The following is a 143,231-nucleotide window of genomic DNA, read 5'->3' on the forward strand; positions in this document are numbered from 1 at the left end:
GGAAAATTTAACAAAAGATGGAAGGTTTCTTCCTTCTAAACTATAAAACATTGCTGAGAGAAATTTTAAAAGACTTAAATAGGGGCACCCGGGTAGCTCAGTTAAGCTTCCGACTCTTGAACTCAGCTCAGGTCTCAGTCTCACAGTTGTGAGTTCAAGATGCTCACTGGGTTCTGCACTGGGTGTGGAGAAAGAAAAAAAGAAAGAAAGGAAAAGAAAAGAAGAAAAAATAAAAGAAAAGAGGCTGCCTGGGTGGCCCAGTTGTTAAGTGACTGCCTTCGGCTCAGGTCATGATTCCGGGGTCCAGGGATCGAGCCCCACTTCAAGCCTCACATCAGGCTCCCTGCTTGGCAGGAAGTTTGCTTCTCCCTCTCCCACTCCCCCTGCTTGTGGTCCCTTTCTTGCTGTATCACTCTGCGTGTCTCTGTCAAATAAATAAATAAAATCTTAAAAAAGAAGGAAAGAAAGAGAAAGAAAGAAATGGAGAGCTATACTGTATTCTTGGAATGGTGCTCAATATTAAGATGTCAAGTTTACCCAATTTAATCTATAGAGTCATTAAAATCCCAATTACAATTCGAGCAGGTTTTATTTATGGTAGAAGCTAAGTTGATTTTTAAAATGTACACAGAAAGGGAAAAGATCTAGAAGAGTCTAAACAAACTTGAAAAAGAACAGAGTTGGGGGGTGCCTGGGTGGCTCAGTGGGTTAAAGCCTCTGCCTTCGGCTCAGGTCATGATCCCAGTGTCCTGGGATCGAGGCCTGCATTGGGCTCTCTGCTCAGCTGGGAGCCTGCTTCCTCCTCTCTCTCTGCCTGCTTCTCTACCTACTTGTGATCTCCATCTATCAAATAAATAAATAAAATCTTTAAAAAAAGAAAAAAGAACAGAGTTGGGGGAGTCATAACCTGATTTTAAGACTAACTATAAAGCTATAGTAATCAAACTTACCCCAAGACAAACTTAATAAAATCTAACTGTTCCAGTTATCTATTGCTGTGTAACCACTCACCCTGAAACTGTGGCTTGATAATGACACTCATTTACTTTGGTCATCGCCCCGGGGACGGATGGACTGGACCCAGCTGACTGATTCTCACCAAGTCTCTCTGAATGAAGATACAGTCCGTTGAGGGCTGGGACTAGATCACCTTCAACCTTTGTCACTCCCATGTTCGGGGCACAGACTAGGAACGCACAACAGCTAGGGCTCCTCTTTCTATGTGGCATTTCCACTTATGGGCCTCATAGGGGCAGGGTAGCCAAAGATGCCTATAGTGAATGTCCAGAGAATCAGGTGAAAGCAGCATGGAGGGGCGCCTGAATGACTCAGTGGGTTAAACCTCTGCCTTTGGCTCAGGTCATGATCTCAGGGTCCTAGGATAGAGCCCCGCATCAGGCTCTCTGCTCAGCAGAGACCCTGCTTCCCTCTCTCTCTCTCTGCCTGCCTCTCTGCCTGCTTGTAATCTCTCTCTGTCAAATAAATAAATAAAATCTTAAAAAAAAAAAAAAAAAGAAAGAAAGCAGCATGGATTTAACAATCCAGACTTGGAGATTACCCAGAGGTGCCTTCCCTTCATTCTATCTTTCGGAAGTCAATCAAAGCCAGCCCATACTCAAGGGAAGAGGAATTAGACGCCCTACCCTCATGCTAGGAATGCCCCCCAAAAATTGCAGACATGTTTTGAAACCACCATACAAACCAGACAAGTGAAGAACCTGAAATAAGACTCACTTTGGGCCTAAAGAAAAGTATGGTAGAAACAAGATAGCCTCTGATAAAATGATGGGAAATGCCACTTGGGACTGCTGAGTTTTCCTTAGGCTCCTGATAAGATTAATCAGCAATGGCAGGTTGGTAAAGACAAGAAGCCAAAATTTCCTGTGCCTTCTCTCTTCCACTTCAGGCCTGTTTTTCTTTTCTTTTTTTTAAAAATAGTTTATTTATTTATTTGACAGACAGAGATCACAAGCAGGCAGAGAGGCAGGGAGAGAGAGAGGAGGAAGCAGGCTCCCTGCTGAGCAGAGAGTCCCATGCAGGGCTCGATCCCAGGACGCTGGGATCATGATCCTGGGATCATGACCTGAGCCGAAGGCAGAGGCTTTAACCCACTGACCCACCCAGGCACCCCCACTTCAGGCCTCTTAAACATGCTGTTCCCACTGATTGGTATGACCTTCCTCCTTCCTAGGACTATCCTATTCATTCTTCAGGTTCAGTGTACCATCTGCTCCTCCAGGAAGCCCTCCTTGACCCCCAAGCCAGGGTCAAGGCCTCTTCACTGGGGTGCCATAACTCCCTATACTCTGCCCTTTCTCAACACTCATTAGCGCCTTGCTGTCTGTTTGCTTTTTGATCCCTCTGCTAGATCCTTTACTGGAGTTGAAGCTCCAGGAGGGCCCAAGGCAGGATTTTGTCCACCTTTGTATCCACTGCACCCTAGTAAGGCTGATGACGGACTTTAAGTGAGGGTGTGTTATATTCCTGAGCTACGATAGGACTCAAAGCCACACAGAAAGCAGCTGCAAGATCTCTTACTTTGTCCCGGGGTATATTGTTCATTGCCTTCCTGTGCCTGCAAACTAAAAGTGGGCAGCGCAGATCTGACAGCATGAGTAGCTAGTCCTTCCGTGTGAATAGCCAACACGGCCATGTCCTCCACCGTGGCCTCCCCTCCGGCCTTCCCAAATCAGCCAACTCTCCTTCCCAGCTCCTCTCTGAGAGTAGATCGACCTGCTTCCCACTAAAACCATAGACGCAATAATAGGAGGGGAAAAAAAGGGTGGAGGGGACGACAATTGGTGGCAACGAGATGAACACAGATTAATGATGTGGACCTCGCCCTGGCCACCCCAGCCTGGGCTGGGGAAGGTTCATAGTTGATACCCATTAAAGGGCTTAATGAAATAATTATAATTCTCACCCCAGAGCATCAGAGAATCAATACTGGGGAACTTTGGACCACTCTGGGGGTGGTGTCCCACCGGCTTCACAGTTCAGCCCAGCAGGCAGAGCTGGAGGAAATAAATACAGCTGACACAGAAGTTGCATTAAAAGAGGGCAGTCATAGATTAAAAGCTGCCCGGATCCTGGCGGCTGACCGTCGATATCCTTTATTCCCTACTTCGCCCCAATTCTGCCCCCTCCAGGCACTATTAGCCCAAATCAATGGGCTGTCAATTGACATCACCAGCTCCAGCATTAATGCGAGCTCACAAAAGAAGCCCGGCCCTATATTATCACTTCTCTCGCTTCCAAATTACCACGTAATGCAGGCCACCGGCTGCCTGTGCTGTTAACACTACACACGATTTGTTGGGATTGGACTAAACATTTCATGGCTAAAGATTTCATCAGAGACTTGATGACAGAAATAAACTGCTGCCCACGGGGAAATCACCGGCGATAACAGAATTAGGCATTGTTTGGGAATCTGGAGGGATGATGGGCCGGTAAAGGGAATTCTGCCCACAGCTGGTGACCTACGGTGGGACCTGGTTCAGAGAAGGAGACTCATGAAAATGCCTTTTTGTTGGTCCCATGAAAGAACAGGTATTTGGATTTTTGTGGAGCGTTTGCTCTTTTTAGGCAAAAGCAGGAAAGAAGTTTCCTCCTCTGTGGTAACAGGGAATGTGACTGTTACGGGTTGAATTGTGTTCCCTGGCCCCCCCACACACACACACAACCTAGAGAAGTCTATGGAAAGTAATAAAGGGAAATCTCAATGAAGTGGACTTGATGCCAGAAAGGGAGGCTGGAAGGGGGAGCCTGGACCATTCACTGTCAATTGCAAGAAGAATGATCAGTTCCAGACCCCACCAGAGGAAAAGTCCACAGGAAAAAAGGATCAATTACAGGCCCCAGCAGGGAAGGAGGTATACTGTTTCTCCTAGGAGAGATGGTGGGTCCATGCAGCTCAGCCAAGGAGAACTCCTCCCCCACCCGCACCCCTTTCCTGCTTTTCTCCAGTGGACTTTTATTCAAAACAACTCCCCCCAACTTCCTCCTCCTTCCCCGTAAAATAAAGTTCCTGCCCTTTGTTTGTGGAACTTGCCTATGGTTTTGCCTGAGCTTGCTTGTCCTACATTGCCATTCTGTTATTCCCAAATAAACCCGTTTTGCTGGTAAAATCAGCAACAGCTTTATTTTTAAGGGTAGCGGATCCTAATGCCCTCAGAACGTGACCTTATTTGGAAATAAGGTCTTTACAGAGGTGACTGAGTTAAAATGAGGTCATTAGGGAGGGTCCTACTCCAGTATGACTGGCGTCCTAGTGGAAAGCAGAAATTTGGACATAAACAGATGTGCACAGAGGGAGGTCGAAGTGGACATAGGCAGGGAGAAGACAGTCACGTGACTGCAATGGTGCTCTACAAGCCCAGGAACATGTGAGGCCCCTGGAAGCTAAGAGAGTGGCCCAGAACAGTTCCTTCCCTGGTGCATTCAGAGAACACGGCCTGCCAACACCTTGACTTCAGACCACTGGCCTCCAGAACTGTGAAACTACGCATTTCTGGCTTAAGCCATACAGGTTTTGGTCCCTTTTTATGGCAGCCTTAGGAAATGTTAGTAATTATGGCTGCTGTTTAACCAGCGGTCAGTAATAATAGCTCTTACTGAGCACTTATTCTAGGAGCCAGGCAGAGAGCTCCATATTTACTGGCTCATTGAATCTGCATAACGAACCTAATAGCTGACTGCTACAACCCCTGTTTCATGAGAGACTCAGTTTTAAGAGATAAGAGTTTGCTTAAGCTCACACACCTAGTCAACGGCAGAGCAAGTCTCAGACAGAAACATGACAAACAATCAACAAGCAAATAAAAAGGTTCCTGGTCACTATTTCCAGTTTTCAGATGATTACTTGCCGCCTGCTTTCTTTCCAGACCAATCTAATTTTCTCAACCCCTGGTGTGGAACCTGTATCTACTTGGATTAAGAGTCTACTGTGTCTCCAGCAGAAGTGCAGACGTTTGAAAACAACAGCACGGAGGGAGACAGGTTTGTCCAAGGGTACAAACTTCCAGCTCACAGGATAAAGAAGTCCTGGGTGTCTCATGGAGAGCATGGTGAGTACATAGATTCTGGAAAGTTGCTAAGAGAGCAAATCTCAAGTATCCTCACCAGGAAAAGGAAGTGGTGATTAATGTCAGGGGACGGGGCGTTCCTAAGTGTATCAAACCAACATGTTACACACCCTAATGTTGCACCAGAGTGTACATCAAGTATGGCAATAAAGCTGGGGTGAGGAATGAAAGGAAAATTGCTGAATAGCCATGATTGCTTGCTTCCTTGAAAGTAAGAATGTTACCTATTATTTCTCCTCATCCATCTTCCCATTTGGCACGGCAGGGGACACACACTCTCTCTCCCCTCCTTCCCATTCACTGGAGAAGCCAGCTTTGTAGCCTCTTTCCCTCCCCTTTTCTGAATTAAAAAAAAAAAAAAATCATAAAACTGCTTTATGGGGACTTACCACACAATTCATCCCTTAAAGTATACAATTCAGTATTTTTCATATATTTGCAAAATTGCGTTTAACCATTATAATTCATTATGATTTCATCATCCTCAGACAAAGCCCTATTACCTATTTAGAGTAACTGCATTTCTTCCAGACCCTCCTTTCCCTCCGCTTCAGGGAACCAATCTACTTTCTGTCCCAAAAGATTGGTCTATCCCGAACATTTCACATAATTGTATAATATGTGGTCTTTTGTGGCTGCCTCCCTTTTCAGGGATACATTAACATGTATTAGGACCTCATTCCTTTTTATATTTGAATAATATCCCACTGCAACTGTGTACCATTTACCCATTCATCAGGTAATGGTATTGGGGTGATTGACACATCTTGGCTCTTATGATTGATACTGCTGTGAACACCTGTGTACAAGTTTTATGTGTATGTATACTGTAATCACTCTTGGACACATAGCTAGGAGTAGAATGCCTAGGTTGTAATGGCAATTCTGCTTAGCTCTTTGAGAACTGCTGACTGTTTTCCACAGTGGCTGTACTGTTTTATCATCACACCAGGATTGTAGGAGGGTTCCAGTTCCTCCACATCCTTGCCAAGTTTTTTTTTTTTAATGGCCAACATCCTTGCGGGGAATAAAGTTCTGTCTCATTGTGGTTTTGAGCTGAATTTCATTGATGGCTAAGGATCTTTCCATGTGCTTATTGGCTATTTGTACATCTTCTTTGGAGAAATGGCTTTTCAGATATTTTGTCCACTGTAGAAATATTTTTAAAATGTATTTTTAGGAGGCGCACCTGGGTGGCTCAGTGGGTTAAAGCCTCTGCCTTCTGCTCAGGTCATGATCCCGGGGTCCTGGGATCGAGCCCCGAATTGGGCTCTCTGGGAAGCAGGGAGCCTGCTTCCCTCCCTCTTTCTCCGCCTGCCCTTCTGCCTACTTGTGATCTCTGTCAAATAAATAAATAAAATCTTTTAAAAATGTATTTTTAAGATATTTAAGATATTTTATTAATATTATTAAATATTAAGATATTTAAGATATTTTAAATTAAGATAATTTAAGATATTTTTAAGATATTCTGGATACCAGTCCTTTATTAGATACATGGTTTGCAATGGTTTCTCCAATTCTGTGTGTTGTCTTTCTTCACTTCCTTGATGGCATCCTTTACCTAAGTTCTTAATTTTCAGGAAACCCAATATGTCTTTTTCTTTTGTTGCTTATGCTTTTGGCATCATATCTAAGAAACCCTTGCCTAATCCAAGTCAAGAAGATTTGCAGCCTTTTTTCTTATTGTTCTGGGCCTGACTGCATCTTCTGAACACCCTGAACTGAGGTGCAGCTTCTTAGGACAGGCCCCATTCTCACCAAGCCAGGCTGTCTGGCTGTCCTCTCCAACTGCAAAGACTAGCTGCACTGCCTTTGCTCACCCCATTCATTCCACATACTGCCCAGATTTTGGAGGCAGTCTAAAGACATCGAAGTCCATTAGGCAAAAGGTTTTGACAGTGCCACTGTCAACTTTATTTGGCTAGAGTTATTCCGGGTTTGATCATTTCCTCCTCTCATGCAACTTTAATCTTGGCTCCCCAATTCTGCAAGGAGCAACTATAGCAAAGGCCTGTGGAGGATCCTGAGCTCGGCCAGCCAACCTCTCACCACTCCATAACCGTGACCATAACCAGACCCTTACAAAGAGAGTACATTCTACTACTAATCTCTTGGGTGCCTGCTTCACTCCTTTTTATTCTTACACTTGATAAATTATATACTTATCATGTGCCAGATACTGGAAATACAGAAATGTGTGAATCCTCTTGCATTCTTGGGTTTGAATTTGAGGGGGGAGAAATTCCAGCATTTCATATAAATATGGTTGAATCTCCGAAGTTCAAAGGTGATGAGCGAAATAACATAGGGGCTCAAATTAGACTGTATTAGGAAATTGAGATTTACCTTCTTTCCCCCTCCATGTTTCAAGGCTCTGTATCTCCCCACCACCCCCATGCCCCACATACCCTGAGATCCCTACTCAAAGCCATAACCCCAACCAGAGCACTTGCTCTACTGCCTACTGGGAATGCTTTACCTGGAACATGAATGTGAGTCTTCAGCGTGGACTTCCTTCCTCCGCACTTGCTTCCAGGTTAGGCAATTTGTGAAACTAACCAAAGCACAGACTTTAGGGATCAAGTTTCAGGAGCTTTTCTCAGCTGCGTCTGGAGTTGTTTTCTAAATAGCTACTGCCATCTAGTGGAAAAAGAGGTCCTTACATCCAAACGCAGACCCCGAAAATGAAAATTCTCAACTTTTCCCTATTTATGTTCCACCAATCACTCTCTTCTACCTTACCAGAATTCAAAAGGCTGTTTTTCCTATGAAAGTATAGGATACCTGGAAAACTACAGGTACTCCATAAATACTGTTTGAGCAAAGGATTGTTTGCAGGTACTATCATTCCATTTCTTTGTATTACAATTTAAGTACATATATAGTAATATTGTTGGGAGTAAAGTATTGCTGTGGCTTTGCAGATAAAAACTACTCCCTTACTAGTTTAACAAGTGCAACAATTACTGTGGATTAAACTCAAGGTATTGCTAAATACAGTACCTGAAACTCTTAAAAAGCTGCACACGGAGGTACTTCGCTTTTTTTGCTCCCTCTGCCCAATCCAGTGGAGCCCTGTGCAAAATTATGAGCCAGCAATCAAGCACCACATTTCTACTTATAACCACAACCTCCTTAAAAATTCGCCAGAATTAAAAACTGCCTTTGCCACCCCACATATATTTACACGTGCATAGCTGGGACCATTTGACCATCCAACCTTCCTTCCTGAGGAAGGTCGTTAAAAGAATCAAGAGGGGCGCCTGGGTGGCTCAGTGGGTTAAGCCTCTGCCTTTGGCTCAGGTCATGATCTCAGGGTCCTGGGATCAAGCATTGGGGGGGGGTGTCTCTGCTCAGCAGGGGGGCCTTCTTCCTCACTCTCTCCCCGCTTCCCTCTGCCTACTTAGGATCTGTCAAATAAACAAAATCTTTTAAAAAATAAAAGAATCAAGAGAAGTGGAAGCCATCTATTAACTCTAAACAACTGTAAGTGTTAAATACTGCCATCCTCTAGGACCACTTCTCTGCATCTTCTTCTAAGGGTGCTCTAACAACTTCTGGTACTTCTAGCTAGGGTCTTTGCACCAAGCATGCCATTTTATACTTTGTAAAAGCATTTCATGGTTACCAGTTGGTCTTGTGTGGGTCAGCCTCCCCTGTTACTCTACATATATAGGCCAGAACACATTTTTACCAGCTTCTTAATCTACCCCCATAAACCAGGTTTATCTCACAGCAGGAACCTCATTAAACACAAAATTAAGTTGGCTTGAGTCACTGAGCTCCTTCAATGCCCATGGTTGCATAGACTGCTACTTGCAAAAGGCAAAAATAAATCACTGACCATGAACACAAACAAAGAACTACCAGATGAGTACAGAGATGAAGTTTACTAAGTACATGATTGCGTGTGTTGAGGAGCAAGATACAAAACTCCCTTTAAGAAAATATTCCTTCCAAGGACACCAGGGTCACTTAGTTAAGTATCTGCCTTTGGCTCAGGTCATGAGACCAGGGTCCTGGGATTGAGCCCCTCCTCAGCAGGGAGCCTGCTCCTCCCTCCTCCTCTGCTGCTCCCCATGCTTGTGCTCTCAAAATCTTTAATTTTTTTTTTAATTTGACAGAAAGAGATCACAAGTAGGCAGAGAGGCAGGCAGAGAGAGAGAAAGGAGGAAGCAGACTCCCTGCTGATCAGAGAGCCCGATGTGGGCCTCAATCCCAGGACCCTGGGACCATGACCTGAGCCGAAGGCAGGTGCTTTAACCCACTGAGCCACTCAGGCGCCCCTCTCAAAACCTTTTTTAAAAAGATATTCCAGTATGTGTGAATCCCAGATTCTGTGCTGAGCTAGTGTTTAATTCACGATATAATGGAGCAAAAATACAAGTTCTGGAGTAAAGCCTGCTAGAATTTGAATCTGGATCCCTCCCCTGCGGCATCTGAGATCAACTCAACTCTGAACCTGTGTCAACTGTAAACATAACCTTGTTCAGATTAGTTATTTAAGGAATCTAGCAAATAGCTAATTTCCACCTTCTTCCCAAAGCCTCAGTATTTCCTAGTATACATGCCAAAATTCTTCCATTTGTATACAGGAAACCACCATTTTTCAAAACCCAATTTGTTTCACTAATGGAACTCATAGACAGAACTTTAACTGAAGTTCTTTTTTAACAGTAACAAGAACTTAACAACTTTGGTTGGGCTTTGTCTTGTGTGTTTTTCACTAATCACATTTGACCCCCACAATTTTACCAAGACCCCATGATTTCAAAGGAACAACAAAAAAAATTACATTTCTTTTGAGCAGAGTACTCTCAAATTGTTTGCTTCAGTTCATAAAGGACATATTAACAAAAATAACTAAAACCCAGGGCAGATAAACTAAAAAGGTGGGGGAAAAAACATGCAAGTTATATACAAGAGGCCTGGGCTTTTCCCAAGAATCATGTGTTGCTTTTTTAAAAAACTTGTGACCCTTGAAAAGATAAAGGAAAGCAAACATAAATCATGTATGGTACCATAAATTTCTGGAGACTCTTAAGCCATTACATGGATACACTCCTAAATCACAGGAGTGTATTATCAACCATTATGTTATTACCAACCACTTAGATAATGACCTCTGTATGAAGGAGGTTTTAGCTATTCTTACAGACCTTGCATAATGCTCTTCAATGTTGCAGTTACTGCAAAATCATCATACAAAATCCAAACACGTGTAATACCAGGTCACCCAGGAACCAACAGTTCCTAAGACAGGAAAGTTGAGTAGGGATCAAGGTTTGGGGTTTTTTGCAGTTAAAAAAAATCTTAGCACAGGATAGGATTCATTTCTGCCACCAGATGGCAAACGTGGCACAACCAACCCTTGTCAACCTTGTCCATGTATTTATCACCTCTCCCTGGTTTCCTTGCTCTAGGCTTGAGGACTGAGGCCCATCAGCCACCAAATGACACACGACTTTTATGGGAGTCAAACTCCAAGGCCAAGTACTTTTGGTACATAGCACACCAAACATTTACTGTCAAAGCCAAATTCAACCTGTTTAACTAATACACCCACCATAACAAAAGACAAGCATGTAGAGATTTGCTCTGAAACCACTTACCTAAAGGCAACCCAGTATTTATCAAACAGAACTGTACTCAAATCAGCTTAGCTTTCAAGTCTTTGAGATTTAGCTTCGTCATCGGAGATCAGAATTAGCCATTTCAGGCCTTTCCTTCTCCGTTGATTCTATGGTAAACAAACCCCAACCCACAACTTCGCAGCCAGTTCTCTACCAACCAGCCCTTAAGTTGAGAAAAAAACAGAATGCACCCCTACCCCCCGCTGAGAACATGGATGCTTTAGAATATGCTGCCCTGTACTTGGGTCAGTTCCACATGCTCAATAAACTGCTTCCATGCTTCCACTGTCTGGTTTTTCCAGTATTCAGTTGCCTACCCTTGAACTTCAGTCACAAACGGATAGTCTGTTCAGCAAGGCATTAACACTTGGGATTCCTTTTTCCAGTTGGTTTCTCCTCCACCCCAACAGCCCCCCAAGCACTGGAAAGCCTCTATGCAGTTCAATCCTATTTTACTGCTTAGTTAGTATCTAGTGATCATGAAATCTGGCTTATCATGAACCCAACCCACTTTTTATACTGACTCGAGTTACTTGTCTGAACTGTTCTATGTAACAATCCAAATACTGTTTTTGGGTGATTCATCACTAGGCCTAAAGAGTATCCAGCCCCCCAAATCTAATGCTGCCTGCTGCCCCTGTATAAACACGGAGTCAGACAATTGTATGGTGCCAATTTTAAATACAGTTTTATTTAAGACATTGCATTTTCCACTTAACAATACAGTGCTTATAAAGTGCAATGTTTATTTCCTTTCCCTGTGCACATATTCCATATTCAAGTATCAAGAATGCCCGGTTTTTTTTGCTATAGCAGCTCAACATTACAACTGCCATGGAATTTGCTACAAATTTGGGTCCTTTGAATATTGTATGTGGAACAATGCTCAACCTATTTATTCTCAGATTGGTTTAGTCAACCTCTTCAATGGTGGGCCCAGAGGAGGCACCACCAGAGGGAGGAGCTCCACCACCAGGGAAGCCTCCAGGCATTCCTCCTGGCATGCCCCCTGCACTCTGGTACAGCTTGGTGATGATGGGGTTGCAGACTTTCTCCAACTCTTTCTGCTGGTGTTCAAATTCTTCCTTCTCTGCAGTCTGAAAAAGAAAATGAACTTTTTACTGCAGGTTCCTCAAATAAAAGAAACTTCACAATATGTCTAGTGTAATCAGTTGTGAAGACTAGACAAAAGCTTATCATTCACAATTCTTCCTCCACCCACGAAATCCTGGGTCACTCAGACATCCAAGGAAGGAAGCTAGTTGCCAACATCTGGAATTCTGGTGGAAACCGCGAATGTTTGGACCATTCATCATTGTGACCTGTGTATAAAACCCAGCTCATCTTTTGCTGAAACCCTATAACCACCCCCATCCACTCTCAATTTAGTTTAAATTACAAACCTGGTTCTTATCAAGCCAGTTGATGATTTCATTGCACTTGTCAAGAATCTTCTGTTTGTCTTCATCATTTATCTTGCCCTGAAGTTTTTCATCTTCAACAGTTGCTTTCATGTTGAATGCATAAGACTCCAGTGAATTCTTGGAAGACACCTTGTCCCGCTGTTTCTCATCTTCAGCTTTGTACTTCTCAGCTTCCTGGACCATGCGCTCAATATCTTCCTTGCTCAAGCGGCCTGTGAAAATTAACAGGTCTTTTGTTGAACTGAACTCTGAGTTACCCTGCAATGACTGTAACCCACTGAAGCAGCCAATTCCAGAAAGTGATTCCTTGGCCCAAGTATCCTTGGGCAGTTTAAGTATTTGAAAAATGATCCTTATGACCCAAACCATCTTAACTCTAACTCTAAAGTTGTGCTCTTAACTTACCCTTATCATTAGTGATGGTAATCTTGTTCTCTTTTCCTGTGCTCTTATCCACGGCAGACACATTGAGGATACCATTAGCATCAATATCGAAAGTGACCTCAATCTGAGGGACACCACGAGGAGCAGGAGGTATGCCTGTGAGTTCAAACTTTCCAAGTAGATTGTTGTCCTTGGTCATGGCACGCTCACCTTCATACACCTTGGTAGCAAATAAAAATTACTAAGAAGCTGCAAAGATTACTGCCCCAAGCTCCTAACTTGGTGTAAGGTCAAATAGGAAAGGCTGCGCTCAGACATCCAAGGAAGGAATTGGCCAACACAAGACTTCTGGTGGAAACTACGAATGGTTTAAGTCAAATCATCATAGCGGGCCGTCTTCCCTAAGTTTCACAGGACAATGTACCAATACAATACAGAACATACCTGAATAAGCACACCAGGCTGGTTGTCGGAGTAGGTAGTGAAGGTCTGTGTCTGTTTGGTAGGAATGGTAGTATTACGCTTGATAAGAACAGTCATGACTCCTCCAGCAGTTTCAATGCCAAGAGAAAGTGGAGTGACATCCAACAGCAGCAAATCTTGAACATTTTCAGATTTGTCTCCAGAAAGGATGGCTGCCTGGACAGCTAAAATAAAAAATATTAGTTAAGAAAAGAAATCCCAACCACCTCATTATCGAACAAATTTCAGTCGCTCAGACATCCAAGGAAGTTGTGCCATCATCAGCTAAGCTTTTGGTGGAAACTACGAATGTTTAAAAAAATCAATCATCACAGCGAGTTAGCTAGCATGGGGCCTGACAGGCCATATGTTACAACTGTTTACGGTAAAGAATTATTACCTGCACCATAAGCAACAGCTTCATCAGGGTTGATGCTCTTATTCAGTTCTTTTCCATTGAAGAAATCTTGGAGAAGTTTCTGAATCTTGGGGATACGGGTAGAACCACCCACCAGAACAATATCATGGATCTGAGACTTGTCTAACTTGGCATCCCGAAGAGCTTTCTCTACAGGGTCCAGGGTGCCCCGGAACAGGTCAGCATTTAATTCTTCAAACCGGGCACGAGTGATAGAGGTATAGAAGTCGATTCCTTCATACAGAGAATCAATCTCAATACTGGCCTGGGTGCTGGAAGAAAGTGTACGCTTAGCACGTTCACAAGCAGTACGGAGACGACGAACTGCCCTCTTGTTTTCACTGATATCTTTCTTATGTTTGCGCTTGAACTCTGCAATAAAATGGTTGACCATTCGGTTGTCAAAGTCTTCTCCACCTAAGTGGGTGTCTCCAGCTGTGGACTTAACCTCAAAGATCCCATCTTCAATAGTAAGGATTGACACATCAAAAGTGCCACCTCCTAAGTCAAAGATCAGCACATTCCTTTCAGCTCCAACCTGCAATTAAAATACAAAGTAAGTACTCCTCGTCCAACATTTCCAATGGCTCCAACATACGGTAAAATGAATCCTACGCTTTACAACTGGTACATACTTTTTTGTCTAAGCCATAAGCAATAGCAGCAGCAGTTGGCTCATTGATGATTCTAAGTACATTGAGACCAGCAATAGTTCCAGCATCTTTGGTAGCCTGACGCTGAGAATCATTGAAGTATGCAGGTACTGTGACAACTGCATTGGTAACGGTCTAGAAAAAAAAAATTGTCGCCATGTCAGTCCCGTAATTACACTGTCTGCCTCTGCATGCACTTGACATTGACCATTTAAAAAAAAAAAAAAAAAAGACAAAACACCTCAGTCAAACCCCCAGGAATTCCATTTATAGGAAATCTGGTGCATAATGTTCCAACCTCCAGCTACCTCCATTTAGGGTTGCACACTACTCACCTTCCCAAGATAAGCCTCTGCGATTTCCTTCATTTTTGTCAAAACCATAGAAGACACCTCCTCTGGATAAAAGCTTTTTGTCTCTCCCTTGTATTCTACTTGGACCTTGGGCCTGCCAGCATCATTCACCACCATGAAAGGCCAATGCTTCATATCAGACTGAACAACAGCATCATCAAATCTCCGTCCAATCAAGCGTTTGGCATCTGTTAAAGGTCATCAAATGCAAATGTTTTAACACCGCCATCTATCCAGTAAGAATCGTAATCTACCACTACTCAAACACCAAGAGACCTAGCAACCAAACTCCAAAATAATAAATGGATTTATGTTCTGAGTTATTCAGACTTCCCACTTTAGAATTACCTGTATTTTTTTCAACATGTTATAAAAACTTCCCTGGCTGCCTTATGTTCCAGAAACTTTGGACTTAAATTACACGCAGTCTAAACCACTTGAACTCACGCCCTAGTGCCTTAATTAACGACTTACCAAAAACTGTGTTGGTGGGGTTCATTGCAACTTGGTTCTTGGCAGCATCACCGATCAATCGTTCGGTGTCCGTGAAGGCGACATAACTTGGGGTGGTCCGGTTTCCCTGATCATTGGCAATTATTTCCACTTTCCCGTGCTGGAAGACACCCACGCAGGAGTAGGTGGTGCCAAGATCAATGCCAACTGCAGGTCCCTTAGACATGGTTGCTGAGGAAGGTTAGGGGGAAAAAAAAAAAAGCCCGGTTTGATAAAGCGATCAGAGGCTTAGAACGTTTATCGTGGAACGCAGGCCATCAGATACGAGATACTTCGGCCTCCGTCTTACTCAGCACCTCCCCCAGAAACACTGCCCTTGTGTGAAAACCACGCGGTAACGGCCAGACCAAGAAATACTGCAGTCGTGGTTGCCGTGCCAACCGCAGCTGGGCTCAGCCCAGACTGAAGAAAGCACCTGCCCCGAGGGTCTGCGACAGTACCGAGCACGTGGTCTAGAGCCCAGAGCTCGACCTTTTCCCCCACCCCCACCCGCGGCGCTCCAAGAAACAACACAATACGATTCCGTGCTCTAGTGCCCCCCCTCCCCGCTCCGCGTTGGGTGCGCGCCAGCGGCCGCTTCCTGCTCTGAGAATCTAGGGAAGGCCCGCTCCAGGGCGCCAGACTTCCGACCCCCCCCCCCCCCGCCCCGAGCGCGGATGCGGCCCTTGCCCAGCCCTCCTTGCGGGTGCCGCCCTGACCCCGCGGCGGCCCTCACGGCCTGTAGCCCCCACCCCGGGTTTCCCGATCGGCCGCAAACCAGGGTCCACCGCCTCTCGGGGAGAACAGAGCCGCATCTGGGCAGGGGACTCAGGGCCCCCGGCCAACGTGAACGCCCGGAAACCGCCAAAGCGCCGCAAACTCTTAATACGGGCACGGGGCGCCCATTTCTGGGGAATCACCACGAGGTCACACAACAGGGTCCTTACCTTACGTGTAGGCCTGGCTCGGGTTGAGAAGACAGCAATCCAAAGATCTGACCCCGCGTTCAATGAGAACGGTTTCCGCCCGCCACCCTGTCTCTTATACCCTGCCTCAGAACCTTCCAGAAGGGGTCCACCCCTATCACCTGCCCATCATGACTTCTTCAGCCAATGGGCGCGCCGCCACCTCTACGAGGCCCAATGACTAAGCCGGCTCTACTCCTCGGGCCTCGCCCACTCCCGCCCCCATCCCTCCCCACCTCCCGATGACGCACTCACCGCAGCGTTCTGGAACTTTCATTCTCGCCCCCGCTCTCCGAACGGCCCCGGGGAAAGGGAGGGTGGAGCCGAGAGAGCCCGCGCGCGGGAGTCCTCAGTCACCCCTGGCGGGGAGTGGCGGGGGGGCCGAGGAGCGTCCGCTTCTGCGCAAGCGCTCTCAGTCAGCGCGGGTAGGAGGGGACGGAAGGAGGAGGAGGAAGAGGGGTGGGCAAATTTGGAACCAGCCAATGACAGCAGCATTGGCCGAGATCTGGATCGACGCGGAACCGGGAGAGGACGAGCGCGGGGCCTGAAGGGGGGGGTCCGGAGCCGGCAGCCCGGGAGGGAAGACGGAAGTAGAGCGAGGACAAAATGGCCGCGAAGGTTGTTTTGCCCATCCCCCCCAAGTCCTCATTCTGTTTCCCCCAACCCCCACTTCAGCGTTGTACGGGGTCCTCTAGGCCCTCCCGGATTCCTTGTTCCGACGCTTCTGTCCAGTGTGGCTTTGGGCTAGGTCAGAGCCCAAGGTACCGACCCCTGGGCGCTGCCAGGGTGACTTGTTGGCGGGGGGGTGGGGGGGGTACGCAGATGTGGGGCTGGAGGGAGCCGCGCCCAAGCGGGGTAGGAAATGTTAGCCGGGCCGAACCCCAGAATTCTCAGTCACTATGTTGCTGAAGAGGCCGGCAGCCCTCAAGGCAGAAGTTGGAGGGGGTCCGGCCTCTCAGAACCGCCTGGACCGGATCCTGTGCCGGAACCCCCAGCGAAATAAAGGGCCAAACCTGCTTCCCCGAGTCCAAACAAGTCCGCCACTCCCCACCTCCCGCCAAAAACAGGTTCGGCTTCTCGACTGTCTCTCTCCCCTCACTCAAATCCCGTGCTTCTCAGTTGTTTGTTAAAGAAAAGAAAACCCGAGTTTTCCCCGTGTAGGAGAATCGGGAAACTGGGTTCCGGTAACCGTGTCCTTGATTTAGACCTTCTAGAACCTCTCTTATTTTTAGAAACATGATGTATTTTTCCTTCCTTGACTTACAAAAAAACCTAAACGACAGATCGTTCAGGGGCATCTTGAGAACATTAGTAATCGAGTCCGCAAGCAAAACAATAGTACTTTTAAATTGTGGTGCGTGGTGGCAGGTGTATGGGCCTTGTCATTCAAACAGCCTTTTACAGTTCCTTGAAATGTTTCCCGGGGTGTTCTTGGAAACAGGCAGGGCTGCTGCTGACTTGTTTAATAAATAAATGGGCAGATAAATGAAAAAGATTATTTTGAAACTATCTAACAGTCGTGTGGCTGGAATAAGAAAGGCCTTCCAGACTGTGCCTCCAAAATTTGTCAGGACACCTTGTCCTTGTCAAAGCCAGTGAGGCCTAGAGACAGATTAAACCTAAGAAAGAAGAATTTTCTTTTCACATTTGCCTTTTCAGGGGCGGGGGGGTGGGAGCGGTAGCAATGTTGGCTTGAACACGTGGAGATATAAATTTAAAATTTCTACTCATGTCCCAAGAAATTAATTTTATATGATGCTTTTACAACGTACAGAGTGCTTTCATTTGTTGTATCATGCAATCATCAAAATATTTTTCTGAGATCTGTATTATATGTCCCGGTATTAAGAGAAAAATGAAGTTCAGAGATGTTATTTGTAGAATTTACAGCTGGCTGAGCTAGAACGGAAGCTAGTGCTTTTGATTCAGAATCCTTGGTCAGTTTTTTGTTACATTATAGTATAATTTCCTTTCTCGAAACACATGTAACTACACAACTCAAGAAGTAAGATGTGTGCTGTGGGAGGCTCCTTTCAATTTTCTTTGATATCTACAATCTTCCTTTTCGTACTCAGCCTACCAAGTACAGTCTCTAAACTGTACCCTGCATTTTGCCCCTTTTAACGTCGGGACTACCTACAACATTTTAATTATTGAACCACTGGAAAGTAAAACAAGGGCCCAAATTCAGTGGCTGGGAGTGAATAAAGAAAGGAGAGTAGGTAACCTGTGTCCATTCACTCAACATACATTGCAGAACATGGACTATGCTCTTATTAAATAGAATGATTCAGACTTTATGTATTTAAAGCTCAATAAGATAAGTGTCCTGTCTCCACCTCTTCAAATACACAAGGTTTCAGACACATTCAGGATGGAAAATTAAAGTTTGGGGGTGCATAGGGACTGCAGTAAAGAAGTCCGAAGCAAAAAAAAAAAGTCCGAAGCCTAGGGTTTCTGACTGAGGGACAGGGTCAGGATGAACATATCTGAGTCCCTGTCACATACCAAGCACTGTTGTAAGTGCTTTACATGTATTACCTCATTTAATCTTGTGAAGTTTTTTTCCCCCCAGATTTATTTGAATCTCTCAGTGTTTACTTTTGAGATTGTTTGAACCCCTTAATGTGTACTTCTGTTAGCACTTCACCTTGGTGTAAAATATTTGCTTCGTAAATATTTTGATAAAGTCCTTAAGAGCAGGATCTCTGTCATAAGATCCTGCTGAGCACCTTGCTTTGTGAGAAATCGTACTTGGTATATTTGTCACCAAAATAAATAAGTAGTAGATCATATTCAGACTGAGTTCTGTTGTTCTTTTGGCAGCAAGCTAATGAACAAATTTTCAGTGCACGTTATATGACCTTGAGCTTCCCCTACGGTATCACCTTATTTATTTTTTAATTGCTGATACAGATACATCTGTAATAAATATTTGGTTTTTGTGATCAAATACAGTTTCAATTACAAGGCAACTTAGAAGATAAAATATAAACAGCTTAACACCAGAAATGAATCAAAATTCTATGTCTTTTTGCAACAGCAACTCTGAAGCTCTTTTTATACAGTGTTAACAACAAGGGCATCGACTTCATTATTTTCCAAATTTAAGTTTGGTTTATATATTTTATTGAAACAGTTATTCTCCAGATATTCACATCATTCCATCAGTATCTTCTTCCCACAAACATTTCTTCCTTCTACTTTTTAGCTAACTTACCTTTTTTTGTTTGTTTCATATTAAAGGATCAAATTTATTTGACTTAAAGTTAATAGAATATGGTTTGAAGCCAGTAGTGTCTCAAAACTTTATCTTAAGCCCAGAGCTTGCCGTATCTGAACCCCAAAACCTGACTCTAAGAGAAGTGCACTGTCATTGCTAAAACTTCAGCACCTTATCAGTCAGAATTTTCAATTCCTTAGAATTTCTCAGATTTTAGGTAGTTACCTGCTTTGTGAATTTTTCTGTAGATTTCCAGTGTGAATAGATGTCCAAAATCTGGATATTCAACTGGTATTCTAGCCTTTTAATAACTAACATGTTTAAATAACCTAAATCTCCATATCATGCAAAGGGGACTGATTCCTGCTTTCAAAGGCATATACAGGAAACCTTGGGTTCAAAGGTAGTAAATAACGATAAGAGCAAATTGCTTGTGATGGTACAGCCCCAGCCTCCATAGTGTACTTGTTTGGCTCAGGTACTCTAGAAATGAGAATTCTCAGAGTTACATAGCAGAGGTGATAGGTTACCACACTACTAGAAAAATAAAAAAGAGTATGGAAGGGGTTTCTATCTTACAATGAGGCAGTGTTAGTATAAGAAGCATTCCAAATACGCCAGCCTTCTTAAATTAATAGCAGACATTCCTTACATCATTTCCTCAATGTCTCTTATTTCCCAGCTTTTTTTTTTAAGAGGAAGACAAACCTCAGTTTACAATTTTCACCCAAGCATAAACCCCCATTTCTTAAAGAACCTTAGAGGGAAATACATTTGCACTATATGAGGACTGTTTAGTGAGAATTAAATGGAGAAATGAAAAACCAGAGAAGTGGGGCCAAATCCCAGATCTCCCTTTTCCGTTCAAGCATCTGATTCCACTTTTTAAAAAAAAGGTTTCGTCTCCAGATTCAGCATGGCTTTCTCTTTTCTGTAACTTGCTGCCCTTTTAATCATTAATACTTGCACTACCAATGGTGATCTGTTGACATTTGCCCTAAGGCCCTTGCAGGGCTATTTCAGATCTACCGTTCTTGCCATAGGATGAATTTGACTCACAGAATAGTCACCACTATTAAAAAGGCAAGTTCTTGTTGGAAGCTGCTGCTTTTCTGTTTTATTTCTCACACACCTTTCTTCCATGAATCAACTCTTTGATGGTAATCCTGGTGAATCACTTTTGTTCATTGTTTCCAAGTTGGTGACAATTTGAATGTTAGCAGTCACTAATCCAGCCCTGTCCTGCCACCCAGGAGTTATCCTCACCATCCCTGCCCTAAATACAATTTCCTTTCCTTCCAGACCCGGACTTCCTCAGATGCTGGGAAATTACTGAATTTCTCTGTCTCTCAGGAGGGAATGACTATGACATACTTATAATGCCATTAGGAAACGTTGACGATCCCTCATCTTTTTGATAATTTAAGGCCTAGAATTATCAAAAGTCCCAGGTTCGCATCCTTCTCCTAAAATGAAAGAAATGGAGGAAGCTCCAAGTTTGGTGTAATAGTAAACTGCCTTATGCCATTCCTCAACATATTAAGAGAAAACTGATCTAAGCTCCCTTTCTAGTTTAATCAGTCTTAAAATGCTGATTTCGTAAGTTCTCAGAAAAGAATGTAATGATATGTCAGATGACCTTTTAGCAACTCTGAAACATCTTTTTCTAAAAGACTTCTAAGAACATCATCAAATGACACACAGTGAATGTTTTTTTTGCTCCAGAGATCCAGCAGGAAGGTCCTCAGAGACGTCTGATTTGAGGGACAGTCCACAATTGTTCCAGCATGTATATTTCTGATATCTGTCAGTAACCCTCTGAACTTCATTAAGACAGAAAGTTTTTCACAGTCCCCTATCACACGTTTTGAATTCCTTCTCAGTTCCTTTATAGTTCAATAGAAGTGGGAGGTTAGTAGTGGATAGAGGGGGAGAAACTCAAATCATTCTTTACCTCCCACTAGTTCAACTCCTTGTGAAATTAATATCCAAGCCTTATGGTAAATGAAGTCAGGTCAGAAGAAATGTATTTCCTTTTTGAAATTTCTCAGAAGCAATGTGCCCCGTACATGGTGCAGCTAGGTGAAATATAAGGCTGTGGGTTCCACTTGACTCTGAATAATCACAATAATCCAGTAGGTTTGCAGAAATGCATAGAAAATTTATGAACAACATCTCATTTCTTCTTGACAATGGTGAGCCGAAGTATTGATACAAAACATCTCAGGGGAGAAGTTTTAAGTGTGTTCAGTTCCCCTTTCCCCAACCTTTTCCACCCCAGGTCCTGGTCAACAGATAACACAAATTTGGACCCCCGCTCTTCCCCACTCTGGTCTCCAGGCACCACGAGATGCCTTTTTGGAGAGGATCAGTTTACATCCTTTTTCCTGTCCGGTGTCCTATAAAGAAAGTGCTCATTTGAGTGGGTTTCATGCAATGCTCACTGCTACTGAAATGGCCTTTCATCTGGTTGGAGGGGGTTGTGTGGCTGGTGACTGAGCTTCAACGACTAGAAGCATCCTAAGATCCTGACTCCGAGGAAAGCGTGGGAGTCAAGTCCACTCTTAACTCAGACGGTTCAGAAGGCTCTGCTCTGGCTGGGGATCATGCTGGGTGTGGTTCTGCTTTGGTCAGGGTAGCATGGTGGACTTTCTTTGGTTCAGAACCCCTCCCCTCTGGCCCCACTAGGCTGTATGTGTGGGTGGCCAGCCCCGGCTGGGGCGCTGCTTCGGTGGACAGTGTCCTCTGGCTGCGTGAGGCACTATTTGCTGTGGAGCGCGTGGAGGAGGAACCCGAGCGCGAGCTCTGAGAGCCTGAGGAAGAGGAACTAGGTTTCACGAGGCGGGCTTTGGGGGCTTCCGCATCTTCCCTGAAGAGAAGAAAACAGCAGAGGTCAACTTTAATCCTGACAAGACCGCGATAGCTTCCACTATGGTTGCTTCCTTCTGAGGTTTCCCAATAAATTCCTCAAGCTGTAAACTTCACATGATGCCACTGGAAGGCAGCCATTTAGGGGAATGGGGACTTCCCCTATCCCCGAGACTTCATGGCTGACTTACACAAATGGATGTTTTCTTAGCCCTGAAGTCAACTCTGTTACTCTGGGAGAGTAGGCCCTTACCGCTGAGACTGAGTTGGGGTTTGTCTACAAAACCCCTTATTTATTTATTTGTTTGTTTATTTTTTGGTGGGCAGCAAAGCAAGGTTTACTGAGGACTGCAAAGTGATAGTAGGAAGCTCCCAAGGAGGGAGAGGACCCCAGGGAGTTGCCCAACCCTTTTATTCTTTTATTTTTTATTTTTTTAAGTCCGCTTCAGACCCTGTGTGGAGCCCGACGCGGGACTTGAACTCACAACCCTGAGATCAAGAGTAACTGACTGTGCCCACCCAGGCATCCCTACATAAACCCTTTCAGTGGCCCAGAGATTATGCACATTCTTTATCATAAGCAATGTATAAATGGAAGTGAATCAGAAGTAACATAAAGTTGATCTTTTAATTCTCAGCTGAGAATAGAGAGTTTCACAGTAAAGGCAAGACAAACCAGACCTTCTGTCCTTAGGCTGGAACTCCTTACCTAATCAGAATAATCATTTTAACAGATTCATAGTTAAGAGGAAATGGGAGGGGCGCCTGGCTGGCTCAGTTGGTTAAGGTTAAGGGTCTGCTTCAGCTCAGGTCATGATATCAGGGGCCTGGGATTAAGCCCCAAATTGGGCGCCCGGCTGAGCAGGGCGTCTGCCTATACCTCTGCCTCTACCCTGTCACTCCCACCCCCACTGCTGCGTCCCTCTCAAATAAATAAAAAAGCTTTAAAAAATATGAGGAAATGGGACACTTATGTTGGCTGGTCACTATAGAGCTAGCTCTGGAAAGGAAGTCTAGTAGAAGGGATGTTGAAGGGAGGTTTACCGAATTTCATTAGGTCTCTCTTCTTCCTCGTATCTCTCTTTGTCTTTCCTTCGGATCAGCAGCCACACCAAGAGGAAAATCAGCAGAGCTCCAGCCACCATGCCCGTCACTGCTCCTGCTATCATGCCGATGCTCTGTACATCTGTTTTCTCAGAAACAAAAGCAGAGGTAAAACGAAACATAAGCCAAGAAATACACGCACTCGGGGACCTGGGTGTCTCAGTCTTTAAGTATCTGCCTTCAGCTCAGGTCATGATCCCAGAATCCTGGGATCGTGTCCCGCATTAGGCTCCCTGCTCAGTAGGAAGCCTGCTTTTCCCTCTCCCACTGTTTGTGTTCCCTCTCTCCCTGTGTCTCTCTCTGTCAAGTAAATAAATAAAATCTTAAAAAAAAAAAAAGATATGAATTTAAAAAGCATAAGGCCTGGGACGCCTGTCTGGTTTAGTGGGTGAAGCATGCGACTCTTAATCTCAAGGACTCTTGATTTTGAGGTTATGAGTTTGAGCCCCACATTGGGAATAGCATTTACTTAAACAGAAACATAAGCCCCAGACAGGGTGAGTATTTCCAGATCTTTCTATCTTCTTACCCTTGCTGTATGACCAACTCCCTCGATATCAAAAGGTAGCAGATCACGCCACCCCAGAATAGGCCTCTTTGACATTAGGACTATTTTAAGCTGGGTTTTTGGTTTTTTTTTTTTTTGAGGTAGGCTCCATACCCAAACTGGGGCTTGAACTCACGACTCTGAGATCAAGAGTCGTGATCAAGAGTCTGTCCACTACGGGCTAAGCCAGCCAGGTGCCCCGCTTAAGCTGATTATCTCTAAGAAACAGCAGACACAGAGGAGAAGTTCTGGAAACAGAGTACAAGTTACCCTTTTATAAGGGAAATTTACATTTATAAAGAAAATCTCCACTTAGTCCCCTCCTGGACATAATGAATTTCTTCAGGGAGCTGACAAATTTGCCCATGTTCCTAAACAGAGAATTAGATACCTCAGTGCAACTACTAGATTTATTTTAGCGCTAGCCATGTCCTTCTGGAAATAAAGGTCTTGACCTTGACTTTCCTCTTCCTTGTGATTAAGTGTTTTACACGGAACCAATGGGAAAGCAGGAGCGAGCCCGTTGGATACTTACACCGTACAGTGACTCGCACCACACAGCTTTCCTTCCCAGCCTCGTTGCCCGCCGTGCACTGGTAGAGCCCAGAGGACGACATGGTGAGATTGTGCAGCAGAACTCGTCCAGGGTTACTGTAGTCTACACACAAGCAGAAGGATGACTGTAATCCTCTTAGTCACAGGGTCTCTGTCTACTGCTCACCTTACTGCGTCATTGACCTAAGATTCTCTAATACAGTGTGGAAGGATGAGATGATGGATTTTTTTGGAATGTGGAAAGGAAGGTGAACATTCTTTGAAACTGCACATCCTCCAGACTTAACAAAAGACTGGGAATGTGGGAGGGACAGTAAGCATCGCAATTAGCTATCATGGATACCCGATACATCTCTCCCTCGCTTCTTCTGCCACTTTTACGTGCCATTTGAGGAAAGAAAAGATGGGTGGGTTTTTTTGTTTGTTTTTGTTTGTTTGTTTGTTTTCTGTCCAGGTTGACGGATGCAACATAGAAGCTCAAAGAGGTTCAGCAGAGCGTTCAAGGTCACATGGTGAGTTGCTGACCAAACAGGACTCCGAGTTCACGGCTAGAGTATACCATTCTGTTGTCTCAGCAGACTGGTGGAGAGATGACTTACCAATCCTGGACTTGGGGGGGAGACGCTCATCCTCTCCCTCCTTCTCCCGGAGTCGCTGCCAGTAATACACGATGGGCTTTGTGCCAGAGGCTGACTCACACTGCAGAGTCACGTCACTTCCTTCTGTCAGCTCTCCTTCCAACTCGCATTTGGGCTTTGATGGTCTCACTGGAAAAAGAAAAAAGCTTCAAAGATCGCCAAACACCCGATTCAGTGGAAGAACCGTGTCCCGTTGAGCTGTTTCTCTAGCCGTCTCTTAAGGTCCACTGCGGAGTGGGTCTTTTGGTACGTAACCATGCTTTACAGCACCCCCAAAATGCACCCTCCTCTACCCCCTACACACATACACCCAATCCCACCGTAATTTTCAGAGGCTGGTGCCACCGTAATTTTCAGAGGCTGCCCCAGAAACTCCCTCATCCCCTCTCAAGACACTTTTCAAAGTTGAGTGTGATTTTATTAATACTGAAACAGGGACAGAAACCCATTCACTTGGATGCAATTAAATAGAGCTTAGTAGCTTCTGCTGCCAGAAACCAGAAATGGAGTTGATTCGGATCTGGGAGATGTAAGGTAAATATAAGAATGCCATTTAAACACGAGAGGATATTTAAACTTTGTAAGTGGGCTCCCATGGAAAATTGTGATTATTCTTTCTTCTTTTATTATGTCTAAAATATAGAACGTACTTCTTCCCAGGAAACTGGACTCTGGGGCATTTGGCTGTTCCTCACAGAGACCGCATTATTGAGATGGAGGGGTTTACCTTGGCACTCTAGCTTACCTAAGACTTTCAAGACAACATGACTCCACACGTAGCGCCCTGAATTCTTCACCTTGCAGCTGTACCGGCCCTCGTCGCTGGGCTTCAGAGGCTCAATCTGCAGGGAGGCGTCTCCTGCCAGGAAATTGGAAGCAAAGGCCACTCGGCCCTTCTGCTCCTCTGTCAGGTTACTGTAGACATGACGGCTGGAGTAGGTGATCACCTGGGGGACAGACCAAGGCCGGGCGTCAAGCAGTGTGGATCTCGGCCTTCATCTTTTGCTGATGCCAAGATGAGGAAAGGGAACACTCCTAATGGAAGAAAGCAGTCACGCCCAAAGCTGATTTCTAAGGGTCAAGAGACCCTTTGTTCTCAATGAAGTTAGAAGTACCACATGTTGGGGTGCCTGGGTGGCTCAGTGGGTTAAAGCCTCTGCTTTCGGCTCAGGTCATGATCCCAGGGTCCTGGGATCGAGCCCCGAGTTGGGATCTCTGCTTAGCAAGGAGCCTTCTTCCTCCTCTCTCTCTTTGCCTGCCTCTCTGCCTATTTGTGATCTCTGTCTGTCAAATAAATAAATAAAATCTTAAAAAAAAAAAAAAGATTTTAAAAGTACGACCTGTTTGTCTAGGCCTCTTTCTCCTTCCCAAGATAATACCTCTTTTTGTGTGTGTAGCATTTTAATTACAAAGTAGTAATTGTTTCATTAAATGCTCAGAGCCATTTCATTTAATAGGTAAGGGATTTTTGCATTTGAATTACATGTTCAGTGAAGTTCACACAGCTAAGTCAAGGGAGGAAGGGAATGCATCATAAATGCATATAAGAGTATCAAGACTTGGGGGTGCTTCGGTGGCTCAGCGGGTTAAGCCTCTGCCTTTGGCTCAGGTCATGATATCGGGGTCCTGGGATCAAGCCCCATCGGGCTCCCTGCTCGGCGGGAAGCCAGGTCCCCACCCCCCACCCCGCCTACTTGTAATCTCTCTCTGTGTGTGAAATAAATACATAAATCTTTAAAAAATAAAAGTATCAAGAGTTGACTGTGAGGAGATTTGGCAGAAAAGGAGGGAGAGGAGGTCTACCTTCCCCCTGCAAAACCCCCCTTTTTTTCTTTTTGAGCATGCAGGCTCTACACCCAGCCCAGTGCAGAGCCCAACACAGAGCTTGATCCCACCACCTTGAGATCATGACCTCAGCCGGAATCAAGAGTCAGACGCTCAACAGACGAGCCACCCAGGTGTCCCTCCCCTGCATACCCTTTCTGACTTTTTAATTCCCCACCACCTGCATGTGAGCTATTCAAAATACGCTACACTCCTTTTGCTCAGCAATTTTACACCTGGTTTATTTCTCACATAGTGTTTTTGCAAGTTAAGTAGTTTCTCCCCTTCTCTGTGGTTTCACTTCCCGTGGTTTCAGTACCCAAGGTCCAGAAGCAGATGATCCTCCTTCTGTCATATTGTCAGAAGGCAGCTGTGTGATAACACCCTGCACAATGCCTGTGTCGTCTCCCCACGCTCTGTCTCATCACAGAGCCACTGTATCATCTCACGTCACAAGGCAAAGGGTGGGTATAGTACGATAAGATTTTGAAGGAGGGAGAGAAAAACCACATGCTCATAATTTTAAAATTATTTTATTAATTATTCTTAATTTCTTACTGTGCTTAATTAATTTATTTATTTTTTAAAAGATTTTATTTACTTGACAGACAGAGATCATAAGTAGGCAGAGAGGCAGGCAGAGAGAAAGGGGAAGCAGGCTCCCCACCAACCAGAAAACCTGATGCGGGGCTCCATCCCAGGACCCTGGGACCATGATCTGAGCTGAAGGCAGAGGCTTTAACCCACTGAGCCACTCAGGCGCCCCTGTGCCTAATTTATAAATTAAACAGTACCATAGGTATATACGTATAAAAGAAACATAGTATATATAGGATTTGGTACTATTCATGGTTTCAGGCATCCAGGGGGGATTTTGGAACATATCCCGCACAGATAAGAGGGTAATACTGTCGGCATTATCCCCATTTCACAGACAAGTAGCAGAACCGGGATTTGAAAATAACCATCTAAGGCCATTTAGTTCATGGTCTTGGTATACCAGTTAACTCCCACTTCCTGTGGCCATCTGCATTCATTATACGGCTCATTAAGTCCTCTTCCAGAAAGTTTAGAAATGAAGGCAGAAAAGTGACACTATAAAATCAATCTATTTTGGGGGCACCTGGGTGGTTCAGTGGGTTAAGGCCTCTGCCTTCGGCTCGGGTCGTGATACCAGGGTCCTGGGATCGAGCCCTGCATCGGGTTGTCTGCTCCGCAGAGAGCCTGCTTCCTCCTCTCTCTCTCTCTGCCTGCCTCTCTGCCTACTTGTGATCTCTGTCTGTCAAATAAATAAATAAAATCTTAAAAAAAAAAAAATCAATCTATTTTGTTCTTGTTGGGCTGGCAGAAAGAAAGGGCTACTTAAGATGGCGAAAGTCCCTGCCACAAAACCTGAGCACAGACAGGAGAACAAAGACCCAAGCAGGAATCTGAAAACCCTCCCGCCCCGAGCTCCAGTGGACCAATGGGACCCGGACAAGCCTGCGAAATACCCAAATAAGGGAAACTTGCCAAAAGACCTCTGAACTCCCCTCGAGGTCCCTTAAAAGCCCCTTTCTCCCTGCCTTGGGCACCATTTCCGCCACTCTGCTTTCCAGAGTCGGAGAACCTCACCCGAGGGTGCCCAACTCCTCCCGGTGCAACTTTCCTGGCTCGCCTTCTCCTGAGCCCAGAAACCTCCCCGGAGAGTGTTTTCAATAAATCTTGGCTTGCACCCACTTTGCCTGGTGTTGTGTTTATCTCGCCGGAAAAACTTTACAGTTCTCTTATTTTTTTTTTTAAAGATTCTATTTATTTATTGACAGAGAGAGAGAGATCACAAGTAGGCAGAGAGGTGGGCAGAGAGAGAGGAGGAAGCAGGCTCCCTGCTGACCAGAGAGCCCGATGTGGGCCTCCATCCCAGGACCCTGTGATCATGACCTGAGCCGAAGGCAGGGGCTTAACCCATTAAGCTACCCAGGCACCCCAATCTGTTCTGTTCTTACAAAAGCGTGAAGTCCAGTCAAATGGACTGGAAGAGTTAAAGAGTAGAAGTCAATGCTTAAAATTCAGGTCTGATACCGAGGACTTCATTGTTTGGCTTTCCTTTTGGGGGGCTGCACCGCTGATTAGACAAGATCGGGCGCGTTCAGGGTGGTATGGCCGTAGACTTCACCGCTGATTAGAAAGAGGAGGTCAAGGACGCCTGGGTGGCTCAGTTGGTTAAGCAGCTGCCTTCGGCTCAGGTCATGATCCCAGGGTCCTGGGATCGAGTCCCACATCGGGCTCCTTGCTTGGCAGGGAGCCTGCTTCTCCCTCTGCCTCTGCCTGCCTCTCTGCCTGCCTGTGCTCGCTCACTCTCTCTCCCTCTGTCTCTGACAAATAAATAAAAATCTTTAAAAAAAAAAAAAAAAAAGAAAGAGGAAGTCAGTTGGGAAAAAATTATATCCCTTCCTACCATAAAATACGTATGAGATCATGTCTTTGTTGTTTTCCCAGGCAGGGACACCAAAGTTTAGATTACTCTAACAACAACAACAACAACGAAATCCTGGAGCGCTTGGCTGGCTCAAAGGGTACAGCACGCCAGTCTTGATCTTGGGATTGTGTGTTCAAGACCCACATTGGGAATGGAGCCTACTTAAAAAGTAATAATAATAATCTTGAATATTAGTGAAATTTCATCTGCCTGCATCATAACCTATAGGCTTGGAGATTTTTTTTAGATTTTTAAATTAATTTTTTCAGAGTGACAGATTGAGCAAGTGTGAGTAGGGTGAGGGGCAGAGGGAGAAGGAGACTCCCCACTGACGAGGACCCTGGGATCATGACCTGCGCTGAAGGCAGATGCTTAGCCAACTGAGTCACTCAGGCGCTCTAGACTACATAGTTCTGGAATCTTCCCTGGTTCTGTGTGTCCATCACCTCACTCCTATTAGTCACAAAAACTGTGCTGTTCTGGTCCACCAAGACTTCAAGCTATATGACTTCAGCTTTGGCCTTTCTGCCACTCAGCATATTCTTAAACTCATTTGATTTCAAATGTCAGCAAACATTTATGGGACGACTGCTTCCCATCAAGTCACAGGGAAGCTATTCAGAGGAGTAAAACCCTCTTCCTGTCTTCAAGTAATTTATAATCTCATGGGATTAGCAAGGAGAGAAGTATAAACACAGAAAAAGGATTAATTAATTTGAAATAGTATCGGAGAGAATGTCCCAGAAAAGTTGGAGGCATTTGAGTTAGGCTTTGCAAGACAAGCAGACTAAACGAGAGATGATAAAGTCAGGGAGAAGGCTGCGGGGAGCATTCCAGATACACAGAAGGACACTAAAAACAGGCACACAAGCATTCGGGAATCTCCCAAGCACATTTCTGGCTGCAGCTGTTCAAATTGTTTCCCTCTGCTCAAGTCCTTAACCCCATCCTCAATCACGTGGCGCCCTGCAACACATCAGATGCTTTCCTGAAAAGATTTGAACCCAGCCAATATAATGTCCATCAGATCTCTCTCAATTATATCAAAATTCTTCTGTATCATCCATTTTGCCTTCACTATCTTTCTTTTTTTCTTTCTTTTTAAAGATTTTATTTATTTATTTGACCAAGGGAGATCACAAGTAGGCATAGAGGCAGGCAGAGAGAGAGGAGGAATTAGGCTCCCTAATTGAGCCTAATTGAGTAGAGAACCCGATGTGGGGTCGATCCCAGGACCCTGAGATCATGACCTGAGCTGAAGGCAGAGGTGTAACCCACTGAGCCACCCAGGCGCCCCACCCTCACCATCTTTCTGACAAATGTGTTTTTTCCTTTCTCTCCATACTCTTTTTCATTGGCAAATGATTTATCTATTTATTTATTTATTTAAGATTTTATTTATTTATTTGACAGAGAGAGATCACAAGTAGAGAGAGAGGCAGGCAGAGAGAGAGAGGGAAGCAGGCTCCCTGCTGAGCAGAGAGCCCGATGCGGGCCTCGATCCCAGGACCCTGAGATCATGACCTGAGCCGAAGGCAGCAGCTTAACCCACTGAGCCACCCAGGCGCCCGGCAAATTATTTATTGAGCTCACAGGCCAGAGTACTGTGCCAGGTGCTAGAAAACAAGCAGGGATAAGACCCAGCTCTTACCCTGTGGACCTCACAGTCTTCAGAGGGGAGAGGGAAGGTGAGGTGGGGGAGAAGAAAGTAGGAGAAAAGTAAAGGTAGACACTGTAGCTGAAAATCAACTTAAGACATTTTCCGTATCCAGCTTGGCCCACTCCCTTCAACCAGCACTGCTGCTGTGATAATTCTCACATCCTTATCGCTAACCTGACTCCGTTTTGAACTTGGTTTACCACTTCCAGCTGTCTGGCAGTTGTGTATTTCTGCCCACTCCGATCTACCTTACATCACAATGTAAGTGGATGCCAAGTTAACAGTAACCTAAAATTCACATCAGCTCTTTTCCAGCTCAGAACTCTTCAGTGGTTCCCTGCTATCTCTGAATAAGGACAGGATTCAGTTTATGGTTCTCGGCATTGACTTCTGTGTTATCTTCCCAGTCCCATTTCCTCTTTTGTCCACCTCCCTGGGCACCGTCAGATAACACTGCCTCCCTTTCTTTAATATGATTCATTCCCTCTTGTACTCAATGCCTTTGCCCACTGCATTTTTCCATAGAGAAACTCCTTTTTCTCCATCTCTTGACATGAAGAACTATTCATTCTTTCTGGGTGCCTGGGTGGCTCAGTCAGTTAAGTGTCCAATTCTTGATTTCAGCTCAGGTCATGATCTCGGGGTCATGTGATCGAGCCCCATGTTGGGTTCCATGCTCAGCAGGGAGTTTGCTTAGGATTCTCTCCCTCTGCCCCTCTCCCCACTCCTTCTCTCTCTCTCTCTCTACATCTCCCTCTCAAATAAATAAATAAATCTTCAAAAAAAAAATTTTCCTTTCATTCTTCTAAGTCCCAAATCAATGTTAACCTCTTACGACACCTTCCGGGTTATGACACTCAGACTAATGGCCTCTTCCCTCTCCCGTCCCAACTCTTTGCATCTTTGCAGCATTTTCATGAGAGGAGAAATGGTGAAAGACTTGGGCACATAGATTGTTAGATTCCCTTCCTATCATGCTGGGTGTGGACCAGAAGACCCTTGGGACATTCTGGTTATATATATGTCTGTTGCCATTAATCGTCTTTGGAGAGGCTAGAATGCAATTCTGCAAGCCTTTATTGAATACACATTTACTAAAAACATACTCCGTGCTTAGCACTGTGCTAGAGATGATATCAATACAAAGAAAATTGTTTTGGGGCGCCGGGGTGGCTCAGTGGGTTAAAGCCTCTGCCTTTGGCTCAGGTCATGGTCCCAGGGTCCTGGGATGGAACCCCACATCGGGCTCCCCGCTGGGGGAGCCCCCTTCCTCCTTTCTCTGCCTGCCTTTTCCGCCTACTTGTGATCTCTGTCTGTCAGATAAATAAATAAAATTAAAAAAAGAAAATTGTTTTATGAAAGTGTTGAGGGCCAGGATGTGCCACCCAGAATAAGCCACTTTGCATGTGCGTAAGAATTTCAAATGCTAAAGGCATTTGAGTTCTTGAAGTTGCTTGACTTCAAAGCAGAGCCTCCTCTAAGAATTTAAGTGTAATAAATCCCCTCCTGAGAACAACTCTAATCTTCTCTTCTAGGAGACCAGAAATCAGCACCACACCCAGACAGACAAGATCACCAGCGAGCATATCTCTAGCATTCTAGCATCTCTAGCATATCTCGTGTTCGTTCTTCTAAGGGCCCGTTTATCTTCCTCAAAAGTCGTTTGTTTTTCCCAAAGTGTCCTTTCTCCTCTTCCCTTTCCCCCGACTAAGTTAGGTATGTAGTCCAAATTCTAGCCACCCCTTGGAGTTACTCATCTGTGGGTACTTATTCTCACACGTTACCTACATGGTACACAGAAGTTAATAGACTTCTGTTTGTTTTTCTCCTATTAACCTTCCCTTGGTTATATACCTGAAACTAATATAATTGTTCTATGTCAAATATATCTCCGTAAAAAATTTTTATAAAATTTTTAAAGAGAGAAAACAAACCAACTAACAAAAATCTGTCTTTTTTTCGTCTAATTTACAGTGCCCCAGCTAGAAAACCTAGGAGGGGAAAGGGGAAAAGATATTGCCCCCCCACCTACAGTTTTAAAGGAAAACTTAAAAAAAAAAAAGGGTAAAATTATGATTCTCATATACAAAGAAAATAAGCATGTGTCAAAGATTTTATTTAACTCATTAATAAATGATGGAACCAGAAAGATTTTTACAACAGGTTCAAATAAGAATCAGACAAAGACTTGTAGTCTCCGTTGGACAAAATTCCTTTGCATCTCTATACACAGGACCCACTGCCATGCTGTAGATACGGAAACAGGGCCATCGCTATGGGCATTCCACAAGTTAATTTCTATTTCTGTGGAGATTAACATGTGAGGAAAGTTAGATCGTAATTTATCTGGAAATTTGGAGTCTGAGCATGAAGACGATGTTTGGGAGGGACCTCCCTATGGTATACTGTATGGGGGGGGGTGGAGGCAAGTGTTCAGCCTTTGGTAGAAGAGATCCTCTACTGGTATGACAGTAAGGGGAACTAGATTCCTTGAAGGCTGCTCCCCTCTGCCCCCCACTCCCCTACTGCCCTCCCCCTCGGCAGGTGGTTTCACAGTTCAGCTCTCTGGGTCTGTAAATGAGAATTCCTGCTGGAGTACCAAGAAGAGCATTCGTTTCCTTCCTTCGGACTGGAATGAGGGCTGCCAGGGAAACGGGAGCTAGCTTCACTGGGGCGGCACCATCGGCTGCTCTTGAAGGCTCAGAGAATTCTTCAAAGACATTTCGCAGCAAATTGGCAAGCCTGACCAGTTAGAGAATGTTCAGAACGAGAAGAGACGGTCCGAAGAAGAGGAGTGATCCATCCACCTCCACCCGGAAGTAGAAATGCGGACAAAGGCTGGATTTGAATGGTAAGCTAAAAAGACCCAAGAGCGCAGTCATTTATTCAACAAATTTTGAGCCTCCACAATTTGCCAGCCCCTGTTACAGGTGCCGAGGAAGATCCGTGAACACAGCAGGTGAAAATCCCAGTCCCTGGGGAGGATGCATTCTGGTGGCAGGAAACAGACATGGAAGACCACTGTATGGTACATTTGACAATACTACGAAAATAACAGAGCAGGGAAGGGGGTGGTAGTCACCAGTGGGACAGACTGCAGTTTCAATAAGGTGGTCAAAGTAGACTTGGCTGGAAGGAGACAGGAGGGCGTGTCTTAAAGACGCCAAACTAGCCTTGGGGAAAGAGAGTTCTTTTTTTTAGATTTTATTTATTTATTTGACAGACAGAGATCACAAGCAGGCAAAGAGCCAGGCAGAGGGGCAGGGGAAGCAGGCTCCCTGACAAGCAGAGAGCCCGATGCAGGGCTTGATCCTAGAACCCGGAGATCATGACCCTAACTGAAGGCAGAGACTTTAACCCACTGAGCCACCCAGGCACCCGGGGAAAGAGAGTTCTAAGCAAAGAAAAGAGGCAAAGCAGAAGCCCTTAAGGTAGAAGCATGCCTTAGCGTGTTTGAGGAACGTCAGAGAGGCCTGGGTGCTGGAGTAAGCCAGGCGGATAGCAAATGAGGTCAGGCAGTGGGGCCAGATCCTGCTGGGCCTCCGGGCCATTGTGAAGATGATGGTTTTCACTCTGCCGGAAGTGGGGGCTATTTTAGAGGATTTTGAGCAGAAGAGTGTCATGATATGATTTGTTCTGGGAATAGGCTGTAGGAGACCAAAAATGGAAACAGGAAAACCAGTCAAGAGGCTGTTGGAGTCGGGGCCCCTGGGTGGCTCAGTTGTTAGGCGTCTGCCTTCGACCCAGGTTATGATCCCCACGTCCTGGAAGTGAGCTCTGAGCTGGGCTCCCTGCTCAGCTCAGAGCTCAGAAAGAGAGGAGTCCAGGGCCACTCTCATGTTGAGGTGGGAGCCTATGAGAAGAGAAAGGAGCTACCAACCCGGAGAGAAGACAGAGCCGAGGAGGCCTGAAGTCGGAGGAAGTGTGCAGGGTGAGGCTGGTTAGGAGCTTAGTTCTGGGCTTCTTACCTGTGAGACTACCTGTCCAACAGCCAGAGGCATGGGGTAAAGCACGTGCATATACATGTGTTGGATATTCAAGAGGGAGGCCTGGAAATACGGGTTTGAGAATTCTAAGCTTGTGGATGGTATTTAAAGGCATGAGACTAGATAAGATTCCCCGATGGCACGAATATAGAGATTAAGAAAAGGAGGATTAAATGAGACTCTCCAGAGAGTGGCTGTCTAAACAAAGATAGAGCTCATCAAAATACCACCGACAGGGGCGCCTGGGTGGCTCAGTGTGTTCAGCCTCTGCCTTGGGCTCAGGTCATGATCTCAGCGTCCTGGGATCAAGCCCTGCATGAGGCCTGCTTCCCCCTCCCCCTCTGCCTGCTTGTGATCTTTCTCTGTCAAATAAATAAATAAAATCTTAAAAAAAAAATACCACCAACCTCAGAGTAAAACTGTTGACTGTCGTCTCCTTAGCGGACTCTTCAAGTCCAGCCTTTGCTCACGTTTCCTGCTTTACTCCTGGATGACAACTCCTCTTCCTCCTACCCTCTCTTTCATAAAGACTCTGAAGTGCACCTTGAAACCACCCGCTGAGGGAGGAGACAGTAGGGGGATGGGGGGTCAGGGGAGCAACCTTGAAGAGGTCTGATTACTCATTATCCTACAGTGGAGGATCTCTCCCTACCCCAACCTGAACATTTGCACCCCCAACACATACACAATAGGGAGGTCCCTCCCAAGCTTCATCTTTATGCAGAGGAATATTCTGGAAAGTACAGGAAATGCACGATTTCAGTCAAAGGTCCAGTGCTTAATCCTAGACAAAAGTTCTGTCTTGAATTTCTGCATTCTTTTCGAGAGAAGCTGTAAATTCTGCGGGAGGGGGCAGAGGGAAAGAAAGGGATTTAGCTTTAGGAATTTGGAGCTGAGATGCTAGCTCTGAAATCTGTCTTGGGCAACGGACTTCAGAATCTCAAAGGCATAGAGCTCAGGTTTTCTGCAGCCAAGTTTAAGGTCTCATTTATCCTCATATATTAAAAGAAAATGAGGACAACAATTCTTAGCTACCGACCTCACAGGCTCCTAGTAAGAACTGTAAGAGCGGAAATCTGTGAAAGGACGTCATTCCTTTGCTCGCTGACCATCTCGTGACTATTCTGGGCCAAGCACAGCCCTTGGCCCTGGACATAGGAAAATATGCATTAGGCCCAGAAATGAAAATCCACCAACACAATGCAATACTTCCAGTTGGAGAGTTCTGTTTTTATTTAACAAACACATATGTGTTATTTATTTTATGTGAGGCTCTGTTCTAAATGCTTTATAAGTATTAACCCCTTGCATTAAAGAGAAAAAAAAAAACCCACGTCAGTGAAAAGCTCATAGCAAGATCAAGGAGATTAAGGAAGTGAGTGTCCCCAGCTTAGACTTGAGGGCATTCTTTTGTTTGATATTCTTTTTTTAAAATTAATTAATTAGGGGCACCTGGGTGGCTCAGTGGGTTAAGCCTCTGCCATTGGCTCAGGTCATGATCCCAGGGGCCTGGGATCGAGTCCCGCATTGGGCTCTCTGCTCAGCAGGGAGCCTGCTTCTCCTCATCTCTCTCTCTCTGTCTGTCTCTCTGCCTATTTGTGATCTCTCTCTCTGTCAAATAAATAAATAAAATCTTAAAAATAAATAAATAAAATAAAATTAATTAATTAATTAATTTGGCAGAGAGACACACACACACACACACACACACACACACACACACACACAGAAAGAGAGAGAGAGAACACAAGCAGGGGGAGCGGGAAAGGGAGAAGCAGGCTTCCTGCTGAGCACAGAGCCCGATCAGATCATGACCTGAGCCAAAGGCAGCCACATAACGGCTGAGCCACCCAGGTGGCGGTTTGGTTTGATACATTCTTTAGAGAGGGCCTTGTGTGAGGTGGGAACATATATCCTAATCTGAAACTGGATCGGCAACAGTTTATACTGCTTGACTGGGGGCGTTCTTTTCCAACCTCCGGGGTTCACAGACTCAACGGCATTTCCCATGGAGACTGGACATCCCAGAAAGGAGTCTTGGGGCCTGGGAAAGGTTTCTCTCCTATTCTTATCCCTCAAAGTGCAACCAGCCTCCTGTTCCCCGGTGTGGTCAGGGATCGGGAGCACAAAGGCAAAAGAAACGTAGATAAAATTAAACCTTCTTAACAACTTGCACGGCGTTGACAAATATTTAAGGAATGCAGAGTACAACCTTCCTCCTGGAACTCCCAGCCATCTTAAGGGTAATAAGGCCTTGCTAGAGGCAAAAGGCAGCCCTAGCTCCACCACAGCCAGACCTCCAGGATCCTGGTTCTGTTCGTTAACGTATGAAAATTCCTTTTGGAAACTCGCTTTCCCTCTGCCCTCCCAATGTAAAAGTATACAGGCAATCGCTCCTTACAATCCCGAGGCAGCTCGTTCTTTCTTTTTCAGAATGTTTTGTAAAAGATTTTATTTATTTATTTGAGACAGGGAGAGAGAGCACAACAGGGCAAGCAGTAGGCACAGGGAGAGGGAGAAGCAGGCTCTCTGCTGCTGAGCAGGGAGCAGGGTACAGGGCTCGATCCCCTGACCATGGGGTCATGATCCTCGCTGAAGCCGACTGAGCCAGGCAGGTGTTCCAAGTTAGCTCTTTCTGCCCCTGGGTCCAATCCCTGTGCCCCTCCCCCCCCCCTTTTAAAAAGATTTTATTTATTTATTTATTTATTTGACAGAGAAACACAGGGAGAGAGAAGGAACACAAGCCCGGGGAGTGGGAGAGGCAGAAGGAGAAGCTGGCCTCCTGCTGAGCAGAGAGCCCCATTAGGGGCTGGATCCCATCCTGGAACCTGAGCTGAAGGCAGACACCCAACAACTGAGCCACACAGGTGCCCCCAGTCCCTGTGTTTTGATAAAAACCACCTTTTGGCACCAAAAACATCCTAAGAATTTTCTCTCTTTTTTTTAAAGTAGGCTCCCAGCATAACACGGAGCCCCAAGAATTCTTTCTTTCTTTCTTTTTTTTTTTTTTTTTTTCCCAAGAATTCTTTCTTAACCACTTGCTGCAGACATCAGCCCGGCACCATGTCTGAGGAATTTCCTTGTCCTACCTCACTGCTTTCTGTTTTTCTCCAATAAAACCTATGAACTCTGACCCAGGGGAAAAAAAAGTACATTATTATTTTGCAAATAATTTGATAGGGTTCCCAGCATCCGTGAAAGCTCCCCGCTCGAGGTGTCTCAGACCAGGAAAAGCCAGGTCGCAGCCCTTCTGATACCGTATTTGTTTGTTTTACATGTTTGCAGGGTGTTCTCGGCCCCACATCCTGTTGTACTGGGTAAAAGGATCGGTTTCTTGGGGCGGTGGAAGCAGCTGCCGTAGAAATGCCAACTCACTGGGACAATAGGGAGAGGAGGAAATATATTAGCAACAGGAAGCAAACTGGAAGCTTTAGAGTTTACCTCCTCTTAAGACTGAAAGGGGTGGGGCTGATATTTGGAGGTAGGACAAGTGAGGTGGGAATGCCTTGCAGGTACTCATTGAATATTACTTTCTGACTTTTTCATGTTACCTCATAGCTGCATAATCATTATGAGGAAGTGAGTCTGTGCTTCCTAGAAGAATGAAGAGATTCTAAACCAAAAATAAGTAAAGAGTTGGGAACTGGTTTTTTAATTTGATTAATTTTTATCTTAAGTAAACTCTGTGCCACATACGGGGCTTGAACTCACGACCCCAGAGATCAAGAGTTTCACGTTCTGGGGCACCTGGGTGGCTCAGTGGGTTAAGCCCCTGCCTTCAGCTCAGGTCTTGATCTCAGGGTCCTGGGATCGAGATCTGCATAGGGCTCTCTGCTCAGCGGGGAGCCTGCTTCCCACTTCTCTCTCTGCCTGCCTCTCTGCCTGCTTGTGATCTCTGTCTATTAAATAAATAAAATCTTTGAAAAAGAGTCTCACATTCTACCAACTGAACCAACCGGGTACCCCAAGAGCTGGGTAATTTTTAGGAATTTGGGGGGGGTTGTGGGATTTGGGAAGTTGGTGAACCTTTTTGCTCTAGAGGATTTCTTTCTTATTCATGTTACTATTTGGATGAATATTTCCTATTTTTGAAAGTCACATTTGACTTCGGAGAGACTGAGTAAGGTGCGGTCCACAGGAGACTCTGGCTGCTTTAAGTCTCCTATAGAATAGGAGCTTTCCAGCTTTGAACAGACTTACACCAAGAAACTTACATCCGTGACCCAGCATGCACATGGAGCGCACTAGACAACTGAAGTGTAAGTTTCAGGAAGTAGTGTATGTGCAATACACTGATATTTTCCAGTCTGTGTTAAACAAACAAACAAACAAACAAACAACCCAGTCTGCTCGCTTAGAATCCACTACTGAGTCCCGACTGGAAAAAACACTGCACCAGGGCACAGTGACGAAGAGTGAGCAAGCAGGGAAGTCACTGGGTTGACATTCAAGCAGGAGCCCCTCCACTTACAGCTCTGCACTTTGGTCGGTTAATTTACCTTCCTGAACCTTAAGTTCCTCAGTTGTAAAACGGGGGTAAGCGGGGCGCCTGGGTGGCTCAGTGGGTTGGGCCGCTGCCTTCGGCTCGGGTCGTGATCTCAGGGTCCTGGGATCGAGTCCCGCATCGGGCTCTCTGCTCAGCAGGGAGCCCGCTTCCCTCTCTCTCTCTCTGCCTGCCTCTCCATCTACTTGTGATTTCTCTCTGTCAAATAAATAAATAAAATCTTTTAAAAAAATAAAAAAATAAAAAAAAAATAAAACAGGGGTAAGCGACATCATTGGGTTTTTGCTAGTAAGCCCTCACAATCGCTTTTATTAGGCTGGTTCAGGGAAGTCGCTGAGGTTTCCAAAATTGTCCCACCCAGTACCCAGAGAACATAAGTCATCCATGCATTTGTAGAGCAAAGCCCCGTAGCTGAAAGCCTCCGTTTCCCACACTTGTGCACACACTGGACTAAAGCTCAGCCCTCTGAAGTTGGCACCTAAGGCCAGGGCAGCCTGGGTTGCCCCTCGTCTTTGGTCCCTGTCCTCGCATCTCTGAATAGCCTTGTCCCCAAGCTTGAGGTCCCTTGATTCTGAACAACACCCTCTGATATGTCTTTGTCTTGGATCATGCAGTCTTCTCTCCTTTTGAAATGCCTCTCTTATTTTTGCTTCAACAACACCTACACAGGCCTCAAGATCAAGCTCAAAGGCCACCGTCTGTGTATTAGCCTGTGTATTAGATCCCTGTGTAGAATCACTGACTTCCTCCTGTGAGCCTCAGCCCTTTGGACTTGGCCCCACCACAGCACCTGGTATATACAAGTAGGGCTGACTCCCGGGTGCTTTTCTCCCCTTCCCCCCAAATCTTGTCCCATTATTTAATGGGGGAAAAAGGGGCTGGGGGAGACACCTAAGGTAAGTATGTAACATCTTTGGAAAGCAGACCTTGTACAACTCCAAAATAATCTTACTATAATTAAATAACCATTGCCCAATGTGAGCATTTCACACGCATTTAGGACACAGGTTGGGGCTCAGTTCCAGCCTTCCAATTTGGCTCAGTTTTTTTCAGACGCATATTGAATATCAGGTACAAGTGTGTCCCTTTGTCCTAGCTGTGGTTTTAATTCTAGGAAATGCAGAGCTTAGACTAAGCCCTTGCCCTGGGGTGCGATGGGGGTGGGGGGTCATGGGAGAACAGTGAATATAAATTTAATCCTTTTGCAAACAAACAAAAAATGAAGTCCATGAAACACAGCTGTTGTGGGGTTGGGTGTCTTGTGACACGCCTGGTGGACCTGTTACAGATGCATTTTTTTTTTGTTTGTTTTTTGTTTTTGTTTTGTTTTGTTTTTAAAATATTTTATTTATTTATTTGACAGAGAGGCATTGAGGGAGGGAACAGGGGTAATGTGAGAGGGAGAAGGACATAGAGGCTCTCCAGCAGACTCTCAGCATGGAGCATGGTGGTGGGGGGGGTGGTCCTGGGGGTGGGCTCCAACCCAGAAATCCTGAGATCATGACCTGAGCCAAAATCGAGAGCCAGAAGCTCAAGCCCTTGATCAGGAGTTTTCTTGCTGAAGATCAAGGTCTAGGGGGAAAGGAGAAAAGGAGGTGGCCAGAGGGATTTGGCACATAAATGAGAACATCTCTGCCCTAATTTCTCCACCCGAAAAATAGAGGGGAAAGGTCTCTGCTGTGTGTTCATGACTGACCCTGGGGGAGATGGTCGCTCTGACTTTGGAAAGTAACTGTGTTTCCATCCCTAGAACCAGGAGGAGAGCTCCAGAGTTCTAGAGGCCACGCTATCTACCTAGGCTGAAATTCAAATATTCGCCAAACTGCCTACCCGCTCCCAAATGGTCTTTGCATTTCTCAGCCTCCTAGACAAAAAGGAGGGAGCCAATTCTGCTCAGATTGAAATGCAAGGTTAACCTTGGGGTCTAGGTTATTGGCTAGCCTACCTTAGGCACCACATCTGGTCCAGCCCCTCCTGTATTTTCTCTCTCACCCTCACTCATTCCAAAAATGGTGGCAAATTTACCCACTACATTGGTATATTACACCTTGATATCCCAGCTACCCATGACTATAGTGGAAGCCTCTACTGTATAGTCTGAAATTGTTCAACTGATTTTGCTTCTACTCAAGTCTCTTTAAATAAAAATCAGTGTGCTTCCACACAGGGCCAGGTTGATCGCTTTAGGCACATCTATGTCTCTGTGGCTCCTAAATTCCTTCAAGAACTCCCCGACAACGTAAGAAAGTATCGGAGCTTCCTAACCTGTTCCACAAGACCTTTCGTGTTCTGGTCCTGCAGCCTCTGTGAGCTCACATTTTGTACTCCACGTATGCTAGCTGCTCATGATTTCCCAGAACTTTCCAGCCTTTGTGTCTACACTCTTGTGATTTCCTCAGTGCAATCAGGAAATTCTATCAGTGCTCAGATCAGCTGCAACTTCTTTACAGGAGCTGCCCTTGACTCCCCCCACCAACTACTTTTGGCTCCTTCATATTCAGCTAGAGCACTCTGCCTATTTCTATCATTATCTCTGTCACTTAGTTCTCAGGTTATGCCTTCACACAACTACCTCCTTCATGTGGATAGTGGGAATCCAGTATTTACTCAGTTTAACCTAAATTTATTTTGAGGGGAACGTGGGTGGCTCAGTCGGTCAAGCATCTGCCTTCGGCTCAGGTCGTGATCCCAAGGTCCTAGGATCCAGCCTCACTTCGGGCTCCCTGCTCAGCGGGGAGCCTGCTTCTCCTGCTGCCTGCCCCTCCCCCTGCTTGTGCTTTCTCACTCTCTCTGACAAATTAATAAATAAATAAAATCCTTACAAAAAAAATAAAAACAAATTAAAAAAAATTGATTTTCACTCTTTTAGAACTTGCAAGAGTACCAAGCTTCTTCCAGCAATGGGGCCTTGGCACAACTGATTCTGTCTGGAATAGTTTTCTTCCCACATTCTCCTTATCTCCTACATAACACAGACTCTAATTTCAAATTATTTATGAAGGTAGCACAGCTGGCAGTTAACAGCCCAGGTGCTGATAACCACAGTGCCTCATTTCTAATGGCACAATGAGTGACCTTAATCCCTTTTCTCACTTTGTATGTTGTGTCTGGGCACACGCTGTATGGGGTTCCTTATTTATAAAATGAGACCACTAATCCTAGTTATTCATCCTCCTGGGTTAAGTTAAATGAGATACTACTATGTGCTAGACTGCAACCCAGAACATAGCTTAATGTTTAAGGGCTCTGTACTTAAGAAAATTTTTTTGGTGTTTTTTCTTTTTCTTTCTTTCTTTCTTTTTTTAAAATTACTGAATGGCTTGGCACTGTAAGCTCCAGGGAGAGGGGGACTTTGCCATCTTTTTCACTATTGTGTCCCAGTGCCTAGCTCGGTGTATAGTATTTGCTAAATAAATCCACGTGCTCTGAATGACCAAATAAATCCCGATCCTTACTTTGGAGCATTAATTGGAGACAAGTAGGGAACTGTGGCTGCTTAAAGCCATATCAGTGGCCTGCTTTAATCAGCAATGAACTTCTAAGCCTTATATTCACTTGGCCACGTAAAACAGCAACTCTCTTTTTCCTTTAGTTTAAATGAAAGCACTTGGGTCAAAGTTAGATGAGTGGAGGCATTCTTCTTAAATTTCTGTAAGAGGAACATGGCTCTTATTTACTTGATTCAGAACAGAGAGTATCATATCTACAATTGACTGAGAATCTGCTGGAATAAAAATGCTCAGTTTAAGGTGACCTTGCCCTACGGAGAACAGAGTCTTAGGATGATGTACTGAGAACTAGATGACACCAGTATCAAAATGACAAAGTGATGTAGGAGCTGAAATCCAACAATGATCCTGGATTTTATTTTAGTGAAAACTTTAAACTTCTTCCAGCACAAGCCATCATTAGAAATCAGAGGTATAGACAGAGAAGAAAGGACAATCTTTCACTTTTTAGTAGGGTGAGAGGTAAAGTTCTGAAAAGGAAGGAAAGTCTAAAGTCAGTTTCCCTGGCTTATTTTATGTGATTTTTAAAAAAAATTGCAAAACTTTCCACCTAATGTTGTTTTGTTTTTCTTCTTTTTTTTTTTTTAAAGATTTTATTTATTTATTTGGCAAACAGAGATCACAAGTAGGCAGAGAGGCAGGCAGAGAGAGAGGAGGAAGCAGGCTCCCTGCTGAGCAGAGAGCCTGATACAGGGCCTGATCCCAGGATCCTGAGATCATGACCTGAGCCGAAGGCAGAGGCTTAACCCACTGAGCCACCCAGGCGCCCCCCTAAAGTTGTTTTCTTTTTAGATTTTTTTTTTTTTTTTAAGCAATCTCTACACCCAACATGGGGCTTGAACTCATAACCCTCTGAGGTCAAGAGTTGCATGCTCCACCAGCTAAACCAGCCAGGTACCCCTCAGCCAAAAGCTTTTTAAAAAGTAACTCAGTTGGGTAAATGGAATGAGAAGAGTTATGCTAGAAAACCCTGCTTGAGGAAGGCTGAATACAACCAAGGCAGACAGGATAATACAGTAGCTACTCACTTCTCTCTCTCAACAGAGACCAGTCCCGTGGATCATTGGGAGCAAAGGGCTACAAGTTCTGTTCACACTGCCGGAAAGCTCATAGGCACCAAAGGACCTCCCCATCCTGAGCACACAAGACCCAGGGCCAGCCCCTTCATTATCCAACTCCAGAACCAGTATCAATTCTTTTGCTGACCGATCGCATATGTGTTAAACATTTTCAGTCATGCCCTGCATTGTATGTTGTTTGTTACATTACATAATCTCAGAGCTTGAAAGTCATGACTTTGTGCAGAACTTCAACATAGGCAGGTGATAATGGTTTCAGAGGAGAAAGGGGAGCAGGCTTCCTAGTATAGATCTGGGGTCTGGCCACTAGACTAGGGAACCCAGCTAATGCATCTTAGCTCCCTTCTTAGGAAAAGACACTGACAGCGGAGATTCCTTCCCTGGGCAAATGATAGGTGGCTTGCTTGCTTGCCTCAAGAACCCAGAACTTCTTATCTTTAAGACCCAAGTACCTTTCCTTGTTGATAATTTTTATCTCTAGAGTCTTCCAACGATAAGCCAGATGAAAGAGCTATTCTAACCCTTTCCTCCAACAGAAAACCGGAGGACTGAGGAAAGACAGCTGTGGGAGGATGAGTGGGGACGGGGACGGGGATGGGGGGCCCTCTGGCCAACTGTACCCTTACCACTTTTTGGTTCCCTTCATTGTCGGTGAGCAGCCATTCGATATCCAGGGTGTCTTTTTCTGGAAGCCCCAGCTGATGGTGACAGGGCAAAGTGACCTTCTCTTCTGCCACTCGCTTGATCTCAGTGTGAGTCCCCAAGGTTCCAACATAGGAGGAAACTGGAAGAGGAGAGCGTCCAATGAGTCATGCAGAAATGCATAGCAATGTGTGGGAAGCAAATATTACAACTAATAATTACGGGGTGTTCCTGTGGGCAAGGGCCAAATCAAGGTGTGGGAAGAATCCCGGACTAGAGGTACCAGAAGTCCCGCAATCTCCCACTGGCTCCTCCTTTAACTGAATTCATCATTAGCTTCTGGATTCCCCTGCATTATACTCTTAGTGATCCGTACTCGTCCTCTTTCCTACCTTCTTGGTTTTTATGAATGATGAAATAAATCACTCAGGTCAACAACTTTGTTTTTTGAACTTTCTCTCCTTTACCAGCAGAGGCTTGCAAAAGGGTAGAACCTTCCCAGGGGTTGGCAACCTTCCCAGAACAGGCTCCAGATATCACTGGGCCCCTTGAGCCACCGTTAGAGACAGGCTACCCCCACAGGCCGACAGGTAAGTGCAGCAGGCCTCAGAAAACGAGTGGAATCTTTTTTTTATTTTTTATTTTTTTAAAGATTTTATTTATTTATTCGACACAGAGAGAGATCACAAGTAGGCAGAGAGGCAGGCAGAGAGAGAGTGGGAAGCAGGCTCCCTGCTGAGCAGAGACCCCCGATGCAGGGCTTGATCCCAGGACCCTGAGATCATGACCTAAGCTGAAGGCAGAGGCTTCACCCACGGAGCACCCAGGCACCCCATGAGTGGAATCTTATAGGCAGTTCCTGCTTCCATTAGAGACCTCATTCTCTGCCCCTCCAAGTTCTATCTTCCAGTCTCTATAGTCTCATCCCACATGGCTTCAAAATACAAAGGAACCCTTCCTGTCCAAAGTGAAATCCCAAGTTGCCACATTGGGATCCTGTCCCTCCATGCATCCAGTATCCCCTTGGCCAACAGGATTTCTGTTCCACTTTTGGCTTTCTTTACCCCTAATTTTCATCCTGTTCCAGGAATAGTGTCCCGCCAGCAACTCTAGGCTCTAAGTTTGCTCACCTTCTCTCCTTCCTGTTCATTTCAGACCCTGTGGACTCTTAAATCCACAGTGTTAGAGAACGTCACTGGGATGCTAGGTATCACGTGTCGGGCATGAAGGCCGAAGAGCCTCCTTTGCCTCCTTGCACACAACAAAGGAGCTCAGCGTGAAACCCATTCACAATGCTCCTATGCGAGGTTCACAAGGTAACAGAATCATACCACCTCCAAGCTGGGACAGCCCCAGGTGCCAGGGTTTCTGGTGAAGGCCCCTCTCCTGGGGAGCACTCATTCTGCCTCTTGGGAGCACTAAAGATCAAGAATCGAGGCTTATAGAAGCACATTAGCTACCTTTCTTTTTATTTTATTTTATTTTATTTTATTTATTTATTTGTCAGAGACAGAGGGAGAGAGAGCGAGCACAGGCAGACAAAGAGGCAGGCAAAGGCAGAGGGAGAAGCAGGCTCCTGCCGAGCAAGGAGCCTGATGTGGGACTCGATCCCAGGACCCCGGGATCATGACCTGAGCCGAAGGCAGGTGCTCAACCAACTGAGCCACCCAGGCATCCCAAGCTACCTTTCCTATTCCCTGTTCATTTCCTAAGATATTAGCAATCAATCTGTGGGAAGGAAAAGGGCCTGAAAGGAGAAAGAAGGAAGCAGGGGAAACCGTAGTTCCCTCTACACAGTAGGCAGACTGGGTTGATATGGCAGGGTTGGGCCCTCAGAGGCACCCGCCCGCCCCGCCAGCAGAAGCAGCAGGTGGATTCCCAAGCTCCAGGGCAGAGAAAGGAGACCACAGAAATCTATGGGGCCTAAGAAACGGCCTTCAGAACCAACAGGATAAGCCCCTCATAGGGTTTTACTGACATTCCTAATAAGGTTTCTGCTATTTCTGCTTAAAACTTGAAACTGCAAGGGGAGTGGCCAGTTAGGGAGTAGTTATGTGGTTTGGTTGTACACCAATGACTCAACCCGATGAAGAAAGGGTGATTATCCAAATCTACAGATGAAGCATGAAGAAGAGTTTAGCAATTTGTTCAAGATCACGCAGCTAGGAAAGGACAGATCAGGGGCTCAAGCCCAGATGTGTCTCACTGCAAAGCTCCTACTGCAACAGCCATGTTTGGCCTATGTGTTAGGTGGCTTCCTGGACATGTGGTTCTCCCATTAGCCTGCAAGCTCCTTGAGATCAGGTACCAACTGACCACAACCTTCCCAAAGCGCTCAGCTCAGGACCCCTCACTCTGCAGGTGCTCAATAAACAATTGTTGGATTGACTTGAATTCAACCCATGGACTCATCTCACCTGGGAGCAGACTGAGGCCCAGAGGTAAAGGAGTTGCCCTGAAGTCCTACAGCTCCTTTAAGGCATAACCCATATAAAACCTATCCCCCCTTAGGCCCCATTAAGCAGCTATAGAACGGCAAGGAGATTAGCCAGTTTGCATCACACTAAGCTAAATGTGGAAGAAGGAGCTCTGGCTTCTACCCCTGCTCACTTGGCCCTGGATACAATGATCAAATGAGACCAACATCCCATGCCCCTGGCGAAGCTGGAGAACCAAGGACCAATTTAGTGCATATAGTAGGCACTATACCTTAAATAAATAAATAAATAAATAAATAAATAAATGCGAAGAAACAGCTATGAAAGTTGCCGATTTGAGCCACTAGAGGGAATCAAAGGCTCAGGTTTGGTTGATGTCCCAAAAGGAAAGGAACGCGGTGCGGGGTGGCGTGCTTTGCCAGTGTGCGGAGTTCTATTTATACCACAGCCAGAACTAAATACAGCCCTGCAGGGAGGGGGCTGCCCAGGGAATACAAATGACTCTACCACGGCAGGGAAACTCAAGATCAGAGGGCATGCATCTCTAGTCTTCCCTGAACTTCAGCGGCCCAGACTTCGGGGCGGGGGGGCTCACTGGGATCCCTGTGAATTTCTCAAATTTTTTCTTTTGTGCATTCCCCCCGACACACACACACCTGTGTTCTGTAGCCTAAGCAGACAGGGGTTGGGCTCTGTATGGAATTCTCCGGCCTGGGGAAGCCTGGGCGGCTCATTTGGTTGAGTCTGCCTTTGGCTCAGGTCAGGAATCCAGAGTTCAGGGATTGAGCCCACATTTGACTCCTCGCCCAGTGGGGACCCTGCTTCTCCCTCTGCCCGCCGCTCCCCCTTCTGTGCTCTCCCTCTCTCTCTCTCTAACAAATGAATAAATAAAATCTTTTTTTAAAAAGATTTTATTTATTTATTTGACAGACAGAGATCACAAGTAGGCAGAGAGGCAGGCAGAGAGAGGGGGGAAGCAGGCTCCCTCCTGAGCAGAGAGCCCGATGGGGGGCCCAATTCCAGGACCCTGAGTTCATGACCTGAGCTGAAGGCAGAGGTTTAACCCACTGAGCTACCCAGGCGCCCCTGAATAAATAAAATCTTAAAAAAAAAAAAGAATTCTCGGGTTTGGCAGTGGATAAGCACATATCTCCACTGCCTGGTGGGTGAGTGGGAAGAGCTAGCTCAAGGCTCCCAGGCATTGAAGAGTTCATCTTTATTAAGAAAGACTGTAAGAGATCATCAGAATTTAACTTAGGAGGAAACTACAGCCCAGAGAATTGAAATGTTAAACAGAACTGCAAATAGGGAAATACAGCCGATCCTCGAACAATGCAGGGGCTGGGCACTGGCGCCCCCCGCAGTCCAAAATCCACATATAACTTTTGACTCCAAAACTTGACTAGGAGCCTACTGTGGACAGGAAACTTTACTAATAACATAAACAGGCAATTAACACATATTCCGTATGCTATGCGCACTGTGTACTGTATTCTTACAATAAACTCAGCTAGAGAAAAGAAAATATTAAGAAAATCATAGGGAAGACACATGTACAGTACACATGTACACTACTGTACTGTAAGTAATCCACATGTAAGTGCATCCACACAATTCAAGGGTCTCCCCTGGGCGTCTAGGATGCGCCCTGCACTTGACGGTGGCAGGGGAGGCGCTGGGAGGTACCAGTGGTACAAACATTCTCTGTGTGCTCATGTAAGATTTAGTCCTGGAAGCCTCCAGCTTTCCCTAAGGGAAGGCTTCTAATACAACTCAGGCACTTAACACAGGCCCTTTGAGAGCCTAAGCTTGGGAGAATTACCCTCCCTGAGCTTTACCATTCTCATCTGCAAAATGGGAATTGAAGGAAACACTGACTAAGGCACCCAGCACAGTGCCAGTACATAGGAGTTTCCCCGCTAAAATGTCAGTACCCTCTCTCTGCTTTTCTCTACTACAAGAAGGGTCGTTTTATTTTCTCAGATGATGGCTGCCTACATTTGGCTAAGATGAGCTCAAGATTTTGTTCTCTAAAAGACATTTACATTTATTAAAGATTTTCATGAGCCTGTAAGACTTTCAAAGGGATGGGCAGGGGTAACTTTTTGGTTTTCATTATGTATACTTTTTATATAACTGAGGGAAGTAAGACATAATTAGAAGATGAAGCCATTGAGAAGAGACTAGTACATTTTATTTATTTATTTTTAAAAGATTTTATTTTTTAAGATTTTATTTATTAATTGGATACAGAGAGAGGGAGAGCATAGACAGGGGGAGCCGGAGAAGGAGTAGCAGACTCCCCACTGAGCAGGGAGCTCAATGCAGGGCTTGATCCCCAAACCCTGGGATCATGACCTGAGCTGAAGGCAGACGCTGAACCAACTGAGACACCCAGGTGTCCCTGTTGTTAGTCTTTCTAACAGTCCTGCCTGATAGGAGAATGAGCAGGAACAGTTAGTGAACTTTCCATTACTGGAGTCATTCAGGCATGGGATATGTCAGGAGCTGTAAAAGCGATCCTTACATGTGGATGATGAATCAATATTTAAATTTCTTTCTAACTATTATATTGTATGAAATATTAACCGATAATATTAATATTCAAGGCACTGTCCTCATTGAATGGGATGCAAAATATAAGACACAAATGTATACTGGGGCACCTGGTGGCTCAGTGGGTTAAAGCCTCTGCCTTCGGCTCAGGTCATGGTCCCAGAGTTCTGGGGTCGAGCCCCATGTCGGGCTCTTTGCTCGGTGGGGAGCCTGCTTCCCTCTGTCTCTCTGCTTACTTGTGATCTCTGTCTGTCAAGTAAATAGACGAAATCTTAAAAAAAAAAAAAGACACAAATGTATACTATTATCTGTCAATGTGTTTTGTCACCATCAATCAGCTCTTACACAGTTGATATAAACGATCTCATTCTGTTTCATTGTTAACATTGTTTTTAAAGATTGTTGAAGTGTTTTTTTTTCATTTTTTATTCTATTTATTTTTCTTTTAAAAAGATTTTATTTATTTATTTGACACACTGAGAGAGAAATCACAAGTAGGCAGAGAGAGAGGGGGATGCAGGCTCTCCGCTGAGCAAAGAACCTAATGTGGGACTTGATCCCAGGACCCCAAGACCACGACCCAAGCCAAAGGCAGAGGCTTAACCCACTGAGCCACCCAGGCATCCTGTTGAAGTGTTTTTTAAAAGAAGTGAAGGGAACTGACCCAAGCTATTACTGAACTTCTTTCTTATCTATGGGTGTTTTAATCCACAAGGGGGCAGAATTTACTTAGAGAGGATTAGCCATGCCTCATCTTTAATGCAGTTCTATTAGTAAGGATTATTATTCACAAAGAATTATAGATGACCTTGGATTTAAGCTTGATAAGCACTTTGTTGCCATTTGTGATTATATACTAAATTTCAAACAACCCGCATTTAATTTTTAAGGGCAACAGAAATCAGGAAAACACATACTTGAGAGGAACTTTTTACCAAGGCAACAGAAATATACACTATTTTAATAGCTTCAGTTCACTGTTTTCACTTTGTCCAACTGAAATGGATGTTTACTCTGTGGCCAAAAACCTTATCTTAATTGCAGAATTTATTATGAAACAAAGTAATTAGACAGGTGCTGTGAAGACTTGTTTTAGTAGGCAGTCAGTAAGAAAGACAAAGGGAAGGAACAAAAATCCATCACAGATGGCTTAGAGGGACTGAGGAATAAGCACAAGAACCTTCCAGGTCCTTTCAGTCTTGACATTTAGTCTTGATTCTAGGCCAGTCACTGACAGAATTACAAAATCCTGGGATGTTCCGGTTATATCTACAATCACAATCTCAAGCTTGGGAAAGCCTATAGAAGGACCTTGTCTTGCCTTTTGAACAGTTTCATATTTAAAACTCATCTGCTGAAACATATCAAATGGTTCCTATTCTCTTTTATCATCGAGAATCTGAAATCACAGCAATACTGTTCCAAGATATTTAGACTTCTGCTAGTATCAAATATTGTATTATTGTATATCATGAGATATTTAGGGATACCAATTTCTGTATCACAGGATAATCAGGGATATGGTCTTCCATAGAATGTCTTTAATCAAACACCTGTCTTCAATACTTCAGATTCTGGGTGCCACAAAAAGGAACAGTGACAAAATCGTTTGCACTCACAGGGGAGTAACTAGGAGTGCTCTTTTGTTCAATGAGTATGAGGGGCATTCCTGCTACCATACTAGGAGCTGCTGGAAACAAAGATCAATGACATTGTCGTTTGTCTATGAAGAGATCACAGTAACAGAGAAACAAATAGCATTCAACAAGCCCAGTTTAAGGCAGCATGCGATCAAGATCAATGTGAGGGTCAGGGAGCCTTAAGGGAATTCAGAAGAGGAAGATCACCAAGGTGGTCAGGGATGGCTTCCTAGAAGAGGAAGTATGTCACCTGGGCCTTGAAAAACAGATTGGAATTTGAGCAGTGATAAATGAGGGGGTGGAACTCCAAAGATTAGAAATGGCAGCCTGACTGCTTAGGAAACAAGTTTCTAGACAGACCTTAGTACTTCACAGATTGGAACATCACCTTGGACCCTGGGTCTTGACAAGTTCCCAAAGAATGGTCAGTAATGTAACATGAACGGATGCAAGCTGTGTCACAGCCCTACAGTCCGGGAGCTGACTATGTAATATTTTACCCTGATATCTCCAGTAATAATTGTCAGGGAGAGGATACTGATGTGGTCCAGAGGGATTAATCACCCTGCTACTCAGAAATACACCAGTTATCCCGAAGATTTCTGTTCTCAGGAATGTGCAGGCTCATTTTCCATACATGTGTTCATGTTCACGTAGGCAGGAAAACACACACATACCTGTGCAGAGAACCTACGAGCATGCCAGTGTCTAGACACAAATCAGACAAGAATGTGTGCCTTTGATTCCGAGGCGCTGAGAACCAGTTCCCTCACTAACCTATTTCATTGACATGTCTATATATAGCCTCTGTCTCATTCCAAATGCTAAGTCTCTTTCTAAATCTAAATGTTTTATTACCTTTGGCAGGGAGATTTGAACAGAGTGAGGAAATTAAAAATAGACACAGACTTACTACTGAGAGTGCAATGGTCAGTTTTTAGGGATTCATGGCAATGGAGAACTGAGATCATGCTGATAAAAACCCACTGATGAATTAAAGCACCAGTTCAGGCTTTACCTATCCCATCTACCTTCCTATAAAACTAGGAACAAAGAGAAGTTGACCTTCAAATAGAAGATCTCTTTCTCTCTCCATCACTTCCTCTACTTACAACTGTCATATAGATTTAAAAATGCTTTAACAATTCCCTAATTTTTTGCTAATCACAACATCTCTAAGAGTAGGTTAACGGCATGAGAGAGCCAAGCCATAATACCTCGAAAATGAATAAAGTAAAAATTTCATTCAAAATGGAGTTGGGGGGACACCTGGGTGGCTCAGTCTGTTAAGCATCTGCCTTCTGCTCAGGTCATGATCCCAGGGTCCTGGGGTCGAATACTACATTGGGTTCCTTGCTCGGTGGGGAGCCTGCTTCACCCTCTGCCTGCTGTTCCTCCTGCTTGTGACTTCTTTCTCTCTGACAAACAAATAAATAAAATCTTTTTTAAAAAAAATGGATTTGATAAGTTCTAGTGGACATGCTTACACACTTACCACTCCTCGAAGCTTATTTTACCTACCCCAACAGGAAGAAGGAAGTTTTTCTCTTGGCCCAGCAACAACCCAGCCAATGAGAATCACCGTAACTCAGCCAATGGGAAGTCGCTGCGACCTGGAATGCTTGCTCTTGTGTGGGACTTTCCTTTCAAACAGCACCTCCTAACTCCCTTCTTTCCTCTATAAAAGAACACTCCTCACCTTGGTCTGTGGACATGTCTGTGGTTTGACATGGTTTGCATGTCCCAAATTGTGATTCCTCTGCTATTCCTGAATAAACACATTGTGCTGATAAACTAAATGGTTATTTTATTTTTTAAAGGTTTTCTTTATTTGAGAGAGAGCACACACACAAGAAGGGGAGAGGAGCAGAGGCAGAGGGAGAAAGCAGACTCTCCTCTGAGCAGGGAGCCTGATGTGGGGCTCAATCCCGGGACCCTGGGATCATGACCTGATGTCTTGCCAAAGGCAGACATATAATGACTGAGCCACCCAGGCACACCCTGGCCATTTTATTTTTACACTTCACAAAACAAAAAGAATCAAGGAAGCTGTATCTTCTATTCACAGGGAAATCACTTCCTATATGAGAAAAATGATAGATAATACACATTTGCCATCCAATATATTTTAGAACTCCTCTATGGAACCATTTATTGACAATAGCTAACAATTTCTGAATGCCTGTTATGTGCAAAGTATTGTGGTACTTCATTTATATTCATTCCCCCCCCACCCTGGCCTTTTTAAAAGTAGGCTCCACACTTAGCATGGAGCCCAACCCAGGGCTTGAACTCACAACTCTGAGATCAAGACCTGAGCTGAGATCAAGAGTTGCATGCTTGGGATGCCTGGGTGGCTCAGTCAGTTAACGTCTACCTTTGGCGCAGATCATGATCCCAGGGCCCTGGGATTGACTCCCATGTCGGGCTCCTTGCTTGGCAGAGAGTCTATTTCTCCCTCTGCCCAACACTCCCCCTGCTTGTGCTCTCTCTTTCTATCTTTCTATCTCACTCTTTGACCAAAAAAACAAAAAAAGCTTGCACACTTAACTGACTGCTGGGCCACCGGGTGCCCCCATATTGATTTCCATTTTTAATCTTCCCAACAATCCTGTAAAGTAAGCAGTATTATAACCCTCTTTCTACGGACAAGACACTGAGACACAAAGAAATTAATTTGCCCAAGATCACCAAATTAGTAAGGAGTGGTACCACGGTTCAAATCTAGGCATTTCAACTCTAACATCCATATCCTTAATGGCATATCATACTGCATCCCAGTACATATATTTAACAGAAATTTCATTGATCTAGTGTTATGCTAGGATTCTTGTGATTTCCCTCAGAGCTTCTCTACTCTTGGTCATATATAGAAATGCTTCTCAATCTTTCTTTACTTACGCTCCCATTTTTTGCATATAAATAAACACACACTCTTCTTATTTGGAACATACTAAATACTATGACTGAGCAATGACATTTTTTATAAAGATTTTATTTATTTATTTGACAGAGAGATCACAAGTAGGCAGGGAGGCAGGCAGAGAGAGAGGAGGAAGCAGGCTCCCTCCGGAGCAGACAGCCCGATGTGGGGCTCCATCCCAGGACTCTGAGATCATGACCTGAGCTGAAGGCAGAGGCCCAACCCACTGAGCCACCCAGGTGCCCCGAGCAATGGCATTTTTGAGCATGCTTTTAAAAAAACTACACGTGAATATAATGCTGATCAAAAGAAGGTACACAAAAGAGTACACACTATATGATTCTATTTATATAAGTTACAAAAACAAAAAAAAATTAATCTATGTTTTTGGAATTCCAGAGAGTGGTTACTCTCAGAGGCAGAGAAAATGAGTAGAAGGGAACATGGGTAGGCTTCTAACGTGCTGGCTATGTTTTATATCTTGATTTGGGTGCCCGTTTGGACATGTTCATTTTGTGAAATTCATCAAGCTGTACACTTGCGATTGTGCACTTTATGTATATATATATATATATATATATATATATATATATATATATATATATTTACTAATTATCTATTGGTGCATAACAAACTGTTCCAAAAACTTAGGAGCTCAAAACCACCAAATAGCTTATCTCAGAGTTTCTATGAGTCAGGAGTCCAAGCACAGCTCAGCTGGGTAGCTCTGGCACAGGGTCTCTCAGAAGGTGGAATTAAACTGTTGAATGGGGCTGTGGTCTGATCTGAAGTCTCAACTGAGATACAGAGAATCCACTTGTGAGTTTACAAAGTGGTTGTTAGCAGGTCTCAGTCACCACATGGTCCTCTACACAGGGATGCATCATCACAGGAAAACTGGCTTCCCTCAGGGTGAGTGAAGCAAGAGGGAGCACAAGAATGTGCCTAAAATGGAAACTCAGAGGAGACATCTGTTGCCATATTCTATTTGTTATAAGCAATCACATAATTCCAGCCCACATTCATGGAGAGGGGTCTACAAGGAGGAATCATTAAGGACAATCTCAGGCTGCCTATCCTATTTTTAAAAAGCTTTAAAAATTACACAATAACTTCCTCTGCTTTTCCACTCACAGTGATAATCACTGTCATATAGATTTAAAAATGCTTTAACAATTCACTAATTTTTTGGTAATCACAATACCCCTCAAGAGTAGGTTGATGGCATGAATTTTTCATTCTATTTTATGGAAATGTAATAATAAGCTTGATATTATCGCTTTTTTATTTGCATAACACTTTTCAGATTTCACCATTCTTTCCCATCTGTATTTTGAGTTTTGTTATGCAGAATAAGTGGGAATTATAGTTTAGCATTAGTTTATCTGAAAGTACTCTGAAAATTATAAAAACATTTTATAATATTAATATCTAGCATTTATTGAGTGCTTACTATATGACAGTCACAGGCGGGCACCTGGGTGGCTCAGTCAGTCAAGAAAGAGTTCAAGTCTCGGTTTTGGCTCAGATTGTGTTCTCATGGGTTGTGGGATCAAGCCCTATGTCAGGGTCCAAGCTCAGCAGGGATTCTGCTTAAAGATTCTCTCCTTCTGTCCCTCCCCCAACTTGCACAAGCTCTTTCTCTCTCTCTTAAACAATCTTTGGGGTGCCTGGGTGGCTCAGTGGATTAAAGCCTCTGCCTTCAGCTCAGGTCATGATCCCAGGGACCTGGGATCGAGCCTCGCATCAGGCTCTCTGCTCAGCGGGTGCCTGCTTCTTCCTACTCTTTCTCTGCCTGCCTCTCTGCCTACTTGTGATCTCTGTCTGTCAAATAAATAAATAAAAATCTTTAAAAAAAATCTTTTAAAAAAACCCCTATATGCCAATTACTGTACGCTACAGCAGAATATATATGTATATATATATAATGAATGTGTATACATTCACTTAATCATTTAGCCTGATAAGGTAGGGTTTTGCCTCATTTTATAGAGTAAAACCTAATAATTTGCTAAGATTTCAGAGCTAATAATTCATACAACCAAAATTTCAACTCAAAGACTCTGACATCAGACCTCCTGTGCTCTACAAAGAAGGTAAACTATAATCCTCATTATCACTCTGATAATACATCTTCCTGGAATATGTTATGGGGAAATTTTTATAAAAGCTGTGTCATCCTGATCTTGGTGTCTGTGTGGAGGAAGGAATTGTCTTCTAGATTATGGGAGGTAGAATGTGAAAGACAGTAATTCCCCATACAGTGCTTGTAACCAACCTTATAGACTATCACAGTCTTTCTCCAAGAGGCCCATGCTACCAACCGGTGATCATGCAGGTCAAGTGCTTGGAATATATTCTTACTAACATGTTCGTAATAGAAAGTTCACCATACTCATCATATTGTTCATTTAACACCAACCCTTTTTAAAGGGCTTAAAAATAACTAGGGTATTAGATAAGCTCTTAAGGACTGCAGGAGCTTTAATATGCTTCTTACATCAAGGGCGTGAGCAGAATTATAATCAGGCCTGTGCATGCTTCGCCGGAAGCATCTCGGGGTTTCTCTTCTTGAGACAGATAATGGCAATTAAAAATGTGGACCTTGATTTGTATGGTACTTAATGATGGTATGCAGATAAATCAGCCAAAGCAGACTTCAGCTTCTCACATTAAGGTGGCAAGAATAGATCCAGAATTGCAATTTGGCTTCCTACACTCAGGATATATCCCTGGAGAACGTGTCAGGTCTCTGCAAGGGAGAATTCGTAATGCCAAGTAATTTCCCCTAACTTTGCTCTCTTCCTGTTACTCACCCACACCCAGATGACTCAAATGGCTGCTTCATGCTCATTTATTCATTCATTCACTCATGTGTTTATTCAAATGGCCTAATGATGAGTTTTGGCTTTGGCCTGCCCGAGGACTGTCTTCCAGATGATCTCTGCATCAGCCACACAAACCGGTTCCGGTTGAGCTCCCTCCCTTTCTTCCTGCCCCCACACCAGGTGTACTCGGGCTTGCCGGGGAGGACTAAGGCAGAGCAAGACAGCACCCAAGTGCTTTCTAATTTAAGACGGGTGGCTCCCAAACCCAGTTAATTATTAGCATCACTTAAAGAGCTTTAAAAAACTTATCTGAAGAATGTTAGATAAACAAGGTAAACAAACAGAACAAGAGGGCAATCAGGGCAAACAAAGTCTCTGGCCCACACCCGGCCCTCAGTTTCCCTCCTACAGTTCATGTGTAATCTGTGTCTCGCACTTGACTCCTGGTTCGGCTGGGTATAGAATGTTAGGTTGGACAGACTTAGTTTCCAGAGTTACTGGTGAGAAATCGGATGCCATTTTTTAATTCCAGTCTTTTGTAAAGTGACCTCTTCTTTTCTCTCTGGAAGTTTTTAGGGTCTTATCTTCATTCCCAGAGTTGTAATAGTTTGCTAACAAAAACCATGGGCTTTTGTTTGTAAGTCTCTTTTTCTATTCACTTAATTGTTGGCTAGTCAGTCTGAACCCCTATTTCATTTCAGTGTCAGGAAATGTTATTATACTACTTAAAAATAATTTCTTCCATTTCCTCTTCTTCTTGTTTGTATATATATGTGTGTCAGATGTTGGCCTCCTGGACTGATCTCTAATTTCTTTCTTTCTCTCTCTCTCTCTCTCTTTTTTTTTTTTTTTAGATTTCTTATTTATCCATTTGACAGAAATCACAGGTAGACAGAGAGGCAGGCAGAGAGAAAAGAGGGAAGCAGGCTCCCTGCTTAGCAGAAAACCCGATGTGCCGGCTGGATCCCAGGACTCTGGGATCATGACCCGAGCTGACGGCAGAGGCTTTAACCCACTGAGCCACCTAGGTGCCCCTGATCTCTAATTTTCTTATCTTTTTCTCATGTTTTTCTTTCTTTTTTTTTTTCTTTTCTTTCTTTTTTTTTTTCCTCATATTTTTTGATTGAGTGATTCCAAGCATTTTTTTCAAAGGCTGTCTTGCGGGGGAGCATTATAAGGTAGTTGTTAAAATGAGAGAGATTCAACGGATTTGGGAGACACTCCTTTCTAGTTGTATAATCTTTGATAATTTCCTTACCTTGCCTGTGCCTCGGTTGTCTCATGTATAAACTGGGGGGAAATCATCATACCCACGGGCTTTAAATTCAGATTAGGGATTGTTAGTTTTCATATATGCTTGGTCCAGTGGATACTGCTATTATTGCTAGTAACATGTTCCTTTTGCAAAACATTTTACCATTTCTTCCCTGATGTCTCTGTGGAGATTAATCATAATTGCATAGTCTGTTTCTATTCATCTTCCTCTTACTTTTCACAAGTGGCTCATGTTGGAGAGAGAGATACCTAATAGCCATTTGTAAGGGCTGTGAGGGAGCACATTTTTTTTTGCACCGCAGATTTCACTGTAGGCTTTTTTTTTTTCCCTCTTCACTGTGGACTTCCCAAATGTCAGTGTCTGTAGGCTTTTTCTCTGAAGCTGTTCTATTTCTCCAGAGAAGAATTCTTAAATCACCCATCTGTCAGTGGGAGGTGGGCAGGGGCTGCCAAGGATCACTGAGCTGCGAGTCCAATCTGAGATGCAAATCCAACAGTTTCAGAGAGAGACACTAATTTGGGGAGTCCCTGGGTTTACAGTTGGCCCTTTGCTCCTTGTTGTGTCTGGGGTCTCTGAATGGGCTTCTCTCAAACTCCCTTCTCCTATGGGATAGGGGAGAGGCCAGGGCTTTCTATGGAAGGTATAGAAAGAGAAATGTAGTTGTTTTTTTTTTAAGAATTTTATGTATTTATAAGAGAGAGAGAGAACAGGGGGAGGAGCAGAGGGAGAGGGACAAGCAGACTGAGCTGAGCGCAGAGCCCACTATGAGGCTCAATCTCACGACCCTGAGATCATGACCTGAGCCGAAACCAAGAGTTGGATGCTTGATGACTGAGCCACCCAGGCACCCCCAAACTTAGTTCTTTTTAAAATAAAGTTTATTTATTTATTTGTTAAAGTAATCTCTACACACAACATGGGGCTCAAACCCACAACCCTGAGATCATATGTTCTTCTGACTGAGCCAGCCTGGCAGCCTGAAACTTAGATTTTTTTTTTAAGAGTTATTTATTTGAGAGAGAGAATGGGGGAGGGGGGTGGGGGAGGAGGAGAGGAGCAGAGGGAGGGAATCTCCAGCAGACTCCCTGCTGAGCAAGGAGCCCGAGGCAAGGCTTGATCCAAGAACTCTGAGATCGTGACCTGAGCCGAAGTCAAGAGCTGGACCCTCAACCCACTAAGCCACTCAGGTGCCCAGAAACTTAGATCTTTTTAAAAGAGATTTTCACCTGACCCCCCACTCCCCCAACCCCCCCCCGGCTTTAAGAACATGCCTTAGCTCCACATTCTGCTGTCTCTCTATAGCTTCTAGTTCTTAGGACTTCCCGTGAACTGGCTCGCCTTCCGTAAGCAACAGGGTCTCACCTTTACTAGATTTATAATACTCTGTCCTTAACCTGGTATAGATCACCCTTTGGGGAAAAAAAAAAAATTCATTTTTTTGAGACGAGATACAAGAACAAGGTCACTCTTGAGGCTTCACCTTGAAAAAAGCAGACAATACACACAGCAGCTAGTTAAATATCCCCCCAACCCTGACTTTCGGCTAGGCTCGCCAGCACACAATGAGCATGCGCACACAGCCACAGCTCCCGATTGTTCTGGGGTTGAGAACTGCTCGTAGTTCAAGTCACAGATGCCCCACGTTATGCAAGGAGACAGTGGAATTGCATGGGCACCATGAGAAAAAGAGAATAAACAATGAAACAAATACTGAAAGTCTTACATTAGGCGTTAGGCATAGAGATTGCTTTTTTTTTTTTTTTAAAGATTTTATTTATTTTTTTGACAGAGCAGCAGATGGAGGAGAGGGAGAAGCAGACTCCCCGCTGAGCAGGGAGCCCTACCTGGGGCTCTATCTCAGGTCTCTGGAATCATGATCTGAGCTGAAGGCAGAGAGGCTTAACCGACTGGGCTACCCAGACATCCCAGGTGTAGAGATCACATTAAAATAATTGTTGGGCACCTGGGTGGCTCAGTGGGTTAAAGCCTCTGCCTTTGGCTCAGGTCATGATCCCAGGGTCCTGGGGTCGAGCCTCGAATCCTGCTCTCTGCTCAGCAAAGAGCCTGCTTCCCACCCCACCCCCCAGCTCTTTCTGCTTCCCTCTCTCCTGCTTGTGATCTCTGTCTGTCAAATAAATTAAAAACATTTTTAAATGTTAAAAAAAAGTCTTAAGGAAAAAAAGAAGAAAAACATACAACAAATTTAGGCAGTTGGCTTTCAGAACGTGGCCCAAAGCTAACATCCATGAATTGTCATCAAAAGGTTTTCTTTCCTCACAAAAAAAAAAAAAAAAAAAAAAAGACTTTCTTTGCATATTTTCAACTGGAAAGGTCCCAGAGAATTTGGTAAGTCCGTAGTCTCTCCTCCATCTGCTTCCTTTCATCCAAATATTGGCCAACATTTGTTTCACGTTTATTTCCTCCCCCATCCTCCTGTCCTTGTGGACGGCCGTCCATTTTATTCCTTTACTCTCATCTTAATGGGGTTTGGGGAGCAAACAGAGAAAAACACCAGTGTTCAATCTACCACATTACCTAAAACCGCAGGAAGTGATTTGGGTGGGAGCAGGTAATTTCTTTGATGCTGTAGACATTTTCTCTACACCATTTTTTGGAGAATAAAGACTTGATGATATCTGTAGGTTTTTTTTCCCCTCCCTTTCCTCTGTTCAACAGATAATCATCTTTGCAGGGTGCTGTCCCTCTGCGGTGACCCCGCTGTCTAGCTCTGTGCCCACTGGGATGGGGTTTCTGGAACAGAACTGCTTCTCCTTGTACTTGGGATGTGCATTAGGACACGGTGGTCACCGTCCTGCCAGAAGGCATTTCTGTTGTAAAAGCCTTTGGGCAGCATAATAGAAAAGAGACGCAGAAGCTGCTGTTTCCCAGCAGATTCTGACTGTTCTCCACAGGACCTTACCTGAGAGCAGGGTACAGAAAAATGGGAAAGCAAGTCTCATCTGGAATGAGAAACTGTCCGCCATTTTGCTAATTCTGACAAAGGAAACCCACAAAGAAAACGTGTGTGGGGATTTTGTTGATGTGTTGCCTGCCTTCCTGCCCTCTTCTCGCTCCTTCCCTCACTCCCCTCCTTCCTCTGTTCACCAGGCATGTCGTATTTAAGCTATTTTGGTCAGATTGGGGAACAACGAATAAAGGTTCTCAGAACACACTAAAGAAGTACAGAAATCCTGGGGACAATGCCATCCTGTCTGGCCTAAATGGAGTCCCATTCTGCCCAGCAGAGTTCCTCCCTCTACCCTCCTCGCTTTTGCTGTGTTTGCAACTTGGAAACCCTACCAGAGACCGAGGCCTTCTTAGGAAAAATATTTGTTGAAATCTTTTGTTTTCTCTGTGGTCTTTAAAAGCCACTGTGGTTTTTAGTTCTGGAATCAGCTTTTCTGGGCATGTCGCATTGGCCTCCTGCTGTGACCTTTCTGGGGGCACGAACTCTACAGAACTCCAGCAGAGATCTGAAGATCCTTGTGAGTGAGAAGTTGGTGGTGAGCCCGTGAGGAGCTGCGTGAGACACATGGGACACGCAGGCAGACTTCCACGACAGCTCACTCCTGGTTCAGCCACGTGAGCGTGTCCCACGTCCCAGCCATGCACAGGAGCGCTGGGGAAGACCGGAGGGTAGTATTAACACGGGAGCCCTGGTTTCTGCCCTCGGGAGCACCCAGTACTGTGCTAAGGTCTATGAAAGAATCAAAGGCTATTATAAGACGGCACAAAATTGGCCACCTCAAAAGCCACGGGAGCTCTGAGGAGATAGCAACCCATGCGTGATGAAAACCAGGGCAGGAAATATCAGACTGCCAGTTTGAGGGGTCATAGCATTTCCGTAGGTGGGATGGGTGACAGGGTGAGCAGAACTTGGCCAAGCCAGAGAGGCAGGCATGAGGGCTGGATGTCCGAGCAGGAGTGAATTCACGCCTCAGGGGTGGACTGCAAGGGAAAGAAGAGAGGAGCCGAGAGGAAGGCGTGAGTCATCTGAGGTGAGAATGATGACAGGGAAGCTTCTAGAAAAATACTATGTGAACTGGCCCCTAGAGAAGAGCTCCAGTTTTTTTGTTGTTGTTATTGTTATTTTTAGTTTAACAACTGTCCCTGTTCTTTTTTTTTTTTTTTTTTTTTACAATGACTTTATTTGTTAATTTGACAGAGACCACAAGTAGGCAGAGAGGCAGGCAGAGAGAGAGGAGGAAGCAGGCTCCCTGTTGAGCAGCTGAGCCCGATGCGGGGCTCGATCTCGGGACTCTGGGATCATGACCTGAGCTGAAGGCAGAGGCTTTAACCCACTGAGCCACCCAGGCGCCCCCTGTCTTTGTTCTTATGTACCATCTTCCCAGCTCGCTGGTTAGCCATTCTGTGAAATTCATTCAGAGGCAGGTAGACACTTATTTTTGCCACCCCGGCTCCTAAACTTTCTTAAACCTCCATGCTTTTGGTGGGCTGCAGCGTCACAGGTGAGAGAACAGAGACAGGAAGGGACATGGGCCTGTGCGGCAGCAGGGGCCTAACGGGCCAATATGCTCGGGTTGTGTCTCTCAAATAATCTAACAGCCATCTGTCCATATCACTTTTTATGTATTTATTTATTTTTTTTAAAGATTATTTATTTATTTATGTAGGAGGTGGCAAGGAGGAGAGAGAGAAGCAGACTCCATGCTGGGCACAGAGCCTGAGGCAGGACTTGATCCCAGGACCCCGGGATCATGACCTGAGCCAAAGGCAGACGCTTAACCAACTGAGCCACCCAGAAATCCCTCATCCATAGTTTTAAGCTAAAGCAAGACTTCAAAGAAATGCCCTTGTGGCAGGTTGTTCTGGGCTGTGTTTCCAAGTCCCCAGAGACACAGGGGCACGCTCCCCTGCCCTTAGGTACGCTTGGAGGGAAAGTTGGAGGGCAAAGCACTGCCCCAACTTAACTGCCTCCAGTGGTCTCACCTTGGCTTACAGGATCAAGTGGAAACTCCTTTGGAAGCACTCAGGGTTCTGCAGGATGTGGTCCAGGGCCACTTTGCCCTGCTTCCTACACCCTCTCCTACAGCAAGAGTGGGCATGCCCTCACCAGACAATTCCTGAGCACATACTGAGCGCATCAGGCTCTGGGCTGGGGGGTGTGGGAGGAGCTATACAGGACGGAACACATTCCTGTCCTCAAGAATTGCGGGAATTGCCTTGTTTGTGTTCTTTCCCGTCTCACCTTTTCTGCCTGGACAATCCCTCTCTCTCTTTCTAGGAGCCAGCCCAAGTATGTCACTTTTCCTGTGCAGCGTGGATTCCTTCTCTCCGTGTCCCATAGGACTCAGTAGACACTTTCATTATAGTTTTCCTATTGTCTCGTGCCTACGGACATGTTCATCTTCTTCCCCCACTGGACATTAAGTTCCCCACGCGGGGGCATGTTTCGCTCCATCTTTGTAGTTACACAAGGCTTGTCACCCAACAGACCTTCAGTGAACATGAGCTGAACTAATTAGTTTTTCAGAAAGACATACAAATTCTCTGGGAAGCTCGTGGGAAAGCATTAATGAGTTTATTCATTAGCTATGCATTCATTATTTACCAGCTTTTTATTACTGAGCCAGGTTTAAGAAGATCATAGTGAGGAAAACAGAATGAGTCTCTCCTCTAATGAAGCTTACGATTATGTGAAGCAGACTCACAAGAATACAAGAAAAATACTTAATTGTAAATATTTTTATATTTAATGGGATAAATTAATATGATTAAGTAATCACCTCAAATCTATAAATGAGATGTTATAAAGGAAAAGTATGGGAAGCTATAAACATATAATTCCATCATTAAATATATTTGATTTCTTAATATGCTAGGCAGTTATATAGTTTGATTACAGTAAAATTCTTCCCTTTTAAACTTTTCCTTAACTTACTAAGTTCAAGCCCTTTCTGAACTGTATTGTTAGATTCTTCACCTTTTGAGAGAATGTCTTCTTCTCCATAAAAGACTTCTTGGGCAGGGAATTGGGGTTTGAGGAGACTGTCTCTTCCACATTTAAAAACCAGAGATAGGAGCCCCCCGCTGGCTCTGGCAGTGGACTGTGAGACTCCTGACCTTGGGGTTGGTTGTATGTTCGAGCCCCACGTTGGTGTAGAGATTACTTAAAACTAAAATCTTAGGGGCACCTGGGTGGCTCACTGGGTTAAAGCCTCTGCCTTCAGCTCGGGTCATGGTCTCAGGGTCCTGGGATTGAGCCCCACATCGGGCTCTCTGCCCAGTGGGGAGCCTGCTTCCCCCCTGCCCCTGCCTGCCTCTCTGCCCACTTGTATCTCCATCTGTCAAATACATAAATAAATAAATAAGTGAAAAATAACTAAAAACGTAATCATCAATGACCTTTTCAAAAACTGAGTCATATAAAGTATAGATGTGGGAAGAACCCTGTGGAACTACAATGCCAATTGCTAACTTTATTGAGCCCCGGCAAAAGGCTCTGTGAACATTATCTTTTTTTGTTTTTAAGGTTTTATTTATTCAACAAAGACAGCGAGAGAAGGAGCACGAGCAGGGGGAGTAGGAGAGGGAGAAGCAGGCCTCCAGCCGAGCAGGGAGCCTGATGTGGGGTTTGATCCCAGAACTGTGGGATCATGACCTGAGCCAAAGGCAGACCTTAACCACTGAGCCACCCAGGCGCCCACATTATCTCTTTCTAATCCTTACAACCACCCTATAAAATAGGTACAATTTTTATTCCAATTTTACAGATGATTAAATTGAGGCTTGGAGAAACCAAGCCTCAGGAAAACACATGCCGAAGGAAATACGAGTAAATGGCACAGGCAGTGCTAAAGACGGAAGGACTTGTGGTCCTCACTGTCCGCACGACTCCTCATCAAGCCCGGTTACCTGACGGACTCCGGCAACTGAGTGTCAAGTCACACGGAAGCAAGTTAATGGCGAAACTGGGACAGGAACTCAGGCCTTCTGACGCCAGGGGCACTGTTTTTTCCCAGAACCTATGTGTCACTTTTACATCTAATCCTCCCACCCCTTCCTTTTTACCAAAACACACATTTTTCCCCCCATGGTAGCTCCAGGCCCAAAATACTAGAGAAAGAAATATAATTTAGAAAGCCAAGGATTGAATTTCATCTTCCCCTCTGTTTCGCATTGGAAACCACGAAGCCACAGAGAGGAGAGGACGCTGCCCACACTCAGAAAAGAGCGAGCCGAGGCGGGACGGGGTGGGACACTCCCTTCCCAGGAATGCAGACGGTGAGAAAGCACAAGGATTCAACAGGGAAGCATGGGAAGTTAGAGGTGGGGGCAGAGAACACCACCTTCCAGAAACGTGAAACTCTGGGGCCTGAACAGGGGACCCCGAAGCGGGTAAGTGGCCCCCAGGAGGCCCTTTTGGGACAAAGATCATCAGTTCCCAACCACCAGCATCCCTCGGAACAGCCCCAGGGGAGAGTGGCCCCAGGGCCGCCAACTTCAGGGAGCTTGGTCCTGCCTTCTGAAAGGAAAGCTTCCTTGCAGTAGAAGAGAGCATTAAGAAGAAAAATGGTGCGGCTGGATGGTGTCTGCCAGATCAGGAGGGAGAAGAACCCGGCCAGCACACTTCCTTCTACACCGGGTGGAGGGCCCTAGTGATGCTCTCAGCCAGACAGAAGTGAGTCCATCTTCCCTGGCAGGCACCCACTGTGACTCGTGACCGGCATCATTCCCATGTCCTCCGCAAGAGCAGAGAATCAGAGAGCAAGCATTCTGAGTGAGGGGGTTTGAGCTATGGAAAATCTGGGGGGGAAAGAAAAGTAGTTCACGGGTCAGAAAACAGTCCACAAATCTAAAACTTGGTTGCAAGTTGCTTCTAGGGTCGCCCAGGGGGCTCCGTTGGTTAAGCGGCTGCTTTTGGCTCAGGTCATGATATCAGGGTCCTGGGATCGAGCCCCACGGAGTCATAGCTGGGCTCAGCGGGGAGTCTGCTTGTCCCTCTTCCTCTGCCCTCCCCTGTCATGCGCTCTCTCTCTCTCTCCCTCTCTCAAATAAATAATAAAATCTTTAAAAAAAAAAAAGGTTGCTTCTAAAACACCATCACGGTATCCATGTGCATAGGATACTCCTATCCAGGTGAAAAAAACGTGCTAAGACCTCCAAAATCTTTGTTTTTCTCCCTCAAAGGGGTATCAAAAATAATATACGTCCTTCCAAAATAGGATCTAAATGATTGTTTTTCCTCCACGAAAACAGTTCAACCATTCAGTTCTAGTTCTTTGTTCTCCTCCCTCTGATATAAAAGGTATAGAAATTTCACTTGCCCTGTCAGTTGCATTAAGAAATAATTTCCGGTGGGGTGCCTGGGTGGCTCTGGTTAAGGCGCTGCATTTGGATCTGGTCATGATCCCAGGGTCCACTGGGCTCCCTACTTCTTCCCCTTCTGTTCTCTCTCTCTCTCAAATAAATGAATAAAATTAAAAAAAAAAAAAAGGAAAGAATTATTTTCTGGTAGCCACAGAGGTTAGACAACAAATATGGAAAAGAACATTTTGAGTCTTGGAGGGAATTTTTAACTCCTATTAGCTTAACTTTATGTACTTAAGATTAGGAGTCAAAACAAAACAAAACAAACAGACAATAACAACAACATAAGCCTCAAATGTACTCCCTCAAACTCTTAAAATAGTAGGTTTAAAAACAGTGTGGAGAATGGTCACCAGAATGGCTTGGGTCAGAATGGAGTTCTCGTGCTGCCATTTTATATGGCCTCAGTAAGATCCTTAACTTGACCAAACCTGGTTTAATTATCCATAAATTGCCTAATAACGGTCCCGATTTCAAAGGGCTATTGTAAGGATCACAGGAAGGCTTTTGTAAAGCACGCTGTTACAACGAGGACGTGTATACCAGAAACCTCTTCAGGAAGGAGCAAGAAGCAGAGCTAACCGTAAACATGGGGCCAGGGCCTCTGCTGGCCCAAATAGCGCCTTTCTGAGTAAAGTCAGAAAAACAGGATTTATATCTTCCTCTGGGCTGATTCAGACCTACACGGGACACAGGCTGGGAAGCCAGCAGCGGCCCTTCTATAGGGACTGAGAAAACGAATGATTACTTCGGGTAACTGTCAAAGACAAATTCCACTTACATGTGGAACAGGGGAAGCTGTTTGGAGGGTAGGCGTGGAGAAATCAATTTCCTAAATAGCTATTACCGCAGCGTTCCTATTTCTCTGTGCTAGGACGTTATAATCGCACAGGAAGGCATTCCAGAGTTGTTGGGGTGACCTGGGGAAATGTTCAGGGAAAGATGAAACATTTCCAGGGACTTGAGTGGAGAAGCGACAGGACCTAATGACTGGATATGAGCTGGAAAAGTGGGGTAGGGACAGACCAGGACAAGCATGCGTGACATTTAAGGAGATCAGAATGTAACCTTGCTGCATGGCAACAGGGAGCCCGAGGAGTCTGTGAATGAGGGTGTTCTGTGTTCCCAGCCGCACTAGCAGACAGCGCTGTATGCAGTGTTTGACCACTGACCTGCGAGGAGCAGCTTGGATGGCGGGAGCCAGCTGCGATAAACCTGAGAACACCAATAAATACAGGAACCATTTTGATACTGTGAAATTCTCCCTTTTCCTTATTCACCCTAAGAATAACAAATTAGGGGGCCCCTGGCTGGCTCGGCTGGTGGAGCACAGGACTCTTGATTTCAGAGTCCTGAGTTCAAGCTCCACATAGGGATTGGAGACTACTTAAAAAAAAAAAAAAAAAAAATGGGTCGAGGAGTGTCTGCCTTTGGCTTGGGTCATGATCCCAGGGTCCTGGGATCGAGCCCCACATCAGGCTCCCTGCTCCAAGAGTCTGCTTCTCCTCCTCCCTCTGCTGCTCTCCCAAATATACTCAATCTCTCTCTCTGTGAGAGCCTTAAAAAAAATAAGTCAAATAGCAAAATACTCAAGAATGTTGTCAGGCAACGTTGTGATGTTCATGCTGATGGTCTGAAAAAGCAGTTCTGTGAAAATGGCAATCCCGATTTGCACGGTCCACAAGCGATAGGTATGAATGGTCAAGCCAAGGAGAGACAGTCACACCGCAAGCTGACAGAATGGTGGGGAAAAATCCGGAATGTGGTGTCTGTCAGAGATATTTTCCTGGAGTATTGGGTTGCCTGAAGTAAGAAGATTGCCCACAGACTTGCATATCCTGTGCAACATTTCGTGGCCGGAACCAAGACTGTTCCTTAGAAGCAATACTTGAGAAATGTGGGGCCCAGAGTGTAACTTTAATAATGACTTCCCCTAAGTGGAATCTTACTTACGGGGCGGGGTGGGGTGGGGAGTAACTCCCCTGGGCTTTACGAGTGGTGAGCTGCCTGCACCAACCGACAGCATTTGTCCACCTTCCAAACTGGGGAAGTAGACCTCCCCTGTCCAGTTCCCAGAGTCCCCTAGAAGTTTCCATGCAACCCTTCTTTACCAGAAAACAAAATTCACCTTCCAGGTTGGGAATGTTGACTTTTCCCTTCAAACCCCATTGGGAAAGTCAGCAACTATGGTATCACGTTCAGAGACAACTGGTTCAGAGGCAGGGAAGGCCAGAAGGAGTGAGAAGAGAAAGGGCTGGTGCTGCCTGCGGGGCCCCAGGGGAGAGATGGCCATCGCCGGAAGAATGAACAGCCTCACTAGAGGCTGCACTGGGGACGTGTGCTTACTGTTTGCTTTGGCCAGAGCTGGCCCGGAGGTCTCAGTGTTACTTCTCCCCAGGGACCCGGAGCGGCCCCAGGCAGCCCCTGCTCCCGGAGCACGCTGCCTGTGGCCCGCAGCCTTCGCCTGGGGCTGCCCCATGATTTCCGGAATTTCACAGAAAGGGGAAGGCCGCCACCACCCCCACAGGGTCCAGCTCCTGGCTAACAAAGAAGTCACAGGGCCGCCCAGGCTGCGGAGCTTCTGCTGGGCGGAAGGGCCCGGCTTAGTGATTGAAACCACATGGGCTGACGGGCTGCAGGGTTGCAGAGAGAGAGAGGACAGAGACAGAGAGAGACCGGCAAGACCCCCTAGAGCCCCCGGGGCCCAGGTTGTGCAGCCTCTTCCAGCTCCCTTCTCCCCCTGGCTTCCAAATTCAGATCCTCCAAGGACCCTGGACTGGCTGTGTCGCTGCAGAAAGAGCACTACCACAGCTGTTTTACTTCTTTTGTTCCCCCAACCCCCCTACTTAATTTAGCGTAAGAGCACTCCTCACTCCCCACCCCAAAAATAGCAGAAAATGACCAGAAATCCCAAGGGCTAGGACCTCTCTCTGCCTGTGGGAGGGTCCCCAACTCCCTCAGGTAAAACAAGCAGGAAGGGCTGGATTTGGCGGGGAGGTCAGGGGGCAATTTATCAAATCAGTGTAAAATACACATTAACCCTAGTGTAAGAGACAGATAAAACTTTTTAAAATTTAAAACATTAAAGAATTACAGGACTAATACATAAATACACTCTCCTTATTAAAAAAATAAATAGGAATGGGGCACCTGGGAGGCTCAGCGGGCCTCTGCCTTCGGCTCAGGTCATGGTCTCGGGGTCCTGGGATCGAGCCCTGCATCGGGCTCCATGCTCAGTGGGGAGCCTGCTTCCCTCCTCTCTCTGCCTGCCTCTCTGCCTACTTGTGATCTCTGTCAAATAAATAGATAAAATCATTAAAAAAACATGGGAAGAATTTAAGGGCTCCTTTGACCCATTCTCAATCTTCTTCCCTTCCCCCACATAATTCCTAGTACAGATTACTTGAATATTCTAAAATTTTCTATGTCATATGTACGTGTATGTGTTCATATAAACCCAGAAAACTTTTGTTTTACCTTGAACAGAGTTGGATTCTACGGCATGTATGGTTTTCAATTTATTTTCGCTAGGTTTTGGAAGTTTTCCATGCTGCAATACAAAGAGCTACTTTCAGTTCCCAAATGGGATTTACAATTATAAAAGGTGAAGAAAAAAAAGCAAGATAGAGGGATTAGCTAATAGTCGCTTATCAGCAGTTTTGACCTATGGGCCAAACCTAGCAACACTTTTCCTGTCCCTGCCGGCCCCCCCTACCCTGCCCCTTCCATACGGCTGAGAATTATATATTAAGAATGGTTTTTACACTTTAAGTGGTGGAAACACAATAAAAGAATAATGTGATTTGTCCCATGAGAATTACATGAAATTTAAATTCAGTGTCCATAAATCAATTTTATTGGAACACAGAGCTACACTCACTCGGGTTCGTATCGCCCGTGGCTGATTTCACACAACAGCAGCAGAACTGACTATCTGCGGCAGAAATTGCATGGCCTACCAAACCTAAACCATTTACTGTCTGATCCTCTGCAAAAATACAAGGGCAAACCTCTAGCCACACAGCAGTTTTCAACTCATCCACCTTGGATGAGAGATGTTCAAAGCTTATTGGATTCCTAGACATCAGAAATAAAACACAAGAAAGAGAACTGGGCTGTGCGCTACAGGGTCTGGGTTCCAGAGCTGGTGCAGGACCTCAGTTCCCTCTTTTTATGGCCCAGCGTCCATATCTGGAATCCTGAGGGGTTACCCTGGGTCTCAAAGCACCGTTTCCATGGTAACATTTTTTAAGATTTTAACTTGGTAAGTTTCCTACATTTGTTGTGGCTTGTCAGCTGTAAGTCAGAAGATGGGTCATCATGAGTTGGGAGAGAGAACCCTCTAGATTAGGGTATGGGGGGGTGGCTTGGTGTCTCTATGATTCCACCATCCCCTGCTTTGCTACACTGCCATCCCACCTCACCCAACCTTTGCTAAAAGGCTTCCCCTCTGACCACTTGATGTCAGAGTTTTTCAACTTTGGTTTGGTTTCAAGTTTTTTCAACTTTTCAGAACAGTTGATATTAGGGCCAGATAATTCTCTGTTGTAGGAGCTGTCCTGGACCTTATAGGATATACAGCAGGATTCCTGGCCTCTGAGCACTATATGCTATTGATACCCACTCCATAACCCCTCTCCTCCCTTAGGTTGCAACAATCAGCAGTGTCTTCAGAGACACTGCCAGATGGTTCCCCCATCTGAAAACCACTACCCTCCGGGGGCTCCTTCTAAGCCTGGCTCAAGGTAACCAGATTCTGGCTTACAATGGCCTCCTCCATCTGTGCACTGCTGAGGCATTTACCCTGTATTGTCATTCATCACTTAGGCATACAAAATTAATTACTTTGTTAATTTAAATAATTTTTCATGAGGTGGCTCATATTGTCTCATATTCATCATTTGCAGTGTGTAGATCTCACCCCTCCCCCAAAGCATATTAAATGTTGTTTTTAAGATGGGGACTGTGTTGTATCACTTCTTTGATTTTGCATGAGTGCACACAAAGAGTTCAATAGTAGTACTTATTCACACAAATTTCCTCCTCTTTGTTGTGGCCCAGAAGATGGGCTACTGGGCTACTATCTTTGGTAGAGCCAGAAAGAGAGAATTAAGTTGATCTAGTCAAAGTTCTTCAGGTTGGACCTTGGACCTGGGTGTCAGGGGTGGGATAAGGAAGATCTGATTGTCTAGGCACTCCCCTTAGGGGTACTCGTATCATCTTAAAAGTTGAAATGTGACCCTAAAATTAAAGAACAACTCTTCTTTTTTTCTTTCTTTTTTTTTTTTTTAGAGAAAGAGAGAGACAGAGCACAAGTAGTGGGGCAACAGGCAGAGAAAGAGAGCACCTTGCTCCACTGAGCAAGGAGCCTGATGCAGGTCTCAATCCCAGGACCCTGAGATCATGACCCAAGCCAAAGGCAGACACTTAACCAACAGAGCCACCCAGGCGTCCCAAAGAACAACTCTTTAGGGAAGTTTCCATAGGACCCAGCAGAGGAGACAGAGGAACCTATAGTAAGTGGCTTTGACCTCTGATCCCCACAGTCAAAGCACTAAGTGGGAGAAGGGGTACATGGGGTTTATGGGTTTTCTGTTGTAAAATTACCTAAAAAGTTGTGGTTGAGATTCCTGGCTGGATAGGATTTCTTAAAATAGGCAGTCTGCTGCTGGCCAAGAGCCCACAATTTATTTTCTCCAAGCCAAAGTCCCACATCTCATCTCTAGAGTCTCTTGTGTAGGTCCAGGAAGGAACACAACAAGAACCCAGTGGAGGTTTCTGACAACCTATTTCCTGGGCCAAGCCTCTTCTGTGTGGTGGCACCCCAAAATTCTAGGCCATCTTATTTCTAGTCCTACTCCCCAGTTTTTTAGCAAGCTGCCTAAGGGAAGGATCCATGTCTCATTGTCCTTATGTGGTAGAAGGAACACTGGCCAATGGAATCAGAACCCATGGACCTTAGTTCCCTGAGTGACTATCACTGATCAGTTTCCCTGAACCTCACTGCCCACCTCTTTTTCTGTGTGTGTGTGTGTGTGGGTGGGTGTGTACTTTAAAGATTTTATTTATTCATTTGAGAACAAGAGAGTGAGAGAGAACAGCAGAGGGAGAGGGAGAAGCAGGGAGAGGGAGAATTTGTACTAAGCAGGGAGCCTGATGTGGAGCTCAGGACCCTAAGATCATAACCTGAGCTGAAGGCAGATGCTTAACTAACTGAACCACACAGGTGCTTCCCCCCAACTTCTGTTAAACAGGGATAAGTTCACTGTGGTGGATAGACTCTAAGGGGAGGCCCCATGATCCCCACCCCCTGGTATTCATGCTTTTGTGTTATCACTGGCCCTCAAATGTGGGTGGGACCTGTGGCTTGCTTCTAAGCAGTAGAACATAGCCAAGGAGATGGGCTGCCACTCTCATGATGACATCAAATTACATAAAAGTCTTATCTAGTAGACTGGAGTTAGAAGCACTCCTACTAGAGGCACCTGGGTGGCATAGCTGGTGGGGCATCTGACTTCTGGTTTTGGCTTGGATCATGATCTCAGGGTCGTCGGCTTGAACCCCATGTTGGGTTCCGTGGTCAGCACTCAACTCAGAGTCTGCTCGAGTTTCTCTCTCTCTTTCTCTCTATGCCCCTACCCACCACGCTCCACCCCATGTATGTTCTCTGTCTCTCAAAGAAATCTATTTTTTAAAGATTTTATTTATTTATTTTGACAGAGGGTGAAAGGACACAAGCAGGGAAAGGGGCAGAGGCAGAGGGAGATGCAGACTCCCCGATGAGCAGGGAAACCGATGTGGGACTTGATCCCAGGACCCTGGGATCGTGACCTGAGCCGAAGGCAGATGCTTAACCGACTGAGCCACCCAGATGTCCCCAAATACATAAACCTTTAAAAAAGAAGAAGAAGAAGAAGAAGAAGAAGAAGAAGAAGAAGAAGAAGAAGAAGAAGAAGAAGCACCAGCACTCCTGCTGGCCTTGAAGAAGCATGTTGCCATGTTGTCTGCCATGATGTCTGCTACATGACAGGGAACTATGGGTAGCTATTAGAAAGCTAGCAAAACACAGAAACTCTTTGCACTACCATCGCAAAAAACTGAATGCTGCCCACAACCATGTGAAAGGCTCAACCTTCCTCAGTTGAGCCTCCAGATGAGAACCCAGCCCTAGCTGACACCTTGTTTGTAGCCTTAAGAGACTCTAAGCAGAGGATCTAGATAAACCAAGTCTGGACTCTTGGCCCACAGAAATTATGGTAATAAATGTGTGTTCTTTTAAGCTGCTAAATTTGTGGTCATGTGTTAACATAGCAAGAGATAATTAATACACCTGCCCCTTTGGTTTGTGTGTGAAGGGCTTTGTAACCCACAGTGTGCCACATAATCCCAAGGCGATATCAGTCCAGCACCCAGCCCACAGTCAGGCAGATCGTACTCACAATAACTGTTGGTAGATGGTGATATTCTTGGTAAAATGAGGTTAAAATGGCCATCAAGGTGAGCATCGTGACAGAAAAGACTGTGACATGACATAGCCAAAAGGCAAAAGATCGTGGGTTTTTTAAAAAGTGCAGGGGTGGGACGCCTGGGTAGCTCAGTTGGTTGGACGACTGCCTTCGGCTCAGGTCATGATCCTGGAGTCCCGGGATCGAGTCCCGCATCGGGCTCCCAGCTCCATGGGGAGTCTGCTTCTCTCTCTGACCTTCTCCTTGCTCATGCTCTCTCTCACGGTCTCTCTCTCAAATAAATAAATAAAAATCTTTAAAAAGTGCAGGGGAGCCCTTCACCTTGAATATGTATGGGCAGATTGCTCATGAAAATAGGTTACCAGCTGATGAATCCCTTCCTAGCCCATCTCTCTGACTGTGTGGGGTCTGTTCCCATTCCACTGCTTGTGTGCAGGGGCCTGACCATGCCTATTATCCCTTGGATTACAAGGCTCTAGAACTGGGCTCTGCACTAAGCCACCAGTGTCACTTGAAAACTTGAAATGTGACCAATGGAAACTGAGATGTACCCTGATTTTGAAGATAGTGCCATAAAATACACCCTGATTTTGAAGATAGTGCCATAAAAATGTAAAATGTCTTGTAAACCATTTTTTTGAGTTGAAAATATTTTGTGTATTTAGGGTTAAGTAAAATATATTATAAGAATTAATCTCACCTTTCTCTCTTTGCTTTTTTTTGATGGCTAGAAAATTTTAAATTACAAGTAGGCTTGCATTCTATTAAATTATATTTCTATAATTTCTATTGAACAGTTTTGCTGTAGAATAACATTAGACTTCCTGGGCTTGCAGCCCATACTACTCAATAGCTGTGTGATTTTGAGCATGGTGCTTAACTTCTCTGTGCCTCACTTCCCTCATCTGTAAGTGCAGATAAGAAGATCATGTATTTTCTTTAAAAAATGTTCAAGAGTATAATACTGTATTGTTAACTCTAGATATAATGTTGTACAATAGTTCTCCAGAATTTATTCATCTTGATTATCTGAAATTATGCATTTTTTTTGTTTTGTTTTGTTTTGTTTTTAAGTAATCTCTGTTCCCAACATGGGGCTGGAGCTCACAACCCTGAGATCAAGAATCAGATGCTCTACCGATGAAACCAGTCAACAGCCCCTTATCTATCTATCTATCTATCTATTTAGATGGGGGAGACAGAAAAAGACAGAGAGACAGAGAGAAAATCCTAAGCAGTTTCCATGCCCAGTGCAGAGCCCAACTCGGGGCTTAATCTCACAATCCTAAAATCATCAGCTGAGCCCAAATCGAGAGTTGGATGCTTAACCAACTGAGTCACCCAGGTGCTCCCCTGGATGATTCAATTTAAAAAATTTAATTTTGAAATTATGCCTGTTGACCCACAGCTCCCATTTCCCCCTCTCCCAGCCCCTGGTAACCACCATTCTGCTCAGATTCTATGAATGTGACTGTTTTAGATGGCTCACGTAAGTAGAATCACGCAGTATTTGTCCGTCTGTGGCTGGCTTACTTTACTTAGTATAATGTCCTTGAGGTTCATCCATCTGTCCCATATAGCAGAATGTCCTTTCTTTTTAAGGCTGAATAATATTCCATTTTTTAAAAAGGATCATTCCTAAAAGTGTGTTTGTAAGGATTAAATGAGATCCTCCATGCAAAATGTTTAGGGGCCCGAGTGTACACTCAATAAATGCTGGTTCTTATTATTTCCTTAATCCTCTTGTATGACAGGCCTGCTGTTGGGGGAGGACAGAGCTGAATCAGGCACAACCCTGTTCTCAGGTGACCATCTGGTGGGGAGTTAGACGTGTAGACAAGAAGAACTAGGCCCACCCCCTTGGCTCTGTGATGTGTCCACATTCTTAAAACTGCCCTTAGCTTGTGTGACACCCCTTCTCTAGCATTTCCTCCCTTCCACCCCAAACATTGGTTCTACTTCCTCACAGGTATGTTCTGTGAATACTGGTGCCGCCCCAGCTTCCCTTTTATTGCCCTCCAGACCCCTAATCTTTTAATCAACCTCAAGGCTTTCAAGCACCTAAGAGCTGATAATCTCCTAATCTAGCTCTACTACCTAGACCTCTACCCCTAAATCCAGCAGATCCAGCAAAAGTAGGTCTCCTTGGATGTATCACAGGTACCTCAAATTCAGGGGGACCCCAACTCAAAATCATGCCTCCTAGGTTCCTTATCTGATGGAACAGAGCCATCCCCTACCTCCTCAGCCAAAACCAGAGTCACACCGGGTCCCTGTCTACTCTTTGGGTTTATATTCAGCCCACCCCTGTCCTGTGGGTTCTGCCTCCCAAATGCCTGTGACTCCGACCCCTCTCCATCCTGCTGCTCTGCAAGGTACATAGTACTCATGATACGTTCCCACAATATGGGTCTGACATATGAATCTTCACTGTGTCATCTGCAAAATGGACTCCAACCTTTTAGTTTTATACGTTGATTTGCTCACTTCCTACTTTCTAAAATGCCATTTTGGGGGGCATTTTTGGACTGGTTCAGTCTGTGAAGCATCTGCCTTCAGCTCAGGTCACAAACACAGGATCCTGGGATCAAGCCCTGCATGGGGCTCCCTGCTCAGCTCGGGGAGTCTGCTGCTCGCTCTCCTTTTGCACCCCCCCATCCTCTCTCAAATTAATGAATAAAATCTTTAAAACTCTTAAATGAAATTAAGTTAAATTAAATGCCATTTTTTCAGGTTCAATTTCAAATGCTGCATGGTAGAAAGACCCTTGGAGATCTGACTTCTCTTGGTCCACTAATCTCATTCCTTGTAAGTGTTCCACTCCCATGCTACATTGAACTGCACACGAGCTGTTTGCTATACCTCCGTCTTTGCACGCATGGCTTCCTGTACGTAGAGCACCCTTCCCTATTCCAAACCTTTTGTCTTATCTATGGACCCTGGTCTACCTGCCACCGGTCCCTTGAGACTTAGGGGTCTCCTCCTTCAGCAGCCTCTTTCCCATTCCCCTAGCACTGCCTGCACACCTCCACCCTAGTGCTCTGTGTTATGACATCTCACCTACTGGATTGTCAGTGCCTGAGGGTTAAGGCCATATCCTTCCTCACTGTAGCTTCAGCACCTTGGGCAGTGCTGGTACACAGAAGGTGTTCAGGAAATGGTTGTTAAAAAAACGAATGGAAGGGAAGATGGCAGAGTAGGAAAACCCTGGGCTCACCTCTTGCCACGTGGCCACCTGGAGAACACCCACATTGGCATAAATAACCTAGAAAGCCTCCCGAAATTGACAGAAGACTCTCGGCAGCCCCAAGTAGGCAAGAGGCCACAGAGAGGCAGATCCAACTCCTCCAATCGCTCTTGGCAAAATCCCATCAAAACAGAGCCACAAGCCCAGTGTGCAAGCAGCCCAGTCAAGGGCCAGCACCACTTCAGAGTCAGTCCTGCTCCGGGGAAGGGGAAGAGAACCACACACCAGTCTGACTATGAGCCCAGCAGTGGGCTGAGGGCAGGCAGCTGGCTAACTGCAGGCCCTACCTACCAATAAATCTTCACGGGGACAACACAGGGACAGTGCCCTGCAGTTTGGTGCTACTTCCTCTCTGGTAAATGCCTGGTCTTACTCAACTCAAGCCGAAAGCAGATCGGGACCTGCCCACTAACAGCACAGGCATCAGACTCTGCCCACAATGGGCAGAGAGCCATCACAGGCTGGACTGAAGGCAAACACAGCTCCGCCACAATGGCAGGATGCCCCTGTAGCAACAAACAGAGAAGATACCCCTGAAGCACCATTTTCTGGTGAAAAGGAGGCACGGCACCACAGGAACTCTTCTTCATAAAGCCATTACTTTCAAGTGCAGGAGGCATAGCTGATTTTCCTAACACAGGGAAATAGACAGAATAATGGACAAAACGAGGAGACAGAGGAATACGTCTCAAATCAAAGAGTAGAACAAAATCAGAGCAAGAGACCTAAACAAAATGGAGATAATATGTCTGATAGTGAATTTAAAGCAATGCTTATAAATATCCTCGCTAGAATTAAGAAGAGTACAGGACATCCATGAGACCCTCCACCAAGAGACAGGAGACGTAAAAAAGAGCCAATTAGAGACACTGGACTCACTAAGTGGAAATAAGAATACACCACCTGAATTAATAGCAAACAAGAGGAAGTAGAAAAACGGATTAGCCACCTGGAGGACAGAGTAATGAAGAGTAATCAAGCTGAGCAGATGAGGGAGGAAATAGACCCAGAGAACTCAGTGACACTGTCAAGCATAATAGTCACCTGATAGGGATCCCAGAAGGGGAAGAGCGAGAAAAGGGGGCAGAAGAACTGTCTGAAGAAATCATAGCTAAAAACTTCTGGAATCTGGGGAAGGAAAGAAAAATCCAGATCCAGGATGCACAGAGAGCCCCCAAGAAAACCAACCCAAAGAGTTCTGCACCAAGACATTAAGTAAATAAGATGGTCAAAAATAGCAATGGAGAATTTTAAAAGCAGCAAGAGAAAGGAAAGCAGCGACATACAAGGGAAACCCCATACGGCTACCGGTGGGTTTTTCAGCAGAAACTTTGCAGGACAGAAGGGAGCGGCATGATAAATTCCAACTGCTAAAAGGAAAAAAATCTATAGCCAAGAATAATCTATCCAGCAAGGCTTTTATTTAAAATAGAAGGAGAGATAGAGTTTCCCAGAAAAACAAAAGTTAAAAGAAAGCCAGCCACCTCCCTGTCACACACGATGCCATTGGCCTGTGGGTCCCAAATTCATGGTCCAGCCACCCCCCTGCCCAAGTCATCATGCACGACTTGCCACCTGCTCAGTGCCAAGCCATCACACCTTCACCACAGATTGCCAAGGACTCAAACTGGCACTCTTTCCTGCAAATTTCAGCTGCTGTGTTCAAGTTTGTGCACAAAAGTGGGCATAATTATAAGAGCATAAATGAAGTAACCCAAACAGTGACAGTAATTTGGTAGAATATATATAATGGATAAAAGGAGTGTGCTAGGCTGAGAACATCTCCAACAAGCCAATATCAAAAAACAATTCATACAGCATGATTCTGGTTGATAAAAGAAAGAAACCCAGGAAAAATAAAAAGAAAGAGAGACAGAGTATCAGTGGTCTGAATTTCTGGCAGCCTGAAGTTTTGCATGCAAGGATGTGCCTGCCAGTAGCAAGAGAAAGGGGAGAAAAATTTAGCCCCATCGCAGGATCACCCTAAATTTACATGTTCATAAAATACATTGGTTCCTGTTCTAATTCCTACTAGTCACATAACAGACACACTGGCTTGTGAGTGGGAAGGATTTTGATGCCTCGGACTTGTTTCCTTGGACAGTGGGGATCTTTACCCCCAGAATTAAGACCTTCTAAGAGACAACACAGATCATGCATTGAAGAACTCCAAGTCTGAATGCCAACCCCCGCCCCCCAACCTTCTGCCCTCATCCTCAGTGGGAAGAGAGCCAACCAGATGCATGGCCCCGGTTCTGGTTAATACTAAAGTTTTTTTTAATTAGCAGAAGAAGACTTCTCCTTCACTGATCTGCTATCACTGTCCTGTTCCATAAGTCTGAGATCTACGGTGTCTGCTTGACATCTTGGCTTCTCCCTGAAACATCAGTCACATTAAGGGCTACTTCCGCCGTATCATGGCTGTACCCCCAAAGAGCATTTGTTCACTGCTTTTCCAGGCAAGGGTTATGCTCTATATCCTGTCTAATCAAAGCATTCACTCAAGCAAGGGGAAATGGGTTAAGAGACGGTGAGGGATGGGTCAGATACCAGGGCATGTTCTAGATATGACCAGAAGAGATGGCTGGAAAGGATATGCCACAGCGCGTGGCTCTGAAGAGCCCACTGAGCCGTGGGGAGAAGGTGTTTTTGAACTTCTGGAAATCTTAGTGCTTCCACAGCACGCATGAGAATGAGCATGGGAGAAATTCAACACTAATGAGGAAGACATTGCTCTTCCATGGACAGAATAAATTCCTGGAAGGCGGGGGCTGTCTGGTACCCACCTTGGTGTTTTTCACAAAACATGCTTATTGAAACAAACTGAATTCGGAGCCACCGAGTACAGTTATATCCCAGGATAACAAAAAGACAGCAGATCAAGTGATCCCTAGCCCATGTAGGCTTCTTGATCAACACAGTGAGAAGAGAACAAGTCGCTCTGATGTATTTGGGTCCTTCCATCTTATCTCAACATCTTTCTTCTATGGCCAGACTTGTCCGTTCAAGAGCGAGCCCTTCCATGTGCCAGGCAGAGATGCAGTGTGGAGATGGCAGTGGGACGTACGATGGGAGGGTATCCAGGAGCTTGGGGAAAGGACCTCTGGAGCATGAACAGGTAAGGCCACAGAGAAGAAACCACTCATTTCTGCCTAGAAACTTATTCTATGGAATAAGTTACTTTGTGTCATCAACGCCATTTTCCCAGCAATTTTGTAATGATAAAGCCCATAAGCTTTATAAAGTGTGCTATATAATTCTTCTTAATAGAGTTTATTAATTCTGCATAATGAAGTCCACAGCTGCCTGCAGGGACCTGATAGTCAAAGCCACTTATGTGAACTTTTTTTGGCCTTCTAGAGCTCTCATTTAGGTTGAATTTACCTGACTGCCTATGAGGCTGTCCTGGGGACACCTGTGACGTCTCCAACCCTTATCCTCAAAGTCCTTCACCTCTGCTTTTTTTTTTTTTTTAAAGATTTTATTTATTTATTTATTTATTTGACAGAGAGAGATCACAAGCAGGCAGAGGCAGGCAGAGAGAGAAGGAAGCGGGCTCCCTGCTGAACAGAGAGCCTGATGCGGGACTCCATCCCAGGACCCTGAGATCATGACCTGAGCCGAAGGCAGCGGCTTAACCCACTGAGCCACCCAGGCGCCCTCACCTCTGCTTTTTATGTTCTTTTCTTCCCCAGCGCTGGTGTCCTAACTTGTTCACTCTCTCTCTCATTCATTCAAAAGATGCTTATTGACCACTGAAGAATTTTACTAGGTTTTGGCAAAACAGAGATGAAGAAAAGACTGTCACTTTCCTGGGGGACCTCATAGTCTGGGGCAGGGGGAGACAGATACACACAGGCACAGTTCCAGTGCAATCTACTGAGCGCTTGTCAGAGGCATAGGGAAACGTGGCTGTACTTACGTCCTCCCTATTCCTACTTCCAAAGCCAGGAAAGACTCTGATAAATTAATTCATGCTGAGATACGGGAGTCTGATGGGAACCAAGTGCGGTACCCTTCTGAGAAGCATTTTTGCTTATTTCCTGGCATCTTCATTTTTTGCACGTTTATTGATCAAAACCCATATGGTAAGTGTGTTTAAACTATTCCAGTTCTTTTTTTTTATCATTTGAGAGAGAGAGAGAGAGAGAGAGAGCACGTGTGCGCACAAGCTGGGGGCGGTGGGGGGCGGGGCGGGAGGCAAAGGGAGAAGCTGATTGCCCAGCAGAGCAGGAAGCCCAATGCGGGGCTCGATCCCAGGACCTTCAGATCATGACCTGAGCCAAAGGCAGACGTTTGACCAACGGAGCCACCCAGGCGCCCCTAAAATGTTCCAGTTCTAGTACCACTCCTCTAATTCAGGCTTTCACCCCTCCACTCCTTTTCTTCTTCCTAATAACTCCCGGCCCCCACTGGCTTGTCGGATTAATTCACCTGGAGCGAATTCTGATCACAGCCCTTACACCTGCTGGCCAAGCAGTTGAACTCCCTCCACCTGGATCCCGAAATTTATAGAATGGTTATGGCAATGTCCTGCTGATTTCGTTATGTATTTGTAGCAAAGAAATGGGATAATGTTCATGAAAAAATCTTAAAGATCGTAAGCAGCGATATGCATGTGATTTTCGTTACCATTTTAGTAGCTGGCTTCAAGGCGCTGGCCGGGAGAGAAAATCAATCTGCAGCCCATTCCCACTCCCCACTTGCTGCCGGCTGTTTCCGGCTCTCCTCTTGGCCTCCAAAATGAGTGCTGCAGTCTTACCAGATTGGTCTAGTCCACATCCCCTGAGTATGTCTCCTTAGTACCCCATCTGCTCCATCTTCCAGGCTATCCCTTCTGCCCGGATGTGCTCTCCTCCCCTGCTGTTCACCCATGCTCTATCCTCTTCCAAATCTTACCTTCTTTTCCTCTTTAGCTAGTTCTATTTCTCCTCCTCAGGACAGACTTCTTCTAACCACACTGGCTCATGGTAATTTCTCCCTCTCCTGAGCTCCTTCCCATGGTACCGAGGCAGGTGGGGCCTCAGCCTTAAGGAAAGGTTACAGAGCTTCTCGACGGCTGTGAATTGTTTTCTCCTCTCAACACCCCTGAATTATGTCCACCACCACCACCACCCCGCCCGCCCTGCCCAAACACAGATGTTGAAATCCTAACCCTGAGTACCTCTGAAGGTAAAGGTCTTTGGAGATAGTCTTTAAAGAGGAATTGAGTTACAACGAGACCATTAAGATGGGTCCTAATCCAATCTGCTTGATGTCTTTACAGAAGAGATTAGGGCACAAACAGGTGTAGAAGGAAGACCGTGGGAAGACACCTGGAGAAGACAACCATCCACGCCCCGGCTGACACCTTCCTTGATCTTGGAATTCTAACTTCCAGAACGGTGAGAAAGTTTGTTTCTGTTGTTTCAAGAAGTCACTCAATCTGTGGTACTTTCTTATGGAAGGCCCTCAGCAGACTACAATCACCCAGAAAGGCAGCCACTTTTGATCTTCTACAAAGCTCCACTTGGGAAAATACTTGCCCAGTCCCTTGTCATTTTTTTCTCATTTGGCTCTGTATTTCCCCCATGTCTTTTCACGTGGTGTACCCTACAGCACAAGCAAGCCGTAAATTACTAAAACTCGGGGCCATGACGCCTATCACACGTCCGCAGTAGGGCCCCCAAAGGGGCTGAGCACAGGGGTTGTGTAAGAGATGCCCGGAGGCAAAGCATGTTGGAAAAGTGTTTCAGCCAGTGGGCTCCTTCAGACTGTCCTCAAAGGAAGCTCGCTGAGGACATTTGTTCTTTTTTCGAAACGTTTTTCTCTAGGAAATGAAATCTCTTGCAATGAAACACATCTGGCCAAGAGAGTACAGAGCCATGACATTAAATGTAATTGACATTAGAGCATCTCCCTGGACTTCTGTTGATGGCGCTCCCGGGCTTCAGGGTGCGGGGTGCACTAAGCACTGACATTCAAGCTTGCCCATCGTCTGGAACACTGAGCTCTCCTCCTCTCTGCAGGCACAGAGCAGCCTCCGGGGCTTGAGCAAATAAGAGTTTCAGCTACTTTCTCTTTGTGGAGGAAGGAGCAACTCAAAACTTTTATCTGATCTTTCTCTCTGAAGTTTCTTTTTTCTCCTGCCAGCTTCTCCTTTGAGTCCTTTTGCTTAGATCACAGAAATCCCCAGAGATTCACCTCCCCCACTTAAGACTTTTAGCCCAACTATGGAAAACACGAAACCTGTTTTCATGCGCTTTAATAAAGCAGAGGCAGGCTGGAACACTGAAAAGAAAATTGACTATGGACTAACAGGGAAGGGAGCAACAAAGGCAGACGCGGACTTAACATCTAACAACATTTACAAAGCCTTTGTTTTTTAAACAATTGGTCCACTTAACTTGCTCACAGACACTCTTCTTTCCATCTCTAGGCTGAGTAAATTTGTAATTCTTTGGCTTTTCTTCCTTCAAAAAGTGGGTTGATGGCATTCCCAGGGATGAATATCACACTTCTCAGCTCTCCTCTGTGGCCAGACAGCTCAACCATGCCCTCTGACGCCCCCCTGCCCTACACAGGTAGTGTCAAAGATGATCTCCTTGCCCCCTATCCTGACCTCTACTTGTCAACGAGAAGCTAGTTCCTCTTTGTAATTGGGCTACAGGCCAGCAAACTTGAAGACACAGAGCTAGGTCCCTATCCTAAAACCCTGATGAAATAGGTCAAGAACTTAGGAGGCATATCGGCTAGTGGGACAGTCCTCCGAGGAAGCCACTGTTCTGCGATCCTCACCAGCCTCTATTTGAAAGCCCGAGCATCTTACGCATATGTGCTATCCATGCAGCTGGGGCCTTGCCAAGGTGGATATTTTATCCCGGAGTTTAAGTTATTATTTATTTATTTTAGATTTTATTCATTTACTTGAGAGAGAGAGAGAGCATAAGCAGGGGGAGGGGCAGAGGGAGAGAGAGAAGCAGACTCCCCACTGAGCAGGGCACCCCATGCAAGGCTCCATCCTTGGACCCTAGAATCGTGACCCGAGCCAAAGGCAGATGCTTAACCAACTGAGCCACTGAGTGCCCCTTCAGAGCTGAGGGATACATGTAGTCCTGGGAGAACGGAGGAATCGTGGAGGTAAAATAGCTGGGACCAGCCGATCAGCTGGGTCTGCATTCCAAAACAAAAGGCAGAAGAACTTGGAGAGGTGCTGGTCACAGTTGCGGAATGTTTTAGGTGGGTTTAGGACATCGGGTCTAACCTTAAATAATCCCAGTTCAGGAGAACTTCAGAATGTCAGAGCTAGAATATCTTCGAAATCACCAGGACAACTTTTTTTTTTTTTTTTCCACTTAAAGATGAAATGAAGACGCAGAGGCTCAGTGTCTTGGCCAAGGGTTAGCAAGGTGCAGGCAAAGGACGCAGCGGGAACAGGAGAAGCTCTGGCCTTCCGAGTTCAAGTACAGTTTGTTCTAAGTGCCTCCAGGGTACTGTCCGGAGGAGAGTGGGGAACCACTGCCTTCTCCTAAGGCACCAGACTTAGGGAGGGACTCAGCACAGACCATGCCCCTTTCTGCAATTCTTTCTGCAATCATTACCTGGATTTTTTTCCTGCTCCTTCTTACGTGGTCCCCTCTGCACAAAACACTCAGGTTTGGTCACACAGATCACTCACCACCACCCCCAGCCCCGAGAAATACTCTGTGCTGCTTTGCTTAAACTCTGACGGCCAGCCAGCCTTCGTCAGGGTAGGAAGATGGGGTAAGCGGAAGCACCCTGGATGGTATGGCTGGGGGGACTGGGGTTCTAAAACCATCTGCCTCCGACCTATCCTGGGATCTTAGGCAAGTCACATGCTGCTTCTCAGCCTCAAAGTGCCCTTCCAATTATAGCCTGCCATCCCATCTATCACAGTGAGCAATCCCTTCCAATGAGTTAGCTAGCTAACTCTCAGCTCACCCAGATAACATAGTGCTGTAATCTTGATAAAATGCCTCTGTCCTGGAGAGAGCTACTTAAGAGCAAGAAAACAGTAGAGAATTGAGGCGCTGTGGAAGGCTTGAGCGCCAGTCCCCATTGCTAGAAATCAGACTGGGGGACTCTAGGGACAGTGCCGCCACGGTCTGCTGGCTTTGGGTGGGCCCATGAACCCACCGTCTCCCTCATTAAAAAATACTGCTCGTTATTTCTCCATGTGTTGTGCTGTTTGGGTATATTATGTTAGTTTTGCAATAAATCACAAAGCCAGGAGACTACCCAAATATTTATGGTCCCTAAGATCAAGGTTTATTCAACTGTTAACCTTCCATTGCGTGTTGTGAAAATACAGAAGATCTGGAACCAGACAGACCTGGACTTAAAGTCAGCCTTATTGCTTCTGGCTGATGGGCTTGGGCAAGTTACTTCACCCCTCTGAGCCCTGGGTTGTTTTCATTTACCAAGTATGGTGCTGACTAGTACCTGGGTCACAGGTCGTTATGAGGATTAAATAAGATGGTCCCATAAAGGGCTTCTCAGTATGGCCCAGAGAAAATGTTCAGTGAGTATTAGCCATGACTGTTGGGATCCTGTATCTAATTCTAGATTTATTTATTTATTGGGGGGAGGGGCAGAGGAAGAGGGGAGAATCCCAAGCAGACTCCCCGCTGAACATAGAGCCCACTGTGGGGCTTGATCTGGAGACCCTGAGATCATGACCTGAGCTGAAATCAAGGGTCAGATGCTTAATAACCAACTGAGCCACCCAGGGGCCCCTCCTGCATCTAATTCTTCAGCCCCCTTTACGTGCCAGGCATTGTGCTGGGCCGTGGGGGTTTCAAATATAAAAGACAGCTTTCTCAAGAAGTTCGTGAAGTAGTTCCCATCGGGTTTGGTTCGAAGACCTTTAGAAAATGTGGGAAAGACCAAAGGTCTGTCAAAGCATTAAAGACACAAATGGACTTCACTATGGGTGTGTGTGTGTTATTTTTGAAAATGATTAAGACAGTGTCTGGAAAGCTCAGCAAAAACCCGGTGTCTCCTGGGAGCTATTTAATAGCTGCTTAGAGTGAGAAGATAAATATCGGGCTGTGAACCTTCCAGAACGAGCTCCTGCATGATTACCTGCAGGCCACTGTGAGGACGCAGCTGCCGGCCCCACCCTGGGCGAGCCCGGGCAGGAGGGGAAGAGGGAGGGAGAAACAGACCCGGAGGCTGAGAGGCTCCTAGTGTCTGTCTGGGCTCCCCCTGCTGCGGGCTACAGTGAGGCCCTCCCAGCAGGTGTGGGAATCATCGGAGCGTGTCCAACATGGGAACGAGAGAGCATGAGGACACACAGCTTGCTGGATGGAGCCAACAAAGGTTGAAAATCTGTGTTCTGCCCTGGTTATAATTTATATTAGCCTTACTGCTTCAATATTAACAACCTCATGCTTAACAAAATAGGAAATGGTCAACGGACTATTGGAAGGCAGTGAGGTTAAGTACTGTTATGTTGGAGGCGCTTTGCTGGGGTGGGTGGGGGCCGGGGCGTGGGTAGGCAGCAGCCTGGGCCGGGCTGAGGTGTGGGAACACCCACAGGATGGCGGGGATGCCCTGAGTCTACAAGAATGAGTAAGTTTTTTCCAGAATTCTCCAGAAGGACGTTCAGTTGATTAATAATTGTTGCTTTAAAAAATTCTTTTTGGGGGACCTGGCTGGCCCAGTTTTTTAAGCATCCAACTCTTGGTTTCGGCTCAGGTCATGATCTCAGGGTTGTGGGATCGAGCCCCAAATCAGGCTCCATGCTCAGCAGGGAGTCCACTGGAGATTCTCACTCCCTCTCCTTCTGCACCCCCTCACCCCCACTCAGGTGCACACTCACACCAAAAAAAAAAAAAAAAAAAAAGAGGAATTCATCCATTTTCGTATTATATCTACCATGTTTGTTATTAAGACCTCCTGCCTAATGATGATGGAAATCATCTTTTTCTTTTTTTTTTTTTTTTTAAGATTTCATTTATTTATTTGACTTACAGAGATCACAAGTAGGCAGAGAGGCAGGCAAAGAGAGGGAGGAGGAAGCAGGCTCCCTGCTGAGCAGAGAGCCCAATGAGGGGCTGGATCCCAGGACCCTGGGATCATAACCTGAGCCGAAGGCAGAGGCTTTAACCCACTGAGCCACCCAGACGCCCCTGATCTTTTTTTTCTAACAAGCTATTAAACATTCTGCGAAGCACTAAACAAACCCCGGTAAAAAGGATTTATTGCAATAATCCAGGTATACCCTCATAAACGTAATTTTTTTTTTTTTTCCTGAGAAGGTTAATAAATACATTTGGGGAAGAATGGTCCTTGGGAGCATGGATAGCTGTATGGCTTCTCGGCATGTTTCATTTTTTTAAAAAATAAGTTGTGTTTTTTTTTTTTTAAGATTTTATCTTTTTATTTGAGAGAGGAAGAGAGTCACAGTGAGACAGGGGACACAAGCGGGGGGAGTGGGAGAGGGAGAGGGAGAAGCAGGCTTCCTGCTGAGCAGGGAGCCTAATGTGGGGCTGGATCCCAGGACCCCAGGATCATGACCTGAGCTGAAGGCAGATGCTTAACTAAAACACCCAAGGTCCCCCTTCTCTGCGTGTTTTAAAAACGTCCTAAATGCTGGCTCATGTGCGCATTGACTGTTGAAGAAATCTGGAGACCACAACAGATACTCAACACAAGAACCTAGGGACCAGGGGCTGATTTATGCTGAAATTTTGGGATGTTCTGGGTGAGAGACAGGTCTTCCATTTACTGATTTCCTGAGATGTACAGAATGAATGGCTTGGGCCTCCTCCCCCATGAACCTCTCAGGCACGAATGTTTCAATGAACTTGACAGAACCTGCCTTGCCACTTTTTGATAGAAACCGGTAATTTTAGGTCTCCTTAGCATTCCTCTCACAGCGACACTGAAAAGAGGTAAGAAAAGCTGTTACTCAGCCAAAGGGATGAACTGTGTGCCAACTCAATGCCCAGCCCTGGGTTCTGCCAGATGGAATTTGGCAGAGAAGTCATCTAAGACTTGGTCTTTAACTGCAAGTTACTTATAATCCATTTGGGGAGGTAGAGCTAAGATAGATGAAGCAAGTAATTTAATCTATTAAGTATTTATCAAGCCTCTACCATGCCTGAGCACTCTGTGATTTGTCTTCCTTACATACAGAACCGCTGGACCTCACTTCTAAGGCAATGGTCCTCCAAGAGCCTTTTTCAAACAACATCATCTGGGAACCTGTTACAAATGCAAAATCTTAGTCCCATCCCCACCGTCTCTGGGGTGGGCCAGTGCTCTCTGTTTTAATAAGCTTTCTGGTGCTTATGACTTGCACCCATGCTCAAGTTTGAGAACCACCTGATTCAACAGGCCCGGGGTGGGACAGGTGTGTTTGGGCTCCTAAAATGTTCCAAAGCTTCCCAGGGAGAAATACGTGAAGCCAGGCCTGGGGGCCATTGTGCAGCTGCAGCATGAGGGATGCAGGAGAGCAGAGACCCAGGACAGAAAGGGGTTCACAGTCTAGTGGATGACATGAGCAGTGAATGCTGCTTGAAGCGGAAAACTTGCTTGTCGGGGGTGGGAAGTCTGGAGCCCACCCTGCATCCTGAAGTTGAGCAGGACCCCAAGAGCTGCAGGAGGACCTTTCAGGGGACAGAGGAGCAAAAGGGCCAGAGGCAGGAAGGAGTGAGAAGGGCAGGCAGTAACCTGCTCTTAACTCAGCACTGAAGAAAGCATCCATTTGTTCCTTTAATGAATGTTTCCTGAGTGTCTAATCTTATAGCTGGGATCATTTATGATTTATAACTCACTGATTACCAAAAAGGATTTGAGGTCATTTATGATGTTAAAACACATCTAACATGGGAACATGAATAATGCAAATAGAATAGAGTCCCATTAAAAGAACTAGGAAAGAGAGGCACCCGGCTGAATGAATGGAGAGCTAGCTAGGAGCAAGGCCCTGCAGGAGAAGCTATGGGCTTGTGCAGAGATGAAGGATGCGGCGCACATGGGAAGATACGCACAGATAACCATATTGGGGCAAAGAGCTATGCAGGTGTGAGATGGTCTCCAGCTGTGGAAGAGGGTGCCCAGGGCTTGAAGGAAGGAGAAGGCTTGGGTGCTGGGATGAGGGCCACAGCTGGGAGCGGGAAGGAGCTTCAGTGGAAGGAAGAATATCCACAAAGTCCCCAAGGCAGGTAGTAATGGTGATTACAGGTAGGATAAATCAGTGGGAATCGTGAGATTTTTCATACCAAAAAAGCAAGGCTAAATCTTAGAGAGAGCGAGGGCATGAGCAGGGAGGAACGGGAGAAGCAGGCTCCCTTGCCGAGCAGGGAGCCCAACAAGGGGCTGGATCCCAGGACCCAAGAGTCAGGACCCGAGCTGAAAGACGACGCTTAACCGACGGAGACACCCAGGTGCCCCATCTTAGACGGTCTTAACTTCACTCCGAGAAATTTGTGTGCAGTTTGTTGGTCAGTGGAAGTCACTGGGGGAGTTACCGCAGGAGAGTAACGTGAAGGAAACGGAATCAAGCAGAAGCATGTAGGATGGGGTGGAAGCAGGGAGTAGAGGCAGGAAGACCACTCGGGAGCTCGGGGCTCATCTGCAGAGGAGTAGGGGTGGCCCAAGCTGGGGGCGGTGGGCAGGGGGGAGCAAAAGGAAGCGAGGTAGTTGAAAGAGAGGCTTTGGAGTTATGACGGACAGCTTGCTACTCAAAGTATGGTCCTGGGACCAGCAGCAGTGGCACCTGGGAGCTTATCAGAAATCAGGACCTGAGCAACCCCCCCCCCCCCCCGCCCCATACTCCCCTCAAGAGTCAGAATCTGCATTTTAACAAGAACCAGGGGAGATCTGTATACAGTAAGTTAGAGAAGCATTGGTTCCTTGGACCCGGCAGCTTGCTGAAGGTGGGGAGCACCAAAAGGAGATTCTAGGGTAGCGTCAGATGTTTTGAGGATTAGATCATAAGGAGTTGGGGATAGAGTTAGAATAAGTTTATGTTGAGGTAGAAAAGACCAGACTGATGGCCCATTTGTGGGCTCAGGGGCCCGGAGCAAGAGGGATACGTTGGGAGCCAGAGTATTCAAGCTCATTTTCATATCTTTACTCCAAATCCGAATCATCTGGGTTAGCCACTTAAATCATATTATGTATAATTTTCTCTGAAAAATGGAAAAATGAGAGTATCGCCCAGATTTTAAAAGTTGTATAGGAAAAATAAAATCAAATTGATCCACCACGTTTGCCTACAGTAATCATAGGGATGATACTAACAACATAGATTACCATTTACCGAGGGCTTGCTCTGTTCCAGGTAAAGTACTAAATAATTCACTTATCTGAAAATCGGTAATCATGCCTACCAAACACCTGTCTTTACTTTTTGCTAATTTTTATCTCGTTTATACCATATAGTCTAGCTATCTTCCCCAATAGACCCTTCAGAGTTTCCCCAGTACTTAATATTGGGCCTTACAATAAACTCGTGTGTTGTTGTTGTTGTTTTGGTTTTAATGAATGAAAAACCAATAGCGTGAGAGTAACGATCCATATGGGGTTTTAGATATTGTGTTGTTTGGGTTCATATTACATTGTATTTGTTTATGCATCTGGCTCCCCTAAGAAGAGACAAGTTTCATCATTCTCCTGTTCCCAGAAGTGAACCCACCATCAGGCATATATTTAAGTGCTCAATAAATTTGGACGAACAAAATGAGCCTGTAGTTTGCACTAAAAGGTTTTTAAAATGGAGTAATAAACTCCTGAAGTTAGTAAGAGGGGATTAAAACCAAATAATTGTGTAATATAATCAAGTATGGTTTCATTTGGCCAAGGAAGAAAGGGTGTAGTAACTGAAGAGGGGTGAGCTCCACAAAGTTCTAGGAAAACGAAACAGAAACATGAGGTTTTGACAGCGTCATTCCACTCTGTGAGGGGAACAGACTTTTTTCTGATGAAAACAGACACCTCTTCCAGCTGGAGATGGCTTCTCCTGTTATACCAGCCTGCTAGAAGAATCTTTAAGTCTACTCTGATGCCCTCTGGTCTGGAATCTGGCCTCCTGAGGACACACAACGGGCCCTGCCCCCATGGGAGGGGCCTAAACAAGAAACTGATCTTGATACAAGTCACTAAAAACAGTCTCACAAAGTAGAAAGAAGTTTGAATCCCAGCCACCACTAAGCCTGAAACCTCAGGCAATTTACTTGGCTTCCATGGGCTTCAGATTCTTCATCTGTAAAACAAGAATGAAACTAACCTCCCAAGCTTATGAACATTAAAAACCAAGATAGTGTGTAGAAAGCTCCTAATCCAGTGTCTAGAACCTAATACAATACCATCCATGCTTCTGTCCATCCGTGCCTCTTTCCATCCTGTACCTCCCCGCGCCTACCAGATAGCCCTCTCACGGTTAACAGGGACATATTATTATTCTGTATTCCTGTGGGTGTATGCAGGCCCACGTGACCACCTCAAAGTACCATTTTCCTGTGGTCTCAGGGAGCCTTCCTTCACCTCCTTATTTGCAGATCTTGCCTTCCTAGCAATTCCTCCAGCTGACTTGGGGGGGCAGTGTTCTTTTTACCCAACCCCAAGTCAGCAGGATGAGTCCAGACCCTCCTTTATGTATTTATTTATTTTTAAGATTTTATTTATTTATTTGACACAGAGACAGATCAGAAGTAGGCAGAGAGAGATGGGGAAGCAGGCTCCCACGGAGCAGGGAGCCCGATGCGGGGCTCGATCCCAGGACCCTGATATCATGACCTGCGCCGAAGGCAGAGGCTTAACCCACTTAGCTACCCAGGCACCCCGAGACCCTCCTTTAATCTTTCCTCCTCCTAGGCACTAAGAGAGCTTAAGGTCTACCTAGGACCCGTGGAATCTAGTGACCTCTCCCTACGCAAAGACCAAGGAAATCACAATGATGCCAAGGGTAGAACTTGGCTGAGGTCAACAGACCAGACTGGGCTGTGGATGCTGTCAAGCCATGTTTCCCTTTTCCAAGCTCTGTTAAAGGTCTGCTGCTTCCAATTTGCAGAAAATGGTCTTAAATTAGATCTTAAGGGGAAATAAAAGAAAAATTCAGGGGCGCAGGGACGGAAATCCCTATCACAAAGCCATACGGGCTTGTCTTTAAACTCCTCTAAAAACTCTTGATTTGAGGTCCTGATTTTTCCATCTATTCCACCTTCCAACCTCCCTTTGGTCCTGTCTTGTTCTTACCATGCAAGCCTGAAGGGGGAGCCATTGAGCCCAAGCTCTGGGACATCTGTAGTGTTTGAAGGTATGGACGTTTCTAGTAGTTACTGCCAGCCTCCCTGAGGCCAGGTGCCTCTCCTCCAACTTCATCACTTTTGTCAACCCCAGGGCTACACCCTCTTCAGAGGAATTGACTATAAATGGTCATCAGGGGAAGCAGCCAGAATGCCAAGAGCTATAAGCCTGACAGAGCTTGTGTATCAGCCTGACAGCTTCAATAGCCCGGAGTCTCCATGGAATCCCAAACAGCCCTTGTTTCTTCCTCCCCAACCAAGGGCTGCCTGTCTGCCTCCTTGGCCTTGTGTAAACAAGAGAGAGCATGCTGCATTTGGAAGAGAAGGCTGGTGACCTTCCTCAGTGCTGGAGCACAGGTCAGCACGTCACTGCTCAGCCTGGACGTGGACTCCTTCCCCACCGTTAGGTCTTCCTGACTTCTAGAAACCGGGGCCACGGGAGTTTTATCATCTCAGAAGTCTGCAGCCAAAGGTGAGACATGTCCACGAACAGTATCAAATCCCTGGGTCTGCACATAGTAATAACCACAGACGACGTGCCCTAGCGTCTCCCATGGCCCTAGGCACACAGTCAGTACTCAATAAGTGATAGCTATTGTTATCAATAATCTTCTAGATCTTCAAGAGCCTCCTATGAAGAAATATCTGCTTTTCTTTCTTTCTCTTTTGCCTTTGGCAGCTGCAGAAACAGGCGCTCAGAGGAGTTCAAAGACTTATTCAAGGTTTCATGGCCATGGAGCCAGAAAGATGGGAGTGTGGAGCCGGGCTGGTTTGGTCACAGAGATCATTCTGCATCAGTCTTACCCAGGATGACAGTCCTAGCTCTGACTAAGCACCTCCCTCCCCTTCTGGGCTTGTAGTATGAGTTGGCATCAGTGATCTCTAAGGATTCTCCCCATATAACCTGCTGTGACTTGGAAGTGCCAACTCAGGGAGAAGGGGAGCTCCTCCCTGGCTGGGAAATCTACCTCCATCCCCATGGCAGATCGGGGAGGAGGATGATGTTCCTCAAGAAGCAAATGAAGAGCCCGGGCTTTCTTACCAGGTCCCAGGTATGACAGACCACCTGGGGTGAAGGACGCTTCACAGCAGAATGCCTGATCTTCAGCCGACTGAGGACATCAGCCTGCCAATATGGGCAAAGGACGTGGGGCTGGAGAAACTTCTCCCAAAGAACCTGAGTTGAACATGTTCTCAGCACTTGGAAATCTACTACCATCAATTCCTCTTTCCATGTCAGCCACCGCCCTCCTCATGTCCTCTAAGTGACACATGGGCTCCCCCCCCGGACAATGAATCTGCACGGGAGGGTCATATATATCTGCCCAAGGCAGTGCTGGGGCATCGCACCCCAAAGCTGAGACTGGGGTGTTCCAGCTTCAGCCAGAAACACCAAAGGACAGCCACCCACACCAGGCTCTCCCCATACATCGGGATTCAACTGGTTTCGTTTTGTGGCTTTTCTCTAAAAGTCCTTTCCGTCTAGTCTTGGAAACAACTGTGGTAGTGGGCTAGTTCATAGGATAGGGCTGCTGTTGGGAGTGTGAGGATCCCTGAGGCTGTTTTCCTCCCTGACATTTCAACTGTGCTACAATACCTCTGGGAGAGGGCCAGGGCGGCCACGCAACTGTCCCTGCCCAGCTGTCAGTACCCTTCCTAACGCCACCCTTTCCCCATCAAAATTCACCTCCTCCCAGAAGCCCTCTGAGATTTGATCCAGCAGCACTGCCTTCCGGTCCCGTCCCCTCTGTGGAATTTACAGGGTTCATAGGCTGCTACTTACGTTCTCATTTATATTTCTCTGAGGTTGGTGCTGTCTCAGGGTTCTACTTTTAGTTTTTTCTTCTCTATTTTGTGTATCCTATTAGATAAGGAGGTCTTTAGGACCAAAAAGCCGAGTCTCCTCATCTCCCTCAGTTCTGAGTTTTGCAGCGTCCAGTCTGGGCTTTGCAAGGGCTACACTGCATTCTTGTAGCGGGTTCCCTCTGCCCCCGAGTCTCCAGGATCGGGGCACATGAGAGGGCAGTGGGGAAATCCCTGCTCTTCAGAGACCTTAGCGCTCCGTAAGGAGGGGAGGGGCAGAACAGAGCCGGTCCCCCAAAGGACCAAGTATCTATTTTTGCACCCTGAAAACGAGCTGTCGGGCCCCTGCTGGGGAATCGTCTCACGGCACTGGGCTCCCCGGAGACAGCTGGGCTCAGAAGGTCCAGGAGGAGGCGCAAAGAGGGAGAGATGACGCTTTGCCTGTGAGGGCCTCCGGGACTCCCAGGGGAACCCACAGGCCTCATATATATTTATGCTAATGAGTACTGTGCAGCCAAGAGCCCCGCTGGGCTTGGGGAGCAATTGGCCCTGCCCTGAACACAGTCTGCTTTGTCTGCAGGGCCTTAGGTTCAAATTGCAGATCTGCGTTTGGAAGTACAGCTGACATGGAAACCTGCCCAGGCCTATAGCAGAATCGCAGTGGGCTCTGGGAGAAAGCGGAGCTCCTGACCCTCTTTTCTTGGACAATGCCCTGAAACCCAGGGGTGGCTGCAGTCAGCTTGTCTACCTTCCAGGCTCCAAGAAGGGCCGTGCCCAAGTCCTCTCAGGCAGGGGAGGTTGTTGCCCTATTCTGAAGGCCTCACCTCTCCCCTTCCCCCCACCCTCACCCATTCCAGTAATAACAACCTGTGCGAGTTCCCCCCTTTGGCTAACTAAAATCTGTTTCACTGCAAGGAAGCCTGCTTTTTCTTGCTGCTTCTAGGAAGGTCGGTCCACAGCCATCTTACAGACTACCTCCCTGGCCTGAGAACTCCCCGAGGCCTCCTCTGTCCCGGCTCAGCCACCAGTTTCTTTATCCCTTCATCCCTGGGCACCTACTCTGTGCCAGGCAGCAAGCATCCCAGGAGGCTCTCCATTTTCACAATCCTATGGTCTTACGCGGGAGAGAGGCAGGGGGAGGGAGCAAGAGACAGAAAGATACATTTATTACAACAAGTGATATTTGCCGGAAGGGAGCTATGGACAAAGTCTTTGGGAGCAGAGCCAAAAGCAACACGCTCACCTCTGAGCCTGGCCACCAAGGCCAAGGAAGACATTCCCAGGGTGAGAAAGGAAGGCAAAGGGCGTTCTAAGCAGAGGGAAGGCTGAGCATGTGGACCAGAAGATCTGAAGGGGTCTGCCCCCTGGGGAACAGCAAACCACAGGAAGGACTTGGAACCCTATCATCCAGTCTAGAGACAGCAGGCTGCTGAAGCCCGTGTTAAGCCGGGGTATTAACCCTGGTCAGCTTCGAGTCCCCTCTGGGAGCCCTGGAGACAGTTCAGGCTGGGCTGGGAAGGGGGTGGGATGAGAGGAGCAAGGGTGGCCCGGGAGTCTGCTGTGCTCATTCAGGCCAAAGAGAAAACCATTTAAGGAGGAGTGGCACTTCTTTAAGCCATTTTTAAAGTAACATTTAAAAAATAAAACTTACACCTATTGGGGCACCTGTGTGACTCAGTCGATTAAGCATCTGCCTTTAGCTCAGGTTGTGATCCCAGGGTCCTGGGATCAAGCGAGTCCTGCATTGGGCTCCCTGCTAAGTGGGGAGCCTGCTTCTCCCGCTGCCCCTACCCCTGCTCATGATCTCTCTCTCTCTCTCTCTCTCTCTTGCTCGCTTGCTCTAAAAAATAAGAAAATCTTTTAAAAAACAATGTGGCCAATTTGTTTCAAAGAAAATAATAAATACATAAATGCCTACTTATTATACCAAACCTGGCAAATAAGGACAAAAAATAATGAAGAAAAGAACTACCACCAGTAAAATTTCCTTCCAGTGCGTTTTCTGGGCATTTACATGCACCCAAAGTCGTCATCCTACCGTATGTACATTTCTGTAGCACTTTCCTCAGCGTTATTTAAGTTGTGAAAACTCTGTTATGTTTTGCTAACAGCGTTATATTCAACTGTACAGATTCATGAAGCATAATTCACTTAGCCATTATCCTAGTTGGGGACATTTAGTGTGTGTCTGTGTTTCTACTGCAGTAAACATTTTAAAAAATTTCTTTCTAAAATTTTTTTTAGAAGATGTTATTTATTTATTTGACAGAGAGAAAGAGAGAGAGAGAAAGAGCACAAGCAGGGAAAGCAGCAGAGGGAGAGGGAGAAGCAGGCTCCCCACTAAGCAGAGAGCCCGAACTAGAATCACGACCTGAACCAAAGGCAGATGCTTGACCAACTGAGCCACCCAGGCACCCCTGCAGTAAACATTTTCATACATAAACATTGTACATTCTGATTATCTCTTTAGCACAGGTTCCCAGTGATGGCACTATTGGACCAAGGCTGTGAGTGTTTTTAATTCCTGAAGCAGACGTCTAAACTGTTCTTTTATTAGAGAGAGATGGGGAGAGAGTGCATGTGCAGAGGGAGAAAGAGAATCTCAAGCAGGCTCCAGGCCCAGGGCAGAGCCTGATGTAGGATGATCTCACTCACGATCCTGAGACCATGACCTGAGCTGAAATCCAGAGTCTGATCCTTAACCAATGGAGCCACCCAGGCACCCCTCTAAACTATTCTTTAAAATGGTTTGTGCTGATCGAGCCTCTGCTAATCACGGATGAGCCTTCCCAAGGGACAAACCAAAAGGGCCACAGTCTTCCTCTTCATCATTTTGATGTCACCTTTCCAGGGGGCAGAACATGTGACCCCTTGAATCCCTGGGCACAGACCCGAAGCCCCTCTCTCCTCTTTCTCATTTCCTCCAAGCCAACACTCCCTTTTCCCGGATTCCCCAGAGTTGATCAGTAAAAGCAGATATGGTTTGCCGGAACCTCTTAGAAAGAACTCACTTCTGGGCTAGGATGGCAGGTCCAGGATTGTTCCAAAGCGAGCCACGTGTCACCCATGCTCGAAAGATCGGCACTGGCGTGAGTCAGAGCACAAGCAACTGTCCCTGGAAAGGACGGCTTTTCCTATGGCTGCAGCCACGGCATAGCCTGGATTTCTGGGAGACTCCCTGGTTCTGTCCTGTTATTGCTGAAGTGTTCTTATGCTAGTCAGACCACAGACTTGCTTACGTTCGTAAAGCAGTCTTACATGAATATATTCAGGGACACATGCAGATGTGAGCTGGCACATCTCTGTGCACACCAGATGGAAGTCTGGGCCTAATACCCACAAGGGAATGACTGCACAGGGCCTGGCTCGCTACAAACATTTTAATGTATATGAGCTCATCTCCAGAGCTGGTGTGGTTAGGGAAAAGAGCACAGGCTTTGCAACAAGATATACACAGCGTTGTGACTTTGGCCAAGTTTCTCTGTCTCTGAGAGCCCTGCCTTCCTCCTCCGTGAGATGGGAGTTGTGTCCTCATTGGGCCCCGATAAGTGACACAGTCGATAGAAAAATGGCCTCCAAAGGCCTCCCATCTCCGCACTGATTTTTAAAATTCCAGCTCTAGAGTCTAAAGCTCTAGGAGTCTTAAGCTGTCTACCGGATGGAGAGACCAGGCCTTACCTCCAGAGGAAGCTCTTCTTATACCTACTTTCGATGCTTCCTCATACTGCCCTCCAAATCTAGCTCTTTGGGAATAGGAAGGAGTTTGAAAATTTTTTCCACGTGTAATAGGGAGTTCCAACTATGGTCTCCTTTCCTATTGAGGGAAACAAGATGGTCCAGAGAAACGGGTAGCACAAGCAAAGTTCATCCGGACTTAAATCCCATTCTATCCGGAATCTGTCACTTCTCCCACCTGGATACTAAGGAGCCATGAAATGTACTATTTCTCCTCTAGGCCTGACACTGGGTCTCCTGGAGCTGATCTATCAAGCTTTGGAAAAATAAATACCGGAGTCTCCCATCTGCTTCCTTCTTGTGGACATGTGTTCGGTCTCTGGGGAGATTCTGCCGTGGATGACCTCGCTGGTCTATTCATTTTCTGAAGAAGGCCGTTCTGTCTAGGGGCGGAATCCTAACGTGGTTTATATTCTTCTTCTGTTTCAGGCTTTCCTTTAATCTAGAAATTAGGAAAGCACTTAGGGTTGGTTTCTTTTCTTCTTCTTTTTTTAATCGTTGTTCAGGGTTATTTAATTCATACCCTGTTACTCAATCCAGCATTCCTTCCCCTGGCCTAAGCCATCTGGTTTGTGTTCGTTGTGAAACATGATAGTGGGATATTAAGATTTTGAAAGTTCAGGCAGGAAAAGGGGGGGAGTGGGGGGAGCTCTATCTTGCAAAAGTGGTAGCATTTCCTCCATCTTTCATGACCCACAAATGTAGCTGGAAGCACTTTAGCTTTGGCTGAACCGTGATTTACTTGGGCCGTTGCATTTGTCGATAAAGGCTGAAAGCTTGTGAGTCTCTGTGGCAAAAGGAACCAGAGCTCAATGGGTCCCACATGGCAAAGAAACTTCAGAGCAAGGTGCTTCTCATCTGGATCCTTCTTCAAGAGTGGCTCTGAAGGACCCCTGTTCCAGCCTCTGCATCAGGCACAAACTTTCAAGTTCACAGTTTTGACTCCTATGGCTGTTGAGTTGTCTCAAGAAGTTTTCTCAGCTGTTTTCCTTTTTTAAAAAAAATTAATTTATTTAAGTAATCTCTACCCAATGTGGGGCTTGAACCCACGACTCTGAGATCAAGAGTCGTACCCAGCTCTGACTGAGCCAGCCGGAAGCCCCTCATCTGGTGTTTTTTTTTTTTTTTTTTTTTTTTTTTAAATCTAGGGTATAAACAAGTACCACGGGCCCCTGATGAAACGTTCAGGGCTTCATAGGGAAGAAAAAATATAAATGATGCAATATGTATGGTGTAAGACGAAAATAACAGCAAAATACTTAGAATGGCACCCAGCATATAGTTAGCACTCGGGACACGTTAGTTGTAGACAGAATCGTTCTTGTATGGCTGTCATTTTGTCTTTCTGTTTTTCTTGTTGTTGTTGTTGAAATGCCATTTCTTTTTAGGAACAATTTTTAAAAGGATGTTTCATATTTTTGTTTCATATCTGTAGTCAGCCATATTTGAAAAGGGGATCCCGATGTCATGCTCAAATTTATTTTGGTCCCTGAAATCTAAAAGTCCAAGAAACACTGATTTAGGCATGTCTATACTTTCAAATCACGTTTTGTCTTACCTACCAATGAATTCCTTTTCAAGTGGCATGAAGGACACTTAACCCCTTTCCACATCTGCCTACAAGGGATGGAGATCTCTGGACAAGGAGTTAGACTGGTGACCCATGAGCTCCACAGCTCTGTTGAATTGAGATTGAGCAAACGGGACCCCAGCTGCTGAGACCTATATCCCATTGCTCCAAACTACTGCCTTCCCTCCTACGACCTGTTCCTCTGACTCATTTGTACCTGCTGGAACCACTGGAGGCAGGACCTATGTCTCCCTTGAGAGATTACCTCCCCAGTGACAGTGAATGCTTTCTCTCTATAGGCCAAGCCCATCAAGCCAAGCCTCACCTTTGCTTAGAATTAACAGAGCATGTAAAGAAGACAGTGCACGTACCTCCTTGGCCCTATTTATATTGCACAAGTGAGAATCACCAAAATTTCGTGTACTATTTCACGTGTGACATCTAGTGTAACATACACACAGCTGTGCCCAGAGTTTAGGACAGGTGGATCATTTGTTTGAGAAGTAGGGCTGTGTACCATAGGTGAGACACAGCAGGGGACACAAAGATGGCACAAACCAGGATTGTGCCTTCAGAGATCTTACAGTGAAAGAAGACGTGTGTGAACAACTATATTTCAAAGGGTAGAAGGTGCTTACTGACAAAGTGGAAAGTTCATGGCAGTCTAGAGCAGACAGAGATTACTTCAACTGGGGGGAATAAGGACAATCTTGGGGTACAGATAGTATTTAAGCCATTTCAGCCATTCTCTGTCTTGGCCTCCAGAACCCCTCCCTGGAAATCCTCACAACTTTGGGGGATTTGCTCCTTTGATGCAGTGTGTATTGGGGATGATGGTTCAGGAGGCAAGGACAAGGGCAGGGAAGATGGGAGGTGGACAATGACCCTGTCTTCTAGGTCTCATCTTGGAGGTTCTGGTGGGTCATCTCATTTCTGCTGAATTGAGAACCCTGAAATGTAAGGCCCGAGCCACCGGTTTCATTTTAATAAATTTTTCAGCCTCAAGAACTTCATGGTGAATTTTTGCTTGAACCCAAATGGAAGGTTCACAGGAATCTAGAGAAGCCAAACAGGGTTGGAAATATGGGCTCTGGATCAAAGATAAACCAGAAAACTACAAGGTGGCATGGAGGTCTAAGAGGCTGAAGGGTCTGGACCAGCTGGGTCCAGGGATTGCAGATGGGTTTTCATCTTGTCCTTGCCCCCTGAACACCCACCCCCAATACACACTGCATCAAAGGGAGTAAAACACCCCCAAAGGAGTGATTTCCAGGGAAGGGCTCTGAATGCAAAGACAGAGGCTTGCTCTAGGATGTCTGAAATGGCTTTCATCTACTGCCCCATCCCATGAAGATCAGAACCTCAAAAATTCATTCCTAGGGCTGCCATCCTTTTGGATTTATGACATATATTTAAAATATCTTGATTCTGGTGATGGTTTCATGGGCATATACATACGCCAAGATGTAACAAACTATAGACTGTAAATATGAGCCATTTATCGTACGTTCAGTGTATCTCAATAATTGAGGTTGGGGTTTTTTAAGTACTTAGGGTTCGTGTCAAGTGACCTCTGCAGAGGGGTTGCCTGGGTGGCTCAGTGGTTGAGTGTCTGACTCTTGATTTCGGCTTGGGTCATGATTTCAGGGTTGTGGGATCAAGGCCCGTATCAGGCTCTGAACTCAGCATGGAGTCTGCTTGAGATTCTCCCTCTCCCTCTGTCCCTCCCTGTTCTCTCTTTCCCTCTCAAATAAATAAATAAAATCTTAAAAAAAACAAAAAAAAAACAAAAAAGAAACAAACAAACCCTCCTTAGAACAACGCCCTCAGTAACTCCAGACCCTACTCTCTGGCCAGATCGGGCTTCCCTGAAGGGTGCTGTTTAATGCTTAGTCTGTAGGGGAGGCCAAGCGTGCCAGTACAATACAGATAGTTACGAAGGGGGAACAGCCAAATTCGCGTCATTTCCTACTCGGATTCCCACTGTCCTCATTCCTTCCCTTCACCCCAGCCTTTTTCCTCCATCATTTTCACAGCCGAGGAGACCCAGGCTCCAATCCTAGCTGGCTGTCACTTAGTAATTGAGTGACATTGAACAAATCACTTCTCCGATTTCATCGTCTCGTACATCAATAAAATGGAGAGATCTTAGAGCTCTTATGGAGATTAATTCAGTCTACATATTGGGTTCCTGGCATGTGTCACGACTTCCATTAATGATGGTTAGCCCTGCTATTATGATAACTAGGGGGAACAGTTCAAGGAGACTGGAGGGTTTGTTTCAGGAAGACCAGAGCAGGGGCGGAAGCATATATGAAAAGACCGTCTTCCGCTGCACACAGGGCTTTGGGGTAGGAGGAAGACGTATGGCTGTGATGCAGGAGAAAGGAAACTGCCTCTGCGGCTTATTGGCTGTGTGTCTTGGGACAGTCACTTAAACCTCTTCCTCTGAGCTGCAGTTTCTGTATTTGGTTTGGGGTTTTTGGGTTTTTTTTTTTTTAATTTTACTTATTTATTTGACAGAAAGAGAGAGAGGGAGCACAAGCAAGGGGAAAGACAGGCAGAGGGAGGGAGAGAAGTAGCCTCCCCACTGAGCAAGGAGCCCGAGGCGGGACTCGATCCCAGGACTCCGGGATGGTGACCTGAGCCGAAGGCAGACGCTTAACCCACTGAGTCATCCAGGCTTCCCCACGGTTTCTGTATTTATAAAGTGGGGGTTGCTACTACGTACTTCAGGGTGTGGTTGTGCGTCGTGCGTGAGGTGACACGTATAGGAAAATGTCCAGCACCGTGCCCATCACAGATGAACGCTTTTATAGCATCACTTTACAAAGTGAAGGGCCCCTGACTTCAAGGCCATTGTGGCCGTTGTTAATCTCTGTAGCCTCGGTTGGGGGCAGTTTCCAGGAAGGTTGCCTCCAGCTCAGAGGAGAAAGTCCTTCCCCCTGCTAAGTGCGATCTCAGAGTGGAAGCATTTCTACATACCAAGCTTAGTGGTGTTTGCTCCGGTGAAGGACAGTGGCTCATTTTCCAGAAAGGAATTTCTGTTGGGTGGAAGCTGGAGCAGACAGATATAAAAGTTTTCAACAGGTTTTCATGGAATCTTGTGCGTCAGGAGGAAAGGAGGGAGGAAGGGAGGCCACACAAAGGAGCTGATGTTCCTTCTAAAAGTGACTCTTGTGGCAAACCCTGTAGCAGCCGGAGGAAATACAGTAAACGGGTGCGAAGGGCACTCTTTCCCCATGGGGCAGAGTGAGGGGTCGTGGGTGTGCTGCAGATCACACCTCAAGGCTGAGTGTGTTAGGAGGCGGTTTGGAGATTCTGGGGGAGCCACTGTTGTCTCTCAAAGCAAGAACTGTCACGGTCTGTCACGGGAAGGCCAGCAGCAACTAAGCTGGCCGCGATCACTGGGGCAGCGGCCAGTGTCATGCATGCTCTCTGCGATCTCTAACTCAGGCGGCTCTATTCCTGAAAACCAGTCTTTGAAGATGTGGACACGCTTCCAGATCCCTGCGGCGGGTGAGCTGCTGGACGAGCCTGGGGCTAGCAGCAGGGACACTGGGCTCGAGTCCCAGCTCTGCTATCAACTACCCATATGATCTAAGGAGAGCCGCCTAACCTCTGTAAGCCTCCGTTTCTCTCCCTCCATCTCTCCCTTCCTTCCTGAGCAGTATTTTCCATGGACCAGCAGCGCTGGCTGGGAACCAGGAAATAGAATCTGAGCCCACCACTCCCCCTGCCCCATCACCAGATCTACTAAAGCAAAGCTGCATTTTAACAAGATCCCCAAGTGATTCATAAGCACCTGGAAGTCCGAGAAACACTGGCTTGGAGGACTTGAATAATACTTAATTTATGGCATCAGCATTATAGTCAAACTGCCGGGGGCCAGATCCTAACTTCAAGGCTCCTTAGTCCGGCAGATTAATTAACCCCTGTAGGGTCCCATGTTCTCCTCTGTAAAATGGGATCCTGATGGGGACCCCTGGGTGGCTCATTGGGTTAAACCTCTGCTTTCGGCTCAGTTCATGATCCCAGGGTCCTGGGATGGAGCTGCACACTGGTCTCTCTGCTCGGCAGGGAGCCTGCTTCCTCCTCTCTCTCTGTCTACCTCTCTGCCTACTTGTGATCTCTCTCTGTCAAATAAATAAGTAAAATCTTAAAAAATAATGTGATCGAATGGTACCTAGTCAGTGGAGTGGCTGCGAGGATTAAATGCACTAACGTATACGATGATCTTTGCACATAATGGGAGCTCATAAATGACTTCTGGCATCTATAAACTTTCTCCATTGCTAGGCATGCTGTACAGGAAAGGGCACACGTGTCTGTTTGTCACACCGGTACTGAGCATCTAGCTCTGCTCTCAGCACGGAGGATACAGAAGTTAACAACAAAGGCAAAGCCCAGACTCTTGCAGAAACGAACAAAAGGCAAGTGCATGAATGGAGGTGAAGTGATGAACATGAGGGAGAAAATACAACAGGGTAATGTGGGAGTGAGCAGCAGAGCTCTGTTTAGAACAGGGAAAGTGGGTGGGGCTCAGGAAAGGCCTCACTGGGGCAATATTTGCCCTGAAACCTGGAAGGCGAGGAGCCAGCCTTGCAAAAATCAGGGGAAAGTGCATATCTGGGGGAGGGAAGAACAAATGCAAAGACCTTGAGCCTGCAGCAACTTTGGCAGCTTGGGGATGGAGGCCTGGGCAGGGTCAGATATGTGGGGTCCATTCTAGTGCAAGGGAAAGCAGCAGGGGCCCAGCCAGAGCAGCAGCAGGAAGCCTGGGGGTTTCAGGGCTGAAGGATGCAGGTGAAAACACCAGGAATCACTTGGGGCTTCAGCCTCCCACATAGGAATGCCACAGAGACCTCCATCTGCAGAGCAGGAAGGACCCAGAAACCTCCCCCCTTGCAGGGTGAGAACCGAGGCCCAGAGGGCAGGCTGCTCAAGGTTACTTCTCAGCACCACCCAAGGAAGGCCCCCCAAACTGGACTGTAAACTAAGAATGTGTGTTATTTCCAGAGTCAGACAGAACAATTATTTTATGTGGGTCTCTGCCCCCCCATCACGTGTCCTTCCCCCGCTCCATCCTCCGCTGCCCAGGCTCTGCCTGTTGCCCTCCGGCCCCCTCCCCGAAACCCCCTCCCCAAGGACTCCAGAAGCAAAGCCTTCAAGTCGCGGTGTATTCACCTCACATTGTACACATTCTTGTTCTCTGTCAGTCTGCCGCCCCCCATCACAGACCTTGATGAGCCGGGTCTTGGGTCACGTACGGGTCCATCTCCGCGCACGGAACCAAGCACACAAGGATTGCTCCATCATGGAAATCTGTATCTTCTTTAAAATCCACCCACAACCAAGCCCTTCGGAATCCCAGGGAAAACAACACACACAGAAGGAATTGTTACACAACCAACCACCCCGGCACAGAGACATCTCTCCCTCTTAGAAGAGAAGCAATGGTTTGCTTTCCTGGCCTCACGGTGGGATTGATATTGTGGCAGAAATCAGCTTTGTCGGGAACAGCTCTAACTGAACGACCGCACGCATTCATCTCCAGGCCTTGCTGTCACTCCGTCCCTGGGGCTGCCCTTATTTCAAAGCCTCTACTGGGCGTGTGACTTGGAATAGAGAGAAAGTTGACAAATGTGGGTTATGCTTCTTTGAGTGTGAGGTTGCTCTGCCAGCCCAGAAAGACGAATGTCTTTTCCTCCCTTGCCCAGTGCCTGGGATTTTATCGGTTGATGGTCATGTTCAAGAGCACAAAAGATCCCAGAAGATAACACGCCACCACCATCATGCAACAGACTTAAACCATAGCTCGGACTGAGGTTTACTTTGAGAAAAGCCAAGGTCTAGCGAAGCTGTTGGGACACAGCGGGAGGGGGCAGACTCCTCTCCCGGAACACAGACTCAGTGGGCTCTTGTTGGCAAAGCTGGGCTCCACTCTGGCGAGGAGGAGCCAGGCACCCAACAGGCAAACAACAATGCAAGTTCCAAATACAGCTTTTGCAGCCTCCTTATTCCCTCAGTAACTAAGTCCCAAGAGCCTGCTGTTTGCCATACCTGTTCTAGGCTGTGACCCTGTGTTTTATTTCCCGTGTCGGAGTCCCCAGCCCCAGGAGCAGAGCCTGTTGCCGTCTGTGCGGCGTGCACTCTGGTGCGTGTGCTGTCTGCTCCTGACAGTGCCGGCCTCTCCCCATTCCGAGGGAAGGCGAAGCCAGGCAACTTCACAGCCTTTATAAAAACATCATCATCTCATGGACAGAAGAGCTTAAGCAGGGGCGCCTGGGTGGCTCAGTGGATTAAGCCTCTGCCCTGGGCTCAGGTCATGATCTCAGGGTCCTGGGATTGAGCCCTGCATTGGGCTCTCTGCTCAGCGGGGAGTCGGCTTCCTTCTCTCTCTCTCTCTCTCTGCCTGCCTCTCTGCCTACTTGTGATCTCTGTCAAATAAATAAATAAAATCTTTTAAAAAAAAAGAAGAAGAAGAAGAAGAAGAAAAGCTTGAGCATGAATCCCGTCATGCCCATACATGAGGGAGTCAAGACACGCTCCAACCTTTCAACCCAGTTGTGCCACATGTGGGACCCCAGACTCCTTTCTTCCTCAGGCTATAAAGCCAAAGTTGTGTGTGTGAACGCACATCATGGGAGGTTACGGCCATGCTTTTCCCAGGGCAGATAGTTGAGGTAGGACTCTTCCATTTCCTCAATTCCTGTCAAAGGCAACTTGGGTCCTGCTCTGTAGCTCCTTAGAGGTTTTTACGTTCTGTGGGGATCCTGTATAGGTCATACAGTCTGGTTCAGCGGGCCTGGGGTGGGGCCTGAGATTCTGCCTGTCTCAGCCAGCTCCCTGGGAGGACACAGCCACTCGGCTGAGGGCTACACTGTAGGTAGCAAGATGGCTGACCAGCAGAACAGTCTTCTTGGGACTATCATGGTTTCCGCACTGAAAATCCAGTGTTCTGTGGCTGAGAAACCCCTCAGTCCTGGGCAAATCAGGATGGTCAGTCACTGTACCTCTTAGATCTCAAGGCTTCCCAGAGTAGAGAGCAGCCATAGCTGGCAACAATCTTTCATGGAACGCACACACGCTCAGGGAGCGGCGGTGGCCATGGGGCCACAGAGGACTTCACATGGGGTCAGTGAAGGGTCCGCTGAGTGCCGTGGGATGCTGCGGCCACTCATGAGGGAGCTCCTGGTCCTGCAGAGGAGTGGGATGAGCAATGAATTGGGGGCCAGGAGAACTGGCTTCTTCTGGTTCTGCTACTAACTGGGGAAAATTTCCTCATCTCTGATCCTTTTTTTTTTTTTTTTCAAGATTTTACTTATTCATCAGAGAGAGAGCACAGCAAGGGGAGCAGCAGGCAGAGGGAGAAGCAGGCTCCCCACTGAGCAGGGCGCCCAAGGAAAGACTGGTTCCCAGGAGCCCCGGATTATGACCTGAGCCGAAGGCAGACCCTTAACCAACTGAGCCACCCAGGTGCCCTGCTCTGATCCTTTTCTATAAAAGAGAGGCTGACAATACCTGCCTCATGATGCTGTCATATATCTAACATACTCATAAGCACTAAGCCTGGAAATAAAATAAAATAAAATAAAATGAAAAATACCTTTAAATCTCACCAATGCTTTACTGACAGGTGTCTCTTCTGTGTTTCCTGCCTCAGTGACAGAGCCCTAGGTAGCGATCCGCCAAGACAGAGGAGAAAGGAAAGACAAAGACTTTTAACTCTATGTTCGCGGGAAGGAGCCTTTCACCCCCAGAGGGCCTGCAAAGGGCCAGGGAATGAGTTGGTCAGCATGGCTGGGTTGGCCTTCCCCGCTAATGAAGCTAAAAGTTCAGAGGATGCTGGAAGGAAAAGCTACCCGTTCTCCAAATTATTACAGTACATGGAAAATAAATCACCAAAGTGTAAAAGGCCTGAACGACCTCAGGCCCCCCCACCAGCTGTCTCACCACCTCCCACTCACAGACCTGCTCACCACAGAGCTGGGACCACCTGACCTCTACTTACAAGGAGAGGGTGTAGGTCCCTTCAGGGAGCAGCTAAGTGTGGTCGCCCCGCCAGAGGTGGGAGGTATGCTGGGCAGGCCACTCTCCCTGCAAATTGCCCACCACCTTCTGTTCCATGCCTTAGATGACCCTTTCCTTGCTGGGGTCTTTTTGATGAAAAAGAATCCTCATTAAAGAAACCCTAGGAAGAGGTCACTTTTATTTTTTATAAGCTTATATTTTACATTCATTAACTTTCTCATCCTTAAGTTTGCTCACTCATTCATCCACTTTGCAAGTATCGGCTGAGTGTCAGCCACTGGGCTTGGAATCGCAGACAGTACACTCCTGTCCCCGCTCGCAATCCCACAGCATCGACGGAGAACCCCAGACGCCCACACGACGTGTGCAGCTACTGCAGTGGGAGTACGGGGTGCCATGGGAGTGCAGACGGGCGAGCCGAGCTCCCGGCCTGGGACAGTCAGGGGAGCCTTCGCGGGGCGGACGACGGTGGAGCCTGTGGTCTTGAAGGCGAGGTGGGCGCCGATCGGGGTGGGGGAAGGGTGAAGAGGCAGCCGGGCAAAGGGAAATTTGTGGCCGACAGCATGGAGGTGCTGATGAGCCCGGGGCGCCGCCCACAACAGCTTAGATCCTTGAGAGCAGAACCTTTTAGGAGGGCTTCTTGGCAGAGGGTGTCGGTGTGAAATGGGAGATGGGGGATGGGGGACAGAAAGGAAAAGAGGTGCACACCAAAGATAAGCTTTACAAAGTTCACACTTGTGCTGTCTTCTTCTCTCTCTGTATCTGCCTGTTTGTCTGTCTTGCCCTCTCTCTGTGTGTTTCTCTCTCTGTATCTGTTCTCTGTCTTCTTTTTGTCTCTACCTTTCTCTCTGTATCTCTGTTTCTCTTTCCTTCTGTTCTTCTCTCAGCGTCTCTCCGTCTCAGTGTGTGTGTGTCTCTGTATCTGTCTCTCCCTCTGTCTCATCTCTCTATAGGTGTCTCTGTCTCTGTCTGCATGTCTCTCTCTCCATGTCTCTCTGTCCTTAAGTGCCAGATCCGAGAGCAGGACATACTGGGCGCAAAGAGAGAGGGAAACAGCGAGGGGAAGGTCAGGCTAAGGTGGCGGGCATGTGAGGGGCTGTCGCTGGATTCCTCGGGGCTTGGCAAGCTGCGGGACTCCGGGAACAGGGAGTGAGAGGCAGTGGAGCAGAGAGGATGGCTGTGGAGAGGTGGCCCCGTTTCCACCTCTCCTCCTTTGCAGGGCAGAGAGGGGAAGGGGGGAGCCGGCTGCACTTGGCCATTGGCTGGAGGAGCCCCGGGGACGGAACTCCATCAGAGGGAAGCAGATGGAGAGCAGGCCTCCGCTGGAAACCCAGACTCTACCTGCCTGGCCCAGGGATCATTCTGAGTGGGAATTCTAGGTCTGCAGAAATCTGGGACACTCGGCTTCGCCCTGTTTAATGAAGAGGGATGTCACAGTCTCTGCTGTTCAGGTCAGTGGAAAAAACAGACATTTTCCTTCTCACCTTGAGGTTTTCCTGTCCTCCCAAATTTAAAAAGGAAATATAACTCAACACGTCTTGACTGTGGGTGTTGGGAGCACTGCGGTCTAATTTTGGTCGGGACAAATGACTGCCTGAAAGGGGTTGAATGCAGGGACTTACGCCTCCTTCTCAGGCCACATCCTCAAAGAGTGGGCACACCTTGGTCCCCAGGCGACCTCCCGTCTGTGTGTTGCGACACGGATGCTACAGGTCTGTCTCTTCACCCCCGTCTTCCCCAGACCAGTGCTGAAGCAGGAAGCAGAGGGAACGTACAACAGAACACCTAACCTCTTACGTCTCACCTTTCTGACCTGTAAAATGGGGATAATTCCTGCCTCGCAGGCTGTGGTGAGGATACAAGAAATCACTTGTACGAAAATCCCTCGTACAATGCCGAGGACATAGCAGATGCTCAGTAAAACATGATCTGATGCCAAAAGGAGAAATGAGGCCCACGGTGTCGGCCCAGCCGGGGCAGCCGGAGTAGGCACAGCCAACGGGGAGTGTGCAACAGCGAGGGCAGAGCCTGGCAGAAGGGCTCACGGCGAGATGCCATCCCAGCAGCAGCCCACAGACACCCTGCCCCGTGGGGTGTGGAAGGGCACCTCTTGCCCAGGGCTAAGTGACACAAAACAGTCCTCTCCCAGAGCAGCTGCAGGCAGTCAGCTGGGGTCCCAGAGCTTGGCGGCGTTTCCCCAAAGGACATCTAGGAACTTGTCTGCGGGCTGGAGGAGCCGCCGTGGCTGAAGCTCGAAAGGCTGGCCTGGCTGACCCGGCATTCGCTGACTCCAGGCAGAATATGCCCACGTCTTCCCCACCCCCATAGGCTGACCTTCTCCCAGCAAGGACACTCACGGTCATGACCACAGCCGTTTATTCACTCTGTACGAAGCAGGGTGCTGAGATTCCTTACGTGTGTCATCTCACTTAACTGTCACGACAAACCCAAGACGTCGTTATTAGAGGCAGGGACTGGGGAGACAAGTAGGGGCCAGAAGGTGAAGGTCACGTGATCCCGAAGTGGGGGTTCTGAGGACCCCAGGGCCCGGCTCTTAGAGAAGTTGCTGCCCTGTTGGTCTACATGGAAGCCTTCTCTGCCTCCCCCTGTTCTTCCCTTGAAGAGTGATTGGAAATAATAGAACTGTCACTGGAAGTAATGAGAAGTGACAGAGGCTGGGTTATAGAGGCTCATTGCTCCAAGTCTGAACCATCCCGACAGACCCAAGCCTAAATTTAAACAATGAAGTCACAAAGCAATTTCCCCCTCTGAGATTTGATTTCCCCGCCCTTCCACCAAGAAAAGGAAGACTATGGCAGGGGCTGAGTCTCTGTTAGATACAACGGATTCCTTCTGGAACAGAAAAGTCCTTCTTGGCTTGATCTCATTTGCTTTCCATGCAAACAAACACCAGTTCCAACCCTGAATGAGCAGACTACCATTCTTAATTAAGAGATCCAAATTCATCCATATATTTCTTTCTCTTTTTCTTTTCTTAACATCCCCTGAGGGATGTGGGAGTCGAGGTAGCGGCGTAGCTGGCAGGTTGTGATGAAGAATGAGACCATAATTCTCCAAAGGCAAGGACATTGGGAGGTTCAATCCCTCTAGGAAGCACCTGGCTGAAGGCCAAGGACACACACTGCTTAAATATCCTTTCTGATGATGAGGTGGGGTGATCTATCAACCCACCCGCTGTTTCTTTAGCACCAACCTCAAGACGTGAAAGTGCTGTGAGGGACAGAGAAACATCAGGCCCAGTCCCTGGAGACCTACAGAGAAGAAATACCCTATTTCCACAAGACAGCTCATAATTAAGTTCCTTCCTCCTTGGGACGCCTAGAAATCTTGGTACTTTCCTCGATGCTAGTAGCACTTTCATAGATCTGTAATTCCCTGTTCAGGCCTACGTTGCCCCCAGAGGCCTGGGTTCTCAGATGGTGGAAACCGTGCCCTTCGCGTTAACGGGGTTTCAGAGCCTAGGATGGGGCCTGAACCAGACAAGGCGCCCCCCTTCTACAGCTCTTCTGTGAGAGTTTGTGGATGAAGTAGAAATTGTGCACACAGATAAGGGAGACTGAGGAGCAGTGCCACCATCCGTGAAGACGCATGAGCTCAGAGAAGCTCCTCTGGGAACACCAAGAACCCAGCAGCTTAGCTTAGCTTTTTTCTGCCTTTTCTACTTCTATGTCTTTCTCTTCCTCCTTCTCCTCTCCTTTCTCCTCCCTTGTCACCTTTCTGACCTGAACTCCCCCCTTGCTGTCTCACTGCAGAAAAGCCCGCCATATTCCCCACTGACTGGGGAACCATTCCAAAGATGGCTGTCGCCCCTTCCGCTCTTCCCAGGAAGGAAATGGCTTTCTCCCGGGCTTTCCACTGAAACGAAGCAGCCTTCAGTCTTATCGCCACCAGACTAGGCTGATGCTAGTCACACAGCGATCCAGCTGCCTGTCACTAGCAAAATAAAGGTTGTTTGATATCAGCATTCCTTTCCACTTTGGTCTATATGGTGCCAAAGGAAATAAACTTGTATTTTTCCAGAATCCAGACAGTTAGGAAGTTCAGATAACTAGATTTTTAAAAAATATATATAGTCTGCATTCTTTTTTGTGGGGGGGAGAGGTGGGAGGCAAAGAAGTGAAAACTGGTGGAAAAAGGAATTTAACTAGAAAAGTAACATATAGGACACCTTCACCATCCATGATCTCAGGACTGTGTGCTAAGAAGAACAGCTCATGAATCTGACCCCACAGAAGGGAAGGTCTCCACAATAACTTTGCGTACTATAAGAGTCTTCTGATTAACCAGAAGAGCTAGTAATCCCTCTAAGATAGATGAAGGACTTCTAAATCGCAAACAATAGTCATTAACCCAAACAAATCAGATTAACCATTTGAATGGGGTAAGGGGAAAGGGGTAGGGGATAAATGTTCTCACTGAGTTTTCCACCGTGGGATTTATCGTTTGGCCCCCTATAAACGAAGACTCTGCTTCTTGGTAACACAGAAGTCTTGATTTCAGAACTGTGTCCCTCCTGGGAAATGAAAAGCAAATGGTGAATTTTGCTTACAAACAGTTTCACACATTGGGCCCCCTATACAGAGATCTACCCAGGCGTCGATGTTTGGGCCTGTTATGTAGGTAACTGCTTAGGATAATGTCCTCTGGGTGAATATTTCAGTTGCTGTCCTTCCAGGGCATAGGTATCTGATCATCCTACCCTTACCTTCAACAATGGATGCTCCCTGGCTAACAGTGCTGCAAACAATACTTCCACTACTGCTCTCTTCACATTAGGGGGCTGACCCTTCTAAATTTATAATCATATGCAACCAGTTGCCATGAGTGGACAGTGCCTGAAAAAAAAATCGGATAGTCATGGCCACACCCATGTGTTCCTAAACACAACCACATCTCCATCAGCTGGCATTAAAAAAAAAAATCAGAAAATATTAGTGGTATCAGGAAACACAGAGATAACCTTAGTCTAATAATCTCATTTTGCAGAGAAGGACATTGAGGCTCAGAGGGGTACGACTTTCCCAGAATAACCTAGCAAAGTTATGAAGGCGCTAGAGCTACTGGTTTACCATTCTATCCCTTACGCACACGCGCACACACACACACACCCCTCTTTGAAACTTTGAGCATAATCCCCTCTTCTTGAATATACCATACATTCTACAAGGCACAGTAGACGTTTCCAAAATTTCCACTTTGGATGGCTCAATTGAAATGTTATGACATCTGCCCTATTTTTCGGACAATTTCTCAATGTAAAAACCACTGCCAATTATTCAGTGTTTAGCTCGTTTAACTGGTGCATCTGAAGAGCAGTTGTGATCTTAGAGCTCAACTACATGAGCTGAGAAGAAAGGAGAGACCTTTTCTATTTCAAGAATGTGTGAAAGGACAGATTATGGAATTCGGGTTCTATGGCCCTTCTATGAAGCTAGCTATTTAACTTAAGCCAAGTCCCTCTGAACTTTGGTTCCTTCTTCATCATAAAAAAGGGGATAGGAAAAAAGGGGAGTACATTTAGATGAAGGATTACTTGCGTAGGAAGGGCATCAGGAGATCAATGAATCCCTAGAAGTTCTAGACAAAGTTCAACGTATATGTGTCTTTTTCTGAGAAGTGGTTTCGTGGTTTTCATTAGATTCTCAGTGGGGTCTGCGATTCTAAATTTTTTTTTTAAGTTTTTTTTTTTTTTTTAAGATTTTATTTATTTATTTGACAGAGAGAGATCACAAGTAGGCAGAGAGGCAGGCAGAGAGAGAGAGAGGAGGAAGCCGACTCCCTGCTGAGCAGAGAGCCCGATGCGGGACTCGATCCCAGGACCCTGAGATCATGACCTGAGCCGAAGGCAGCGGCTTAACCCACTGAGCCACCCAGGCGCCCTGCGATTCTAAATTTTAAGAACCTTTGATTTTTAGATAGTCTCTTAGCTTTGCCCTAGTTCTGACAATCTTTGACTCCATCTTTTAAAAAATGTCTGTCTAGTTCATTACCATTAGGTACATTCATGAAATACACTCCACTCATGTGTACACTGCCCAGCTAAGTATAAGACAAAAATAGGATGAGACAAGACATGAGCCTACTGGGAATGTATCATTATTATGACCATCATCATTAATGTGGGAAGATGAAGGCAAAGCATGGAATCCTACTGAGACCTGTCACTGAACTACAGACCAATGGACTGTGCAATCAAGACTTCCTCAAACTCATTTTCTTGGAAATAAAATTCCTTCCCCACCCTGGCAGAAATTTCAATGAAGAAGTTTATTGTGAATAACAAAATAAGTTTGTGTAACAAACACATTTTCTGGCCCCTGTCCATGTAATGTTCTGTGCATAACTTTTTTAATGGTACTGGTCCTATTTGCATTAATGGGCAAGAAAACCCAAAAGCAAGTTGAGTTGAAACTGGGCTCCTCACGGGGCATCTGAGTGGCACAGTCAGTTAAGCCTCCAGTTCTTGGTTTGGGCTCAGGTTGACATCTCAGGGTCATGAGATTGAACCTTGCATCGGGCTCCATGCTCAGCACAGAGTCTGCTTTTGGTTCCCTCTCCTTCCCACTTGTGCTCTCTCTCAAATAAAAAAATTAATCTTAAAAAAAAAAAAGACACAATTGTGTCATTCCACAGAGTAATAATCCTCTCTATATTTCACCTTTCTTGAACTTAAGTGTTCCAGATGTTTCAAAAACCCGATTATCTTAACAAATGGTCCCCAGCTTTGAGTCTCTGCAAGGTACCGAAAGGGGAACACAGTTGAATGGGACAGCACCCAGTCTGCATAGAGCTTAGGCTCTCACTAGAGCCTGAGATGAGCATTTAGATCACCATCACGCAAAAAGCAGGTAACAGAAAGGCTACTGTGATTCTAAAGAAGGAAAGCCTATCTTGGTTGGGGGAAATCGTGGATGGGTCCATGAAGGAAGTGGTCTTTGAGAGGAGATCTGGAGGGGGAACAGAATTTTGATCTGCAGGAGCAGAGAGCACGAGTACATCTTTGGTGGAGGGATTATCATAAACAAAAGCATAGAAACAGAAAGAAGCATGGGGCTTGTTTGGGGCACAGGAAAGCAGCCCGATTCCCTGCAGAGCCACCTGGGGTGGGAGGAAAGGAGTTGTGATTGACACCGCGTGATATATCTTTAACCTGAGAATGAAGTATTTGTACTCAGTGTTATAAGCAATGGAGATTTCCAAAGGTTTTTGAAAGAAGGGACTAACATCATAGAATTATAGAATTTTTTAATTAAAGATCTCCTTACCTCTGCTTTAGGGACAAAAGAGTCAGAACAAGAACCCAGAAAGTTTGCCTGTTTCCTAAGTCCCAATTGTTTGCATTAATACCAGCTGCCTCACCAGGTCACGCTGCCTCCACCAGTGTGGAGGCTGGAGAAGAGAGCTCAGGCAGGAGACCAATATGGCAGCCATTATGGGAGTCCAAGTGAGAATTTAAGGCGGAATAATGAGGACCTGAGCATGGGCGGTGGAGGGATGGTCAGAGGAGAGGCTGGAGCTGGGGGAGCCCATGAAGTATCCCTTCTCTCTCCTCCATGGAGCTCAGAACATTACTTGTACATTCACATTAGAGAGGTGTGGCAGGTCCAGAAAACATGAAGTCCACTGGTCCACCCTTGCTCGGATTACGAATTCTTAGCCCTCCCAACTCCCCTTCAATACTACGTATTCTCTAGAAAAAAAAAAAAGAGGCCAGAAATCGTGCCAGCAGTGATCTTAAGCAGTCCTGGAGGTATTCCTTTAAGGGACCAGTAGATAATTTTAGGATTCAGGCAACTCTGAGGGTTTTCTTTCTGGCTTTGCTAGAGGGCAGGCATATGTGGCTCAAAAGCCCTTAGCAAATAAAGTTCATCCAGCCCATGGAGTGACTCCCTAAGGGGCTTCTTGGCCACAGAACAATTTCAGGCATAGAGGGGTCCCCCTCAGGGGCGGATCTCTGGATCACCAGCATCACATCAGGTCTCCTGCCTTGTCCCTCATCTGGACCCTTCAGCTCATCAACTCTGACTTTCTACCTGCACTGGGATGTCAGGAGTCTGAGTATGTCTGACAAAGAACACAGACGTGGCAAAAGCTGAACAGTAGGTGTGAATGGCAAACATCCAGTTGTGCAGAACATGAAGTCTGGAGTCTACTTTTTCTCCTTCACACGGCCTTCTGTTGGCACGAATTTTATAAGGACAGAACCAACAAAGGAATCATGAGAGGCCGCCTCTATGATAAAGAGACAATCGGCCCAACAGATTGTTTTCTCACCAAAGGAATGGTCACACATCATCGGCGCTTGGTAAAGAAGGGACCATGAATCAGTAACATCTTTTGATGCCTGTCTTGTCAGTTCCTCTTTCTCATGAACTAAGAGGAGGACTGTGATCAAGGCTAGTCACTTGATTGCAAATGACTGTACAGGACGAATGTCACTTTTCACTTTCTACTATCAACTGTGCCCTGTTGGGGCTGGTACAGAGCCGGGGTTCGAACACACTTAGCTCAGTCTTCCATCCGTTCCGCATACCCTTCCTCCCCCAGACCCCTCCTTGAGGTCAGGTTCACCCTGACATCTCACCCTTCAGGAAGAGGGCTAAACCGGATTTTACAGCAAAGAACAACTTTGGTAAGCCCTTCTCTAGTGACAGAAGGCTGTATAGACAGGGCGGTTTAGCGAGCACTCTCTCAAGGCAAACAACCTACATTCAAATCCCATCTCTGTTAATTACGAGCTAGCCTCGAGCAAGTTATCTGACCTCTTTACACCTTGATTTCTTCAGCTGTAAAACAGAGAAAATAACAGCGTGTAGCCCATAGGATTGGCGTGAAGGGTAAATGAGTTAACAAGACAGTTCATATCAAGGGCTCAGCCTAAGTACTTAAAGAATTCCAGCTGTTTTAAATAAAGGGGCTCTGATGTTTGAGCCTAGTGAACATCTGGTGATCCACAGCTTAGGGCCAGAGGCTGGTAAGGGTGACAACGATACCATCCAACTGTGCCAGTTGTGCACAGGAGAAGGATTGCCAATACTTGGCTGGTATCTGAAGGAGCTGGAAGGTACTGGCCTCTCACCTGCCTCACCTGAGCCAACCATATAGGCTAATGCACCTTTTTTACTTCTCTACCTCGGTGATTACCGACCTGAGGCTGGCCTAGAAGGACATGCTTGTGGCAGGTTATAGGTGTAAAAACAAAAAAGAGAGAGAGAGGGGCACCTGGGTGGCTCAGTGGGTTAAAGCCTCTGCCTTCCACTCAGGTCATGATCTCAGGGTCCTGGGATGGAGACCCCGCATCACATCGGACTCTCTGCTCAGTGGGGAGCCTGCTTCCCCCTCCCTCTCTCTGCCTGCCTCTCTGCCTACTTGTGATCTCTGTCTGTCAAATAAATAAATAAAATCTTTTTTAAAAAGTGAGAGAGAGAGCGAGCGCGCTCTAGAAATCCACACCAGGGCAGCTTCTTCACTTTGGTGTGGGGGTTTTCTAGACATCAGGCCCGGCCACACCCCCTGGTGTTTCAGGCTGTCAGAGTGACAAGGGATTTAGGAACCGTTTAATTTGCTTGCTTTGGAGCTAAGGAAACCAAAGCCTCTGGTAGTGAGTTGTCCAAGATCACCCAGCTGGTCAGCTCAAAACCAGGACTAGTTCTCAGGAGGTCTGATGTCCTGCGTCCTGTTCACTCTACAACACCCAACTGGCTCTTTGGTCTTCTGAACCCTGGCTAACTTTTCATCCTGTCCCCAGGGAGCTCCCCACACATCCCTGGTGTATATCATGGCTTCTCTTCCACTCTCCTGCCTGCCTTCCCTGCCCCTGCCACCTCAGACGCTACCGGTCTTCCTGCCTGCTCTTGTCCATACACATCCTTGTCCACACACATCCTTGATGCTACTGTCCTGCCCGGTCCTGCAAACCTGCCTGCTTCCAGCCCAAGTGAGAATGTGCCCCAGGGCCTCTGGGCTTTCAGGAGTCCCCCCTGGGTGACACCCAGCTGGACATCCCGAGAGCTCTTCTCTTTGCCCCGAGCCTGCTTCTCTCTGTCCTTCCATTCCACCCCATTTTCCTTCTGTCTTCCTGACACTCCGCTGCTCAATCTCCCTCAGTCTTGCGCTTCTGCTTCATATCCCCCGTTTTCCTCTTTTCTCCCGAGCTCCCAACCCCTTCGGCTTCTCCCTCCTCTTGCCCTCCCTGAGTGGTGTTCCCTGCTCCCGGTCCTGCCTGCGCTCTGGCCTTTCCCCCTCCACCTTTCCGTCTCCTCCGTCTCTTCCTCCATTCCCTCGCGCCTCCCCTCCAACACATCTGTTTCTAATCTGAGCCCTCGAGGCGCCTGTTTGAAACAAAAAACTCCCCCCACCCTCAGGAACCTGGCACAAAAATTCCTGAAGAAACCTTCCTCCCTCTCCCAATTCTCCCGCTCCCCCCACCCCCGCAAGACTCCCGAAACTAAACACCAGCCGCCCGCCCGCCCCCCACCCCCCAACCCTCCACCTCGGACGGTTCACGGCCAAACTCCACCAGGAAACACCACCGGCCCCAGCCCGCTCCCGGGCCCAGATGTGTGAGGCATTTTCGATGGCCGACTGGGCGGGCCTGGGCTGCCAGATGTGCGCCTCCGGAGCGCCGAGCGGGCACCGAGCCGCGCGCTCTCCCCGGGGGCTGCGGGGACCGGCGTTCGGAGCCCGGGGCTGGCGTGCGCGGGGGCCGCCCCGCGGGTCTCCCGCGCTGCCGAGCACTCACCTAGCCAGAGGAGGACGCGGAGGAGGCTCATCCCGATGCCCCGGCGCGGGCGCTTCCCCGCTCAGGCGCTGCAGGGCTCCGGGGCGGCCGGGCGCAGCCGACGGACCTTGGACTAGCTGGGCGCGGCGCCTCGGGGTGCGCGCGGGGCGGCTGCGGCCATGTGCCGGCGCGGGAGCCCGCCCCGCGCCCCGTCCCCGAGCCCGGTCCCCGCGCCCGGTCCCCGCAACCCCCCCGGCGCAGAGGGGCTTCCAGCGCTCGCCCGGACGGGAGCGGGGACCAGGGTCGCGAAGGGAAGGGCCAGGCGGAAAGACGCTACCGCTTCGCGGAACACTTTTCCCTGTTTGGAAAGAAAAAGAAGTGAAGAAAGAGAGAGCGGGGGAAAAGAGAGTGAGCTGGAACCACATGGTCGCCTCCCACCCGCAGCCCCTCCCTCGCCCTCCCCCCGCGCCCCCGCCCGCGCCCGCGCCCGCCCTCGCAGCTCGGGGCCCGCGGGCCGGGAGGGCAGGGGGGCCGGGCCGCACCGGCTGAAGCAGAGGAGCCGCGGCACCGCGGCCACGAGCGGAGGGCCGAGGCCTTGCCGGGCTTCTCCGTCTCGGTTCCCACTTGGTCCGTCTCTCCACTTCTCTCCTGCATCTCCTTTTCCTACCCACCCACCCCCCCCGCCTTCTCTCACGGATCTGCCCTCCTTCCTGCCCCCCTCTACTCTCTCCCCGTTTCTCTCCCATTTACACTCTGGGCTCCCCTCTCTCACCTCGTCCCTCCTCTCCCTTCTTCCCTCGCTCCTTCTCTCCTCTCCTCCGCGCTCCCTGTCTGGTTTTGTCACAGGAAACCACAGGCTGACCAGAAGGACGATTAGGCGTGGAAGGGACAGCGGAGACAGCCTAGCAGCCGTGCGCTTGTTGCTCTCCTGGCTTCCCTGCCTGTTTTGGCATCCCGGCCACCGTGGGCCCGGCCTTCGCTTGGCCTTTCGCACCCGCTCTTTCTCCTTCTGCTGTCAGGAGTTACGGCAGCCCATCCTCGGATCCAGACCCGGGCAGAGCTAAGCTAGCCTTCCCCACCAGCGCCCCCCCTCCCCCGCCCGGGAGTGGGGGCCTGGAACTCAGGGGAACCCGTCCGCTAGGAAGCCCTGGAGCGAGCTGCGCTGCGCGAGGTGCTGGCCAAAATATGCATGACTCCCTTTCAGAAGGAAAAGGCAGAAGGCGTGGAATTCCCTCTGCATGGAAGGGCCGCGCTCTGAGGCTCCAGGGACCTGGCCTCTAGGCCCTCCAGGGACTTAAGGCCAAGGCAAGGGGGGCTCCGTGCACTCTGGGTTGGGACTCTCGGGTCAGCCCTTGAGCAGTAGTGACCATGCGCAGGGCTCCACTGCCCAGGGTTCCTGCGGGGCACACATATCTGAGAAAAGCTGGTCGCCTGCGCTCTCTGGTTCCCAGACTCTGGATGTCCCTGGCGCTGTGGCTTTTCCTTCAGCCACACTGAGGCGGGAGGAACGGCTCGCCTTCAGCCTCACCTGCGTCTATAACCAGTTGGCAGATGGGACCAGTGCTCTGAGAAGTGGGGATGCTATAGGAGAGAGGAACCCTACAAGCCTGGTCAGCTGCCGGATCACAGATTTGCGCCAATTTTTCCGGTCCTCTTTCTAAGGGTGTTAGATCCCAGGAGCTGTATGGCCCTCTCTAGTCTTTCTGGTTTTAATGAAAACCAACCCATTTCATAGATGGGGAAAACAGAGGTATGGGACACTCACAAGGTCACTCAGAAGGGATGGCAAAAGCAGGGGCTTTTGTAGGAGCTTTGGGATCAGCTGTAAGTTGTTTTAGAATTCTAACATTTATTCATTCCATTCTCCCTTCTTTAATACATATTCATTATGCATCTACTCTTAACCAGGTGGTTGATTTATTTTGTTTTGTTTTGTTTTTAGGTGGTGAACACACAAAGTGAATGGAGCTTGGTTATTGACATTTTTTTGAAATTTGGAACTAATTTGTTGGGGCACCAACTACAGACTAGGAATTATATTAATTATTTAACATTTATCTTTGCTCTTATAATAATGCTAAGGTATAGGCATTTTTAATTCCATTTTAAAGATGAGGAAACCATAATCTAAAGAAATTAGTATCTTGTCACGGGTCACAAAATAGTAAACCCCCCCTCCTTGAAAGGCACCCCTGTGGCTCAGTAGGTTAAGCATCTGCTTTCAGGTCAGGTCATGATCCCAGGGTCCTGGGATAGAGCCTCTAGTCTGGCTCCCTGCTCTGTGGGGAGTCTGCTTCTCCCTCTCCCTCAATCAGCTAGTGCTTTCTCTCTTGCCCCCCCTCAAATAAATAACTAAAATTTAAAAAACCCCTCTCTTCTATTAACATTCTAATTTAATATTCTAAAATATTATTTTATACTATAAAAGGTTTTAAAGCTCTGAGTATTTTCATTTTCCATTTTATACTTCTGTAATAACAGACATCGAAATATTCACAACTATAATTCGTGTGTGAATGTGTTGAAAAAATGTTTATTCTTCTTCAAGGCTAAGGAAGGTGGGAGGGAAAATGTATAGAGAAGGTGACTTTTTCTTATTTCTGCTCTAAAATTTTATTAAGTACTTTGAGTAATTTCAGACTCACAGAAAAGTTACAAAAAGAGTACAAAGAGTTCTTAGCCCAGGCACCTCCTTTTTATTTCTTTCTAAAGGAGGTGTTTTGCAAAAGTTTTAAAGCCCCATCTTTAATCTCCCAAGCACTGTGGCCTTTCTCCCGAACTGCGTGACACCCTTCATTGCTGGAGGGCTGGTGTGCACAGGAGGGCAGATGTCTGTGGGTGTAAGCAGGCGTGTGTTTAAACCAAATTGCTCAAGCAGAAGGTAACAAGACTTCACTCCAAGTCATTAGTGATCAGCATAGGAAGTGAGTTGACTAGGCTGAGATTAGGTCATACACCCTTGGTTTTCCTGGGTCCAGAGTCTTAGAACCAGTAGATAGATGGCCTGCGTTCCTTGGAAAGGGTCTTTGCATCCCTGAAGATGACTGTCCCTCTCTCTGAAGCCTCTTTTCTATTATCCTGCATCTGTGGGCCCAAAGAGGAGAGTGCCTCGGGAGGGCTCATAACTCAGCAGCTCGTTGCCTACCTACACTATGTCCCACACTGACCGGGCTGGGTGCCATGGGAATCCAAAGAGGTATGCGGCAATCCTTACCCTAAATGGACCTCTCTGTCCAGTGGGAGAGAAAACGTCAACATGCGAAATGTTTCAACAACAATACAAGAAAGTTATGTAGTTAAGTGCCTGAGTAAATTACCCTGACAGTAAGAAACACTGTGAATTCTCAGGAAGGAGGGAGCACTGTAGGCTGGGTGGTTGTGACGTTTCCTTGAGAGATGAGGCTTCAGTCCAGCCTCGGGGGCTGAATAGAATCTCATTAGGTGAGAGGACCTGGTGGGCATTTCTGGACAATGACATAGAAGTAGGGATAGTTTGGTGTATTCAGGGGGCATTGAATTAAACGAAAAATTGGTGTTGGGGAAAAATGCCCTGGGACAGTTAGCCTGAGGCAAAAACGGTGGAGTCCTGAATGTGAGATAGAAGATTCTGGAAACTATTCTGCAGCTTCTCCAGAGTCCTAGAAAAAAATTTTAGCAGAGGAGACTTTGATGAGAACCATATTTTAGGAGATATAAATTGGCAGCTTTTGCCCAGAGATGACCCCAATGTTTGGCCAAGGATGGACGGTTTTAGCACCCCTTTCATATCCATCCGAGGATGGAGGGTTTTAGCACCCCTTTTCATACCCATCAGACTCCCTCCCCCCATGCTTTAATGATGACAGTTAACATTCTCTCAATATTTTCCTTTTTTTTTTTTTTTTTTAGATTTTATTTATTTATTTGAGAGAGAAAGAGAGCACACTCGAGCAAGCAAGGAGGGGGTGAGGAGGAAAAAGCAGACTCCCTGCTGAGCAGGGAGCCCGAAGTGGGGCTCCATCCCAGGACCCTGGGATCCTGACCTGTGCTGAGGACAGGTGCTTAACTGACTGAGCCACCCAGGTGCCCCTCAATGTTTTCTAAAATAATATGCACGTGCAGCTTCAAGACAAGCGCCTTCTCCGGCTCCCCCACTCTATAGGGAGCCAAGATCGCCACCCTACACCTCTTTTTATAGGACTTTTAGAACAACCACAGGGTGCAGTAAACATTAAACAAAAAACGTGAAGCAGAGGAACTGGTTAGAACCTGTTGCACCACATGGGGAGAAGATGTGAGGGCGGTGAAACGAACATGGGAGATATCTGGAAAAAGATTGCAGAGTTCATAGCTGACGGTCATTGCGGGTCATTGCGGGTAGGAGAGGAGGTGGAAGACAAAAGATGCACCAAAGATAACTATAAGTGATGTCATATATTTCTATATATGCTAAATTAATAATATTTGTTCATTGACCTCCTAGTATATTCCAGGGCTTAGAAACATCATCAATAAGCCTCATGATACCACATTACAATGAGGAAACTGAGGTTTAGGGAGAGTAAATCAATTGCTTATTGCTCCATGGTTAGTAAGTGTCGGAGTCAGAGATTGAAAGCCCTTATGCCTCACTATCTTTTGCTTTTAAAGATTTTTATTTATTACTTATTTGAGAGAGAGAGAGCACAAGCAGGGGGAGCTGCAGAGAAGCAGACTCCCTGCTGAGCAGGGAGTTGGCTGTGAGGCTCCATCCCGGGACCCTGAGATCATGACCTGAGCCCAAGGCAGACACTGAACTCTCTGAGCCACCCAGGCACTCCCTTCACTATCTTTTGATGGCACTACTAACAAACTAGGTAAGTTAACTAAGTTAACTTGTCAGGAAGGGAAAGATACATTTGAGACCTGGTAACTTTAAGGAGTTGGGAGACCATCGTTTCTCTATCTACCCATCCACTCATCCATTTGTTTTTTCTATTTTTTCTCTTAATCAAGAATTCAGGAGGCCACCTGGGCGGCTCAGTCGGTTAAGTGGTTGCCTTTGGTTCCAACCGTGATCTCTGGGTCCTGGGATAGAGCCCCTGGGTTGGGCTCCCTGCTCATCGGGGAGTCTGCTTCTCTCTGCCTCTGCCCCTTCCCCTGCTCATGCTCACTCCTCTCTCTCCCTCTCAAATAAAGAAATAAAAACTTAAAAAAAAATTTTCAGTAAATCTTTGTTAGGTACCTACTATGTGCCAAGCACAGGCAAAGATGGCCTTGCCCTCCAGATGTTTATGGTGAGTTAAGGAAGTTGGAGAACAAAGAATCAGTCAGGCAGTGCAGTGGGAAGTACAGGGAATGGGCAAGTTCATGGCGCTGATAGCAGGATTCTGTCCCTAGTGTAGATGATGTCAAGGAAGACCTCCCAGGGGAAGTCCTGTAAGCAGAGGGGAGGGGGGCACCGTGAGGAAGAGGGAGATCTGTGCTGCTGCCTCATCTCACAGGACGACCGGGGACCAGGGACCACACATCTTTCTGTCCCTTCAAGCTCCAGCATCCACTTGTGCCCAGTTGTCTCGGATGAAGATACAGGCTCGGGACAGCGTTTAGAAGAAGGCAGCTGTGGCGTAATTGCTGTGTGCTGGGCTAGGAGGCAGAAAGTTTTGGTTCTTAGTGGCTTTGAGTAGGTCACCTGACTTCAGCAAGCCCCTTCCTTTCCCCTTTCCCTAACACTGTTCTGAGGGAGAAATGAGAGAACGAAGAGAGAGCCTCCCACAAGTGTGGTAAATGTTCCAACAAAGTCAGTTGAGTTCGTAGGATTCCATTCCCCGGAGTAAGGAGCCAACTTCTGTCTCATTTCCTTTTTCTACTAAAACAAGGTTATCTTTCTAAGCTCTTTCCTGTCTCACAAGGATACTTCTGGACCTGGCTGTTCAGGGTGCTGTGGCTTTTTATGGTGGGACAGTGCGAGGCCCCAGCTGGCTTTCAGGGTCAGGCCTGAGGCTGTGCCTGGGGAGCCCCGAGAGCTCGTGGAGACTAAGGAATAAGGAGCTCCCACTAATGTAGAGAAAGCAGCTCTTCTCCCCACCGGGGCCCCGAGAGTGAGGGAGAAGTGTTCCCAGGTTCCCCCGAATCCTACTTTCAATTCCTGCTGAAGTCACACCTCAGAGAGGCAGTTCAGACGTTGCAGGAAGACAGGCCGATTTTTTTTTTTTTTAAGATTTTATTTTTAAGTCATCTCGACACCCAACATGGGGCTCAAACTTGTAACCCTGGGATCAAGACTCGACACTCTACAGACTGAGCTAGCCGGGGGCCCAAAGGCAGGCTGATTTCGAATTCTCGCTACTCTCCTTACAGTGTCCAGCTTGGGCAAGTGTCTTCTAATCTCTCTCAACCTTCCTTATTTCATCTGTAAGGTTTCTCTAGTGGTTGTTCAGAAGATCACATGAGGCTATATGAGAAAACACTTAGCACAGGGCACATGAGGGCCCAGCGAAAGTTAGCTCCCTTCTCTGTTCTCCCTTAATGAATACAACAGTAGGTGCCCAAACTCCAGCCTAGACAGTAACGGGGTCTACTGGCGCCCCTTTCCCCTCTCAGCTTTGGGAAGGTAGCATCTCTCTCCTTGAAGGATGAAGTCTTGCATTTCTTTAGAAACACACAGCACAAGGGGGTAATAAACGTATTTGTAGCTTTCTCCCTTCCTCACCTCATTCCCCATGTCTGAGTTGAGGTCAAAATCAAAAGGCTTTTCTGTGGTTAGTAATACTCAGAAGTGCCCCCAAAACAAACTGTCATAGAGAAGCCAAGTAGGAGAGGAACACGATTCAGCGCAGCATTTCAGATCCTTGGCTCTAAGGGAGTATGAGAAGCATCCCCTCTAACTTGTTTATTTTATGAAAGGACACAAGCTCAGAGAGGCATAGCAAATCGTCCAGGGCTACACAGCGAGTTGGTGGTGTTCAAGTTAAGAAGGTTCCTAGTCTGATTCCTAGACCATGGTCTCGGGTGGGCTGCGACGATTCCGTGGGTGACCAGACCCATGTCTGGCTTCCTTCTGCAGCCAAAGAGAGCCCCTAGGTGATTTTTCTGAGAACCCGGCAGCCTGTTTCCTTCCGTGACATGTAAGCCCGTAGCAGAGAATGCAAACTGCCAAACCAGAAGACAGAAATAATTCATATCTTTTCCAGCTGGGGAATGGAGACCTGCTGTCCCCAGCTCACAGGAGCGCTCATGCACTTTTCATTCATTCAGGCTTAAAAGACGTGTTCCAGCCCGAAAGCCTAAATTAGATCTCCGCGCGCCCCCCTCCACCTCACCCCATGCAGCTGCTGTCTCCACTATGGAGCTGCATGGGTCTGTAGAGTTCCTTCTGGTTGAACTTCCCCATTTTACAGACTGAGCCCCAGCCTGCGGATGTGCTATCTCAGGGTCACACTCAAGTTAGAGGCAGAGCCAAGCTTGAGGCCCGTTGCCTAGCGACCAGACCCGTTCTCTTTCCCGCCGTGTGGAAGATTACCAGACAGCCTCTTCCTAAAAGGTCAGGAATGAGAACAGAAAAACCCATGGTGTTGGCTGGCAGGAACAGGTGTGATAGGACCCAGGAAAGAGCTGGAAAAATTTTTTTCTAGAAATGGACGAGGCTGTCAAAACCACAGTGTAAAAGGGAGGATGACATATGCAAAACCTGGATATGTCCCCAGGGTCCTGAGGGGAACTCGTATTTTCGTGGGCTGAGATGCTGAGGGCTGTCCACAGCTGCGAGCAGCTGCTCATTGGCAAGACTGATGTCTGTGGTGGCCAGGCTGAGGGGACAGGCGACGAGGAGGAACATCTCCCACCTTCCCAACTACCACACACCCACGAGCACATGACACACGTCACCGTCTTGCAGCCTCTTGCTTTGTCTGGCATCTCTCCTGACTATACTGTTCCAGGGAGCAGGGTTGGGGAATAGGACAGCTGTGGCCGGAAACGGCCCTCCGAGAGGCAGTGGAGAGTAGTGGACAGAGCCAGAGGAGTGACATCAGGAGACCAGGATTGTAGCAGACTTGGCTTTTCTGAAAGTCACCTTGAGCAAGTTATTGAACCTGAGCCTTCATTTTTTTGTCTGAAGAAAATACAGCTGCTGGTGCTTTGTAAACTCCTGAGTTCTTGAGGAATGTGAAGTAAACATTAAGAGTATCAGTGGTAGGAAATGAAATTGACCTAATTTGAGTGGATCATTTTTCCCTGTGCCCCCTTTTCCCAGTTAGGGTAGAGAATCAGTCAGTCAAGGGATGTTTAGTGCATCCTCATGACAGACACGGCGGGGCCCACAGAGAGTGGTCAATAGACCCCAGTCACGGGACTGAGAGTGAGGCTTCTCCCCTCTGACTTCCCCAAGCATGTGCCGAACACAAAGACAGGTTCGCTGGCTCACCCAGCCCCATTCTCAACGCTCCTCCGCTAACAAAGCTAAGATATCTAAACCCTTCCCCAGCCTTCCCTGCTCCAGGAAAGCCCATGTAACACAGTTCTGGCCAACATGTCAGCCATAAGAGAAGTTTGCTAGGGAGTTTTTGGTAAACATTTACTTTATACTATGTGCAAACCAAAAATGGGTTTTGCCTCTAAGGGGCATCCAGTTTCAAAGAGGGAAAGGAAGGCTCTTTTCTTTTCTTTTCTTTCTAATCTCTACATCCAACGTGGGGTTCAAACTCATAATCTGGAATTCAGGTTGGTGTGCTCTACCAACTGAGCCAGCCAGATGCCCCTAATGTGGTCTTAAATAACCAGGAATCCAGGACAAAATGTAGCCTTTGGCCTGAGACAGCCATAAGTGAAGTGCTTCAGAATTTAGAAGGAGGAGACTATGATTTTGTCCTGTGTAGTCATCAGAGACTGCTTCTTGGAGGAGGTGACATTTAACGAGGATAAAACTTGTACATCCAAGGTTGGGAGAATCAGACATGGTTCCCAGTCCCAAACTCACCAGCCCAGAGCTTCCCCACTGTTCTGAACCACATTAGAGAGAATCCAGCAGTTCTTGCCAGGTGGAGAAATTATAACTCTGGACATAATCGGATATTACATCTTGTACTCACAGAGTGCTCACTTCAAAGCCCTTTAAAGATACGATCTAACTCATCTCTCTGAAGTGGGCAGAGGTAAAGAAACCATAAAGGAAGCTCACAGACGTGAAATGAGGTCTCAAGATTCTAGAGCCGTTTGGAAGACGAGCCTGCTGATCCCCTTCTTGGGACTCTCCTCCTCCATCTTTATCCGCAGAGATGCCCCCCTCGCCGGTGTGGGCACTCACACAGACCCTCCGTTATGGAGCAAGGGGCTGATCCACTATAAATGCATCCTGAACGAATTCTCATGCACAGTGAAAGTAAATGAAATCCCTACAAGGAGGCTCTGTGCTTTGAGTTGGTTCCTTATCCCAAGAGCAAGTCAGGTATCTGGAGTGCTCTCTCTGGTGACCAGTGAAAGCTTTCGTGAGATTCCTGGCTGGGCTTAGGAGCTGGTGGGTCAAGTAGAAGCTAACTCGGTTTCCCTGGGACCATTCTTTAATCCCTCTGAAAGAAACTGACCCTGATAACCCCATGTTTAAGAATCATCCATCTAGGGGTGCCTGGGTGGCTCAGTGGGTTAAAGCCTCTGCCTTCAGCTCAGGCCATGATCCCAGGGTCCTGGGATCGAGCCCCCCATCAGGCTCTCTGCTCAGCAGGGGGCCCGCTTCCTCCTCTCTGTCTGCCTGCCTCTCTGCCTACTTGTGGTCTCTGTCAAATAAATACATAAATTAAATCTTAAAAAAAAAAAAAAAGAATCATCCATCTACACACTCAATAGGATGGCTCACATAAAACACACAAACAAACCAAAACCAGGACATAACAAGTGATGATGAGAATGTGGAGCTATCCAGACCCTTGGGCACTCTCGGTGGGGATATACAATGGCGTAGCTGCTGAGGAAAACAGTATGATGATTCCTCAAGAAAATTAAACATAGAATTACCATATAGCCCAGGGATTTCACGTCTGCATATAATCTCAGAAGAATTGAAGGCAGGGACCCAAAAAGGTATTTGCCCGCCCATGTTCATCGCAGCATCATTCACCATAGCCAAAACGTGGAAAAGACCCCAAGTGACCCAAATGTTCACCGGCAGACAAATCAGATGAACCCACAAACAGAACGTGGCATATACACACAGTAGAATAGTATTTGGCCTTTAAAAAGGAGATTCTGGGGCGCCTGGGTGGCTCAGTGGGTTAAGCCGCTGCCTTCGGCTCAGGTCATGATCTCAGAGTCCTGGGATCGAGTCCCGCATCGGGCTCTCTGCTCAGCGGAGAGCCTGCTTCCCTCTCTCTCTCTCTGCCTGCCTCTCCATCTACTTGTGATTTCTCTCTGTCAAATAAATAAATAAAATCTTTAAAAAAAAATAAAAAAAAAATAAAAAGGAGATTCTGTCACATGCTACAATATGAAGGAACCTGAAGGACATTATGCTAAGTGACATAAGCCTGGGACGGAAAGACAAATACTGTAGGATTCCACTTATACGGAGGACAGAGTGTGGTCTTATTCATTTATTTATTTAATATAATTAATTAATTAATTAATCAGAGAGAGGGAGCACAAGAGTGAGGAGAACACACAGGGAGAGAGGCAGGCAGAGGGAGAGACTCTCCCTGCTGAGCAAGGAGCCCAATGTGGGACTGGATCCCAGGACCCTGATCATGACCTGAGCTGAAGGCAGAGGCTTTGCTGACTGAGCCACCCAGGCCTCCTGTGTGGTTCAATTTAGAAAGACAGAAAATAGAGTGGGAATTTTCAGGGGGTTAGGGGCAGGACGGAATGAGGAGTTGGTGTTTAACGGGTTCAGAGTGTTAGCTTTGCAACATGGAAACATTTCTGGGGACGGGTGCTGGTGGTGGTTGCCTAACGATTCAAATATACTTTTAAAATTTTTTTTATTTATTTGTTTGTCAGAGAGAGAGAGAGAGCACAAGCGTGGGGAGCAGCAGGCAGAGGGAGAAGCAGGCTCCCAGGGAGCCCGATGTGGGGCTGGACCCCAGGACCCAGGGATCATGACCTGAGCCGAAGGCAGACACTTAACCAACTGAGCCACCCAGGTGTCACGATTTAAATATACTTAATGCCACTGAACTGTACACTTAAATGTGGCTAAGATGATAAATTTAATGTTACATGTATTTTACCACAATAAGAAAAATTATTCCTACAACATCCCCTACAACATCACTTCCTTAAAAAAAAAAAAAAAATCCTCCCAAACTGTTCAGATCAGGTGTAACCTCATCTATCTTTTGGAGATCATTATAGAATTCAAATTGTTCAATCTTGAATCAGAAAGCCCAGGTTCAAATCTCAATTCTCCCACTTGTTAGCTGTGTGTTCTTTTTCTTACTGAGACTGACTTTCCTTGTCTTTGGTCAAATATAATATCCAATTATTACTTCGCCAGACAGATGTGAAGATCTAAAGACATAATTTTCTTTTAAATGGTCAAAAGTCTCTTTTAGAAAATTAACATATAATGCATTATTTGTTTCAGGGTACAGGTCTCCAATGACATAATTTATGTACATGTAGTTAGCAAACCACAGAATGCTAAACAAATATGAGTTTTCCAGAGAACAATGAGGTTCTCCTGGGCCTACTGTAATATTTTCCAGCTTTTCTTGCCAAAAAGCTCCTTCAGTCACACCTACATTCCTTCTAATGCAGCTTCAGCCAGCTTGGAAATAGCCTTTCCATTGGGACATTTCCAAATTCCCAGTTTAGAGATCCTTCCATCTGGCTGGTGTCAAAGGGGACACCAGGAACTGTAAGCAGAACCATTTGGAACCAATAACTCTTCCGGTCTGAGGACAGAATCCTTCTCCAGGTCTCCAGCAAATTCCTGGCTGTCATAGCAACACCAAAAGCAAAGGAGGACTGTTTAGCATCGTCTTTGACTGCATCGTGGGCGAGGAATGCACTCAGGTTGGCCCAAGTAAACAGTGTTCACTGGTAAGCACTCTGTGCCTCTCTCTCTGGGCCTGGGCTGGGTGAGGCAGGGAGCTGGCCAGCCTCCAGCCCACTGACTGCCCTTCTTCCAACCTGTGTCACAACTCTCCATCTGCTGCTCCTCTCCCAGTAGCTTGGCCAGATCCAGAGTGGGGAGGGGTTTCCTAGAAGAGGCCCACTTGGGATTTGAAATTAACTCCACCATGGAAGCAGTGGTCTACACCTTGTATGAAGACGTATAAAGATGGCTTGGGGAGGAGGTGGCTGATGGCATGTCCGTGGTACTTCAGGGGTCCTGGTTCAGTTTGCAAGCTGACCCTCCTCCAACACGTGCAACCAGGGCTGTTTTTCTCTAGGGTTAGTGGTAGAGACGGAGCGATGCTGAAGATCTAAAAAAATGTAACCAGCTTCACAGTACAAAAAGAAAATGTGAAAATAAAATTAATAGGTCTCACTAACTCTACAAGGAGGTTGTTATGCCCTTTTCTTTAACTGTTACATTTATTACAACATTTTTACCTATTTAAGAACAATTCGCAGGCTAGTTTTTCGTCATTGGCAGAATTCCGGATAGGGAGTGATAATGGCCAAGAAATCATTGTTAGGCCAAATTTTGAGAAGTAAAACTATTAAAAAAACAAACAGGATTTTTGTAGTTAAAAAAGTTAAAGATTGGGGTTTTTAATTTTTATTTATTTTTTTGAGAGAGAGAAAGCGAGCAGATGGAGAAGAGGGTCAAAGGGGGAAGTAGAGAGAATCTTATGCAGGCTCCATGCTCGGCACGGAGCCAGACTCGGGACTCGATCTCACGACCCTGAAATCATGGCCTAAGTTGAAATCAAGAGTTAGACCCTTAACCAACGGAGTCACCCAGGAGCACCAAGATTGGGCATATTTTAATATGCTTAATAGAATGTGGTATGAAGCCTCCGAAAGGCCTATGAAGGCTTCAAAATGTTCCTGCTTACTCCTTATAAGTTGGGTTCCCCCCACTGTCTCCTTTTCTTTCTTTTTCTTTCCTTCTGCCTCCTTCTCTCCCTCCCTTCTTTCCCTCTTTCTCTTACTTTCCCTCCCTCCCGCCTCCCCTCTCCATTCTTCCTTTCCTTTCTTTCTCTCCTTTTTCTTTCTTCTTCTCTTTCTTTCTACCAAGGGGCACCATATTGTTGCTGCCTGATACAGAAGCAGCATGAAATGGTGCAGAAGATCTAGGAACTCAGACAGCTTGTGTTCTCACTGTAGGAACCTGGGCACATTGCTGCTTATCTGGTCCTCTGCTACTATCTGTTCCCTTGTAAATGAGGTAGAAACAGTTGCTTTCAAGACTTCTTATGAAAATTCTTATGTTTTGTCAAACGCTGGTTGTTATTACTACTTACAGAAATACGCACTCTGCTTCACCAGTCATTACACAAACGTTGATGTGTCTTCTAGCCACTGGAACATTCCTATTCTAAAATGTGCAGCAATCATCTCTAGGTTTCTAGTTCCTTCTGTGCCCAGGCAAGTGTAGTATCCCATCTAAAAGTCAATGTTGTTAGACCTATTTGATTATCATGTTGCTCCTCCCTGTGGCTGGTGTTACTCTGGAGGCATCAACTAGTTCTGGAGACTTCCTGCTATGTTAAGCATCATCTCTTGGTCTTGCAGGGGGTTCGGGGCTGTCAGAGGAGGATTCAGGGAAGCTGGGGGCTCCCAGGAATCTAATCTAATCTAATCTAATCTAATCTAATCTAATCATGTAAGTGTCGCTAGCTACTGCTGCCGATGCTTACAGCATGAACTAGTGCAGAAGATGCACAACCAGAATGGAAAAATTCCAATATTTAATTTTGAATATTTAATAATGAGTGCACCAGCTATCTGTCTTCCTCGCCCCAACACAATCCATTATTAATTTCTGCCTTTCCTCAGTCTGTCAACACTTAGTTGTTGTTGTTTTGAAGATTTTATTTATTTATTTGATGCGGAGAGAGAGAGAGAGCGCATAAGCAGGGGGAGCAAAAAGGGGAGAAGCAGGTGCCCCAGGAGCAGGGAGCCCAATGCAGGGCTCGATCCCAGGACCTTGGGAACATGATCTCAACCGAAGGCAGACCCTTAACTGACTGAGCCACCCAGGCTTGCTCCAAGTGTGGTTCTTATGCAAAGCATTAGATTAGACACAATGGGGGACATTAAGAAGAGTAAAGAAATATACCCTAAAGAAACAAATGGTCTAGTAAGAGAGCTATGGCAGACAACCAAATAACGTCCGTAAGAGCAGTGCGTGAAAAAATGTCGTAAGAAAAGAATACTTGTGTTGGGGAGCATGAAGTCACATGAAACTAGTCTGATCATGGAAGACATCATGAAGAAGGTAACTTTTGGGGCGCCTGGGTGGCTCAGTGGGTTAAAGCCTCTGCCTTCGGCTCAGGTCATGATCCCAGGGTCCTGGGATCGAGTCCCGCATGGGGCTCTCTGCTCAGCGGGGAGCCTGTTTCCTCCTCTCTCTCTGCCTGCCTCTCTGCCTGCTTGTGATTTCTGTCTGTCAAATAAATAAACAAACAAATCTTAAAAAAAAAAAAAAGAAGAAGAAGAAGAAGAAGGTAACTTTTGAGCTGGGGCCCTGAAGGAAGGATAACATTTAATACAGGAGTAAGAAAGACATGGCAAGGGTAGAGGCTCAGGGAGGAAGAAGGGGAGCGATTTTGAAGGATCCGCAGGTGGTGACCGTTTGGGAGTTTAAGAAACTTCTGAGTGGAGATAGACCAGTAGGATGGCATTGGGCTAAATCACTGAAAAATGTCCAGGCTTCACTCAGTAGGCACAGGAAACTGTTACAGGTTTTTGATCTGGCAAACAATATGGTCTTTAAAAGATGGATCCGATTTACTTGTAACCAACCCCCTAAAAGGGAGGTGGTGGGATAGGAAATGGTTGAAGGAGGTGGGTGGAGTGCCTTGGGACCAGCTGGGGGTGGAAATCTCACCTTCACGGCATTCAGCCTTCCAGGCAAGAGGTGAAGAGGGCTGAGCCGGGACAGAAGCTGTGTGCCTAAGGAGGCGATGACAGTGACAACTTGTGAGTTCAAAGTTGTGAGATGTGGTGACTGATTAGAGGAGCAGGACTTATGGGAAGGGATAGAGGTAAGTTGATTGTAATGTTGATTTCAAGCCAGGATGACAGGAAGAATTACTATTCTAAGACCAGAAAGAAACGTAGAAGCCAGGAGAGAAAGCTGCTTGAGAGGACGACCCAGTGAGTGACTTTATATTGAGTTTGAGGGACCAAAAGATCCCCCTGGTGGGATGCACACTGGTGTTCTAGCTTGGATGGGGATTATTAGTTATCTACACCAGGAGAGACCTGAGCTGCCCCCTGGGGCAAGACTGCTAACAGACAGTGAAAACTAATGAGCACACAGGATGGTTAAGAGCACTGCGATCTCCCAGCATCATCAGGGCAAACGATAGGGCTACGGTGTGTGATGGGGGAAAGAGGTGGTCCATGGTGGAACAACAGGTTAAACCAAAATTTTATTTATTGTTTTTATTTGAGAGAGAGAGACAGAGAGAGAAGGAACATGAGAAGTGGAAGGGACAGGGAGAAGCAGACTCCCTGCTGAGCAGGGAGCTGGATGTGGGACTCCATCCAAGGACCCTGGGATCATGACCTAAGCCAAAAGCAGACGCTTAACCAACTGAGCCACCCGGGTGCCCTTGAACCAAAGTTTAAGAGCTGAAATCTTCTTGGTCAGACTGGCAGGTGCAGCCATTTGACGCTAAGTGCTGGCCCCGTTCAATGGTCTCCTCCTCGGCTCATGCAACAGAGTCACTGGGGGCAATTTGATGTGACATATTCCTATCTTCCTCAAACCAAGGCTGATTCATTCCTTCTGGGATGGGGCCTGGCAATTTGTGTCCTTAAGTTCTACTTCCGACTCCGGGTCTCAGGGGTTAGTCCAGCGGGAAATGATGACTCTCCTCCTTGCCCAGCATGGGTCTCGGTTGCTTGCCACAGAGGGCTGGTCCTGTAGGTGAGAACCTAGTCCTCCTGGTTTCCCTCTTCCTTCCTCCTCCTTCCGAGTGGGGAGAAGGCAGCCACATCGAGAGGCTGGTCCTCAGATGGGCAAGAGTTCTGCAGAAAGGTGAAGGTGAGAGTCCTTCCAGGGAGCCCTCTGCAGAGACAAGACAGTGGCACCCTGACTGTGCATCAAGCACCAAAGGCCATCCCCACCTGGCATTCCCTCCCCAACCTCCATCATTTTGACGCAAATGGGGAAAAATACTTTACGTGCTCCTCTGCTCTCCCATTTTGCAACCCAGCAGCCCCTGCTGATAAAAACAAGCTCTGAAGATGGCAAGAAGGGATCAAGGAAGAATCATCAGTTTACCCTAATTCCTCTTTAGGACGCAGAGGCAGTCATAAACTCTGCTCTTTCAAATCGTCATCAAGTCTCTGAGCAATGTATGCAGACGTGAACAAAAGGAAATACACAAGAAGCTCTTGTTAGATCAGTCGGAAGGGTTGCCATCTGAGTTTTCCAGTGTACTTCGTGCATTCAGCAGCCCCGGCCTAATCATAAACAAATGGTAATTCTGCTCCAGCGGCTGAGGCTCTGGAGAGCAGAAATATGCACACAGTTCAAGGGGCTCAGGGCAATAGGTGGGAGCTAGTGAGCCTGGGTGGTCTACAACTGGAAGAGTTTAGAGACTGTTTGCTCTCATGGCAAGTGCTCTGTTCTGAGTCTAAGCTCCCCCCTCCCCTCCCCTGCCCCTTCTATAGCTCCATCTCCAAACCTAATTACGCAGCAGAAAAACTAAATTGGGCAAAAGAATTTAGGGAAAACTAAAAAACAACAACAAAAAAAGAATTTGGGGAAGACTCAAGTAGTCCTAAATTTCCTTAAACCCGTTAGCGCTCTGGGGATCAGGGAGGGGCGAGGCGGGAGGCTCGTGGGTGGTGGGAGTACATGCAAAGAAAAAGAAAAGGACTGCAGAGAAGGCTGGGTGTAACCGGGGCTGCGGAGTGAGATTTCTGCAGAAGGCATGTCCTCTTTTGGACCTCATCCAAGGAGTTCTGGTCCAGGAAGTGCCGGAAGGACCCCAGTCAAGCGTGGAAGCTTCTGGGGAGTAGCCTTGATCACCGAGATGTCATGAACAATATTATGCAGGGGGCTAATATTATAGTGCCTTTTAGATGGATATGCTTAAGCCTCTGGATTAAGGGAACCACAGAATAAATATGGGACATCTTGAAGGAATACAATTTTACCCAAGTTTTGTTTGTTTGTTTGTTTGTTTGTTTGTTTTTGCTGGGGGGACTATTATTTTTAATATTAAAATAACCTTGGATATATGATGGAATAGTGTGTGAAATTTTCATGAATTTATGAAGATAAACACAAGAATTAAAAGTAGTGTCTCCCCCCTTCCCAATAAAAAAATAAAAGAAGTGTCCCAGTTGTAGTGATCTTTTTGGAGAGTTATTTTCTTTCTTCTGCCTTCAGAGGTATTTGGGGGAAATTTTGTTGACAGTCACTGCCCTGATGATATTTTACAGGCTAGGTGAGTTACCATGATTTTTCGGGTGTCAGCTCTCATCTCCTGCCAGCCAGTGAAGCTCACTGTTTTGGGGGTCTCCAGGGATGGGCTCAGTCTTCCCTTTCTCCGAGGCTTTGTCCAAACTGTCACTTATGTCTGGTCAACCTCCCACTTCCTGACAGCCACATCTCGTTCTCTTCCTCTCCTTATAATGCAATTCAAGGTCATTTTATCCAGGAAGTCTTTCTCTAAGTTAAGAGAATTGACTCTCAAAAGAGAATCCGTTATGGAATGAATAAATCATGGGGATGAAAAGTACAGCATAAAGACGATAGTCAATGGTATTGTGATAGCGTTGTGTGGGGACAGATGGGAGCTACACTTGCGAGCATGTCATAACATACAGACTTGTTGAGTCACAATGTCATACACTCGAAACTAGGGTAACATTGTGAGCCGACTATACTTCAATCAATCAATCACTCAAAATTAAAAAAAGAAAAGAAAAGAAAATGAGAAAGAAAATCCAAAGGAATTGTCAGACTGAATTGACAAAACTCCACTCTGATTTTAAATATTTGCATAGTCTCATATAGGACTTTATAGTGTATCCAACTGTCAGATGCATGTCTTATTAAGAAATCATTGCAACCCTAAGAAGTATATAGGGCAAGGCCCTTTGTATTAATCATTTTTAACACTGCTTTCATATCACAATAATATTTTTAGTATGTTGGGTTAAATAAAAAATATTAATTTCACTTTTTTACCTTGTTTAATGTGACTACTAGAGAATTTTTAAATTGAGATATAATGGACATACATATTAGTTTTAAGGGTACGACATAATGATTCAATATATGTATATACTGGGAACTGATCACCGCAAGAAGTCTAGTTAATATTCACTGTCACACATAGTTACAAATACTTTCCCTTGTGATGAGAATTTGGAAGATCTACTCTCTTGGCACCTTTCAAATATACAACACAGGGTTTCTAGCTACAGACACCATGTTGTACATGACATCCCCAGAAGTCTGTACTTCTTGATTATTTCACCCATTTCACCATCCCCCCAAGCCCCTCTGGCAACCATTACTTTTAATCCTCAGTTACCAGGGAGGCAAGGGAGCTTTACAGACATTAAGTAACTTGCCCAAGATCACGTAACTATGAAGGGGTTCTTTCCACTCTGTAATGGAAAAAAAAAATGACCTGAAATAAAGTAAGAGGGTGACTACACGTCCTCTCATGTCATCGTGGGGCATTATTTGAAAGTTCTCCTGGGTTTATCTACTTCTCCTGGCAAGGCTAGCTTGGTGGGTTATAGATCTTTGCAATCACCCAGAACTCTGCACTTAGGAGAGCCCCCTAACTTGGCTTATTGCTTGACTGTTGCTGTCTTGAAGTTCTGCATAATTTTTGAACAACAATCCTCATTTGCACTGGGCCCAGCAAATTAGTTCTCTCTAAGAGAATAAACCCCTATTTCTGTGTCTAGGAGAAGAAACTGATGTTTGATTTTGTTATTTACAACTAAGGCAGGGCTCAGACTCCTTGACGTTACATGTTAACTTGTAGATATGGGTCCAACATGTATCTATTTATAGAGGTACAAACGATTTCTGTCCTTCAGAAAAGACGCTTTTCTTTCCCAGTGGAACACGAATTAGATTTGTCTCTAATTTTAAAAAACTTAATTTGTTGTGCCTGTCCCTGTGGGTTATATCCACCCTACTTCCTCAGCTGTTCTTGGAATCAGTGCTTCCATCTCCCTGATGCCCTTGTGGGTTAATCATTTAAATAAAATCATTGACAGGTGTTCATTCTATTTTGTAAGAGAATTATGGTTTTTAGTATTTTCAGAAATTACACTTCGACAGCTCTATATTCCAAGCGCTTCACATCATATCACACAACCGAAGTCATTCTTTGTTCCTCAGTCTGCTGACCAAGATCACGCTCTGAGTTCTTCTTGTGCATTGATGTTTATGCATTTATTATGAAATTAGCATCTGTTAATTTCTGTCTCATTGCTCCTTCTATCCTGTCCAGTCTTTAAACTTGTATTTGGCATTTTTAAAAAATAAATGATATATTGGGGTGCCTGGGTGGCTCAGTGGGTTAAGCCTCTGCCTTCGGCTCATGTCATGATTTCAGAGTCCTGGGATCGAGTCCAGCATTGGGCTCTCTGCTCGGCAGGGAGACTGCTTCCTCCTCTCTCTCTCTCTGCCTGCCTCTCTGCCTACTTGTGGTCTCTCTGTCAAATAAATAAATAAAATCTTTTAAAAAATTAGATGATATATTCACTTGATTCAAATTCATAAAGTTCTGTATAGGAAAAATGTGTATAGGAAAGGTGTATAGGAAAGATCTTACCTCCTACCACTATCTCAGACACCCATTTTTCCTCTCCAACTTCTACAACATCCAGTGATATTTTCTATGTATATTGCCAAGCACGTTTATATATTCTTTTTGTCCGTTTCTCAGTAAGTGGCAGAATGTGCTACACAATGCCCTGCACTTGCTTTTTGTTTTCATCCAATGATAAATCTTGAAGATTATTCAATTTTAGTGCATAAAGATCTCCCTCATTGTTGTTTATGGCTATATATTATTCCACTGGATAAATTTATGATAATTTATTTTACCATTCTCTTATTAATAGATATCTAGGTTGTTTCCAATTGTTTGAAAGAGTAGGCAATGTTTGGGGCATCTGGGTGGCTTAGTCAGTGAAGCATCTGCCTTTGGCTCAGGTCATGATCCTGGGGTCCCAGGGTCCAGCCACACATCAGGCTACCTGCTCAGTGGGAAGCCTGCTTCTCCCTCTCCCTTTCCCCCAGCTTGTGTTCCCTCTCTCACTGTCTCTCTCTCTGTCAAATAAATAAATAAAATCTTAAAAAAAAGAACAGGCAACAATGCATTTAATTACTATGTCCATATACCATTTTATACATCTATAAATTCCCAGAAGTGAAATTGGTTGTTCAAAGGACATACAAATTTATGATTTTTAAAGTTTTTGAGGACTTACTCTGCATGAAAGTTGTATCAGTTTCTACTCCTGCCATCAATATATAAGAGCCCTGGGCAATACTACAGCAGTGCGTTGTGACATTTTTGAACTTTGCAAAGGGGCATATTATCTTAGAGTAATTTTCACTTGTATTTTTTTAATTAATAATGAGATGAAACATTTTGTTCATGTGTTTCTTTTGGGGGGGACTGCCCAATTTTTGTATTGATTTGTTAATCTAACACATACGTTGCAAATATTGTTTCCCCAGGTTGTCTTTTCTTCAAACTCTGTTCGTGGTGATTTTCACTATGTGGACTTTTTGTTTGATATTGTTGGCTTTGTATTTTCTTCTATGGCTTCTAGTTTTGCGTCACAGTTAGGAAGGTCTTTCCCGAACGAGGTTCTAAGAGATCTGTCCTAGATTTCTTTCTCTAAGTTTTGGTTCCATGTTTCACATATAAATCTTTGATTCATTGGGAACTTCTTATTTTTTTTTTCCCAAGGTTTTACTTATTTATTTATCAGAGAGAGAGAGAGAGAGCACACAACCAGAGGGAACAGCAGTCAGAAGGAGAAGCAGGTTCCCTGCTGACCAGGGAGCCCAGCGTGGGACTCACGATCCCAGGATATTGGGATTATGACCTGAGGCAGATGTTTAACTGAGTGAGCCACTCACGAGTCCTGGGAATTTATTCTGATGTTAGGTATAAAGTATGAATCCAGCTTTATTTCTTCTACAAATGGTTACCTTATTGTTCCTAAGCCATCTATCAAATAATCTATAGATAATCTGCTAATTAGAGATCCCAACTTTATACACAAATTTGCCTCATGTATTTGCATTTATTATTTCCTCGTGTAGTTTATGATCTGTCTATTCATTGTATGAGCACTGCATGATTTGTGTTAATGTAGTTTCAAAATGTATTTAATATCTGCCAAGACAGGTGCTCTCCTCATTTTTAAAAAACATTTCCAGGATATTCTTGCGTGTTTCTTTACCCACATCAACTCTGGAGTCAAGTTTGTTTTAAAATATCTTGTTATTTCATTGACAGTGCACTAAATTTACAGATATGGGGAGTGGAAAACTGGTTTCTTGATCGCGATCTCCTGTCTGGCTATCAGAGAACATGGTAAACCTCATCAGGGAAATACAAAACAAAACCACAATGAGATACCACCTCACACCTGTCAGAATGGTTAAAATTAACAACTCAGGAAACAACAGATATTGGTGAAGATGTAGAGAAAGGAGAACCCTTTTACACTGCTGGTAGGAATGCAAGCTGGTGCGGCCACTCTGGAAAACAGTATGGAGGTGCCTCAAAAAGGTAAAAATAGAGTTACCTATGATCCAGCAACGGCACTACTGGGTATTTACCCCAAGGATACAAACATAGTGATTTGAAGGGGCACGTGCACCCCAATCTTTATAGCAGCAACATCCACAATAACCAAACTATGGAAAGAGCCCAGGTGTCCATTGATGGATGAATGAATAAACAAGATGTGGTATCGATATATAATGGCTTAATTACTCAGCCATCAAAAGTATGAAATCTTGCCCTTTGCAACGATGTGGATGGAACTAGAGGGTATTATGCTAAGCAAAATAAGTCAGCCAGAAAAAGTCAAATAAGATTTCGCTCATGTGTGGAATTTAAGAAACAAAACAGAAGATCATAGGGGAAGGGAAGGAAAAATAAAATAAGATGAAAATAGAGAGGGAGGCAAACCATAAGAGACATCGAACTCCGGGTAACAAACTGAGGTTTGCTGGAGAGGAGGTAGGTGGGGGGATGGGGTAACTAGGGGATGCACATAAAGAGGGCACGTGGTGGAATGACCACTGGGTGTTGGAGGTCACTGATGAATCACTAAACTGCAACCCTGAAACAAGCTAACTAACTAAAGCTAAGCAAGAAAAAGAAAGGAAGAAAGACAGAAAGAAAGAAAGAGAAAGATGGTAAGTAAGCCTCTATACTTAGGTTTTCCATTCAGTTTAGTTATGGTATTTTAATGTTTTATTCATCTTGCATAATTCTTAAATTTACTTACAGGTATTGCTGTGTTTTAAAAAAATTGTTCTAAAACAGGTTTTTTTTTTTTTTTTCATTATATCTTGTTTGTTACTCATGTGTATGAAAGTTACTGACATCTACATATAACATGGGCTCCAGCCGGATTACTGAATTTCCTTAACCCCGATGCCACACAGAGTTGAGGTAAGGGTTGGGTGCCTGAGTGACCCTCCAAGTGCCTTCTCAGGAGCTGGGGCTTCTTAGGTTAGAGTGATAGTTGGTATCAAAGGAGAAACAGAGAGGGTTGATTTTATTGATCTTTCTGAGATGAAGTAGATGGTTAATAATTTCTTGCCATATTGGTTCATTCTCAGGCAATTTCTTTTTTTTTTTTTTTTAAGATTTTATTTTTTCCCTTGATGGGCAGAGATCACAGTAGGCAGAGAGGCAGGCAGAGAAAAAGGAAGGGAAGCAGACTCCCCGCTGAGCAAAGAGCCTGGAGGCGGGGCTCTATACCAGGACCCCAAGATCATGACCTGAGCGAAGGCAGAGGCTTTAACCCACTGAGCCACCCAGGCGCCCGGCAATTTCTTTTTTTAATGATGCTTAAAATATTGAATATCCCCCTTGGACCCCCAACACCACCCCCCATGCTATTAACACACACACACACACCCCACATACGTTCTGTCACCTTCCGGCATTCAGCCACTTCCCAGGTAAAATACTGCTGTGCTTAGTAACATATTTTACTAGACACCATGGGTTCCCCTTGAATCATTCTGCTTTGCGTATTTTAACTACAATTTATTTTATTTTTTTAAGATTTTATTTATTTGACAGAGATCACAAGTAGGCAGAGAGGCAAGCAGAGAGAGAGAGAGGAGGAAGCAGGCTCCCCGCCGAGCAGAGAGCCCGATGCAGGACTCGATCCCACGACCCTGAAATCATGACCTGAGCCGAAGGCAGAGGCCTAACCCACTGAGCCACCCAGGTGCCCCTTTTAACTACAATTTAAAGTGATTTCTCAGGGGCAACTTCCTGCTCAGCAGGGAGTCTGCTTCTCCCTCTCCCTCTGCCCGTGTTCCCCTTGCTTGTGCTCACTCCCTCTGTCAAATAAATAAATAAAATCTCAAGAAAAAGAAAATAAAGTGATTTCTCTATACTGAGCACGTCTTGGCAGAAACCTCAGAAGTTATCGTCATCCACTTAGGCTTTGTTTCAATTCTGGTCTTTATGTCTTGGTTTGCTTTATTCTAGCTTTGTTGAGAAATTATTGACATATAACAAAATGCTATACAATGTGATGATTACGTGTATATATTGCAAAATGACTGCCACAGTATGGTTAGTTAACACCTCTGTCTCCTCAGAAATTGTGTGTGTGTGTGTGTGTTGACATCTCCCCATTCCCCAGCCCATCCCCCACCCCCACCCCCCTGCCCCAGCAACCTGCCCACCTCCTCCAGTTCTTCTGGTTTGACTTCTTTGAAAACCATCTTCCAGTGCCAGACTGAGGGCTTCCAAAGGGCCTGTGGAGACCTGCCTGGGTAAGAAAGCTCCAAAGGGATGATGTTCCCTTTGTTTTAAAACAGAATTCTGAGAAAATAATAATTCTCTGGGGAGTGACCAGGCAAGGCAGTTAACCCGCACCCAGTCAGGGATTCAGCCTCCACTGAACTGCAAGTGGGGTGTAAAGAAGTGGGGAGACAAAGGCCACTGCACATTATTGATGTGATTATTGTGATTATTCACGCAGGGGTTATTTCAAGGGGACAGAAAGAGTTAATGCAGCTCTCTCTGAGATCAGTTTTGTGGTTTTTGTTTTTGTTTTTTTTTCCTAACAATATTAGTGATGACTCCAAAGTTTCCAGAAAGTTTGCTATGCCAGTTTTATGATCTCAATGTGACATCCTCGGAATTGGGCTCAAATTCTAAAGGAGTAAAAGAAATTCTTTTTGACCTAAATATCCATAGAATGCCCTCTCACTGGCAATATTTAACACCTCCCCATGAAAACATATGAGCTCACTGGGATTGCTAGAAAAGGCCACAGCAGTTCTTCACACTCCTTTTGCCAGCAAGATTACACTTCAATTTGGGTCTCTGACTTTTTCTCGCCTTGGAGGTGGAGGCGGGGGTACACGTGGGGCTGAGGAGCGTCCTTGCTGCCTGTCTCTCTGGTGGGTACCAGCCAGAGAAAACATCAGGGTTGTTTAACCCCCTGCTTTTTTGTTTTGTTTTTGTTGTTGTTTTTTGTTTTGTTTTGTTTTTGATGCAAAATGGTGGTTTATTAGAGCATGGGTACAGAACCCTAGGCAGAAAGAGCTGGTGCCCCTCCCTGTTTTTTTTTTGTTGT

General features: G+C 46.1%; 2 protein-coding genes, 1 long non-coding RNA gene and 1 other non-coding gene across 4 annotated transcripts; 1 reads left to right on the forward strand and 3 right to left on the reverse strand.

Moving 5' to 3' along the window:
* Nucleotides 1–11,387: 11,387 nt before the first annotated feature.
* HSPA8 (heat shock protein family A (Hsp70) member 8) lies at nucleotides 11,388–15,976 on the reverse strand. Its single transcript, XM_032356457.1, has 9 exons — nucleotides 15,857–15,976; nucleotides 14,892–15,101; nucleotides 14,400–14,605; nucleotides 14,047–14,199; nucleotides 13,394–13,949; nucleotides 12,976–13,178; nucleotides 12,553–12,751; nucleotides 12,127–12,359; nucleotides 11,388–11,820 (listed from the first exon to the last, which is right to left on the reverse strand). Exons 2-9 carry the CDS (start codon nucleotides 15,094–15,096, stop codon nucleotides 11,635–11,637), a joined length of 1,941 nt encoding a protein of 646 aa, XP_032212348.1. The 5' UTR covers nucleotides 15,097–15,101; nucleotides 15,857–15,976; the 3' UTR covers nucleotides 11,388–11,634.
* LOC116600397 lies at nucleotides 13,243–13,331 on the reverse strand. The gene has a single exon (XR_004289612.1). It is a non-coding gene; the product is annotated as a small nucleolar RNA SNORD14 (small nucleolar RNA).
* A 3,119-nt stretch (nucleotides 15,977–19,095) lies between the features above and the next one.
* CLMP (CXADR like membrane protein) lies at nucleotides 19,096–118,748 on the reverse strand. The gene is made up of 7 exons (XM_032356458.1): nucleotides 118,338–118,748; nucleotides 44,456–44,613; nucleotides 25,555–25,756; nucleotides 24,771–24,938; nucleotides 24,152–24,274; nucleotides 23,010–23,151; nucleotides 19,096–21,966 (listed from the first exon to the last, which is right to left on the reverse strand). The coding sequence occupies exons 1-7, from the start codon at nucleotides 118,366–118,368 to the stop codon at nucleotides 21,702–21,704; spliced, it is 1,089 nt and encodes a 362-aa protein (XP_032212349.1). The 5' UTR covers nucleotides 118,369–118,748; the 3' UTR covers nucleotides 19,096–21,701.
* On the forward strand, nucleotides 24,934–25,568 carry LOC116598145. Its single transcript, XR_004288968.1, has 3 exons — nucleotides 24,934–25,055; nucleotides 25,245–25,343; nucleotides 25,453–25,568. It is a non-coding gene; the product is annotated as an uncharacterized LOC116598145 (long non-coding RNA).
* Nucleotides 118,749–143,231: the final 24,483 nt, after the last annotated feature.

This window comes from Mustela erminea, chromosome 9 (genome assembly GCF_009829155.1).
Source record: "Mustela erminea isolate mMusErm1 chromosome 9, mMusErm1.Pri, whole genome shotgun sequence".
Lineage (NCBI taxonomy): Eukaryota > Metazoa > Chordata > Mammalia > Carnivora > Mustelidae > Mustela > Mustela erminea.

What these genes read in the sequence shown, in the direction of transcription:
- HSPA8 (XM_032356457.1), bottom strand. Translation starts at nt 15,096, where the DNA reads ATGTCTAAGGGACCTGCAGTTGGCATTGATCTTGGCACCACCTACTCC. An exon ending in CTTATGGCTTAGACAAAAAA is followed by an intron (nt 13,950 to 14,046) that starts GTATGTACCAGT and finishes TTTTAATTGCAG; the next exon opens with GTTGGAGCTGAAAGGAATGT. An exon ending in AGCCTGGTGTGCTTATTCAG is followed by an intron (nt 12,752 to 12,975) that starts GTATGTTCTGTA and finishes TTTGCTACCAAG; the next exon opens with GTGTATGAAGGTGAGCGTGC.
- CLMP (XM_032356458.1), bottom strand. Translation starts at nt 118,368, where the DNA reads ATGAGCCTCCTCCGCGTCCTCCTCTGGCTAG. An exon ending in CCGCGTCCTCCTCTGGCTAG is followed by an intron (nt 44,614 to 118,337) that starts GTGAGTGCTCGG and finishes CTCCTCTTCCAG; the next exon opens with TTTCCTCCTATGTTGGAACC. An exon ending in ATGAAGGGAACCAAAAAGTG is followed by an intron (nt 25,757 to 44,455) that starts GTAAGGGTACAG and finishes TCTGTCCCCCAG; the next exon opens with GTGATCACCTACTCCAGCCG.